Source organism: Ochotona princeps, chromosome 1, assembly GCF_030435755.1.
Source record: "Ochotona princeps isolate mOchPri1 chromosome 1, mOchPri1.hap1, whole genome shotgun sequence".
NCBI classification, from domain to species: Eukaryota; Metazoa; Chordata; class Mammalia; order Lagomorpha; family Ochotonidae; genus Ochotona; species Ochotona princeps.
The window spans coordinates 36,275,376-36,419,554 of NC_080832.1; the positions used below are offsets into that span (position 1 = coordinate 36,275,376).

Here is a 144,179-nt window from a genome sequence, read left to right on the forward strand (position 1 = left end):
TCACTCTGAGTCTTTCAAGTAAAAATAAATTTGAAAAATCATTATGTATGTATATATACACATATCATTATCATTATATATGTATACCTATCCATATACTTGAAGCAAAGAGCCAACTGCTGCAGCTGAAATAGTTCTAAGAAATTGAAAAGTAAAGATAAGTACATATTGCTCTTTGGAACAGTGAGTCAGAGAAGAAATGAAAGGTAAGCACGTTACTAAAAGAGAGAGAAAGAGCATTGCTGATGACAATATTAAAAAAGAGAAGTTGGATGAGGTTAAGCTGCTACCTGCAGTGCTGCCATCACTTGTGAGTGCCAGTTTGAATCCCAGTAGCTCACTTCTGAAAATTTCTATTAGAGCAGTGACAACAAGAAAGGACAACTGAAAAACTTAACCCAGAGTAGACCAAGTAGAGGAAAGAATTTCTGATATTGCATACAAGACGTTTCTTTATTTTTAAAAGTCAGATATACAGAGAGGAGAAGAGACGGAAAGGAAGATCCTCCATCAATTGATTTACTCCGCAAGTGGCCACATGGTCAGAGCTGAGCCAATCTGAAGCCAGGAGCACAGAGCTTCTTTCTGAGACTCCCATGCGGGTGCAGGGTCCCAAGGCTTTGGGCTGTCCTCTATGCTTTCCCAGGCCACACGCAGGGAGCTGGATGAAAAGCAGGGTTGCTGGGATTAGAACCAAGTCCCATATGGGACCCTGGCACGTGCAAGGTGAGGACTTTAGCAGGTAGGCTACTGCTCTGGGCCCCAGACAAGACTTTTGAAACAAAGACAAACACAAGATTCAATAATGAAGAATGTCTACATGAAAGATGTAGTATCATTAAACAGTATTTGTATTGTAGTTATTCCTAAAAGCAGAAAAGAAAGAAAATTATTTGATAATTCATTAAATGAAATAATCTTTAAAAATTTTCCAGGCTTTGAAAACGACATGAACATTCAAATCTAGCAAGCTCAAAGGAACCTAAGCAGAATCAACCAAAAAACATTTTCAAGGTGTGCTATAGTCAATTTGTCAGAAGTACAGGACAAGGAAAGAATCCCACAGAGAGTAAGAGAATGGCATTGAGCTGAGTTTAAAGGAAAACTAATTAGATTAGCAGCAGATTTGTCATCAGAAGCCCTACAGGACAGGAAAGAATAGACTGATATACTCAGCTATATTACATATATATAAACACACACATACACATACATACACATAGTTACCTACATTATATGTGTATATGTGTACACACACACACACACACACACACACACGCACTGCTTTCAACTGCTTTCCCAGGCCACAAGCAGGGAGCTGCATGGGAAGTGGGGCTGCCAAGACACGTACTGGCACCCATATGGGATTCCCGATGCATGCAAGGTCAGAACTTTTTAGCAGATAGGCTACCACACTGAGCTCGGTTTTTAGGTTTCTTGAGCTCCATATATATTGTTGATAGTAATCACTTATACACTTACTTTGCAAATATTTTTTCACATCTTGACAGCTGTTTCTTCACTTTGTTGATTATTTCTTTTGCTGTGCAGAAGCATCTTAGTTAATATAATCCCGTTTGTCTATTTTTGCTTTTTTGGCTATGCTTTTGGGATCTTGTCCCAAAAAAGTCTTTTGCCTTATTCAGTATTTTGCATTGTTTTCCCTGCTGTCTTCTGACAGCTTGACAGTTTCATATCTTAAGTTTTAAGTCTTTGATTCATTTTGAGTTGATTTTTATTTAGGGCATAAAGTAAGGGGCTTGTTTCAACCTTCTGTCAGTGTTAGGGTTATTTTTTTCCAACACCATTTACTGAAAATACTGCCTTTTCTCCAGGAAGTATTTTTAGCATGTTTATTGAAGATGTATTAATTGTTGACACATGGATTTTCTGTAGATTTCTATTCTGTTCCATTGGTTTACATTTCTATTTTTATGAGGATACTGTGCTGCTTTGGTTATAAGAGTTCTGTAGTCTTGAAATCTAGTATGTGATGTCCATTTTAGTTTTTGTTGTATAAAATTGCTTAGTCTTTTGGGGATCTTTGTAGTTCCATATGAACTTTAGGATTATTTTTCTAGATTTTTGAATGTTTTCCTTAAAATGTTGATCGTGATTGCAATAATGTATAAATTGCTCTTTGCTTATGGGCATTTTGGAAATATTAATTCTTCCAATCCCTGAACATAGAATATTTTTCTGTTTTTATGTAACTGCTATTTTTTTCACAATTGCTTGATCATTTCCATTGAAAGAACTTTCACATCCTGAATTAAATTTATCCAAAGGTAGTTAAACTTTCTATAGTTTTTTGTGAATGAAATTGCTGTTATAAGTTCTTCCTTAGCCAAATTATGGTTGGTGGTATACATGAATCGTGTTGATTTGGAGATTTTCATCTTGTGTCATGCACCTTATTGAATTCTTTTACTAGGTCAATAGTCTCTTGTCTCACATACTTAAAGAATTGTATCGTCAGCAGCAGAGATAATTTTATATTCTCCTTCCAATTTGTATCCTAAATAAAAGCAGTAAGAGTTGATATCCTTGCCTGCAGGGCCCAGTCTCCCAAGGGTTAACTCCACAGCTTAGCTTGTTTCTCAAGGGGTAACAGGATGGGCAATCTTGGCCTGATACATTTAGCCCCTGACTTGACCACAAGTTCCCTCTTCCCTGCTTCCCCTTTTTCAAGATGCCCCTGGGGAGCTTAAGTGTTGCTTGAGCATTGGGAAAATACTGGGAAGAACTAGGCAGACTGTAAAAAGGCAGGCCAAGTTCAAATAAATGACATCCTGTTTACAAAAATGACCCACTGCGTGTTGTCTTTTTTGTAATCCTAGTCCCTTCGCTCGGCTCTGGGTACACACACGGTGACATGGGTGTTGCCGACACTTGTCTAGTTTCAGGTCTTAGTAGAAAGCTTTCCAGATTTCTTAATTTAATGTGGTGTTGTTGTGGGCTTGTCATATATAACCTTATTATATTGTTGTATACTACTTCCATACTCAATTTCTCAAAGATTTTGCTTGTCACAAAAGGATGATGTGTTTTACACAAATTTTTCTGTGCAACTACTGAGGCAACATATAGGCTTTATGCTTTATTTTGTTGGTGTGATGTAGTCTCTTCATTAATTTGTATATGTTAACCAACTATTCATCCCTAAAATGAATCTCACTTGGTCAGGGTGCTTCATCTGTTTGATCTGTCGTTGGATACAGTTTGCTAGTTTTGTTTGGTTTTAGGATTTTTGCATCTACACTCATCAGGCATATTGTTCTATATTTTTATATTTTTCTTTATCTGTTTGCTTATCTGGTTTTGGAATCAGTGAAATACTGATTTTAGAAGGAATCACTTCTTTTTAATTGTTTGGAATGCTTAAAGAGTTAGAGTTAGTTCTTCCTAAAATGTTTGATAGAGTATAACAATGAAACTATCTGGTTTTGGAGTTTTATTGTTGTTGAGAGCATCAGTTACTAATATAATCTCCATGCTGTATATTATCCTAGCTAGAATTTCTGATTTCCTGTGTGTTTCTGCCTCACTTTTGGAGTCCATAAATTATAGGTGTTCAGAGATCTCCCCTCCCCACTTTTTTTTTTCAGAATTTTCCTAATGATTCTTTGTATTTCTGTGCTGTCAGTTGTAATGTCTCCCTTTTCATCTCTAATTTTGGCTACATGAATTTTCTTCTCTGATAATCTGGGTGATTTTTTTTTCTTGACTTTTTAAAGCAGTCCTTAATTTCATTGACTTTTTTGTGTTTTTTAAATTAATACTTGGTTTATTTCTTCTCTGATTTTTTCTTAATTTTTTTTTTTTTTGAAAATTTACTTGAAAGGCATAGTTACAGGGAGACAGAGAAAACACCAAGAGAGGACCTCCTTCTGCTGGTTCACTCCCCAAAAGGCTACAATGTCTACAGCTGGCCCACCCAAAGTCAGGAGCTTCTTCTGGGTCTCCCTTGTGGGCACATGGGTCAAAGCACTTAGGCCCTTTTCTATTGCTTTTCAAGGCACTTTAGCCAGGAGCTGGCTTGTAGATGGAGCAACTGGGCCCTGAACAGGTACCCATAAGGAATGCTGGGATCACAGGCAGTGGCATTACTGGCTATACCAAAATGCTGGTCCCACTTTTCTAATTCTTATCAATTCTTTTTCATCTACTAACTTTGATTTTATTTGTTCTTGTGTTTTTCAGTCCTTTAAGTTTCATTGTTAGATTTTTTTATTTGATACCTTTCCATTATTAAAATGCAGATCTACAGAGAAAAGGAAAGATAGAACAATCTTCCATCCACTGGTCCATTCCCCAATGGCCACAATGGCTGGAGCTGAGTTGATCTGTTGCCAGGAGCCAAGAGCTTTTCTGGGTCTTCTCTGTGAGTTCAGGCTCCCAAGGCTTTGAGCCAGTGACTGCTACCTTCCCAGGCCTTCAGAAGGGAGCTGGGTGGGGAGTGGAACAGCTGAGACATGAATTAGCACTGATAAAGGATCTTGGCCCTTGCAGAAGGGAAGGGGAGGACTAGTCAATTGAGCTATTTTGCTGGACTCCTTTTTCTTTCTTTCTTTCTTTCTTTCTTTCTTTCTTTCTTTCTTTCTTTCTTTCTTTCTTTCTTTCTTTCTTTCTTTCTTTCTTTCTTTCTTTCTTTCTTTCTTTCCTTCCTTCTGTTGTTGTGCAGGAAATGGTTGCTATAAACTTTCCTCTCAGTACAGTTTTTGCTGTATTCTCTCTCTCTGCAGTGAGCAAAGCATATTTCTGCACAACTTCAGTGGAGGCTTCAAAATCTATATTTGTTGTTCAGACCCTGTTATTTAGGCAGAAGAACATATTTTGAAATACAGGCACTTCTGGGAGCTGCAGAAGTATCATTTCTGATTTTTTTTAAGAGTTTGCAATCAATTGTTTTCTAGTTTTATGCACGTTTTTGTGATTTAGAATTGTGAGGTTTATGTATGCACACACACACATGTACATTGAATTTTGTCCATGGTTCCTGTATCATAGCTTCTTCCCCGTGGCAGGTCTTGGAGCCAGAATTTCTTCCCTTTGTGTGTTGTGGAAATTGATTACCAACTTTAAACTGGCTATGAAGTTCTCTATCACACTATTAACAGAATGTAATTCAAACAGATCCTCCTTACTTCGGAAAGGCCTGTCCCATCACCAAGAGGTATTGTGGAAGAATTTGAGCAAGTCTTGCCACGTTTCCCCACCCAGGCTATCAGCAGTCATACCTATGCAATAAAATTTCCATTAAAAATAGGAAAACAAGTTTGGGAGAACTTCTTCTGTGGCTGGACATGAGATTGCTAGAGACTGGCACACCTAATGAAGTCATGCAAGCTCTGTGCCCCTTCTCCCAAATCTGCCCTATGCAGCCATCTCTGCATCCACATCCTTTGTAATATCCTTTATAACTAGCAAATGTAGGTCCTTCCTTGAGTTCTGTGAGATGCTCAACAAATTAATTGAACTGAGGGGAATATAAAAATTCAAACTTATAGATTGTCAGAGCACAGCTAAAACAATCTGAGGAGGGCCCGGTGCAATAGCGTAGTGGTTAAAGTCCTTGCCTGAAGCGCGCTGGGATCCCATATGGGTGTTGTTTCTATGGGCCACTGAGGGCTTGTTTGACTTTTATAAAATGATTCGTGAGGACTTCCACAGACTCAGAATATATTCACAGGTAATTGAGGGAGCTGAGATGGGGGTGGATAGCAAGGAGGATTACAGAGGAACCCCTGAGTCAGGCCAAGAGCTGGAACCAGGTCAGGTTGTCGTGTCTGCCAGTGCTTGTGAGAATGCTGTTTCAGGGTAGGTCTGACAGGGGTGCTTTGAGCTCATCGTGACTAGGCTACAGCACACAGTGGCAAGTGTCAGGACTTGGGGAGGGCCATGAGTGGCAGGGCCACACCACCTGCCAGCACACACAAAAACCTGCTCTGGGATTAGGGGTTTTTGGAGACATCCTTGCTAAGCCATAGCACTTGCCTGTGTATGTGAGACCTGGGTTTTGGGGATGGGTTGGCTAGGCTGGGTTCCAGCACCCACAAATGCACATAAGAGCTGGATCTGGGGGCAGGCCAGGCTGGCTGGGTTGTAACACCTGCCAGAACACCTGAGAACCAGAACTTGGGGTGGGCCTGGTAAGGGGATCTTTAATGGATTCCCTTGCTAGACTGGCACCCTACTTTGCATGCAGGAAGCAGAGCCGAAGGCAGCCTGGCCAGGGCTAGGCCTCAGCACCTGCTGGTTCATGTGAGAGTCAGGGCTGGTGGTTAGATGGGCGAGGCAGGCGCATCCTCTGATACATGCATTGGCTGGTGCAGGGGGGCAGCTTGAGCCTGACCCTGAACCAGCGGGTAGGTATGAGAGCAAGGTCTGAAGACCTCCCAGGGTAATTTTTCTTAAAGGCTCCCGAACTGGACCACTGTACTTGATCCCTGACCTTAAGGAAAATTACATATAATGTAGTCTGATTGTGAAGCCCAAGTTGTTGGACTGGGCCAACTTAATTGCTGACCATCATGCAAGAATGGAAAGCATACACAGATGGACACGAAAGACAAGACAGCCAGCTCATATAATCCAAAAAAGGACTCTGAGCACTTCATCAAAAGACAAAGGAAGGACACTTTTAACAACAAAGTGTTGTAGAGACCAGGCTCTACAGCAGGCACCCAGATCTGTGGGTACACTGAGGTAGACAAGGACAGCCAACAGATCTTAGAAGGAATTTTACATCTCTGATGTAACAAAGCCAGCAATCTTTAAGAACAATAAAGACCTTGGAACATTCATCCTTGCATCAGAGCCTCAAAGGTGTCATCAAGGATTGTGTCTGTCCTCTGTGTGCTGATGTAGTGTGACTGCAAGGAGCAGTGCACTTGGAATCCCCTCATCTTTGTGATCAATATTACAAATTTTAAAAAATGAAAATTAAAAGATGAAATTGAAAGAAATAAAATGTGTGTGTGTGTGTGTGTGTGTGTGTGTGTGTGTGTGAGAGAGAGAGAGAGAGAGAGAGAGAGAGAGATTTGGGGATACATCCTGAGGAAATATACCTTAAATTGTGCAATATGATGCTATCTCCAAGCAGATGGTGTTAGGGCTGAACTAGGACATCCAGCTGGTTCCCATTGCCATACAACTCTTGCTTGCTAGGAGGGAGAAATCCCGAACACATTTTGGGGTTATAGAAATGTGTTGATTATTGTGCTGTGAGTGCAGAGGAATGATAATTCACTTTTCCAACACAGAGAATCCAACTTGAAACTAAGAACTCTCTTATTCTCTTAGGAGCTGTTGTGAAGATCTGAGTTTACTAGTCTGAGTTTGTACATGACAGAAAACTAGAAGTCTGTATTTATTACTAAATCCCCTGTGAGGATTACATTAGTTATCTATTTTTGGATGTTAGAAAAAAAGTTAATGGAATCAATTTACTCCTATTTTGCTGAATATTCTAGGCACAAGATGATTTCTATCAACAACTGAATACATTAATAAAACATCTCATTTTTAATTGAATAACTGAAACCATGCCAATATGAGGACAGTTATAAACTGTTAGAAAATATAATAGGTTGCATTAAACAAGATTGTACTGGGCAGACTGTGGATGAATCTGCTTGGGAAAAGGAAAGAAAATATGGAGCAAAAAATTATGCTTTATGTTTTACATAATAGGTAGGTTTAAAGTTTTGTTAGTATACTCTTGCTAGGCAGTGATGTCGCATTGAGCATGTTTGCTTCTGGCCAATGATTTGCATTCATGATTCAGACAATGGCTTCTGACTACTGAGAAATAAATAGGTTGTTAAAATGATAATAATATTATGCTTGGTAATCACAGCATTTTGCATTTGATAGGGTGATTAAACCAATTTTAAGTTTTATTTGTAACTTATCTGAAATGTAACATTAAAAAAATAAAAATGAAGACAGTATTTACAAACATTGGGTATAGAGTTGATCTACCAACATAATCGGAGAATCCAGAAATTTGACCCATGCATTAAAGAGGGCAGCACATTAGATTAGTCTTGGATACAAATTTAGTTAAACAGAGCTTGTCGAATGTGTTTATATAGTAAAATAATGGAGAAGGCAAAAAATTTTTTGAAAAGATTATTATACTTTACTTAAAACGCACAGTTACAAGAAAAAGATGGGGTGTGGAGGAGAGAGTGAGTGAGAGAAAGAAAGATCTTCCATCTGCTGGTTCACACAGCAAATGGCTGCGTTGACCTGAGCTGGACTGATCTGAGCTCTGGAGCCAGGAGATGCTTCTGGGTCTCCCACAAAAGTACAGGGGCCCAAGCATTTGCGCCATCTTCTGCTGCTTTCCCAGGTGCATTAGTAGAGAATTTGTTCAGAATTGGAGCAGCTTGGACTCAAACCATCTTGTATATGGGACATTGGTGCCACTGGCAGTGGCTTTGCCCACTAAAGCACAGCATCAACCTCCTCCCCCTCAAAAAATTATCTCGCCAAAAATAATGAAGTGATACAAGGAGTCAACAGAGAGTACTTGAAATATGCCATGTGGAATACATGCTAGTATGGAAATAATGTTAAAGGTCACATTTGTTCATGGTACTTACAATTTTCAGATGCACATTTAGTTGTAGCATAGATTAGCTTAATTCTATTCTCCGTTAAAGTGGAGAAATTTATTTCTTTTCTCCTTTGCTCTAGCAGGTTAAAACACTCTTTCCTCATTTCTTTATGAAGCTGACTTGATAAAACCACACCTTGTCTTTGTGCTGATTCTGCCTTGAGTTTCCTTTCTCATCCACGATTTGAGGAGCCTTTCTCCAGAGGAGCCTACACCCCCAAGCTGTGATCCCCTATCTCTTCCTCTTTGCTCAAACACACTGACAACTGGATTCTCCCCTCACAACCTTACTGAAACAAGCTGTAAAAATCACCATATTTGTATTTCCAGGTGACACGTTTTCATCTTTATTAGTTTTGCTGTGATATTTGATATAGTCACATTCTCAATATTGCTTATCACTTTGGGGGGCGCATTTATCTCAGTCCATCTTGATCGGTTTTCTTTACAAGTTCTTTACTTCTACTCATTCTTTAAATGCTGCCACTTAGTTTCATTACCATCCCACTTTTTTTCACTGTATACTACTCAGGCTTAATCACGCATGACTTCTTTTTTATTTATTAGATGATGACTTTTAAACAAATACCACTAAATTTCTTGCATTTATACCAATGGTAGAATTGTGTTTCACACTCCCTTGAAATTATCTCTATTGTTGTTTTCTCATGCACCTCTGTGTAGACAAAGCAGGCAACAATACCACTCTTGGCTATGATAGATTCTTGACTTTCCTTACACACCCAAGGGAAACCGCATCGCTTTTTGTGGCTGCTACCTTCAATTGTTCCCTGCTATCTGTTTTCCTCTCTCCTTGAACTGCATTGGTGCACGCTATACTTATTTTGGACTTGACTGATAAGATGTTTTACTCCTATGTCTAAGATTGCTGCCTCTGTGACTATTCATTCATTCTTTTTTTTTTTTTTGGAAGATTTATTTATTTTATTACAAAGTCAGATATACAGAGAGGAGGAGAGACAGAGAGGAAGATCTTCCGTCCGATGATTCACTCCCCAAGTGAGCCGCCACGGCCGGTGCGATCCGATCCGATCCGAAGCCGGGAACCAGGAACCTCTTCCAGGTCTCCCACACGGGTGCAGGGTCCCAGTGCTCTGGGCCATCATCGACTGCTTTCCCAGGCCACAAGCAGGGAGCTGGATGGGAAGTGGAGCTGCCGGGATTAGAACCGGCACCCATATGGGATCCCGGCGCTTTCAAGGCGAGGACTTTACCCACTAGGCCACGCCGCCGGGCCCAACTATTCTTTCTTTATTCATAACAGAATCCATCCTTTCATTGCTATCAAAGAAACTTAATAAAGCAAATAGAATTATTTTATTGTCCTATATAAAACCACTAACGATCCATCACTGTTTTCAAGATCAAGTCCAGACTTTATTTAATAACATAAAAGGGCATTTGTCATCTGTTCTAACCACATACCTCCCTAACCTCTTGCCAGATAACACAGATTTTTTTTTATAGCTTCACAAACCACACACAGTTTTTTTAAATTTATTTTTATTGCAAAGTCAGATACATACAAAGAGGAGGAGAGAGAGAGGAAGAGCTTCAGTCCAATGGTTCACTCCCCAAGTGACTGCAATGGACGGTGCTGCGCCAATCTGAAGTCAGAAGCCCAGATCCTCTTCTGGTTCTCCCACACAGGTGCCGGGTCCCCAAGCCTTGGGCCATCCTCAACTGTTAGGAGCCACAGACTTATGGGTCTTAGAGTTGGCATGCCTGACAACCTGCTGCATTGCAAAGCCTGCCTTGGGCAAGCAGGGCCACAGCAAGCAGGATATTAGGCCAGAACATCCCGTGCAAAGCAAGCAGAATAGAACCTCCACCCTTGTTCCTGTTCAGATGATTAGTTCCTCCCCTGTTTCAATATAGATGATTAGTTCCTTCCCTGCTTCAATGAAGATAATTACTTCCAGGAAACCCCTCTCTTCCCCCCCCTCCCCTAGGGAAGAAGGTATATATATGAGGAGTAAAAGAAAGAGCAGGAGGCACTCTTTTCCATCAAGTACGAGTGTCCATGTGTTTCTTGGGCCAGCAGCCCGGGGGCTAGCATCCCTGCATTCCTAGTCCACCCAAAGGATTTAAGCATCGTGTCCTGCAGGTCGGGACACTAGACTGCTTTTCCAGGCCACAAACAGGGAGCTGGAGGGGAAGCAGGGCTGCTGGGACTAGAACTGGTGCTCATATGGGATCCTGGCATGTTCAAGGCGAGAACTTTAGCTGCAAGACAAAAGCACTGGGTCCCCACACATACAGTTTATTCCAGGCTCTACCCTCAGCCTGTGATATCCAACCCAGAATTCTCTTACCTTCCTTCACACACACACACACACACACACACACACACACACACACCCCTATTCATATTTGAAGAATTAGTTCAGGTTATGGGGCATTCACTCAACTGCCCCTGTACCCACTGCTGAACTGAGACCTATTCTTCTTGACCTCAACTAAACTTACTTGGCAAAAAGTTTCTGTAAATTGGGTATCAATGCATGTTTTTTTCACTTGGAATTTTCAAGGATAAGGATTTTGTCTTGTGGCCTTGAATCATCGGTATCAAACATGTGTCAGAAGATATACCATAGACACTCATGAATTAGATGAAGTACTTTAGAAAGTAATTATTGAAACAAACATATATGTCCATATATGATGGGAGTATTCAAAGTTTATGGAGAATGGAATTCAAAGACAAGTTTCTTGTGATGTAACACTTTGAAATTCATGCATTGTTTTTTCTGTAATACACATTTTCTATGAGCTTCTAAAGTCACCCCTTATGTGTGTGTGTGAGAAGGAGAGAGATTACATTTGGTTTTTTAGAATACTGTCTGATGTGGTAGGTTGACAGGCAGAGAAGCAGGTAGCAATGAGCAGGAGACACTGAAGAGAACAGTTGGCAAAAGAGCATGGAGGGAGGTGCACAAAAGGTTCCCACCATTTCCACCTCCAACACAAGTTGCTACTGTTCTTCCTTTCTGTTGAGTTGCAGAACATTTATTTTTGGATGAATATGTTTTAATTTTTGTCACATTTGGATGCTGGTAAAATGAAGTCTATTTTTGAAACTTGGAATGCAAATTAATAGTTGCTTGAATTTGCTGAAGTTTTGTTTGTTGAAAGACAGGAAATGGTTAATCATGCTAACAGGGATGATTCCTATAAATTTATTACAGTCTATAACTTGAATAAATATCACCTTACTGCCAACCAACCTTTGCAGGCTTTCAAGAAAGAGAAACTGGAATTTAGAACACTATTTTAAAAAAACTGAGTTCCTCATTTTGCTGATATGGTTTAGACCATGTGTGAAATAAAATAAACGTGTGTCATCAGGAACAGATTGTGAGCAGATGAAACTATGTCAGACATAGCTGTGGTTTTGCCAAGTACTATTCCTTATGGAAAGAAATACAAGTAATCTTTTTAAAACACTTGTTTGAAATTGAATATTTTTACATATTTATTTGACCAAATGGGAAACATTTACTATTCCATGGTAGTTAAAAGGTTTTGTTGCTTTTCTTTAGAAAAAAAATTAGGATTTATTGAGTCCGGTACAATGGCTTAGTGGCTAAATCATCACCTTGCAAACATCAGTATCCCATATAGATGCCGGTTCATGTTCCAGCTGCTTCAGTTCCTGTCCAGCTCCCTGCTTGTGTCCTGGGAAGGCAGGAGAGGCCAGCCAAAAGCCTTATATTGGAGACCCAAAAGAAAGTCCTGGATCCTGGCTTCAGAATAGCTCAGCTTTGGCTGTTGGGGCCACTTGAGGAGTGAATTAGCAGATGGAACATCTTTCTGTCTTTCCTTCTCTCTGTGAATCTGCCTCTCCAATAAAAATAAATAAATCTTTTTAAAAAATCAATATTTATAAACTGGCAGCAATAAATAAAGCTGTGTATAAATATTTGGCATATATTATCTCATTTATTATTAGTGAATGTTATTATTAGGCATACCGATTTTTGGTAGTTACTGTAATTTGCTTATATGTGTTATACACATTCCTAATATTTTTCTTTCTTTAATATTGGATATACACTGCTTTCCATGTCACCCACAAAAATCTTGTCAGAGTATTTCAAAATGTAAGTCAACTGATATTTTTGGCCAAGCATTTATAACAATCCTTACCTTTAGTAGGCATGATTCATTCATTCTATGCAGTTAATTTGCACAGGAAGAGAATTTTATCAGTTATTATAGCTGTCTATGAACTGTAAGTGAAGAAGAACTCTGTACAAGCTTAATGCATACGTGAATCACATGGGACACAGGTGCATATCCCGATAATGTTCTACACCAGAAGTGTTATGTTTTGTTAGTTCAGTAGCTTCCCTGTATCTGAGTGTGAACATTCCAACATTCCCCAGTGAGTGCCTAGAATTGTGAATAGTACTGTTCCTCATTGTACACTATGGTTTTTCCTACATATATATATGTATGATAAAGTTTAGTTTATAAAGCAGTCTAAGAGAGTAAGAATAATAAGAATAAATGGAATAATTACAATTTATGAAAAATAAACAGACTGGTTTTTCTTAATTTTTCCATTGAATATTCTCAGACATATAGTTAATTACAGATAACTGAAATCATAGAATATGAAAATACATATAAGGTGAGATTTGGGTTTTCCAAATCAAAATAAGAGGATAGTTTTCTTATCAATCAGTACAATAATCATTAAAAGGAAAGTGAAATGCTTTCATATCTAAATAGACAAGCATGGTAAATTAATGCTGATTGTGATGCTAGTTTCCAATAATGCTGGAGAAACAAAAAAATTGGAGAAAAAAGTTGGAGAATTAAAATAGTACTAAGAAGATTAGCATAAATCATGAAAAGACGTTAAGTACAGAAAGCATTATGTGCTTTGGAATTTTAAAATAAGTCAGTCAGTCTTTGGTTTGTGTTTGGTTAATAAAGGAAAGCATTTTCCAAATTAAAACAGTGAAATCCACACTTTATTAAGGATACTAAGAAAAATTAGCACTCCATCTCATGCTATGCAAGGTTTTACCTCCAGATGTTATTTCATATTTATTTTGCAATGTTTATTAGGACAGTCCAAGATGTTTATGTCTTAATGATACATTGGCCAGTTTATAGAGAGACAGCTTCTAGAAATGAAGACAGTTTACTTTTGGTGTGGGTTAAGCTACACAATTCTAGAAACAATGGCTGTAGCTGGCTTCCACCAGCGCATTCTCTGTTATTTCTCATTTCCATTCACTTTGAGAATTCTATTTTGCTCTCTTTTCTTGCTTTCTTTGGAAAAATTCTATAATGTTTTTACAAGACCTATCTACATGTGAGAAATAGTTAAACTTGTGCAGCTGCTACTATCCAGAAGTGAAAGAAACACAAAGCATGATGGGTGGCAAGAGCTTGGTTCATTTACTTATAAATCTTGCTCTTCTCAAAAGTGAGACTGGAATAGCTGGATATGTTCTCCAGGCATCCAGGATACAAGCAGATTGATGTAGTTTGACAGAATCACTGGTGCTTATTAAACAAGGTTTTTGGAATGGTTGGCGGATCAGGATGTGGGCAGTAGATGTCCGTATTTGTGTGGAAGAACTAGATCAGGGTTTTTGGAAATCTCAATGTCAAAAGCATCTCCAATATTTTTCCTTGTGCGCTGTAAAAATAAAAGAGGATTAAACTGCAAAGGCGCTAGGAGAAAGTTCAACCAAGTTGTTATTTTCCCTATTTTGATTAATGACATTTTAATGATATTAAGTAGCATTTTAAAAAAAAAATCAATTTGTAATGTAAAGCAGTTTTTTAAGGAAATTTTTTTTTATTATTTCATTCTATGACACAGTTTCATAGGCTCTGGGATTCCCCCAAGCCCTCCCCAAGCCCTCCCCCCATATTGAGTTCCTCCCTATTATTGTTGCAGTATACAGTTCATAACCAGTCATGATTCCTTCATTACGGGCATGGACCATGCAGAGAGTCCAGCATCTTATTGTCCAGATAAATTCAACAATTTCATTGGGAGACCATCCCTGGTCTGAAAATGGAGCTGGCAGAATATCATCCCCTCCAAAGAAAAGCCACTACACAACTTCAAAAACAATTTACAACATCATGGAATTAATTGACATGGTATTGAGTGACCAATATGTTAGAAGATGCAAGTTTTTAACCACATCCTGTAACTACTTCACTGACAACTCAATTTTAGTTTATACACAACTGGCTGCTATAAACCTTAAAATGGTTACAGGGTACTCTTCAGCTGTCTTGTGCCTATTTTGATTTTTATATTTAGCAGCTTATAATATTCAAGCGTGATTTTTTACTGAACTTCGTGAATTTTAGGATAGTCCAAACAGGCTTATAACTCTAACAAGCCATATATTAATGATTGAGGAGCAAAACAATTTTAGGAGGGGTGTACAGAGAAATCTTCACTACCTTAGTGAGGAGTAACTGATCTTTGTGTCCTACCTAGTAAGGTATATGGGAGTCCAAACTAACTTTTTCCTGTCGGTTCTAAGCTTTCCTTATTGGTCTCTGTCTATCTGATCTAATTTTGAGGGGCTCAGAGCGACCCTGAAGGTCTTTGCAAGAAAACAAATGTTTTCTTTACTTCTGCTTGGTGGAATTCTTTACAGTGAGCACAGCCTTACCGCTAAGAGATCCAGCTTGTCGGGGCTCAGTCCTGGGGCATTACAGACGAGATACTGGTGAGCTGACATTCATGAAGGCTGAGAAAATGCCACGAACAGGGTTTCCGTAGGGCTAGAATGGCATCTTAGGACAACAAAACAGAACTGAATTTATGTCTTGAAAATTAGAATGCATAGAAAATTCGCTTTTAATTATTTTCTTCCATTTTCCATGCTCTTAGAAGTAAACTGGAGGTAGATTTGTTTCCTGAATTATCCTTGTCAGCTCACATTTTTACTAATATTTTATTCTTGTGTTATGTTTAAAAGGATACAGAAAAAGCTAGGCCATCTGCTACTTTTCCTTTGAGGTTGTACAATCTTGTACCCCTGGAAAGGAGACGTTTTGCGGACAATTTGCCTGTGCACCATTATACTCAGCTATTTCTCCAACTGAAATGTTTTTTGAAGGTTTACTTTATTTTACTTTAATCATTTGAAACATTGTTTTGTAGCAGATGTAGAACATAATCTTGCTGTCTAATTCGGTAGTATTAAATCACTCATTTTTTTGTGAAGTACTTACATAACCATGGCATATTTTAACATTTACTAGATTTTTGGCATTAAAATCTCACAAAATTTGGGCCCGGCAGCGTGGCCTAGTGGGTAAAGTCTTCGCCTTGAACGTCCCGGGATCCCATATGGGCGCCGGTTCTAATCCCGGCAGCTCCACTTCCCATCCAGCTCCCTGCTTGTGGCCTGGGAAAGCAGTCGAGGACGGCCCAATGCCTTGGGGCCCTGCACCCGCATGGGAGACCTGGAAGAGGTTCCTGGTTCCCGGCTTCGGATTGGCACAGGATTGGGGAGTGAATCATCGGACGGAAGATCTTCCTCTCTATCTCTCCTCCTCTGTATATCTGGCTTTGTAATAAAATAAATAAATCTTAAAGAAAAACCTCACGATATTTTATACGAAAGTTATGATATAATTTCATATCATTTTCGCAAGATCAAAAACATCAGTATTTACTATGAATGCTAGCTGGGTATGTAAATTATAGCAAAATTAAACAAAGTCCTTTCTAAGAAACCTGATAGAAAGACTTCAGAGATTATTATGTAGCCTGTAGAAATGAAAATATTTGAATCTAGTTGGGTAGCTCTATTGGCCCCTCAAAGCACTGTGAAACACTGTTGCTAATTAGTTCTACATTGAAAAATACAGACTCCAGAGATTGGTTGATTTTTTGGTACAAAAATAGTGTGTCATTAATAGGTGTTAAGTGCATCTGTTGATTGATTTTGTTTTTATGTCCCAAAGTGACTACATTGAACCTGAAACAAGTGATGTTCTAAAATAGCATTTTTCTTTATATGTATTAGTTTCTAATTATTCCTTATTTTAAAATTTAGATTTAATTTATCTATCATCTAGTTTTTCGTGTTTCTCTGGGGTAAAAAGAATAGAAACTAAGCAGGCTAATACTGGCCCTGAATTTCAGATTACTTAGGTCTGCAGAAATGCCGAAAACCAGGAAATCTATTCTGATGCTTATCGGAAATATAAATTCAGCAACAAATTTGAAAAATCTAGAGATCCTGGAATAGTACATCTTGATGATCTCCTTCTTTCTATAAATGATACCATAGGATTTGGTTGGATTATCCACACATGCAAATTAAGCTCTATTCTCTTAATCCTTTCACATGTGCATAATAAGCTGTGCTCTAAATATTCCATTTTATGTTGGCTTACTACTCTTTCCTCCCATCCTGAAACAGCAAAATTTAAAAGACTACCAGGGAGCACACAGTTGGTGTGGCAGTCAAGACTCTGTAACCCATACCACAGTTAACAAGTTCAATTTCTGGTTCCTGCTCTGTTCTTGCCAATGCAGAATCAGAGAGACAACAATGTTTGCTCAGTTACATCCCTGCCACCCAACAAGACACCTCGGCTGCATTTCTGGTCCTGACCCAGTATTGACTGTTATAAGTGATGAATGAATAGATGGAAGTTCTCTTTGCGTGTCTGTCTCTGTATCTCTATTTACTTCTCAATTTGAAAAAAAAATTATATAAAGTAAGATGAGAATGGCACTCAAAAGAAAAAAAAAATTGGTGCAGAACTAATTCTATTTCCCAAAGTTACTCTGCTTTTCTAAAAAAAAAAAAAAAAGATTGGTTGGCATTATGAACTATTTTCTTTTTTAAGATTTATTTTATTTTTATTATAAAGTCAGATATACAGAGAGGAGGAGAGACAGAGAGGAAGATCTTCCGTCCGATGATTCACTCCCCAAGTGCCCATCCAAAGCTGGGAACCAGGAACCTCTTCCTGGTCTCCCACGCGGGTGCAGGGTCCCAAAGCCTTGGGCCGTCCTCGACTGCTTTCCCAGGCCACAAGCAGGGAGCTGGATGGGAAGTAGAGCTGCCGGGATTAGAACCGGCGCCCATATGGGATCCCAGCATGTTCAAGGCGAGGACTGGCTGCTAGACCACGCCACTGGGCCCTATAAACTAATTTCACTGCTGATTTAGAAAAAACTAAAATCAGTTTTCCTGGAGCAGTTGATGTGTTCCTAAATTGAGTCATAATCCTTTTTTACTATGGGAAAAGGAAGAGTTGGGGTCACCTTCATGATAATAGGTCCTCCTTCCAAATAGTTACCACATAAGGAAAATCCCATGGATATTAAACACCAGGGATTTTCATTTTTGTGATTTTTTCTAGTCTTGTATCATTTTATTAACTTATGGCTTTAAAAAATCAAATGCTATTGTTTTTTAGTCCCCTATTAAAAGTAGAAAGAAGTATTAAATTACTTATTTTCTTATTTATTCCTAAATTTAATTTTAAAATAATTAGGCAATTTTTTTCTAGTGGGTTTTTGCTGGTTGTTTTGCTTGTTTGTTTCCTTTCCAGAACTAGCCAAATGAAAACAAAGCTCAGCCAAGAATAGACCCAAAGTAAGGAAAGAGTTCAAAAGACAGGATTGATTAAGTGCTGCCATGGCAAATCTGAGGCTATGAGGTGTGGCATCTTTTTATTGTTATGATTTCTACAGGGCAGGCAGCATCTTCATTGCCACTGGGTAGCTATAAAGATGACAGTTGATGTTCCATTTGTTCCATTTGAGGGGCGGATCCATGTTCCTTCCTCCCTCCCTTCCTTCCTTCCTTCCTTCCTTCCTTCCTTCCTTCCTTCCTTCCTTCCTTCCTTCCTCCTTCCCTCCCTCCCTCCCTTCCTCCTTCCCTCCCTCCCTCCCTCCCTTCCTCCCTTCCTCCCTTCCTCCCTTCCTTCCTTCCTTCCTTCCTTCTTCCTTCCTTCCTTCCTCCTTCCCTCCCTCCCTCCCTTCCTCCCTTCCTTCCTTCCTTCCTTCCTTCCTTCCTTCCTTCCTTCCTTCCTTCCTTCCTTCCTTCCTTCCTTCTGAATGTTATGCTCATTATGCCCATGTGATGGAGCTGTTGCCAAGTTTCTCCTTCCTAGGTATTGTGAGCAATCAGAAGATTGTGTAATCTGTACAGATCACATATAAGAGCATCGACTGCCTCAGAAATGTGTGCAGTTCAAAATTCAAGATTTAGTGATCGCTTATTTTCTGGCATTTGGCCATCACAAAGTTGTTGTTTTTTTAATTTTAATTTTGAATTTTTGAATTTTATGGTACAATTTCGTAGAATCTTCCCCCAAATCCCACCCCCAACTGATATTCCCCATGTTGTTACAATAGTATAGTCCTTCATAAGGAGTAGGTTTATAAAGTGCAGCCATGCCTCTAGCACCAGCTTTGAAGCAGTTCCAGCACCATCAGCTGGAGAAAATTTCCCTGGAAAGAAAGTTGCTGCTTCTTATCCATGTGGTCACCTTATGTATCAACATTTCCATTGACACCTTTGGGGAATAGTATGGATAATTTCATCTAAGAGCAAACTCGTCAGTGAGGGAAGCACAGTGAGAAATGGGGAACAACTGTGTACTGTTACAGCTAAAGAACTAGCAAGCAACAGCAGTAACCTACATATTTGTTGTGTTTTACAATTTGAGAATGCTCACAATGCATTGGGATATTTTAGATTTTACCAGAAAATATTTGCATTTTCAGTGTTTTTTTTTTTTTTAAGGAACTAAATTGGTTGCCAAAATCTAGCTGTTCCTTGAAATCAGTTTGGATATAAAGGAAGAATAGTTAAAATAGTGACTACTATTAAAAATATGAAAGCTAATATATCAGTTAAACATCAATTAAACTTTTGTAAGTACTTATCTATTTCAAAAAGTTTTCTTTTTTTAAAGATTTGTTTATTTTTATTTGAAAGGCAGAGTTACAACGAGGGGTAGGGTAAATGGGAAAAAAAGATTGAGATAAATGGAGAGAGAGAATGAATCTTCTTTCACTGGCTCACTCCCCAGATGGTCTCAAAGGCTGGAAATTGGCTGGTCTGAAGTCAGGAGCTTCTTCTGGATCTCTCCTGTGGGAGCAGGGGCTCAAGCACTTAGAATGCCTTGTGATGTTTTCCCAGGTCAGTGGTAGGGAGCTGGATTGGAAGTAGAGCAGCTGGGAGTCAAACGCACTCATTCAAGATGCCAGCATCTCAGGTAACGATTCAACCTCCCATTCCAGTGCCTAAAAGTTTTTCTAATACGTTTGAGAATTATATTTTTAAAAATAAAGATGCAATTAAGTGTTAGTATATTATTATTTTGGATTACGCCAATCTCATTGTCTGCCACATTTTTCATTACACAGAAGATATAGATATAGACATAGAGGTCCAAAATGTTTCCAAGCTGTTACATATCTGATTATTTTGTTATCATGTAATTCTGCTTCAGAAATGATCATGCAGCTGATTTTCTAGTTCATGAAATATTCCTATTCACAGAAGTTTTTTAGCTGTATTTTAATGATTGTAGACAGAAGTTACTATTTTTTGGCTTCCTCTCTTCTGTGTTCTCACCTCCCCTCACTTCCTCATTTCTTTTTTCTTCATTCATTTTTCTTATGACTACTTGCATAATGCACACGATGACCTCTGCTTCCTTTGGAGACAAGATGGGAAAAAGGAGATATGTGACCCTTAGCATGTGAGTGACAAGTGTCTGAAAGTAGCTGGAACAAAGTGAGGAATCACCAGAAGGAAGTTGTTTTGACACTTTAAACAGGAAGGAGGATCTGCTAGTGTCTGCTTGTGGATCACTGCGATTCTGAACAAGGACTCATGGGGTAGACGACAGCTTTGGCAAGTATCCTGCTTTCTCTAAAAGAAAACTGCATTGAAGTGTTAGGGACTATCACCATCCAGGACCTCCCAAAAGCTACACCTGCTGTTCCCTTTTGTTCTAACCTTTGGTGTCTCTCTCTGATTATACACAATTCTCAGTTCTTCTTCCCTCTCCACCCCTTACCTCCCTTTTTTCAAATGCCACCAATGAGTCAACCTACAGGCTCCATCTCTCTGTCTCTGTATCTCTTTCTCTCTCTTTCTCTCTCAAACACACACACACACACACATACACTGTTACTCACACTCATAGAGAGTCAACTTTGAGTTCATGTTCAAAGATAAACGCCCTCCTAAGTTGAGAACCCTCATAGTTTGACTTTACAGACTTCTTCATGAGATGTTATTTCAGATTTTGGGGAATTCACTACTGCAAGCCATGAGCAATTTTGAAAACAATAAATATTCTTTTAAGGGTCATAATGGAAGGAAAGAAACATGGACTTTGGAGTAACTTCTAGGCCCAGTGGTTACTGATTTTGTGACTTCAGGTACTTTTATGTGCCTCAGTTTCTTTATTTGCAAAATAACTACCTTAAAATGCCTCTAGTAAAATTGTATCTTATACTTTAGTCTAGGCATATGCAACAAGTATGAAGAAAGTATAACCATTGGTTTTGTTTTCCTTTTTGTAAGGTTTTTTAGAGTAAAATGATAGTCTACCGAATTAGTAAGATGGTGTTTTCATGGTTGAAGTGGGAAAAGCTCTAAATTATCTGAACATAAGATTTATTTATTTTACTCCTTCTGTAGAGGACTAGTTCCAGATAAATTCTCTTTTCAAGGTGTTACACCCTGTATGTAACAAATCTGCTCTATAGAGAAGTCTTTTCTCCTTAATTTTTTCCCAAAATAGTGGCAGTTATATCAAGAAAAATCTAATCACAGTTTTCTTACTATTTTTTTAAGTTTTATTTTATTTTTATTGGAAAGTCAGATATACAGAGAGAAGAGACAGAGAGGAAGATCTTCCGTCCGTTGATTCACTCCCCAAGTAGCTGTAACAGCCAGAGCTGTGCTGATCCAAAGCCAGGAGCCCAGAGCCCCATCTGGGTCTCCAAAATGAGTGTAGGGTCCCAAGGCGTTGGACCATCCTCAACAGCTCTCCCACGTCACAAGCAGGGAGCTGGATGGAAAACAGGGTCGCTGGGATTAGAACCGGCACCTGTATGAATTTCTGGTGCTTGCAAGGCAAGGAACCCAGCTGCCAGATTCTTGCACCGGGCCCAGTTTTCTTGCTATTAAAACATGTCTGTGGAGTGAATGGTTGTGTTTATTAATGCCCCCTTTTTAAAAAAATATTTATTTTTTTATTGGAAAGGCAAACATACAGAGATAAGGAGAGACAGATGGAAAGATCTTTCCTCTGTTGGTTCATTCCTCAAGTAGCTGCAACTGCCAGAGCTGAGCTGATCTGAAGCCAGGAGTCAGGAGCTTCTTCTGGGTCTCCATGTGATGTCCACTTGTTAAATACACATACTTTTAAGAACAAATAATTTCTTAATTTTAAGAAAATCTAAGACAAAATTGTTATTTACATTTTAGTTAGTATTATTCTTTTCATTTCACTGAGTCATACATGTGCACTTATCTGTGAATGTATTAAATATGTATACTTATATGGAGACTATGTGATTAATCCAAGTATAAAATTGAATTATATATTTATGTGAGAAAATTTTATTGATATTTATAGACATAAATTATTACTATATTTTCAAAAGATTTATTTCTTTGAAAGGCGAAATTACAGAGAGAGAGGAGAAACTGAGACACGATGGAGATGTTACATAGTGTTTTAATCTCCAGATGACCACAAAGACTGGGGCTGGGACAGGTGCAGCTCCTTCCAGGTCTGCCATGTGGGTGGCAGTGGCCCAAGAGCTTGAGCTATCCTATGCTGTCCTCCCACTTGCATCCGCAGGCAGCTGGATTGAAAGTGGAGCAGACAAGGCTAGAGCTGGCACTCAGTTGGATACTAGTGTCACAGGCGATGGATTGACCTGTTGAGCTACAATGCCAGTTCCACACTATGTTGAATGATGAATGCTGTAATTCTTCTAATAATCTTGCAAAAGACATGTTGTCAGTTATATTTTACAACTCTGAGAGACCAGACACCTTGTCCAACATCACACAAGATAACAAACAGCTGGTCACAGAATTGAAGTATTAACAAGTTCTAACTCTAGCTAAGGTGCAGCTCCTATTTGTTATTTCCTTTTGTTGGGGGGGGGGCAGCTTCTCTTTTCATTATTATAGTGTATTTTGTATATTATTTTTTCCAAAGGTCCTTACTTTCAATATGTTGTTGAAGTTTTGTATTTATTTCACAGGGAGAAATAGAAGAAGGGAGAAGAGTGCTCCCACCCTGGGTTCATTTCCCAAATGCCTACAGTGAGTGCTGGCCAGGCTGGCTAAAGCTGGTATCCAGTTCTTTTGTATATAGCAAAGACTCAGTTACTTGATCCGTGCCCACTGTCTCCTAGGGTGTGCAATAGTAGGAAGCTGGACTCAGGAGTCAGGACTTGAACCTGGCCACTTGCACATGGGACAGGATTGTCTTTACCAATGACTTAACAGCTAGGTCAAGTGCTTGTCCCATTTTTGTATTTTAATAACCATTAATAGGAACAATTAAAAAGATTTTCAAGATCAAAGCAGTTGAGTTGGGTTAACTGTCTCTAATGAGTGGTCATCAGAAGTGTCACTCTAATATAAAAGTGTCACATTTTTCCTTGCTTGGGACAACAGTGGTCATCTCCAGTCCCGCTATATCTTGTTGCACATGGGAAATGGAAATTCAGAGAGCAGTTAAACAACTTAACAACTGTTGTATAGTTGAGACTATAACCTAAATATTCTGATAGCCGAGAAGTGGCCTCTTCTTAACAATTGGGAAGAATCTTGAGACTGAGGCAGGAGCATGGAATCCACAGTTACAGATTTATATTGCTAGTCTCTTGATTTTATCTTCAAACCAAAAATTCATCCACCATCTGTTACCATGAACAGCTTATCAGAGTCAGAGGCAGAATCAGCAGAAACTTAGTTATTTTCTGTGATCGAGCCAAAACTGCCCCAGAAGCTTATAATGAGATTCTGCTCAAATTGATAGGTTTCATAGTTTGAAAGTGGTATTATCCCATGTGCTTAAAAGTCTGTTGAAGGTGGGTTGAGAACTGCAGTTAAAATTCAGGTTACATTTGTTTTCATATACATTTAACCCAATGCACAAAGGTCAATAGTAGTTTTCATTTCCTTTTTGGTTTATAATAATTCTACTTTTATTTAAGTTTTTTTTGTATTAAAGGCTGATTTTTTTTTTTGCCATTGTATGCAGCCATACGGGAAGACAGAATTAGCTGTGATTGTTCCTGTGTTTTCTCCCTCTCTCTCTTTATGTATATTTATTTACTGGAGAGTCAGAGGGAGAGAGGGAAAGAGAACGAATGGGAGAGGGAGAGAGATCAATCTTCCTTCCACAGGTTCACTTCCCAAATGACCACAACATCTACAGTTGGACCAGGCTTAAAGCTGCTTGGTGCAGGAGCCCAAGTACTTGAGCCCTCAACGGATGCTTCCTAGGATGCACAAGTGGGAAGCGCATACTTATAAGTGGAGGTATCCCAACTCCAATCAGGGGATGAAGGCATCCCAAGCAGTATCTTAACACACTGTGCCACAACAGCCTATCCTGCTCTTGTCTATTTAGCCCCATTTGAGTGTTTTAAATGCAGCTGTGGACAAATCTTCCTGGCAAGTGGTTGTTGAAGAAATGAAGAAAATTATAGATATGCAAAAATAATACTGTTATTTATCCTTGATTGGGTAACACTCAGGCCAAAGATGGTGCTTAAAACCATCCAAAAGTTCCAAACTCTGAGGCCTTACTTCTACCTCCCATAATTCTGTAACACAACATTGATTTCTCCTTGCTAACATATGTGTCAGTAGAAGACAGCATTATTTTACATTTTGGAAATAGTTGTAGTTAATTGAAATGTTTATGTCAAATGAATAAGAAAAGAAACACTAGAGTAAGAAACACAAATAGCACACGAAAAATTTTTATACTTTGGAAGAGGAAAAAAAGAGATGGAAAACCAATTACACCAATCAGTCCACATGAACAGTACAGTTGGTGGAGAAAAGGAGCCCAGGGATAGGCAGCTAGAAGTCAGATTCATTTCAAGTTCTTCAGCAAGCAGTGCTCCTGAGAGGACTAGGAAGTCTGGTGGATAGAGTCGCCATGCATCCTTCCATCACAGCAAGAGGGTTACGGTGGGTCACAGGCTCCCTGCTGCACACTCAGCGATACCTCCTGCTGTATTGGACTAGCTGTATCCTGTACAACACTGGTAGAGCTTCTGCTAGGGTGACTTCAATCCCCAAAAGAGATCCACAGACTGAGAAAATATGGAGAAGAAAAGGCTAAATGTTGAAGATGCAGGAGGAACCAGCATACAAGAAAAGACACGCATTTCTAAGCAAGGGAAGAGAGCAATGAAGCTAATCAGGCAGGCCCAAGCATCTATACTTAAAATTTTGTTGAGTAAAATAAGAAAATGTTTGAATTACTAGCTTCTAATACACTCTAAATATATCTCCATCTATTCAGATAAAGAATTCAAAACACTGAGTGGTGTTCATCTTAATTACATGGGCATTAAAACAAAAGTTCTCTGATTGAGCAAAATTCCCTTCTGATTTGTGAGAGTTTAAGAGTAACAATTTCTCATAACACATACAATGAAACAAAGTGAACAGAATTTTACAAACTATTAACAAATATATTTATTATGGTGGCATTCTCCCCTACTAAATACACCTTATTAGCAAGTAGTATCCCATTTAGTTCCAGGTGGACCACTGAACAGGTAATCAAATAGTTTTACCCATTGAGAGAAAAATAAATCACGTAACTTGGCAAACATGTTGGATTCCCCTTGCTCTATTTTTTGTTTTCAATAAAATCAGATTTTTCTTCTAATAAGTGTGATTTTGTGTTTTGGAAGTAAGTTACAGGCCCTAGTTTACAGACTTATATAACCCAAGGAATAGCAGAGGCTGAACAAAAACAGTGCTGACATAGATTGGAGAGCTGTTCCAGGTGGTCACAACCCTTCACAGTTCTTTAAAGCACAAAAGTAATCTCCAACTCTATAATTTCTTCCAAATTTTGCCATTTATCGAATTGCATACAGTGTATTTAATTGTGGTATACACTCTCGTGTTCCTTGTAGAAGTACAGGATGAGGACAATAGAACTGATATTAAAGCAGTTGTTTTTATGATGATTGTGTCCTATGATTCCAAATGCCAGGACTGTCCTAAGGGATCTCAAGACCTCCTGGATGAAGCAACACCATCCATGATCTTTCCCCTGAACGCCTATCTGTTTTGAAGGGATACTGTATCTTTGAATTTGCAGACTTATCTTTTGCTTCGTAAGATAACAGCTTGAAAGAAGATTTTTTATAGGGACAAGATGTTTCTTCTCTGGATGTCATGAATATGTTGTTATAGCTCACAGCCTGCTGATAGTTATGTACAAAATTCTTGTCTTTTAAAAATGCGCAGAAGCACATAAGATAATCATTTGAAAGTATCCCTTCTTTGAATTTTTGTTGTTTGCTTTTTACTATGCTTGTAGGAAGGATATAGCAACTATTTGGAATGTTGTTTAGATAGAGCAGTAACTGATGTTGTCCATTTGTGGTCCTAATGGCTAGAACACCTGTCCTGGGCTTCTGGTTGAGATAGCAGCATCATGAGTCTGTAACAATCTCATGGGACCCTTTAGTGCACACTGCTGACTGATACCGATTTCTGTTGTTTATCCTGGACTTTTCGCTTCTTCTGCTGCTGTTTGTTTTCTCGTTGTTCTGGGGTTTCTCTGCTGGATTCCAGGCTTTTATTGTCAGGTATTGCTTCCTTACTTTCTTCTTTATTAAGTTTTTTTCTTTTCCTCTCTCTTCCTTTTTTTCCTGAAATAAAAAGATGCTCTTTTAAAAACTATGTTCAATTATGTTTTAAACTAAGTTCTCACAATGACTTAGTTTTTTTTTAGTTTATACACCATATCTATAGATTCATATATGTAAACATATACTATGTAAATCATTCAACTACTTTGTCAATCCGTGACATAATCCAAATCACATACATCTGAAAAACACAAAGTGTAACCAACTGACTTATAATAGTTGAACATTAGAGAGTTCTATCTTACTATTTTGATATTTATTTTACAGTATTTTTATGTATACTTAACAAAATTATGCAATTTTCTTGCTCTCTAAAATTTTATTTATATTTTATCTGGTTCTTATTTAAGTTATGTACTTTCAGTTTGCTGAGATATTTGCATGCCACCTAAGAGGAATGAATCGATTTGCATACTGAATACAAATAGTTCACTAAGAATTCTAGAATAACTAACAAGCATTTATATGTTGAAATTACTTTTCATTGTAACTTAGCTAAAGAATTGTAGTGAGTGTAGCTTATCATTAGCTTTGTGATACATGCTGTAAGAGTAGGGAATTTGTGTCTCTAGTGATCAAATGATTAAGTATTTATTGGCTCTAAACTGGATTCCACAGGAGGCTCTGAACCTTTCTGTGAGCTTGAAACGTGGGCTTAAATCAAAATCACAGTCTCCCGTTTGAAAAGTCATTCAGTGTGACTTTAAAAGTTTCAGTGTAAGAAGGCAAATTGTGATCAGTAAAGAGCCAAGTGTAAAACTACAGTTTATTCTGTTGAAATTGAAGAACCATTGAGCATTTTAGTGGAGGAGAGTAACACAATCAAAACACATGAGCCTGCCACCAAATTGGAAAGGATGTTTTTGCTTATTTTCAAAACAGCAAAACAAGTAGGTATTTTATTATAATGGAAACACTTTACATAGGCAATCTGTAGAGCAAAACAATTCTTGAGGACATGGTTTTAGTAACATCCACTAGCATACACCCAGTGAGAAATTGCCTGAATGCAATATACATGATGAAAAAGGAAGGATCAACTATTCCTCAATGTGGAACAAATTCTAAATTCATATCCCTGCATAGTGAGCCATATAAAATATGAAATTAGTCTGTCTATAATAAGTCACTTGAGACAAAAGTATTTTGGTGAAATTATTTGCATGAGAGAATAAAAATATTTTCAGAATTTGAAACAGCCTGCAAATATTGAATTCAGTGGTTTGGCTTTTCTCTTCTTCAGCTCTAGTTACAGAATCTTAGGGAGCAATATTATTAATACTGCATTTGTCATGTAAGCCAGCACAGTCTTCTTGGCTTAATAGTTTTATGCCACAATTAACTTTGTCTTGAGACTCTATTTGCAAAATGTTCCAGTTACTTTGTAAAAATGTACTTTGTTGGAATCAACATAACACACCTCCAAGTTCTAGAATCTAAATGTGTGATTAACAAAAAGGAGATTTCAAACCAGGGCAAGGCAAAATATCTATCAAATCTGAGGGAACATATAGAGATGAGTGGCAAACATTAGAGTCCATTCCTAAGACTACAATGAGCTACCTGGACACCGGTGTTTCCCCACATACAACAGCGTTGCTGGCTGGAAAGTTTTCTGAAGAGGGAATCCAGATCCCTTTGTTGGTGCTGCGTTTAATGATCACATCCTTCAAGTGTTGACTTACACGTAGCAACCACAGAACATCGACAAGAATTCACCTTTCTAATTATCTAACAGGATCTGAATTTTATAAAGCTGCCCAAACTGAAAGAGAGGAGAATTGCTGGTTCTCGTGGTCTGTGCTTGGATTTCAGAAGAAGACAGCCACAAAGATTGAATTACATAATATTTCCATTTTAAGGAACATTCTGGAGCTGTTCAAGTTCAGCTCCAGAAAAATTGTGAACACAAATCACCCCAAAGTTCCATAAAAACTACTGACCCCAAACAAAATGTTACTTTTATTGAAATCATCCAGAAATTTAGTGTTTGACATTGTTGTCTTGATGATGGTCCAACATTTTACAGCTGTGATCCCAACCATAATATTTTAGAAACATAAGAAATAGAGTGCTCCTTCCTTGGCCACGGATTATTTATATGTTTGTGTAGCTATTTGTGACAACATCCTCAAACTGCAGTGTGCTTCTGCAAACTGATATGATTATTTCTGAACATACAGAGAAACATTTTTGGAAGTAGCTTGAAAGTCAATATTATAGTTTTATTATCCAAGGACTATTTAGTCTGGGCAGTGAGTGAAAGAGGAGGCTCCGATAAAGTCACAGGAAACTAGCACATTGTTCATTGTTGCTGCCCAACACAGGGCTATTGCACAATAGAAAAATGAGATTATTATTTTTTAACAGGCCATGTGTTAGTGGTTGGAAACCCTAACTGCACTTTTGCATAAATAATATAGTTTCCTCTTGTCCAAGAAATGAAATGGAAATGCACAAGAGTGCCTGTAGTCCATTAAAATTCACGTGCAATTTTGGATAATTTGGAAGGTTTTCATTAAAGAGGACTTCTTTTCTATTCTAGTGCCCTTTCATTGATGTGGTTAATAGTATTTTTACATTTTATGGCAATTCTGCCAGTTAAGCATTCTGTTTATAACTATCTTATATGTGTGTGCTTTGCACTCACCAAATGTGTGTGAATAGATGTGCACATGTCCATGCACATGTGTCTGAACTAGGTTGTGGAGCATTCAGTGATTCAAAAACCTTTCATCTTCCATTGAAGGCCCAATGCTGAGGGTGATGCTTGAGTAAAAACATCAAAGAGAAATCACTATTAACACTCAAGTAAAATCTGAACCTGTTGTGCTTTGGATGCCTCCTCAAAACCTGATGTTTAAATATAATAGATGGATAAAAGTATGAAGAGCTGGGACCTTCAAGAAGTAACTGGGTCATAAGAGCTCTGCCTCCATGAATGGGTTATTGCCAGTACCAAGGGAGTACCATACTTATCAGGGAAATTAGATTCTCATAAGAAGGATAAATACAGCCTGATTTTCTTTCTCTTTTTCTTGCTTATTTGGCTGTCTACCGTGTCATGATACAGTAAAGGCTGTCACCAGATGCTGATGCACCAGATGCTCTAGGATTTCCCAGCCAACAGAATTATAAGCCAAATACACCTCTGTTTACAATTCATTCAGTTGCCTTACAAGGAAGCACCATGCTGTTATATTTAAGAATGCTGTGTGTCAGGAAAGCACTGTGTCCAAATTGTAGATCTTTAATCACCCAGTTGTGTGATTTTTGGCAAGTTGTTAATATTTGTCAAGATTAACTGTCTCATATTTTAAAACACGAATAATTAGTACTATCTATGCAACTTTGTAAGGATTGCATGAAATGCTTGTAGAGCATTTCACAGTGCTTGCCATTTGTTTACCATGGGACCAATGAAATGTAATGTTAGTAACTCATTTCCCAAACATGGCCTTCCATGCCCAAAGCATGAGATGAGATAAGGAAACTGTTGATAATTTTAATCCCAATACTAAAATGGAGGCATGCACAAGATCCTACTAGGAGCACAGCAGGCAAAACATTGAACTTTTTGAACAGAAATTGAGCAGCTTCTTGTATGGGATGATGATGTTTGAGCTGAGACTGAAACATTTAAAAATAACTAAGTTTACCCTGGATGAAGGAAGAAGAGTACCCAGACGGTGAATGTCATCGGCATGAAGGCATGCAAGGACATGGCGCATCTGGGGCACTGAAAGTAGACTTCCTAGGTTTGATCAGAGCCTATATATAGTATATTACCCAGAAAAGTTGGAAAGATATACAGGACTCAATTGCCATGTTAGGAGTTTGTTCTGAGGACCAGTGGTACTGAAGACTTGAGAAGCCCACGTATCAGAATCTGAAATGTCAGGGTTTAAAATTTCTATGCCTTGTTTAGAAAAGGCCAGTAGGACATTCTGACATGCAACATTTTTTATTTCAGAACATTTCTACAAGTAATACGAATACACAGGGAATACAGTCAATGACTGATATTTGTATTTGAGCCTTACTTTTTGAGAGTGAGGTCCGTATTATTTAAGGTTTTGTTGCAAGCTATTATTAAATACATAACAGGCATTTTTGAGAGTTTAAAATTATTTCCTATTAATCTCAATTATACAGTTTTTCATACACATATTACGCACTTCCTAGCAACTTGTGAAGATCAAGTTTTAGACACTGATGCATATTTTACAAAATGAAGATAATTATGTCCTGTGACTTAAAGACTATGAGTTAGCAGTTTTTATGAGGGTCCATGAACCTCAGGCTAATAACCAGTTTATTTTGATGTCTAAGAGCTCTATCTACAACTGTGGTGCAATAAAATACCCAGTTTCCTTAAGCAAATGCTCTCAAAATTCATTTCAAAAAATTTTTTTAATTTAAATTCCCTGATGGACATCAAGCATATTTTTGACATGTGATAACTACTAACTTTTAGGAGAAGTTTTCTTAATAGATATATATGAAATTGGTACCCAGGCACTAAATGAAAATTCATTGAGAATTGTCCTTTCCAAACTTGTTCAGACAAATATATGAATGAAAAAAGAACAGACATGTAATTTAATGAAGTAAAACAATGATCCTGAATTACTTTCCCTGTTATACACTCACATATGCTTTTAAATTCAAAGTGAAAATACAAGCACAGATGTTTAATACTCTTTTATGTTGATGCAGCTTTGAATAGAAGGATAGTTTTCCCTAGAATCATAAATTAATCAATTTTGGTAGTTCATTAGTTTATAAAATTCATGTAGCAATTTCCATGATTTAAAAAAATAATCTACCTCTATTTATTTTATTTATTTATTTATTTTTAAAAAATTGTTTAATAAATCAGGGGCTTTGTGAATTTTTTATAAGGCGCCACTAAGGGGAGCCATTGAGCTTTGAGTAACTCAACTCTCCACTTCCCAACACCCACTGGGTCATAATTTTTCTCAGCAAAACTAAAATGCAGCCCGCATTCTAGACAAAAGGCTAAATGTTACTGATTCAATGAGTCAAATACATTAATCAAATAATTTTTAAAATGATAAAAACATTTGCTAGGTCTTTTTATTTAGTATGAAATGAAATCCCATTTGAAGTTCTGGCTTCATTCCTTGTAAAATGCATTATGGTGTGCAAAGGGTAATCTAACAAGCTTCAGATCAACAGTTACACTTTATGTACAGAATCTGAAAATGCCAACATATGTCTTTGGAAATTAAGATGCATTGGTGGAAAATGTGCAAGAATGGGGAACTTTTGAAAGACGGAAATTATGGTATATGCAGCTAAAGGACTTTAAACAAACATAGAACACCCCGAGCTAGTGGTGAAGACCACTGCCGAAGGCCACCAAGGCCAATTGTCTTTCTTGGCTATCTTATAACCAAGTAGAATCGACTTGAGAAATGTATGCATACTCTTAGTTCTTCCTTATTTTAATAAAATAAAATATTGATTCCCTTTGCTATAATTTTAACCTGGACATTTACAGCAGATGCAATAAATATGTCACAGAATTAGTTTTTAAAAATAGGCACTTAATTTTTCCAAAGTAAAACTGAAAACTACCTTCCTCTGCAGATTTACATAGGAATCAATTTTTAATGTTTTTAAGTTTTAAGAGGCATGTGATCAATTAGTCAAATGAGCACAATTTGGTATATCATTGCAGACTATTAAATACTGTTAACTTGAATCTTGAACTTATTGTTGCAACTAGCAATGACCTCTAAAATACATCAAGATTGAAATCACATTTGTCACCCATTGAAAGTGAGCTCAGGCACTCTGACGCGGGGCGTCAGCATCCTTCCTTATACATTTTGAATCGTGCCTAGATTACTTCTATTGCCTAATACAATATAAATGGTTTACAAATAGTTGTTATCCTTTATTCTTAAGAGAATAACAAAAATATATGTATGTATTAATCACAGATTCAACTTTTTAATCAAATAGTTTCAACCTGTAGTTGATTGAATCAGCAAATCAGAACCTGGGAGTATGAAATGTCAAAAGTATTTCCTTCAGATTATTTTTTTACGATAGTTTTTTCAGAAATTTAGATACATATTTAAAAAATAGTGACATGCTTTGACAATTCCTATCATTCACATGATATCAAATATAAAATTACAGGTTATATTATCTTTGTTTTTTTCTAAATCTTTTTTTAGCGAGAATTCACAATTATCATTCAGAATACCTGTCTAAACTTCCCTTTAAGAATTCTGGAAAATTATTTTATTAGTGTTTGGTTATATATATTTCCATTTAAAACTTTTTACATTCTTTTGATAAGCATGCCTAATTTTGTGTAAATTCAAAATTTAAATGTAACAAGTTTAATAACATATCACTAACAAACCAATCGAAAGTACTATCTACAATACAAATTTCTTTGAAAACATGGATCTTCAAATGAATTTTTCCTTTGTGAATTTTTATTTTCTTGCTCTAAATCTTTCTGAGTTACCATGCTTTCTCAACTCGGATAACACGTTCAAGAAAAAGAATGAAGAGAAATGTATTGACTCATCTATTTAATTTACTTCAGAGAATCAGAAACCACTGATATTTGATACTATCTTACAAGTCAAACTTTTTTTGTATTTCTGGAAAAGTGAGTTTTCATGTTGAGCTGAAAAATAAAATTTACATTTGAATTTTTCCATCTCTATTAAATATGGAGGTCCATAGTTATTTTCTCGTGCTTGAACTACATGTTCTGAGTTCTTTATGGCCTAAAGACAGTCAATGTCATTTAAAAAAAAAAAAAAAAAAAAAAAACAAGGAGTCACCAATTCAAGGGTATTGTCTTCATCTTTGAAGAAATACAGCTTTTCACTTAACAGCAAAGACTTTCATTTGAAAAGGCTGCAAAGAACACCACTTGAAAATTCATTCCAGCTGGTTAAATTGAAGAACTGAAAGAATTCCAAAGAAAGAATATTCTCCAGGCATTTATCATTTGATTTCCATTTGGATGCATTTCCATTTGCTCCAAGAACTTGTCTCACAATTTTGTTCTTTGGAGACACAAAAAGAAGTGTTGATAGCCATGTTTGATTTTGCTAAGCTTCCTCCCTTACTCCGACTGCCTTCTCAGTTTTATTGACAGGACGGGGAGTGGACAAGCTGTTTGCTCATGTATTGGCGATGACTGGTATACCTAAGCTCTACCCTCTCCCACAATCTGAAGTACTAGCAGACTCTGCTATTTCTCATTTTTTTAATGGTCCACATATTCTTTTCTTTGAAACATTTTGCAGTTCTATAGAGGTAAAACATAGCTCTAATATGGATTTACATCCAATTCAGGATGGGGGCAAAAAACTGCTACAGATCTCTTATGTGCTACTCTGCTATAATTTAGCAAGAGCTACACTCTTTCATATTTTCAGCTACTTATCAACTATCTATGTAAAGGTAATTACTCATTGACCTTCAAATACACTCTTCATTGTTTTTATTTTGCTTTTAGTATTTTCTTTTTCTTTTGGTGTATTCCCTGTTTTAAAATACTGAATTCTAGTGGTAGATATTTGGTACATAGGGGTTAATTTGCTCCATGAGGCAGGCATCAGAAACCCCTCTGAGTCCTGGCTCCTCTGTATCCAGTCCTGCCTCCTGTTAATATGATGTTGGTGAAAATGCCCAGGATCCTGCCACCCACCTGGAGAACCCAAATTGAGTTCCAGGCTTCTGCCTTCAAACTGATCAACCCCAGGTTGTTGCCGGTTTTGGGGAAAGTGAACCTGAGAATGGATCATCTCACTCTTTGTTACTGTCTTTCAAATAAAATGAAGACAGATAAAATTTATATGATTTAGGATTTGCTAGCTAATTGGAATAACTTGGAAAACTCAATCAGCCTCTATTAAAATTTGATGATTTTGTCCAGAATGTAAGGTCAGAGGGGCCTGTTTCACACAAAGCAGGTAATGCAGATGGCTTCAAGCACTTTCACCTTCTCATTCTGTTTCTTGGAGCTCATGCTTGTTCTTAATTAGGGATACTTTACACATGCATTTCCCAAACCAGAAAGATATCTTCTTGTAATTAGTTCATCAAAATATTTGATTGGGTTACAACTCAAATATTGTATTAATACATTTTGGGCAGTTGAGTGTTTATTCATCTTGAAATATCTACCCTGTGTTGGCAAGATTGGTACAATTTTACTTTATCTCAATTACAGCTTTCAACTCTGTTTCATCAGTGTATAATGCATATTGCAGTTGGGTGGTTAGAAGTGTACACACATGTGATACAAATGTGTGTGTGCATACATATATATGTGAAAATTATATGTATTTATTTATTTATAGGTCCCTTCTCTGCATTGATGGAAAAGTTGGATTTATTGGTGAATTTTAAAAATTTCAACTTCAAGTCTCTCTGTTCTCCCATTTAATTTCAAGTAGTTCTGAAAGCACATTTATTCCCTTACAAAGGTGTTCAGAAACTTACACCTTAAATCAAGAGACTTTCTTAGGTCATATAGTTTGTAATTTTTTATTATTAACCATCTTAATCATATCAAATTCTCTAACAGTTAATGCATGTACCATTTGTAATTTTTATCTTCAAAAACTTTCAAAATATTAGAGAGAAAATTGTATATGGTGCTTCAAAGGACCTGGGCAGAAGTATTAAAATAATTACTTTTGATTTTTTAGATGCTCAATTTCCTATTTACTATTCCTTCCATCACTGATATGATTGTTAACAGCCAATTTCACACCTCCTTCTTTCTTACTAATGTGCTTCCATTGTTTAGTCCAAATCCCTATATATACCAGAATATATCAACTATTGGATTTTTATTTGTATTTTTAGATCCTGGGTAATTTGTCAACATGATTTTAAAATTTGTTTCCATTTTTCAAAAAAAATTTGGAGAAACAATTAATGTAACTATGTAACACATGAAAATCTGCTGAAATTACTCATAATAGAAATTTAGCCTTAATTTTTATTAACTTATTGGAAAAATAAATAAAATTCACAGGGCAGGTTATTTTGGGGGCAAGAAGAATGGATATTGTTAGCAGTGGTTTCTTGAAAAATTCATATAATTTGCCACATAAGGAGAGGCATTTGAGATCCACATGCCTCATATATTGTACAAAGAACGTACTATTCACAAAAGTCTGAATACAATAATTACTCAATAAATGTTTGCTCAACAAATTAGATTAAGAAGATGTGTACAGTTCCCTTTTCTTGATTTTCATGGTCATCAATTTGAGTGTTAGGGAAGGACAAATGCAAGGACAGCTGTTTTGATATGACTCCATCATATGCAAGAATGCTGATTATTCAGTGTCCTGAAAACTTGTCTTAATAAACCCCATTTGTTATTGCAGAGCCTTCAGCCAGTCTGTTTCAATATCGGCTTCAAGTGGCTACTATCCATTCCAGGGAGTTACATTATGGTCACAAGGAAATAATTTTGACTTGTCATGCTCTAGCAGATCCTCTTTGGACTATGTGAATGATGAATAAGTAGAGAATGCCTAAGGCTGTTTCAAGAAAAGCCATAAGAAAGTCCAAGTTGCAACAGAAGTTACAAATTCAACTCTTCTATTTTGAGAAGACATTTAAATTCTGGAGCCGGCTTGGGGATTTAAAGGTTCTGAAGTTTCCCTTAGGTTCCATCTCTCAGCCCAAAGCTGGGAACAGTAGCTTCACAGAATGCTTCTGAGATTCTTTAGAGCAAAGGAGGCAGTTGGGGAGAGGAAAGGATGGGAAAATGAGGAAATAAGAGAATTTCAGATGATTGGGAAAAGTTGAAAGATCCCAAAACAACATTTTGGTCTTTAAATTATGTCGTATAGTAGGCATAAATGATGCTTTATTTGATGGAGTTGGGAGTGTAGTCTTTTAAAGTTATGAAATATGATCCTTGCCCATCTTGCCCCAATCCTGGGGCATTTGGATGCTCTTTTGAAGTGGTATTCACAGCCTTAGAAGCCTGACTTCCCCTTGAGCCTTGAATGGCTGTGGCTTTTGTTGTAATCCATTAAATTTTGCTTTCAGTGGACTACTATCAAACTGAAGGACCTTTGGGTAGTATGATGAAACTTCCAATTTAAGAGGGTGTTGCAAAGGCAGCAGATGGCATGTGTAATGCAATTAATGGGAAGAGAAAGTCCTGGAAAGACTTAAGCAAATGAGTTGAAAATGAAAGAAAATGTGACAGTTCCTGAAGGAATGAAATTTGTCTTACTCAACCTCCAGAATAACACATCTTTGTTGCGCTATTGAAGTGTTTGAGAATCAAATAAAATATAAAGGCAGAGTAAAGTAGGTTTGATATCGTGTTAAAATGATAATTAGCTTTGAGTATCCAAATTCTTGGTTTTTATTTTCTGAGCAAAGTGAACATCTCCCTGTGTCCCTTAAAACCAAGTTGAGACAGGAAAGGGGAATGTAACCAACCAATGTATATATGCCCTTCCCTTATTGCCAGATAATTTTCAGGATAAATATCCATGATCAAGAGGTTATTTAAAATATCATAGTGGTTGGAGCCAATGCTGTGGAATAGCACATTAAGCCACCACCTGCAGCACCATCTCCTAATGAGTGCCAGGTTGAGTCACAGCTGTTTCACTTTAATTCAGTTTCCTGTAATGATTTGGAAAACCAGGAGAGGGTAGCCCAAGTCTTTGGGTCCCTGCACCCAAGTGAAAAACCTCAAAAAAGTTTTAGGATCCTGGCTTCAGCCTGGCCCAGCCCCAACTGTTGCAGCCATTTGGGGACTAAACCAACAGGTGGAAGATAGTTGTCTCTTTGTCACGGTCTCTGTTTTGCTCTCTGCTTCTCCTGTGACTTCATCTTTCAAATAAACAGATACATGAATAAAAAATATTGCAATGGGGTGTTTAGCCCAGCAATTAAGTCTCCCATTAAAGAAGTCGGTGTTGCACATCAATGCCCGGATCTGACTCCTGACTCCAGGTTCAGAATAATGTACACCTGGGAGGAAGTGTACAGTGGCCTCAGCGACTGTATTTCTATTCCCCATGAGAGCTACCTGAGTTGTGTTCCTGGCTCGCAGTTCTGGACACAGCCCAGAGCTGGACCAGTGTTGGTATCTGAGGAGTGAAACAAAGGGCAAGAGCTCTTTTTCTATCTTTGTCTCTGTCTCTTCTATGTTGTTAAAATTTTTTAAATAGAATAAATCAGTGGGAAAAATATTGGGAAGTAAAACTGTTGAAGAAGCACAGAAGTAAGATTGGCAGGCTTATTTTTTTCTGCCAGGATTTGGGAAAATAGAAGAATCTTTTCTTCTTTATATATTCTGGCCACTCTTAAGCATATTGGGGGCAGGTGTGCCACAAACTCCGTTGGAACTTCATAAGCTGTGGAGGACTTGAGTGAAGCAAAAAAAAAAAACCAAAAAAAAATCTCCTGGACTGTATTCCCAGGTCTGATTGTGGGTGTATATGAATCTATCTTAACAGAAGCAATATCAAAGAATTTCTAAAACTCAACAACGATTTGACACATCACTGACTGATCTCATAGACCATAGAAACGACTGCTAAAAACAGACCTGGGAGGCAACCCGATTCTCTATCTCTGCATACAAGTATATTTAACATTTTTATTTCATGTAGTTTAATGCATTTTACTGTACTGGTTTCTAAGTCTTTTTCGAAAAGATTTGTTAATTTATATTGAGAATCAAAGTTACAGTGAGTAAAGAGAGAGAGAGAGACACCTATCTGCTAGATCACATTCCAGATGACCACAGTGGCCGGTACTGGGCCAGGGTGAAGCCAAGAGGCAGGGGCTACATCCGTGTCTCCCAAATAGGCCACCTTCTGCTGCTTCTCACAGATCACTGGCAGGGATATCGGTCAGCAGCCAAGACATGAAATGTCTCCCCGCTATGGCAAAATGCCCGGGCCTTATGAGGTTTTTGACAATCATCTGTTGTCTGGGTACATATATCCTTTAACATTTGGCTATGTACAAACATCCTTTAAGATTTGCTTCCCTGTGAAGTTTTCCCTGATTCTTCTTTAGTAGGTGAACAGTGATGTAGTAAAGTATAGCTGCTATGATCAGTGACTTTATTTTTTTTTTTTTTAGGATTTATTTATTTGATTACAAAGTCAGATATACAGAGAAGAGGAGACACAGAGAGGAAGATCTTCTGTCCAATGGTTTACTCCCCAAGTGAGTGCAATGGCCAGTGCTGTGCTGATCTGAAGCCAGGAACCAAGAACCTCCTCCAGGTCTCCCACGCGGGTGCAGGGTCCCAAGGCATTGGGCCGCCCTCGACTGCTTTCCCAGGCCACAAGCAGGGAGCTGGATGGGAAGTGGAACTGCCCGGACTAGAACCAGCGACCATATGGGATCCTGGAGCGTTCAAGGCGAGGACTTTAGCTGCTAGGCCACGCTGCTGGGCCCATATGATCAGTGACTTTAAAGAGGGGAAAGTCCTGATTTGATTTTCTGCCAAACCATTCAGTCACCATCTATCCTGGGAGATGTTATACTCTCCAGACCTTATCTTTTAAGAGATATGCTTCCCCCAAAAAAATGACATTTAACTTTAAAAACCTGAAATACATTTCAGGAAATGTGCATCTTATAGTTGGCTGTCATACTTATCAGCAATGTGATGCTGAAGAAAAACCTTTCTGGGCATAAGTTGCCTCATAAAATAGAACTATAATATCTATTATTTTCACTATTTGGGGTAGCTGAATGAAATAAGTGATGTATAAGAACTAAGAAATGGAAAGGGTTATGAAATGACAACCCTTAAAGTGAATATAATTTAAAAGATTGTCTTTATGAAACAGCTGAGTGCATCAAATCACCTTTGAAACTAGATCAGGGAGGGTATTTGGCACACTGCTTAAGACATTGCTTGGAATGTCCACATTCCATGTTGGAGTACCTTAATGTAAGTTCTGGATTTGCTTCTGATTTCAGCTTCCTGCTAATCTGCACTCTGGGAGGAAGCAAGTGATTGCACAAACACTTGGGTCCCTGTCACCCTATCTACATAGGAACTCTATATTGACTTTCTGGCTCCTGGCTTTGAACTTGTCCTAGGCCTGGCTATTTTTGGCATGCAAAGAGGGAATCTGAGTATGGGAGATATCTTGCTCTGTCTCTAACTTTGTCTCTGTCTTATAAAATAAAAATAAGTAAATAAAACTTTATTCAATTTGACTTAGCTAAGGACTAAAGATCACTTAATTCCTCTCAGACCTTTGTTGAAAATCCTTAACACAACAGTACTATCTGACTAGTAAAATTATGGAAACATTTTACTTCCTTCATATTTCCTAAACATTACATTCCCTCTTTGGCCTGATCTACTTCAAGATTCTTTATCTTTTTCTTTTTTTCTTTATTTCTATTGGAAAGGCAGATTTACAGAGTGATGGAGAGAGAAAGATCTTCCATCTGTTGATTTACTCCCCAAGTGACCATAAAGGCTGGAGCTGAGCCAACCCTAAGCCAGGAGCCAAGAATCAGGAGGTTCTTCCAGGTTTCCCATGTGGGTACAGAGCTCCAAGGCTTTGGACCATCTTCTACTGCCTTTCTAGGCCACATTTTGGGACGTGGATGGGAAGTGGAGCAGCCGGGACACAAACCGGCATCCATACAGAATGGTGGTGTTTGCAAGGTGAGGATTTGAACATTGGGCATCGCACTGGGCCCATTGCTTTTTCATTTTTTGTTTTCCTTCTACCTTTCTCTGAGGACACCTTCCTGCAGTGCAGAAAGCTGGTGTCTGATATGGTTTATACAGGCTCTTGTCAGTAAACCTCTACAGTGCCTGTCATCCCAACATTAGCATGGTTTAGAAAAACCTTAAGAACTTGACTTGTACTTGTTAGAGAAAGCATTACCTCGTTCCCTTTGCTTTGGCCACACTATATGGCTCACCCTCATTTGACCAGACCAGGCTATTTGTGCACATTAGCTTAGTTCAAGCTTTGAAAGTGGATATTACCCACCCATTTTGACTGGAAAAATCTCAACTTGGTCATGAAAAGTCACTAACAGTTTGCCTCTTCTGTTTCCAGAGGGCATATTTATAAACTTCTAAATGAGTCTCACACAAATTTTTATGTTTTTTTAATTTCCCCTGCCTAGCATATAGCACAGTATCTGAGATATAATCCTTACCATAAACCAAGTATGTGGTAGTGACACATAACTGATAAAAATTCAATGAAAGAATGACTAGACATGATGTTCAATAATAGATCATGCAAAACAAGAGGAGTGGATATATAATAGAGCTTAAATACAAAACAACTTAAAGACAACTCTATCTGAAGACAAATGTCTAGGAAGGTAGGTAATACTTTCATTTGGCTTACATTTTCTTTGTCTTGATTCTACTGTAGTTTTTCATGCTGTTTTTAGTAAAGGAACCATCGCTTTCGATGATGATGTGATCCAGTCAATACATAAGGCATGATTTCATTACTTCACCTCTGCTGCCAGTAGGGAGGACACAAGATTCACTCACAGTACTATCACATGCAGCTTCTAATTCCTAGGCTTCAGTCTGTCTTGCGATTAACATGCACAACACAATCACGCATGAGTTGTAAATGAAAGATTGAGTCATATTTCTGCAGTGTGTTTATGGGAAAGATTGACCCTTCTTTCTGAATCAGTGAACAATAGAGGAAAACAACCAAGTAATGAAAGGACTGGGAAGACTTCACTGAAACCGTCTGCAGCTTCTCATGAAAGAATCATCACCTTGCCTGTCTACTTCACAGAAATGAGCACTACCAGTTAATGTTTGTACTTGGGCTGGGGGCCATTTACTTAGTGCCTATTAAGACAGACCCCTTCATAAATGGAGGGCTTTTTAAATTTTTAGGAAATAGGACTCATTTTTCTGGAACAGTCCTGTGGTAGGCAAAATTACACGCTTCCTAAGATGTCTGTGTCCTAATTCCTGTGTCTTGTGAATGCGTTAATTTATATGAAGAAAGGGAATTAGAGGTGCAGATGGAATTGAAGTTTATCATCAGCTAGCCTCGACAAAGAAAAGATTATCTGTAATTATGTTGTCTGGCCCATTTAACTACTCTAGTCTTTCAAAGAGGCAGAAGTGAAAGAGAATTATTCTGTGAAAGGATTCGTACTTGCCATTTCTGACCTAAAAAATGAAGACAAAAACTGTAAGTCAAACAATATGGACAGCCTCTAAAATCTGGATGAGGCAAAGAGATGAGCTCTCCCCTTGAGCTTTCAGTAAATAACAGTGCCTTGTTGACATCTTGTCCCTAGCCTGATAAAGCCTATGTTGGACATGTGACACATGGTAGCATAAGATAGTCAACTTGTGGCTAAACACTAAAATGCTAGCAACATGTGACAGCAACAGAAAATGTGCACAACCTTATAGCTCTTTTCTCATATTTCAGCGCACATATTCCAAAACAGTTTTAAAGACCACTATCCCATCATTCAAATGCCATGGGCTAATAAACTGAACAAGATAATCCTAGTTAACAACCACCTGACTTGTCTATAGACAATTGGAATGCAAGGGGCTTAGTCTGTGTTCTGAAAACTTTGTTTCAGGAAATTGAATTTATTGATGATTAAAGGCAAATGATAAATTGAAGGCAGCTGAGTCTCGGGGAAAAAGAACTATACATTTATTTCTATTTCATGTTCATGGCTCTATTCTTAATTCAGTTCTTATTCCAAGCCAAGATTTGTTTTTCTAAAAAATGTTTCATTGAATTATTCACCAAATTTCTGAATAAAGTACTTTAGCATATTTGGCTACCTTATATTCCCATGTATGGTGGGTATACTTTCTTGTCAATTTGAGAACAAGAAGTCTTATTATGCAGAAATTCATCTGGATTGTATCATCTGCAAGATCAGTCTTAAGAAGAAAGAAAACGCATGTGAACACAGAGAGATTTTTTTTTTAGCAATGAATTTATGCCTTCCACCATGCACCCACACCAATGTAGTTGAGGAACTTTGGGGAATTTATTCGAATGTTTTTTCTATTCTGGTGTTTAGCACTTCATTGCTTTCTATCATAAGAACTGCCTGAGGTCAGAAAGTTTTGCTCTTTTTCAGATTTTTTTTTTTTTCAGCTGGTAAGGTTTTCTGGGCGAACCAGAAATCAAAATGGGATGCTGTATTATGTCAGGATTGCATGTTTAGTCTGCCTTCCTAGAAATAATCAAGAAAAGTTATATGTGAAAAGACACAGATGCTCCTCAGCAATACTTTCATACTTTTGAAGTATAACATGAAAAAAGAGTTCAGATCTAGAAAAATATGTATTTCATATACCCACATGCTGTATTGATTCCATTTGTAGAAGTTCTCAAAACATCTATATCCATATAATGTAATACAAGGCAATGCATGTTGTATTATTTTGATACTTAGCCTAGTGTGACTTTTTGGCAATATATTCTAACCTATTCTGATTTACGGGGCATAGTTCCAGCATGAAGAATATTTTTATTCATCAGACTCCCAATCAGTTTAGGCAATTTTTTGAAGAGATATTTAAAACTCTTTTGCTACATATTTAATCATTTTCTCTTTTATATTTATGATTCCAAGAACAAACCAAAATTCATGTCAAAATTGCTTTAATTCATAAATTCTGTTATAAGTTTAACAACAAAGAAGTTCTGGATGGAGCTTGGAGAATCTGGTAGAGTGGTGTATGCTATTATAACCAGTTAATATTTCAATATGTATGTTCATGCTTTCTACTAACGTATCCCTTATGAAAGGCACAGACCTGTGTGTACTTCGAAATGTACCTATCACTATTCAGTGAATATCATGTTCACTTCGCACTTCTTTCTATGAAGAAATAAGAAGCAGTGCACTCATTTCTGAAGAAATGACTCGGAAATGAGTCAAAGGACTCTGTCCCACAGATCATGAGGCTGTTATGACTGTGATGAACCTTATTTCACCATTCTCTTTTTGAGAAAACAATAACAAAATTCCAACGATCAAAACAAAAGTTTAAGAAGATTATTTGGGTTTCTCAGACGCCCTTCCCTGGACAGCACTTACAATGACTTTTGAGGAAAAACAAACACATTTGTAAATAAAAAAAAAGAAAGAAAAAGTTTGGCTTTGTATGAGCCATCTCCTTTGTCATTTAGCTCTTATGCAAGCTTAAATAAGAGAAAGTGTAGATACACATTTTTTTAAAGCTTCATTTCTTATATCATCGATCTCACTTTACGGTCTGCATTTAGTGTGTACTCTCATAGTTGGTCACAGTTGGACACCTAGATGACAGGCAGCGATGAAAAGCTGATTTCAGATTACACAGGCACCCATACTTTCTTCCTGACAGGGCATGACCCTCTGGGACTTGGGCAAAACACGCAGCTCCTGGTTCTATGTGTATGTGTTTGTGGGCAAACACAAAGCCTGATTCTGCGTTTGGCAGCTGGATTCCAAAGAGAAGCAGCACCTCTTGAGAGCTACCAGATAAACATGCTTCTGCTGTACAGCTCAGATATGCAACTGAAACCAGTGAACTTTTGATTTAATAGTTTAAAAGGCTGGGAGTTCCCATTTGTGAAATTTAAGCGGATTTTAGTCTCACTGGCTTGTTCCCAAGAATTGGGTAACATGTTATAGTTTTTGATGATTTGTTGGTTATTTGTTATTCTTTTAAATTCCCAAGGAATGAGCAAAATATCCAGAGGGAACATTGATGTGAACAATAGACTTAGCAGTCACTTTCATGGGCCATCAGCCGTGGCATATCACATTAGAAACCATAAAGGCAGGCCAATCTTGGGTCAAAATTCTCTCCAGCTAGAGGAAGACCTTACCATTCAGGAAGAACCAAATTCAGAAGAATTCTTCACATAAAAACCATAAGGTTTTAAATTCTAAGCATGGTGAAAGGAGAAAAGATAGTATTTATTGGAAATAAAAATTTTCTGACAAGGAAAACCATAGTGTTACCCAAAGCACAGTAATTTATCTGCAAAGATTGATGGGCAAGCATCTTCGGCAATGTTTTGCAACAGGTGTCATTTGAGCCAAATAATCTTTATTTGAACTTAAACGTATAAGCCTTGGAGTAGAATATTTCTTTAAATGTATCTCAGGTTTTTCCTGGATTTTTAAAATGTATGCCAAATGAATTTTTGATGACATCTAAAAGGAAATCTTTTTTCCCCTCCTAGACACTAAAGTCCATTGTGCTCTTTCAATAACTTATATATCTGTTTGAACATATCAAAAGTAATTATGAGAAACTGCTGAACTAAATAAGTGGGATTTTAAGACCCAAAGAAGTAAGAGTATTTTGGGGTCTATTTCTATTCACAAAAAGGAAATAATAAGTTCCTTGATGCTGGAGCTCAACCCCTTTGGTGCAGACTTGTGCTTCAGTTTCCCTCTCTGCTTAGTCACTGCTTTAACTCCCACGCTGAAATTAATTGCATGACCCTTGGAAATGAGTGATATCCTACTTAATCTCAGCCAGTGCAATCTGGACAACCTCAGGTTTGGTGCATTTCCTCTTGGGTGGTTTTCATTTGTTTTAAGAACATTAAAGTATCTCATAAATCTATATTTATTATTTGGGTGAGTAATCTACTGTAATTAAATATGAAACGCCAAAGACAATGTTAAGGTAAAATGAGGGTCAGAAACCTCTTTCTACATTTCGTGGCTGCAAAAATATTCTGGAATGTGTTTCTTTATGTCTGGATCTGTTTAGCATTCTGGCATCTAGCAATGTATTATTTTCAAATGGGTACTTCTAGTGTTTGAAAATAATAGGTTTTTTTAGTGATAAATTCACAAAGCTTCCAAGAAAAGAACTTATAAAGAATCCTAGAAACTATATAGTTAGGGGCCAGTGCCATAGCTTTGCACGCTAATTCTCTACCTACAGTGCTGGCATACCATATGGTTGTCAGGCATATGGTGTCCTGGCTGCTGCACTTGTGATTCAGCTCCCTACCAATGCGTTTGGGAAAGCAGCAAAAGATGCCCCAGTTCCTTGGGCTCCTGAATCCACAGGAAGATCAAGAAGAAACTTCTGGATCCTGGCTTCAGATCGGCCCAGCTTTGGCCACTGTTGCCATTTAGGGAGTGAATCAACAGACAGAAAATAATTCTCTCTCTCTCTCTCTCTGTCTTTTCCTTTCTCTCTATGTAACTCTGCCTTTAAAATAAAAATAAATAAACCTTTTCTTAAAGTATATAGCTAAAACATCCTTATTCGGCAGAAAAAGTCTGCATACCAAGTATTAGCAAGTTCAGTGAACCAGCGTTAAAGTATAGTCTCATGCTGGTGTTGTGACAAAGTGGGTTAAGCCACAGTTTGTGATGCCAGCATCCCATAATAGAGTTCTGGTTCGAGTCTCATTCCAGATTTCTGCTAACGTGCCTGGGAATGCAGTAGAAAGAGATGCCCCAAGTACTTGAGCCCCTACTATCAAAGTGAAAAACTTTGATGAATTTCTTCTTTCCTGGCTGCAGCCTGGCCCAGCCAGCCCAACTGTAACTGCAGATTGGAGAATGAAGCAGTAGATAAATCTCTCTCTCTCTCTCTCTCTCTCTTCACGTCTCACTCTCTCTCCTCTCCCCCTTCTCTCTTGCTGTCACTTTGCCTTGCAAAAAGATAAATCTTGAAAAAAAAACTCTTGTAGAAATCCAATGCTGTGGTATAGCATGCTAAGTTTATGTGGCATAGTTACTGATGGTTCTGTTGCTACTGATTTCATTCAGTTCATTAATGATTCTTTTTTTAAAAAATCATTTTTAAATAATTCTTGAGATTGATTTTTTCCAAAATTCTGCATATTTGAAAGGCAGAATAATGGAGAGGGAAGAAGGGACAAAGAAAGAAATTTTCCATTTGCTGGTTCACCCCCAAATGAGAGCAATGGCTGAGGCTAGGCCGTGCTGAAATCAGGTGCCAGGAACTCCATCTGAGTCTTCAATGCAGACCATAGGGCCCAAGCACTCAGGCGGGAACAGCAGGGTGCTGGATGGGAGGTGGAGCAACCCGGCCATGAACTAGTACTCATGAGATGCCAGGTGTGGAAACTTAACCCTGCACAACAAGGCTGGCCCCCACATTCATTCTTGAAATATTTGAACATAATTTAATAACCTACATAATTTTATAATTATAGCCATTTTGGGGGTAGAATGTGATTTTTAGCTACATGTATACATTATATAATGTTCTATCAGGGTAAATATATTTATCTTTTAAAATATCTAAAATTACTTATGTTGAAAACATTCAAAATCCATTTTTCAGGTTGATCTTGTTTGTAATGGAGAAATACACAGTACATTTATATTATCAGTAGTCACGCTACTGTACAACAGAATCCTAGAATTTCTTATTTTTATCAGCTATAACCTAGTATCCGTTAATCTGGAGATAAAAAATAAGTCTGGATAATAATAAAATCAGCTAAGCTCATGAACTTAAATATAGGATTTAGAGGAGATTGTGTTAAAACTGACCTTTGCGAGCCTGGCTCCAACTCTGGACCCCCACCCTCCCTCGCAATGACCATCGGGATCGCTCCGAAAACCCCTCATAGCAAACAATCATACAAACTAAAAAAACCTAAAATAAATAGACAAACAACAGAAAGTAGAGCTTGGAATCTGACAGGAAAGAGCTGGCGTGGATTGGCTCATGCCTCGCTGGGTGGGACACAAAGATTAGTCACTCCTCACCATGGTGTTGAGGATTTTCCTGCACACCCCGCCCCAAAAATGTTCTGCACCTTAATTGTCGACAAATGTCTTGTTAGAGTTACAAGCCAGTCTAGATTATCCTAAAATCTGCCAAGAACAGCAAAATTATATTTCAACACAACAAATGGCTAAATACTAAAATGAAATAGACACGAGACAGCTGAATGGTACCTTATGGCCATTTTAAGGTATAGAGCAGCCGGTCCTGTATATAAACTAAAATTGAAATGTCAATGAGCTAATCATAGGTTGTGGTTAAGAACTTGCTTTTTTTTTTTTTTTTAACATACTGGTTACTCAAAACCATGTCAATTCCATAATGTTGCAAATTGCTGTTGATGTTATATTGGGACTCTTAATTGACTGGGATGATATTCTACCAGCTCTAACTTCGGACCAGAAATGGTCTCCCCAAGAAACTGTTCAACCCATCTGGACAATAAGTAGCTGGACTCTATGCTTGGTATACGTTTGCAAGGAAAGAATCTTGATTGAATTTGAACTGTAATACTGCATCAAGGTGGAGGAATCCACCAGGGGGGAGGGGCGTGGGGAGGGGTGGGGGGATTCCCAGAGCCTATGAAACTGTCACATAATGCGAAATAATTAATAAAAAAAAAACTGACCTTTGCAATACAGGCAGAAGAAAAAAGGATTTCTTAAATTAGTACTGAAATTTTTACTTTAGAGGCACTTAAATGATCAAAAATTTAAAAAGGTTTTAGCAGTTTACATTTATTTGTAGACAAAATCAGTCATACTAAGTATTGAAAGACAACTGAGGTGGTGATAAATTTACCACATGTAATTGAAGATCATAACACGATAACATAGCTTTCAAGCATATTCTGTATTTCTGTAGCAAAAACCTCATTTCTGTGGATTTTCTGGGTTTGGGGTTTTTGTTTTTTTTTTTTTTTGCCTTTTTTCATATTCCACAAGATGAGGGAGTAGCGTTTTTCTATATGGGTAAATTGTCGCTTGTTGACTGTAACATCCGAGTGTCAAGGGAGGGCTGCATTGCCTCTTGCCTAGATTCCTGCTAATGTACATGGAGAGGTAACTGATGAGAATCAACATACTTCATCCCTTATTACCCCTGTGTAAGACCTGGAAGGATTTTCTGGATCTTGGCTTTGGTTTATGCTAGTTTTGGCTGTTGTGCCATCTGGGCAGTGAACCAACAGATGGAAAATCTCTCTTATTATCACTCTTCATCTTCTCTTGTCCCCACTCTCTCTGATGCTCTACCTTCAAAATAAATAAATAAATAAATATATTTTTTTAAATTTCAGCAAAATTTCTCTTCCCTAAATGAAAAACTAAATGTACTTTGAGACATAACCTTCAATAAAGGAGCTCTGTTTTCTAAGTTAGATAACTGCACAAGATAAGAAAATGGAAAACTCCAGATAAGACAAAAGGGAAAATACAAATCAACATATTATACCTGTGCTGGAAAAATGCGTGCCTCAGAGGATTGTTATCAAATATAAGTTTGCTGAGTTATGAGAAGGTTTTATAAGCAGAGGGGAAAAAATCACTTGAGTTCTGGGAGTTTTGCTCCCTATCCAGCTCCCAGTAATGTGTCCAGAAACGCAGTAGAGGATGGCCAAGTTCCTTGGATCCCTGCATCCACAGAGGAGACCCTGGTGAAGCTCTTGGCTCCTGACTTTGGATTGGTTCAGTTTTGATCTTTGCAGTCATTTAAGATGTGAGCCAGAGGACAGAATATCTCTGTCTCCATCTCTCTCCACTTCCACCCATCAAACCCTTGTAACTTTGCCTTTCAAATAAATCTTAAAAGTGAAAAACAAACAAGCAAAAACATTTGAGGAAAACGGGGTAAGACTCTATCCTAGTGACTCTAGAGGAGATGATGACAAAACGGTCACCCTAAGAAAGGACAGCCTTCATTTTCCCAGAGGACAATAACACCAATATAAAGTCTGGGATGACACAGTTCTTAATATATCACCCTGCTTTTCAACATCCTATATTTCTTTTGCTCTCCTCACACCTCTTGGTCTTCTGATGGGAGCATGACCATCATTTCAAAATGCTACTAAATGAAATGTTTGTAAAAACACCAGGCAATGCTACGAATTTGTTGTTTCCACTAGGTTAACCTTGAATTTACAGATCTCTAATTATATTTCAAGGGCTTTAGAAGGCTTAATAGACCACTAGTAGGCTTGACCACATCTTAATTCTGAAATGCTATGTAGAATTTAGAGGAAAGATACCCATGTTTTTCTGACGAATCTGTCATTAAGACCTACTGGTGAGCTTAATTTCATTCCTCACAGGTATTTGAAAGCCTCCATGAGCATACCCATCATTAACATGGAATTATCTTGGACAATTCAAAATAAGGACTGTAAGTATATATCAAGAAATATACTCAGAGGCTAAATTGTCCCATTGTTTTGTACATAAAGAGGTTAATACTTTGCCTCCAAGATTGGATATGCTATGTAATTATCATTGTAGAATGACACTGCTATTTTGTTAGCTTTGTTTCCTTTGCTTCCAAAGCTAAGCTATTAGATAGTCTAGGAGACATTTTGCACCAGTTCCTGCGCTTCAGCCTCACATGCCATCAGCAGATGTCTACAGCAATTGAGAGCAGCATGTGATTTTTCCATACGGTCGTGCCTTCCCAAAGAACAAACCAAAGGCCCTGCTGCATCTGCTTTATTCACACATGCACATTGTGTTCTCTCTTGGAACTCAGCTCACAGCTTGCTTCAGGCTGGGAAGCCCCATGGGGTAGGAACTTTGCTCCATATCTGGCATGTCCACCAAGCCACAAACATTTAGGAGACTGTATACGCTTCACAAATTGAAAACTCAAACCCGCTTATACACTTTTTTTAAAAATCACTAAACTTTAAGTCTTCAGTGTTATTTTATAGCAGTTGAATGTAGTAATACTTTTCATGACCTTTTAAAAAGTCAAGTGAATAGCTTTTGTACTGAAACATAACTGTGAAAACTGTACAAATACCTGACAGCTGAGGGTCGGTGACCCCATTGGCTGATGGTGTCTTTAATGGGAAAACATGATACTACTAGCAGATGGATTTACTGTATTTGAATATGATTATGGCATTTGTGAAAAATTGCGTTTGCTTTAAAACATTAGTGTATTTTGAAGCAAAGGAGAATACTGACAAATTTGCATATCGAGTTAGTTTGTTCTTTGAAAAACAGAATGGCTGCAAAACAGAAAATCTAAGCAGATTTAATAGTAGAGGTGACACATTTTCACTCAATGACGATAATAGGAAATAGCAGTACTCATGATGGGTAATAATTAGGAAAGAGCAGACAGACATCACAGCCATTTGAGGCATGGAAACAACAGTTAAATGTTAAAGCAAGACTATTAGATTAGCAGTAAGAGGATCTAGATTTTAGTCCCATCTATTTATTTATTGGTTGACGTACTGGTGATCATTCTCTTATCCGCTCTGGTTACTTGGAGCCTCACTGGACTTTGAGTGAGGTTGGAGTTTAAGTCCTGCTTCTGCCATTGCATTGTATGATTTTAAAATCAGTTACTCACCATGAAAATAAGTTGAAAGTGTCAATTCACTCATGTTTAAAATGACTCTGATAACATTAATACATACATGCCTAAAATGTTTAGGGCTCAAATGAGATAAATATGTAGAATTGCCATGAATTAAATAAATAGTATTTCATCACAGTTCCATTAGAAAGAATAAATTTTAGTGGATATGGTTTTGGTTGGTGGATATGATTGAATAAGGACACACAATGCAGGCAAGCAAACTATTTCCCCATCTTTGGCTATCTAAGATGATTACTGAGTCCATTTTTAAGACCTTGGAAAAAACATTACACTTCTGCAATAATTAGAGGTTAAATATATCTATTTCAGTCATTCTTTCAAGCTCTCAAAATTTTATAACCAGGTAATTCAACTGCTGTGCCCTAACTCCTACCATCTTCTATGTTTTGGAACATTTCAGGCTTTAAAGCAACTAAATATTAAAATGTAGTATTGCACACACATTTTTAGTTAAGCAATAAACATCTGTCATCTGCCATTTATTAATATTAATTAAAATGGTCAGTGGCTCATGGGATCCAAGCCCAGCAGCTGAAATTTTTCTAAATTTGACCTCCTTAGAGTTTATATAAAAAGTGGTCAGAGTGTTTCTCCTAAGGTCCAAGCCAATTTAAGGCCAGTTTGAAACCTAATGTTTTAGATTATGCATTTAGCAATAAAAGAAAGAGGGAGAGAGAAGGAGAAAGATGGTATAAATCCTGAAAAAATTATGCCAGAAGATAACATGGGACAAGTAAAGAATGTTAACCTACATTGCCATTCCTTAAGCACTACTCAGATAATGCATAGTGAATGTATTTTAGGAATGCTATGAAATTTCACTTGTCTTCCAGTTTCACTACTTCAAATGATAATTGTGTAAAGGCCATTTTAGTCAACTAGTGTAGTAAATAAAAACTTTTAGAGAAAATCAATAAGCAAACAAATAAAATGTCTAATGAGTGGATCCTGAGAGAGCATATTTTCACAGCTGCCTATTTCTTACCACTATGAGCTTCCTACAGTCCCAGCACAATAGCTCTCAGACATCTGACATAGCCTCTGCACAATGCCTCGAGGAGAACATTGACATATTTTTCCCTTCTTGGATCCAATATTTTTTCCTATGAAATAAGACTACACTTTACTGTAGCAAAGGGTCCCTAAGAATGTCAGTCAGATTTTAGCATGAAAATAATTGAGAATGGGCCCAGTGGCATAGCTCAATTAGCTAACTTCTCCCATTCTAAGTCCCAGGATCCCATATGGATGCCAGTTCACATCTTGACTGCACCACTTTCCATCTAGCTTTATGCTTGAGACATGGGAAGGAAGAGGTAGATGGGCCAAAGTCTTGGGACCTTGCACCTGTGCTGGAGACCCAGAATAAGCTCCTGGCTCCTGGCTTTTCTTCAGCTCAGCTCCATCCATTGTGAACATTTGGGGAGAGAACCAGCAGATGGAAAATCTCTGACTCTCCTTCTTTCTTTAAATCTAGTAAACCTTTACAGTAAAAATAAAAATCATTAAAGAAAGACAACTGATAAATACTGAAGTTTTAGAATCCATCTCACTCACTCAATGATTTTAAAATATGGCAACACAAACATTGATTAGACATTACTTCAATACAAGTGTTTGTCTTATTTTTATGTTTTTAGGGTAAAACAAAAAATCATCTTGGTCATTTTTAAGCATACATACATTGCCATTAAGGACATTCACATTGTTGTATAGCCATCACTACCATTTATCTACAGACTTATTTGTCTTGTAAAATTAAGAACTCTGCATCCACAAAATAATAACTTCTCCATTCCCTTCCCTTATTCCCTAGCAACCACCAATCTCTGTTCTGTCTCTGTGAATTTTCTATGAACAGCATCTAACTGGAATTATACAATATTTGTGTTTTTGTGACTGGCTTATTTCACCAAGCACAGTGTCTTCAAGGTTTATCCATGTTAGAGCATGTGTCAGAATTTCCTTCCTTTTTAAGTCAATAATATTCCGTTGTATGTATATTCTACATTTTGTTTATCTATTCATCCATCATTGGAACACTTGTGTTGCTTCCAACGTTTACCTCTGGTGAGTACTGTATAAGCTGCTGCAATGAGCATGAATACACAACTATCACTTTGATTCTGCTTTACAGTCTTTTGGGTTTAGACTCAGAAACAGAATTGCTGATTTTAATATTTTATGATATTATCATGCTGTTTTCCACAGAGATCATACTAACTTATACTTCACCATGACTGTAACAGAATTCTAGTTTTTTTCATCTCCTTGCCAACAACAAAACATTTCTATTCTTAAAATCTACTTTGTATATTGAACTCTGAATAAAATCGCAATAGAACAGAGGGCTCTCTTACTAAAACTCAGCTAAAAACCTCTGTTCCAATCCAATGCTTTCATTCTATAGGCATCTACATATAGCCAGACAAGCCTTTACCAGAAATAAAACCAAGCCCAAATGTAAGGCACACTAAGGCTCCTCCTACTGCCTATCTGCTTTTCATTACTTTTGGGGGGTGTTGAAGTCCTCTACCATTTTTCTGAGCCCCTTCTCAGATGTCCTTTCCAAGGAGAAAGCATTTGAAGTCAGTATGGTGATTATTAGATAACTGGAAGGTTCCACAAGTTGAATTAACAAAAACAACACAGTTCATGGAACACAGTAAAATGATACTATTTTCAACAGTGTTCATGACATAGAAACTGTAATGAAGTAAGATTGTCATCCTTCTGCTGCCACTACCAGCCACAGTATGAGGCCATTTAGCTACAGTCACTTAAACTCTTTGGTGTCATTTGTTCGAAAAAAAAAAAAAAAGAACAGAAAAGAAGAAAGAGGAGTAAGAGAAAAAGGAGGAGGAAAAGAAGGGGGAGGAGGAGAAAGAGGAGGAGAAGAAGGAGGAGCAGAAGAAACCATTAACGAGGGGTGGACTTTGGGTGCAAACATTATGACTTCCGCAACAAAATAAAAACAATTGGACATCATTAGGTTTAATGAATGAAACCAGTTCCCCAAAGACAAATATCGCATATTTTCTCTGATTTGTAGTACTCGATATTTACAGTAGAAAAACATTTTATTGTGAGTGAAATTGATATCTTTATATTTGGCTGCAATTTATAGCCCTAGTCAATAGTCATATTGGACAGTTACCTTTCTACCTTTTACTTGTTTAACTATCTAGCTAATCATTAAGTATTTGGCAATAAGGGATATTAAAAATGCTTATGAAAACTACAGAAAGGAAAGGAAGGTGGAACAAGAGAAGAAGGACAACATTATTATATTCTTTGAATTATATCTATGAATTGCATTGATTCTGCTCTTTAATTAAAAATGGTGGGAGTGTAGGCTATCACTGTGGGAGTTAATATGGAGAGTGCTAATAGAACTGAAAATTGATGTGCCACATGACCCAGCTATCCCACTTCTGGGAATATATCCAAAGGAAATGAAATCTACATATGAGAAAGTGATCTGTACTCCTATACTTACAGTGGCACAATCTACAATAACAAAGATATGGAAACAACCAAGATGCCTGTTGAAAGAGGAGTAGATAAAGATACTGTGGTACATCTACTCAATGAAACACTACTCAACCATTAAAAAGAATGAAATTCTACTGTTTGCAACTAACTACAAACCATCATGCTCAGTGAAATAAGCCAATCCCAAAAGGACAAATATCATATGTTCTCTCTGACATAAGGCAACCTTCGTGTAAATTACAAGATCAATAGATATATATAGGTAAGCACATACATATACATATATTTATCTAGAGGATCTGTAAAATGTAGGCAAGTGTTCCATGACATGGAGATACACTGCAGCATGTGTCTCTATTCCTGAATAAAAGATAGCCCCCTAATGAAACTTAAATAGATCTTGAAAATAGAATGCTGACTTTATACACACGCGCACACACACACACAACTTTGTATAGGTTTCTCTTTACTTACAATGTCAGGATACACTTAAATAGTAGAATTATGGACTTATGACTATTGTTGCGGGGCTAAACTGTTGTTACAGTACAGGGGGAAACACTGGGGGTGGGGGGAAGAGATTGGGGGAAGGTGGAAGGGGAAATCTCTGAGCCTAAGGAACTGTATTGTGAAAAATCAAGAATTTATTTAAAATATAAAGAAAGCAATTTTTAAAAATAACAATGGATTTTCAAAAATAAACACATACAATCACTAAAAAAAAGTCACCATTTTCCATCTGCCTTCCTGCTCATGGAGGTGCTGGCAGGCAGCAGGTGACGCACGTACACTCAGTTGCTTGCCACACGCAATGGGAGCTGGACGGAGTTCTGAGATCCTGGCTTGCACCTAGCCCAGGCCTGGCTATTTCAGGCCAGTGGAAAGCAAAACAATGAATGGAAGATTTATTTGTGTTTGTGTCTTGCCTTTCAATGAAAATACAATGGGGAAGATTTCCAACTGAGGGGAAAAAAAAGAATATCTAAGATATCTTTGATTGTGATATCTCATAATATGTTACTACAACACAAGAGTGGAAATCTAGAATAAGATTAGAAATAATATGTCTTGTTAATTGCATTAGCAGAGGTAGAAGTGAGCTTTAGGAAAGATACAGCATTTAGTTATAAATTAGAACATGTGGATTATCATATATACATACAAATACATTTACACTAGTGTGCTTCATGTTGTGTCTAGCACACAACTGCTACTCAATGAATTTTTGTTGGATGAATACCCACACATAAGTATTTCAAAAAGTAAATATGTTATTATTTAAAAGACATTAAATTACCCACTATAAAGTCAAACAATAGATACTTAAACAATTTTGCTATATACATGAAAAAATTTTTATGTTCCTATTTTTCAAGAGTTCCTATAAACTGAAATGTTTATCTCAATAAAAAGTCAGGAAGACAGGGAAAACATTAAAGGAAGTCCAAATAACTAATAAAGATATCATTAGTCTTATTATTTGCAGTTAAGAAATGCTGAAAATAAGGTGACAAAATGCCGGTTCTTAATCCATCAAATTGATGAGCATTTCATAAATTAATAGTATCAGTTCTAGTAAGAATGTAAGAAAATAGGTAGCTCTTGCACATTGTATGAACTATTAAAATATTTTTGAAAAATAATCTAGCAGAAAATGATGTTAAAATTATTCACATTTTTTGATTTATCAACCCAAGATTTGAAGCTCATTTTATATTATGTTTCACAATGATTGAATACCTAGTAGGTTCCAGTCACAAGTGTAAGACTTTTATAAACACTTATTATTCATTACTTGTTAGATAATTACTGTTATCCTTCCCATTTTACAGATGAAGAAAATGTTCAAAAGCTAAATATTTTTCCTAAAGTCACAGAGGTTGAAAAAATAGTCACTGAAAAGCACAATTCAAATATAAACCAAGTAGTTGCAAAACCTGTCTGCAAGCCCTATGACCTCTCATTTCCTTCACTGCAATAGAGAATATCAGTTAATTAATGTTAGAGAGATCTTTATCATGGCAAGTAGGGCAAAACAAAAAAGCAAGTGATTTTATTGTCCATCAGTAGCAGAAAGCTTGAATAAACAATGTGGCATTCATGGAATATTTTGGTGCTATCAAAAATGAATTGGAACTTCTTAGAAAATGCCCCCAAAACACAGGCAATCAGAATAAAAATAAATAAATGGAATTACATCCAACTAATAAGCTTCTGGACTACAAAGTGAACACACAGTGAAACAGAATGGGAGACAGTATTTGCAAACTAAAACACTGATGGAGGATTAGTATCCAGGCTCTCTATAAAGAGCTCAAGAAACTCAACAAAAACAAAACATAAGACCAGTTAAGAAAAGGACAAAGAACATGCACACGCCTTTCTCAAAGATGAAATTCAAAAGGCCAACAGACACATGAAAAATGCTCAAGTTCACTGGGCATTAGAAAAATGCAACTTTAAATCATAGAGAATGGCTATCTTCTGAAAATCAAATAACAATAAATGATGGTAAGGATATGGGGAAAGAGGTACTTGAACCCACTGTTGGTGGGAATATAAACTTATGCAACCATCATAGAAGACAAAATGGAGATTTCTGTGATATCTGAAAACACATATACCACACAACCCTGCCATTCCACCCCTGGGAATTTATCCAAATGAAATGAAATAAGCACAAAGAGTTATCTGTACCCCATGTTTATGGCAGCTCAACTCACCAAAGCTAAGCTACGGAATCAACCAAGAAGTCCATCAACAAATGTTTAGGTGAAGAACACATGGTACACGTACACTATGCAATACTACTCACCCATAAATTAAAACAATGAAATGGATGCCAATGACAATCACTATGCTTAGTGAAATAAATCACATAGTTTTCCTGATTAGTGGTAAATGATTCACAGAGTACAAAAGAAACAATCTATAGATTGGCACTCAAGGATGTGAAAGAGAAAGAGGAAGACTGAGGGAGTGTGGGACATTCGCTGTCCAGCCTCAAGGGCACTGGGTTCATGCAGCCGATAACCACACACACACTGACTACTGGCTGGTGGTTAATAGCCAAAGTTTATTAAGAGCAAAATACTTTTTAAAAAGATTTATTTGAATTTTTTTATTGAAAAGTCAGATATACAGAGAGGGGCAGAGACAGAGAGGAAGATCTTCCATCCGTTGATTCATTCCCAAGTGGCCGCAACAGCCGGAGCTGAGCCAATCTGAAGCCAGGAGCCTGGAGCCTCTTCCAGGTCTCCCATGTGAGTACAGGGTTCCAAGGCTTTGAGCTGTCCTCTCCTGCTTCCCCAGGCCACAAGCAGGGAACCGGTTGGAAAGCGAGGCCACTGGAATTAGAAACAGTGCCCATATGGGATCCTTGCACATGTGGGGTAAGGAATTTAGCCGCTAGGCTACTGCGCCAGGCCCAACAGCAAAAGACTTTTAAAGACTGAGGGTCACATAGGCATAAGAGGGGAGGGTTTGCAACAGGATGTGATTTATGTGTGCACATGCAAGGGAGGCCAATCAGCAGACACTGTGTTTTTTTTAGCGGGCTACTAATAAGTAAACAGTATATACATGAAAGAAACTAGAAAAAAATACAACAAACAAACAAACAAAGAAAAGAAAACTTTGCTCTATTTCCAAAGCTTAAGAATCAGGGAGTTCCTACGCCCAGGTTTTCCCAATCAAACTGCCCCAGGACCTTTGCCCTGAGTTCCCAGAGCTTTTTCACAGGATTGCAGCTGGTTACAGTTTTACACTGGTGAGGTTTCCTGTCCTCCTACAATGGGAGAGCAAGAGGTTTATTCCACCTGTTGGTTGACTGCTTAATTACCTGTAATAGCTAGGGCTGAGCCAGGCTGAAACTAGCAGCCCAGAATTCTAATTGGGTTTCCCTCATAAATGACGGTAGCCCAAGCACTTGATACACCATTTGCTGTCCCTTAGAATGCACTAGCAGAAAGCTAGACTTGAAGTAGAGCCAACACTCAATTCCAATTTGGGATCAATGTCCCAAGCAACAGCTAAACGCACTGCCTGTAAATGACCACCTTTATATATGTCTATTTCTGTAAGCAGAAAAATAATCTGGAAGTGTAACACACTTTAAAATTATTTTTCTTATAAGAGTAGTTGACTAAGGGAGGGAGATTTTATTAGCTAACATTTCCTTTATATTTTATGTTTTGGAGTTTTTAAAAGAGTGTTTATTCTATTATTAAAATCAAAAAAAGGATTTTTGAAAACTGAGCCAAAAAGAGAAAAACAAATTAACCAAATAACAAATCCATAGCTGAATTGAGTTGATTCTGCAATTTGAACTATTTCAGTAGTTTTTTGGTAGCTTACTCAGCTAACATTTCACTTATTAAGCATTAATTTTGAAGACGTGAACATGACAACAGTGATCTTATGAGTAGAATACTAGTTTCTTTTTTTCTTTTTTTTAATTGATTACATTGCATTATGCGACACAGTTTTATAGGCACTGGGATTCCCCCCCCCCCCAAACCCCCCCATGTCGGATTCTTCCACCTTGTTGCAACACCACAGTTCAAATTCAAGAATACTAGTTTCAAATGTAAAAACCCTGAAGGGAGGGCCTGGCAGCGTGGCCTAGCAGCTGAAGTCCTCGCCTTGAACGCGCCAGGATCTCACATGGGCGCCGGTTCTAATCCCGGCAGCTCCACTTTCCATCCAGCTCCCTGCTTGTGGCCTGGGAAAGCAGTCGAGAACGGCCCAAAGCTTTGAGACCCTGCACCCATGTGAGAGACCTGGAAGAAGTTCCTGGTTCTCAGCTTCGGATCAGCGAGCACCGGCCATTGCGGTCACTTGGGGAGTGGATCACCGGAGGAAGATGTTCCTCTCTGTCTCTCCTCCTCTCTGTGTATCTGACTTTGTAATAATAATAATAATAATAAAAGCCTGAAGGGAAGGGAGGTAAGGGTGATAGGCAGGAGGTTTGGCACAAAGCACAGATAATATGGCAGGAGTTCGTGCAAAAGTATCACCTCATCTAAATTGTATATCATTTTCACTGAGACATAAAAATTACTTGGACTGTTTAGTGACTCTTCCTTAAATCTGATTCTTTGCAAAAATTGGAAAAGTGCGTTCTTCCAGCAGAAACAACAAATAAATAAAACAATCCTTTATAAGGCATATTTTTGAGTTACGACAGCATGTGCTCATAGAGGCTAGAGTTATGACCTGGTGGTATATACACAATATAAACACAAGAGTTCACTAATTAGGATTGGGTTAATTTTAAAGTTTCAGTGGCCTGGTGTATAATCAAGCAGAAGGTCATTACCCACACTGGAACATTTCACACAGAACAGTCAGCAGCTAGCAATAGAAATGAACATGTCTTTACTTAACCTTGCACAAATGAGTCCCAGACACCATGCACGCGAGTACTGTACTCTTTTTCTATGTGTTTAAAGCTGGTTGAACCCCTATTAAAGTGTTTTGCACAAAACAAATTAATTGCATTAAAATATTATTTGAATTATGCTGGATATGTTTCTCTAGTATAAATTAGCACAAGTTTATCACTCTTCTTAAGGTTTTTCTTTTCTGTAAATACTATTACACATATGCTACCTGGTAGAATAAGGTATTTCTCAATTCGGCCAACTTTGGGCATTTTCTTTCTTAAATCCATAGTTCTTGTCAGCTTAGCATGATTTCAGTAGCAAGAAAGAGAGTGCGCGATGACGTTGTCTGAGCATGCGGCAATTTGTGCCTAAGAAGCCATTATTTTTATTTTTGCGTAAGGCAATTTGATTTATGTTATTTTCAACTAAAATATCCTGATGAATGCAGAGAAGTAACAGTGCTGTTGGTGAAAAAGAATATCAATGAGATGGGCCCGGCGGCGTGGTCTAGCGGCTAAAGTCCTCGCCTTGAAAGCCCCGGGATCCCATATGGGCGCCGGTTCTAATCCCGGCAGCTCCACTTCCCATCCAGCTCCCTGCTTGTGGCCTGGGAAAGCAGTTGAGGACGGCCCAATGCTTTGGGACACTGCACCCGCGTGGGAGACCCAGAAGAGGTTCCAGGTTCCCGGCATCGGATCGGCGCGCATCGGCCCGTTGCGGCTCACTTGGGGAGTGAATCATGGGACGGAAGATCTTCCTCTCTGTCTCTCCTCCTCTGTGTATATCTGGCTGTAATAAAATGAATAAATCTTTAAAAAAAAAAAAGAATATCAATGAGAGATTAAAAACTTTATATTATTCTCCTATCAAGGAGATAATCATCAAAGTCATATAAATAGTTTTAGAGAAACTGAAAAAGAGAAATAAAAATTACAGTAGAGTATTTCTATCTTTTTGACAGAACAAGAAAGGTTTTTCTTTTTAAAAAAACAAAAGTTTAAAAAGGCTGCTCTGAAAAGTAAACAAAAAGAGCATTATAGGTGGAAGTGGGTAAGAGCATAGGGGATTAGGAGGTTTTGAAAAATTTTTCATTTATATCCTTTTTATTATGCTGATAATAATAGCCTTCTTGCTGTAAAATTTTGTGATAGAATCCTTGTGCTTGGATCCATCAGTTAAACATGTCTTGTTTGGAATCTATTGGACAGTAATGTACAAGTTCCAGACCACTGGAGTGGTGCATTCCTATGGGCAAAGCAAAAAAAAAAAAAATTTTTTTTTTTTTTTGTTAGTAAACTGACTGTATTTATTTGGTCACACCTTTTTGGAGACCTGAGAACAAGCTATCTAATCCTTTTTGGCCGATTCCAACATCTACAAAGTTAGGCTATAAAGCTGCATTGAAGATGTTGCTGGAGTATATAAAAAGGGAATAAGATAATGATCTATGGAAAGAATCCTTCTTTTGTGCCTTCAGATGTAGGGTGTCTTGTGTGCCAAAGATGTTTCAGCCACACCAGCAGTTTCAAGCAGGGACTGTAATGGGAATGTGGGAAGGAGGACAGGAGCTTGAAAGGAGGAAGTGTCTTTTTGCTGAGAAATGTTTACTTTGTAATTAGCAAAGGACAAGAAGGCCCTTTTGGAAACTATATTTGGGGGTCCAGAATTTAAATTTATGCTGATGCTCTCCCAGTCTCTCTCTGGGGAACACTTCTAATTGGCAGGGATCTTGGTTGGCTGGAACAGGCTGCAAATGAAGCCAAGGTCACAGGGTCATTTCTCCAAAGGGCCTGTTAACTCAGCTCAGTTGCACACCCACAAGCTGTACCTTTAACCCCACTTAGCCATCTTACAAACACATACTAGCACATCAACATGGTGGTCACAGAAAGAAGCACAGAATAGTTCTCGCCATATCAAAACAAAAAAGTATGAAGAGATATTTTATTTTTGCCAACATAAACAAACATCTTTGTAAATGTGTTAGCACTTTAATGAATGAGGCAGCTACTGGAGGTACACAGACTGTCTACCGATACATATTGTAAGTGATCTGATCATTGGTGGCCACCATTGTACAGAACAACATAAAACAAGGTGTTAATACCTTGAATGATGAAAACCCACAAAAAGGGCCTTTTTGTCTTTTCTGGTCACTCGCTGTATTTTTGGCACTCTAGAGGACCTGGCATATAGCTGGTTCTTTAGTAAATATTTGTTGAGGGTATGTGTGTATCTGGACTGGCCTTTTTTTTTTCTATTTTGCCCTTTACAAATTTCAATATACACCAGAAAGAGCATCCTACACTACTGTATCAACTATCAATGGCGTTTTGACAAAACAAGAGTCTCTCAGACAACAGGAGATTGTTGAAGAAATGGGCAATGATCTAATGGCCAACAAGAGAATAACCTTTATGGCATATTGCATAAAGGGTCATATATACGTGGAATTTTTTGAGGTGACTGCAGCTTCTCCTGCCAGAAGGCATCTTCTGATCCTTCCATTCTACAGTCAGGACTTGCCTTATGATTAGCACAGGTTAACAGAATGCAGTAAGAGTAAAATTGTGCAGGTTCTAATCCTAGCCCCCAGAGGAACTTCTTTCCATCTTCTGCTTGGGGCCCCATGGAACCATTATCCCATCTTGATAGTGACAAAAACATGGCATAGTTTCTCAGTCCTCAACCCACGTGAAGGAATTCCGCCAAGATCAAAATTACACAGTGGCTCTCAGCCTAGATTTCCCAGCCACAGATTGTTAAATAAATGGCTGTTGTTTTAAGCTTCTACATTTTCAAGTTATTTGTTATGCAGCAAAAGCCAACTGAAACAACCTCTAGCACGGGATCTAAACAATGGCAGGACCATTGTTTGCTTAGGAACTAAAGAACAGTTCGTGTAGTACAGCTACTACTGACCAACAGCCTGACCAACGTGTGTTATGTCACACACAGCAATGGCTCAGAAAGCATTAGATGTTTATAAACATTGTAAAAAAAAATAAAATCTCAGCTAATATGAACATTTTCAAAGCTCATTTAAAATAAAAGCTATTTTAGAATAGGGATACTGAGTTTCATACCAATGTTACAGAGAAGCCTACAAATAATTTTCGTACTACAACAGGAAGGAAAGGATTGCATAGATAACATTCACCAAGAATTCTGACCACCAGTAGTAATGTTCCAGAAACTTCATGGAGTCTGCAAAAATGTAATTATACAAACTTGATCTACATCTTCATTATAAAGGAGTCATAACTTTTGGCTGAGCTCTAAAAGCTTGATAACAAACCCAAGATTATGCAGCATTAAATCAAAGGCTTTCTATTTTCTGCAAAGCTTCAATACTGAGAAATGTAAGAACATACAACAAGATTATAAAATATGTTAGAGGTAAGAAGCTTCATAAGTGTTACACCGTTTTTTTCTTTTTCCTACAAATATCTAGGTGCTGGCTGAGTTCCTTCTGTTTCATTATGACACAGGGAGACAACTGTTCATAAAAAGGAACTTGACTTTGTCTTTAAGCCACAAACTTGGACAACAGGGAATCCTAACAGATACTGCCATTACAATGTAAAAGGGACTAATGACAGGTTGAGGTCTGTTGCTTAGGCTACCAAATGTTTTTTTCTTAATGAATAATAAATTCTGGCTGCAAATCTGCTGAGTTTTCAAGTTGATTTAAAGTTACAATAACTAAATTGGAGCACGTGGGAAAAACCAAAAATGGGTAAGAGTTGTGTAATAGATCCTTGGAGAAAAAACTGCCATCAAATAAGAAAAGGAGTAGGCTATACTTAAACATTCAAGAAGAGATTCTGCGGATGAATCTCTTTGTAAGGAGATTTGCAAATTAGAAAGCCTGAAATCTTACAAAAATGATAATATAATTGTACTCTAAAAAGAAAAGATATTTAAAATATGGTAAAGCACATACCAGTCTGTAATCTGTTCATCTTTAACGATCTTACTGAGTCCAGTTATAATATGTAAAAATATGAAGAAACAAAATTGTAAAGCATTAGCCCGAATCGTATGAAACTGTTAATAATTGACCACTTATAACCTATGGAAAGGATATTTGCATACAGTTCTAATAGGAGACCACACAGAAAGGAGAACTGATATATCTATGTAAAGAGTGGTTGAGCAACTGGCAGGCCTTTCCAATTGAAGATTTTAAATGAAAATTGGCTTGACCTTTAACAGGCAATATATCCTTTTGCCTTAAAAATAACCCTTTGAAAATGAAGGTTTTTATTAAAGGCAATGGACTACTGTCTTGAAGTTTTTACTAAAATTATTTATTTTCATTTTGTCTCAAAGGCAGAGACAGATACAAAGACAGACAGGGAAAAAGTTCTTCCATCTGATAGTTCAATCCAGAAACATGCAACAGTTGAACAACAGTTTGAGCTGAGTGAGCTGAGTCTCCCACAAGAGTGGAAGAGATCCAACCACTTCAGCTGTTATTTCTACCTCCCAGAATATACATAAGCAGGAAGCAGGGATCAGAAGTATCAGCAGTACTTGAAGTAGGCACTTGCTCATAAGAAATGGGTGTCTCAAGCCATGTTTTAATTGATTCATCAAAGACCTTCCTCTCTCGGAAATTTGAAATCTGCAATATTTGAATATCTTTGTTTGGTACTGGGATATTTTAAAACTATTGTATTTCAGTAAAATTGATACCTTCAGAATCTGAACAAGCAATCCATCTGGAAAAAAAGACTGAGTAGACCTCCAAAATAGCAGAGAGAGATTGATGGGTTTAATGCCATGGCTTCTAATCCTAGGTACTACCAGCAGATAATAATTAATGTTCCCTAGAGACTAATTGCTTCTGGGTGAGACCTACAGTCTCTAGTGCCATTAATTTCTCAGCTCTGTACTTAGTGCTCTCTGCTTTGTGTCAAGTGGCTGATCTATTAACGGGTTTAGGGCAAGGGTAGGAAGCTCTCGGCTGTGCTGAAACAGGATGCATGTCTTCCATGAGATGACAGTGGGGACAAAGGACATCATCTACAAACTCAGAGAAGATAGGCTGTCTATATTTTTAGCTAACGAATCCCTAAATTCAGATTTTGATGAATTATTTCAGGAATCATTACGTTTTGAAGAGGAATTGATATTTACTACAAATGGCAGGCATTTGCTGAGACAGTTAGGCTACTGCTTGGGATGCTTGCATACGTATCACACTGCCATGACTGGGTTGAAGTCCTGCCTCTGCTCTGTCCCACCTGCTCCCCATTATTGGCATCACCGAAGGCAGCAGGTGATAGCTCCAGTGCTTGGATCCCTAGTAGCCTTGTGGAAAATCCAGACTGAGACCCGGAATCTGAGCTTCAAGCCTGATCCAGCTCTGCCTATTGTAGGCATCTGAGTAATGAATTAGTGGCAGATACATTTCTCTGTGTTTCTCTATTTGAATCTCTGCATTGCCAAAAAGTAAAAATAAACATTTTCTATAAAATAAAAGGCACTGGAATGTATATGAAGAGTTAAGCAGTGAACTACAGGGAAGAGGAACAAATTTAAGAACAAAGCCGACTTAATGTCATTTTGGGTTGTATCTTAAAAAATTGGTCTTGTAATTTTACATATTGTACTTACAAAAACATAATGAATATTCATAATATTTACATTACAGGGTGTGATTATTAGCCATTTATAGAATCACATGTAAGATTTTTTTTGCTTTGTATAATACCTACTACTTTCAAGCCTATGTTATATTCCAAATATGGAATGATATAAAAGTTCTTACCTTTTTGGGGGGGGGGGAAGTATCTTTGGATATTTCAGTACCTTTTTAGTAAATTCCCTTTCAATTTCTTTGATGGAAGAGATACTAGCATGTCTTTATGCCAAAACAATAGATTCCTACCACATCTTTTTATGACTCTTTTCTCTCTTGCCTACTCCAATATCGTATCTATAACTGATTAGCATCTATTCGTGAAATTAGCCAAATAACAGAATCAATGCAAAAGCCGTTTATGTAGAATTCTCTTCAGTTAGAGAATTGTAAAAATTAATGCAAAAAATAATTAATGCAATTAATTAATGATTCTTCTTCAGTTATGCCACATACAAAAATGCCCTTCTGAATGAGATACAAACATACTCACACATTCCTATCATGGTTCACTTCCTTGTGTGGGAGATGTTTACATTTAACACATCAAAAGCATCAATAAATATAAATTTACAACTCATGAGAGTGCATTTTCCCTGCTTACTTCTATTTCAAAATGCACTGCTTCAATGTATATGGTACCAGTCTAAGTTACGCTGTATGCCCTCAAAATATAACTTATGATTTTTGGATATTTCAGTTACATGATTCAATTGAAACAGGTTCACGCTAATTACACTTAAATGACAATAGCCTGTTATTAAAGCTAGCTGATTAAGAATGTAGGGCAGACTAAATGATAGCATACCACATAAAGGGAAATAGTACGGAATGGTAGAAATAATAAAGCATATAAAAATTAGACTTGGGGCTACAAGAATTGTGTTTTTTTCTCCCTGAATTAATTTGCTATGATTATTTTAAACATAAAAACATGATAGCAAAGAAAAATGTATTTGTATAGGGTTTTGCAATCTGTTTCTTCAAAAAGCATGTTTTAGAAAGCATCTCATAGCTAGAATAATCAATCGTTTTACTAAAACACTTCCTTCTATTCAACTTCTTTGTGTACATTTTGGATAGTCATTTTCTGAATCTTATCGTTCTTCCCCAGGAAATTTAGCCTTTGATAATTAAAACAGAGCAGGAAAAAATCCTAAACACATGCTCCATACCTTTTCCAAATATAAGTTGTCTACCTCTGTCTATTATTAATACCTCTCAAGCAGGGAGCATAGACGCAAGTTTAAGTTCAACCTTTTCTGGTTAAAGCTTATAGTAAGAACTCCACCTTTCATAATAAAAACTTTACATTTTAAAAATTCATCAATAATACAAATCTTTTATTTGTTATTTTAAAAATGTGCTTACAGGTTGCTAAAGCTTGACTTACTTAAAGTAAGAAACAGCAATCCACATTGGAAAACACAGAAAAGTTTAAGTTTTCTACTCTACTTTGATAATATTCTGCCATCCCTCTATACCTGTGGTCCTCATCACGCATCATACATTCAAGTCAATATTAAAATGTCAAGATACTTTGCTACTTAAAGTACGAAAAACATGTAACAGAGCCTAAATGGAAACTTTGCCTAATATTATTTTGATGTGATCCTTGATTCAGTGGACCTAATGAGATGTCCATAGTTCATAATTACTAATGGATTTGATATCTTTATATTTGAGCAGGATATTTGAAAAGAAACTTAAGAAAACTGTTAGAAGAGTAAATAATGCAGGACAAACTGGTTTTCTTCCCATCTTGAGTTTCTAAAACTTTTGAGAAACATGTTAAGAGTATGTAAAAGTGGATTTAAACCTGGCACGTAAGTATAAATATCATCCACATATTCTATTTGTTATACTATGCATTACCAAATTTGAAAAGAATCAAATATCTAAATTTTTCTACTTGTCTAAAGTTCTCTTTGTAAATGTAAAATGTCACTGTATTCTCAGAGGGAAGGAAAAAGATCAGAAAGAAACATTTAAGCCAAGTCTTGTGTCACAGGTTACCATTTCAAATTTCTTGTGGCATTATTTATAAGTGGCTAGTTTAAGAATTGACATTTCCAATGTAAATGTTTAAGTCTAGTGCTAGAAAAATATATCAGAAGCCTACATTCTCAAAAAAAAATAAAGCACAATTTAATTTAATTTTCTATTGGCTAAGCTTTTTCACTTATGTTAAAAACAAAGGATATTACATGATGATTAATAACACAGAATCATGGAAATAATTATCTGAGCAAAAACACCTGTGAGACATTAAATTTTAAGAAAATTTAGGAAAGTAACATAAGTAAATGAATAGCTAAGGGAGCACACCAATAGGAGAGTGATGAAATACTTGACTTCCAAATTCAGTCTTAAAAATCTAAGTTGCTTTAAACTAATTGTCAACAAGTGCCAGAAAGACTCTAATCACTAGCCAACTTGCATCCCCTAAACTAAATTTTAATCAAAACCTCTTATAAATTCACAAGTCTGAAGTTCTGTTTAACACAACTCATCTCTTAGAGAATTTTATCACATCAACTGGTGAGATATAATGGCAATGTTGATGTTTATATATTCTAATGATGGCCATTTTTTTTTTAGCAGAGGGAATATCAAAGTGCAGGTAAGCCAGATTCTCTTATGTATGAGCAATAAAATGTTCAAGTTCTCACAGTATCTGCTTCTGTGTTCCCCACTGAACTTTGTTCTAAGTCTTCAATCTTATTTTTTTATACGATATTGTGGTTATCTCTTTAAACCTACTGGCTGGCTCACCTCCCATTGGTCTCTTCCCTTAAGTAGTATACTTTTTACTTGTGAATTTCTAGGATTCAACACTATGTGAACATAAAGGAAGAATTTAATAAAATTATGTTGAATGACCAAATAAGCATGTGAAAATAAAGTAAGGTAGTTCAGTCATGAGGCAAACATTTTTCAAACTGCAATTAGCTGAAAGATGAACTGATAGCTTCACTGGATAACAAAGTGATCTTTAAAGTTATACGACATATTTGTGGCAGTAGTGCTGAGAACATTAGTGAGAAAGATTCGAAAGTCAGCAGCTGCAGTTCTAACTGCAATTTTATTCATTCTCAATAAACAGATTAAATGCTATATTTCTCCTATCAGTTTATCCTATATTCTGTATGTTTAAGACATTAAAGTTTAACTCAAACTACAGATTTAGCAGCCCTTATCCAAAATCTCTGGAGCCAGAAGCATTTTGGATTTCAAGTTTTTGATTTTGGAATATTTATATATATATAAGGAGATATCTTGGGGATAGAACATAAGTTAAAACATGAAATTTATTTAGGTTTCATAGGAGGGACCTTCAGCAAGTTAATCAACATGCATATTATGAGAAAGTAATGAATGGCTTTCAGAATTTTTTTCACCAAAATGAACATGTCTTTTAAATTCCATTTTCTGCTAATTCTTTGAAGTATTCTAGCATATACCTTACACATTAACCTAAACATAATTTCATGCAATAATTTTAATGGCTTTGTGTATATAACAAATTTTCAAGGTACAAGATTTTCCATCTGTGGATCACATCAACACTCAAAAATTTAGATTTGGGATAATTTAGGTTTCAGATTTTCAGATGTGGGGTGTACCACCTGTCCTTTGTAGACAATGAACAAAGGAGTAGGTTGATGGTAATGACTGTTTGATATGTTCTTGTATTAGATGACATTCAACCATTTGTTTAATGAGACCTCGTGAAGTTGTTTTGGGAGCTAAGAAGCTGGATGGTAGAAAAAATAAAGGTTAAAATGCTTAGAACATAGAAAAGTTAATTGGAACTCAGTCCACACCCTCATGTATGTAGTTGATGCTTCTGATATCCGGCTACACCTTACAGCATCACATCTTTATTTTACAATTTATAGCCAACGTGTTCTTTGGTACACATAACACATCAAATTATAAGGATTCAAACAGGCATATTTTCTTAGTATGACTGTACCTCGTTCTCCCTTTTGACACTTCTTTCTTTGCACTGTACACTTTCTTGTTTCACTTGTAGGGGGACACAGGTTACCCTTTGCTGAGGGGTGCTGAATTATTTCTCTGACCCGTGTTTCAGTCCCTCTTTTGAAACCACAAGTTTTTCCTTTCTTCGCACATGGACTCCAAGTACTCCATTCACTGGCCTCACAGTGCACTGAAACAGAAAAACAACAACAAAAGTTTCAGTTGCTCACAACCACTTGCTCTGTTGTTAAACAAAGTAAAAGGTTGACTTCCGTTAATACTTTCCCAAACTCTGAGGAAGATCCTGCAGATCAAAGTTGAGCAAGATGTTTAAATATTAAAGGAAATAAATGGGAAAGGTAAGAATGCAATGTTTTCATCCTATAAAATCAAAATCACCTAGGAAAGTCAAATATGAACCCCATGTGTATTCCTCCATACTTTTTAACCTAGTCACCAACATGACTAATCACAATGAACAATGCTTCACAGTTTATATAGCACTGTTTTGATTATTGACTAATTCTAACTAGAATTTGAGAAAACTATCGAGAGCAAAACTGACTCTCAAACACCAATAAGCATTAGAATCACCAAAAAGTTTACTAAAACACAGAAGCCAACTCCAGAGCTTTTGAAATGGCTGGCTGCGGTGGAGATGCAAAATTCCCTGAGAACACAGAGGATGCTGATGTGCAGATTGTAGGGGCAGCCTTTGAGAAGCTCTGTGCTGGTAGATGAATCCTTGAGCAGAAAACCAACCCACGTGTTTGATTGCATTCACTTTCTCTTCTGCTTTATGGGTAACTGACTGTTTAAATATTGTCCCTTTTTAGTGAGTACTGCACAGGTCTAGCAGCATCTATTTTAAGTTCTGGGCCAATTTCCATATATAATCTGCCTTTAGAATTAGCTGGGTTGAGTCATTCCTGAGCTGAAATCATGTACTTTTTCTATGGCTTCTTTTAGAAATTTGTTTCCTTTTTCTGTGTGTGTTTCTTGCTTCTTGGCTATAATGGTTTCCTTGGGTCTTCTAATACATGTTTACACTTCTAGTGGGTAGAAACGTGAAAAGTGATATTATATTTATGTCATAAAACTTTCATATAATGAACGAGACAAGTTGTAGTGGCAACCTTTTCGTATGACACAAGAATCTCTTTTCAGGGAAACAAATTTTCAAACTAAAACCAAAATTACTCAATATCTATGTTTCTTTTATCTTCTGTATTGAGAAAAACTGTAACATTGAGAGTTGTTATCTATTCATTAATGAGGCAAGTGTCTCACAAAAGTAATGATCTCCCTGTCCCTGGAAATGATCCTGCTGTGGTTGATCATCAGTCTGAGATATTGTAAAAAGAATTCCAGAATTGGAAGGGAAGTTGAACTGGATGTCCTACCAGTAATGGCCTTACAACACCATTACTCTTTTGCTCTAATTCTTGTTGACTGCATGGTCCCGTAGGGCATGCCCTTGCTATCCAGTATTTGGAGTGAAACATCTTTCCGTGGCTACTTAAGTCCAACTCTCCAAGAGAAGCATTGAAAACAGCAGAAGGACAGTGCAAGAAGGAAGCAGATATCTGGAGCCCAAAGTGTAAAGAATGTGTTCTCTCATGAAATTGGGCTCATTGGGTGTTTGTGTTTAATCTGACCTTCAGGTCATGAAGAGTGGATATGTCGTAATATTCCTTTTTCACCCCAGCTCTACTTAAGGTCTTCAAAAAGTTTGTGGAGATATATTATGAAAAGCCTCTGTCTGGACTTCAACTTTACTTTGTGCATCAAAATAAACTTATATTTTCATTCTATTTTTCCAATTTTTAAAAAAAGTTATGTATATACAGCAGTATTTTCTTTTTGAGACTTTTAACATCTAGGTAGGAAGTGAGTAAGGTGGTGTAGATTTCAGAAGGAAAAAAATCTCATTCTATTGAATGAGTGGGCAGTTAAAGCTAAGTTAGTAATTATAGTGCTTGATTAAGATTCAGTCGACTTCTGGAGTTATCATTTCAGCCTTCTGGGTCTCAGTTTTTATATTTGCTAATGGAGCAGCTTTATTATTTCATTGTGATAATGAAACAAATCATTTCCCATAAAATGATACAGTGCCTTCAGGCCAGACACCACATGATAAGAAATGTTGCACAAGCAACAAGGGCTGGCACCTACAAAGGTTGTCTGATTTTACTACCACCGTGACATACATCAGTTGAACCTGTTAAATAAGTCATATTCAGTAAATTATTCTTATTTTATTTCAAAGGCCAAACAACAGGGCAAGAGACAGAGAGAGAGAGAGAGATGGAGAAATTTTCTGTTTGCTGATTCGTTCCCCAAATGCTGGCATGGCTGGGAATGGGTCAGGCTGAAGCCAGGACTCTAGAACTCAGTATGGATCTCCTACATGGGTGGAAGGAACTCAAATACTGGACCATCACCGTCTGTCTCCCAGGGTGCATACCATCAGGAAGTTGGATCCAAAGAGGAGTAGCAACTCAAATCCTAACACACTGATGTTGAGCTTAGGGGTTCTGAGTTATCTTAACTGCTTCACCACAACCCACTCCCAACAAATGGCTTTTGATTGCTAGCGCCTATTCTAAAAAACTTGAACTTTTAAAATTTATTTATGGTAAGACAGTCTTAGTCCTACTAGCTTATAAATTACCAGAAAGCTTTGACGTTTCGTCCAACAGTGTGGCAAGAGTTAAATGTTCTCTCTGATAAGAAAACATTACTCAACTTAGCTAAATAGCACTTCAAGGTTTACTACAACACCTTCAATAACTAAGAAAATATAAATATGTGTGTCTTTTTTTGGAGGGGTAAAGAAAAAATTATAAACTTTCTGCAGCTCCTGAATTTCCGTCTTTGACTATTCCACAAATGGCTTCCTATTTTTTTTTCCCCCTTACGAAGAGATGAACCTGAAGTGCATTCTCAAGTGCCTTTTTTCTTCATCCTATATTGTTCTCCTGTTTTTCTTTTTCACTTTGCTTTTATTGACTAGAGAAAAATCTTAATCAAAATGAGCCATTAACTATTTCAGGATTATTGTTTTTCATATTCCAATGATGTTAAAATACCATTTACGAATTTTATCTTAGCAATGGAATGGTTAGAAGTAAAAGTTCTGTGATGGACCTGAAGCGGTTAAATCACCACTTGGCTGTTAATCTAACACTTAAAGTTTCTAAGAGAAGGCAGTGCTGGGGGACCCAGGGGAGACCTGGAGACTATTGTGTACTGAATCAGGAGGGCATTTGTGTGCAAATGCCAACATCAGGGCAGCATTAAAGGTTCTCTTGGTTCTTGCCCAGCAGAATTTGAAATTTTGTATGCTGTTTTCCTATTAGGTTTAGCAGCTGTTCCCCAAGTGTTCCTCAAACTTGTAGCTGTAGTAGCTGCTACATTTAAAAGATGGAAAATAAAGGGCCTGGCGGCGTGGCCTAGCAGCTAAAGTCCTCGCCTTGAAAGCCCCGGGATCCCATATGGGCGCTGGTTCTAATCCCGGCAGCTCCACTTCCCATCCAGCTCCTTGCTTGTGGCCTGGGAAAGCAGTTGAGGACGGCCCAATGCATTGGGACCCTGCACCCGCGTGGGAGACCCGGAAGAGGTTCCAGGTTCCCGGCATCGGACTGGCGGCAACCGGCCCGTTGTGGCTCACTTGGGGAGTGAATCACCGGATGGAAGATCTTCCTCTCTGTCTCTCCTCCTCTGTGTATATCTGGCTGTAATAAAATGAATAAATCTTAAAAAAAAAAAAAAAAAGAAAAAGAAAATAAAGCCTGACAGGGATCCATCATTTAGACAACCTATCTGAGGGACCTGCTCTCCAAGAAGCTCAGCCTGCAGTTAATCAGACCCAGCACTGCCTCACTCTGTCAGTTTGAGTAAGTCCAAAATCTTCATTCTTGTTGCTGAATGTGTGTAAGCAGAACATTCCATTAAAGTTGTGTGTGTGAAAATATAAGGCATTTAGTTCTATCAATTCCACAGCTCATAGTCTTTAGTCTAGCCACTGAGCTCAAAGGAAAAAGTGTTTTCCTCCACAGAGGAATAACTCGGACCAATGGCTGAGGTTAAATCTAGATGTTGTGTGAAACTCTTGCCCTTAGGTAAAAATCCAATTCAAGACCAAGACACATACACACACACACACACATACACACACACACACAGATACACAAATTCGTATTCATTTCACTATGGTTAAAATTTCCATTAGTAATAATATGAAATGAATCTATCATGATCAGAATAGTTGTAATGATTATTGTCTCTAAGAAACAACTGCATGTCCACCGAGCATTAAGTTTTACTATGAAACATGCTGTGTGGAAGGCTAGAAAAGCATGTTTAAAGAGTATCTTCATAAGGAAATATGGAAAGGACCAATTAGAGGCAATTCGTCAGGTTCTTATGAAATCAGACTCGAGAAGGCCTTCCACACACATTGGTCTTATCATCTACAGTATTCCTCATCCATGCTGAATCTCAGAGATGCTCCTCACCAATACTGACGCACTCCATGGTATGGTTGTTAGCTTCCAGCCCCTCTGGGCAATTGTCAAGGCACTTTCCAAGGTGTAAGTAAAACCCACTTTTACATTTCGTGCAGAAATTTTTGTTGAAACAAGTATCACAGTCAGCTTTGCATTCTGAAAGAGGAAAAAAAGACAAGCATGCGTTGATTATCTTTCTTCAAAGAACTGTTGAACCAGTTCTGCATGATTCCAGCACATATACATGCAACTTGGTGTCAAACAAACACTTGGGTTCAGATTTATTTTGTAAAATGAATTAAAGATCACCCTGCAGCCATTTAGTTGATGTACACCAGTTGTTGAATTCAAAACCTCTGTATTAATTGCCTTAGGGAGCAAATACATGTTGAGTATCATCAACCCAAAAATCTGAAACCACAAACACTCCAAAATGTAAAATAATTCTGGCATTGACATGAAGGGTAAAAAGTTTCACATTCCTGAACCTTTCAGATTTCAGATGTTTAGAATAGAAATATATGTGCAAATATTGCAAAGCCAAAATCACCATTAAACCTGAAACTCTTCTGCTAAACATTCCTGAGATATATATATATATAATCTGTACATACATTAGTTGAATATATACACACATATACACATATATGTATAAACATATATACACATATAAATATACATATATAGTTAGTTACCTCTGTTTATAAGATAAGCAATCTTTATTAAATCAGCAAAATGGTTCATTAAAACTTTTAAAAATATGCTTGGGCACTGCCTTTGTGGTGCTCTTAAGAACTTATTAAATTTCAAAATTTCTTTTGAGTCTTACTTTCATTTTATTTGAAAGAGAAAAAGTCCATCTCCTGGCTCACTCCCCAAATGCCTGCAACGGTAAGGTCTACACAAAGGTAAAAGCCAGGAACAGGGACTCAATCCGGGTTTATCCACACAGGTGGCAAGAACTCAAGAACTGGAGCCATTCTCTGCTTCTCTCATGGTTTGCATTAGCAAGCAGTTGGATCAGGAATAGGACTTGATGCAGGCAAGCTGTGTCCCAACTGGCATCCTAACCCTGTGCCAAATGCCAACACCAGGGCTATTAATTAGCTCAACAGGCATTTGATTACTCACAATAAGCCAGGCATTATTCTATATATTGGTGGATAGCAGTGCACAAGAAAATAGTCTTTACAAAGCTCATATTCTAGAATGGGAGCCATAAAAAAAATAATAACAGTTGACCCGCAGATGACAATTACTATAAACCAGAATCACAACAACAAATATTTGGCAATATTAAGTCCTTAATATTTTACAATAATCCAATGAGGTAGTCACTGTTATGATTCCTGTTTTACAGACAGAGTTTGAGGCTCCAAAAGATTATGCAACTATCCCAGAACCACAGAAGAGGCAGTCTGGTTCCAGAGTGATAAGAACTCTGAAAAGAATATGTATGCTAGTGCTAGAAAAAAGAGATGGAAAATGACTCATCAGTGGAAAAGTATGATGATTTTGGGTAAGTGGTCATGGAATGGCTCACTGAGAAGGTGATATAGGAGCAGAGTCTTGGATGAGAGAGACAGCCACACAAAGGTGAGCTCAAAAGCTTTCCAAATTGTCAGAGCAGCCAGGCTAAGAATGAAAGGAAAAAAGCTTAAGATGAAAAGATCTCATAAGAATGTGAGGCTGGGGCAGAGGTTGTATGAGGGTAGTAGGAGTAAGTATGGAAAAACAGGAAGAACTACATGCAATGGTTAGATAGTGAAGTGATATTTCCCATGTTGGAGTTTTAAAATGTAATCTGATTGACATTGTGGAGGATAGGATTCAGAAAGAGTTCCTATAATATGTATTCCCAATGGATAAATATTTTACTTGTGTAGTGGAAACCTCTGTAAAACCAAAATAGCTGAGATGATTTGTCAAGTTATAGAACAACTGCATTTTGTGATGATAATAGGATCAAATTGAACTAATGTTTGTAGTTTTTTCCTATAGGTTCTGTGACTAACAATCATGTTCTCAATAGTTAGAATAAGTGTCCTAAGTGTCCTTTCTCAGTTAGCAGTGAACGTTTTCTTGTCCCAGAAAGCAAAGCATGGTTTAGCCAAATTATCAGGCTTACCTCACCTTTTCTTATTTAACATTGAATATCCGGCTATGTTAGAGGCCATTTCAGTCTGGAAAAGTCCCCATGGGTGAGATAAAAATACAATTTTGGGTAGGCACTTACTTGTACACTTATTTATATCTGGATATCGAGTTCCATAATATCCACTTGGACATGAAGAGAGACACACTCCAATTTGCTTCATGCCAATTCTCTCCAGAACAAAAAATAGTCTGGGCTTACATGACAAACATCCATTGTAATCTGAACACGTTGCACAGCCTCCTTGGCAGCCTTGACTGACATTAGGATGCACTGGAGAGACAAAGCAGGAACACAAAGAAAGGTTAAATCATAGGTACAGAAGTTACATTTTCTTGGCAGGATATACATCATCTTTAATTAAATTTCCTTTTTATATAAAAAAATTTACTCTATAAACTTGAAAGAGTCAGAGAGAGAAAGAGATCTTCATCCATTGGGTCTTTGAGCTGGGCCAAGCAGCAGTCAGGCTCCCATAACTCCACCTTGGTCTTCCACATGGGAACAGGGGTCCAAGTCCTTGGGATATCTCTCTCACTGACTTTTACAGGCACATTAGAAAGGAGCAGGATCAGAAATGGAGCAGCCGGAACTTGAGCCTGCATTCCTGTGGGATGCCAGTGTCACAGCCAACAGCTTAACTCACTGTTTCACAACTCTGGCCTTCTTCAATCATTTTGAATTTGGTTGCGATAGCTAAATAAGGTAGGATTTTTCCCCTTTTCTGTAGTCTAGTGTTTTCTTTTATCATTTGCATTGTTCTTAGCTTAAAAGAGCCTAAATTGAAGCATTTGAAAGATAGAAAAGTATTACCTCAAAAAACTTACACAATAAAATACCCTCCCAGAATTAGACTCCTGGGAGACTGAGGACTTGTAATTTTGTGCTTATTGAAATTAACACGTTACTTTTTATTTTCATTTATGCTACGGAAGATAAGCACATCTTTAACTTCAGCAGTAAATCTATTCACATATTAGGGCTTAACCTGAGTAAAAGCAGCTTCTGGAATCTCTTCATCTACAATCTGTCACAGCACATTCTACCCTGTGATTCAAGGCTAAATGATTCTGAAATGCTGCCACCTACTCAGCAACCAACAAAGCTTTCCTGGAATATTTCTTCTCATAAGTTTAATAATTGAGAAGCAAAAGTTGATGTGCAGAATCTAAATGCCTCCCTTTATAATTCTGACTTTTTGTTGATAGTGGAAAGGACAGGATCTGCTGGACCTTGTCATTATTAAATCTGTCTTCACAGTGATGTTGCTTATTACAAACTTCTTAACCACAAAAACAAATTTCTCTAAGTTTGGTTATAAGGGGCACCCCTATGACCCAGCAGCATTACCACAGGGGTGCATGGGTTAGCTACAGAGAGGTCATTGGGTTGACCAGCATCGTCTGCCTGTGGGGAATCATCCCTGAATCAGCCACAGTAACCACAAGCAGCTCATTCTCATTCCAAGACGTTTTGTAAATAAACTGAGGAAATGTGGGTGGGGGAAGGGAAGTCTGCTTCTCCGGTACAGGCTCCTCTTTGGGGTGGGGTGGTCATATGAAGTGGCACAGGAGGTTTAGACATTATAGGGCCTGGGGGACTTGTGAGTGAAAACTGCTTTCCAAGTAACAGGGTCATTTTTCATGCCAGGAACTCAGTGTTGCAGATTTACACAAAGTATGTACGTACTATAAGCAGGGCAAGACCAAAGAAAAAGAGAGAGACAAGTGATTTCCGTTATCCAATGTCCATCAGAATCCATCTCAAGAAACAATAGGTATAGGTTATAATCCTATAAAACCTTTTCACAAGAATTGTCGGTGAAAACGTGGACCTCAACTTGAAAGACAATTGTTCTAAACTCAGCACACTAAACTACTATGGCTTTAATGAAAATGGATCTAATTGGTCTATGAAAATACATCTCTGGGGCTTGGCGGCGTGGCCTGGTGGCTAAGGTCCTCGCCTTGATCCCATATGGCTGCTGGTTCTGGTCCCGGCAGCTCCACTTCCTCTCTATCTCTCCTTCTCTCAGTATATCTGACTTTGTAATAAATAAATAAATAAATAAATAAATCTTTAAAAAAAAAAAAAAAAAAAAAAAGAAAATACATCTCTGCCTCTGACATGTGACTGTTAAGATAAAATGTATAACTGCAGTTTTAAGCACCTTGAAACAAGTCTTAGTTGTGATATAGCTTTAAATAGATCGGTGATTAGTGTAAATAGAGTTCCCCTATTGGAGCCTCAAAAATGGACAATTTTTAAGACAAATTTCATCTTTAAAAACTAGGCTTTGGAAGCTTGGCAATTCCTCCAGGAGAATAATCTTCATGAGATTTTTACAGTTTCCACTGAAATTATAAGATATGCCTAGAGAACTTACTCATTTCCCTATTTCTCTAAAACTTTTGCTCATGAAAGATAGCATAATTCATATTGAGCTCCACCCAGTTTTCTTCCTTTTCCGTTTTAAATTTCCTTTTTAGACAAATATTTCTTTAGGAACAGATTTTTGGAAAGACAAGGATGATCTAGTTGTACTAACTTGCAGTGAGAATTTCTTTTGTTGTTAATCATTGAGTTTACAATATGGACAATAAATCTTCAATGTGAAATGATGCTAAACTTTATTTCTTTAAATAAAGATACAATACCGGCTGCAGGGAGCGCAAGAAGTGGGGTCCACAAAACCCAGATTCTATGATTCCATACTTTTTCTTTTACAACTGACTAGTGATTGCTTTCGTAAATGCTGTACAAGGATCATTCAAATTGTAGTCAGTATTACACAACTACATAAAATTTCTCAAGTTTCATCTCAGTCAAGAGCTTTAACTTTTTATATGAAAACCACAGAAAACTTTGGTCTGGATTGACTGTAGCAACCCTTTTAGCAATAAAATCTTTTCTAAGTCAGAAAACAGAATTTTACTTTGTCATGTTTTTTCTTTTTTCTTATATGATAACAATTACTTTTCAATTTATACATAACATTTTCAAAAATATGTATTTGCTATTATTTCATATGAAGCAATGGTGATGTTGATAGTGGAGAGGCAGTTTCATAGAATACCTGACACACTTGAGAAAAATAAATCAATGCCTGAATGATCATGTATGGCTAGAAGGCAAAGCAGCACCACTGCCCTAAATTAAGAAGCCTGGCGTGATTTGATGCAACTGATACACAAGTGATAGTGAATGCTGTCTGTGGAATATCAAGAAGACAAGGATAAGACAGATACAGACTATACAAACTTCTGTGTAATATGCCCTAGATATTAGTTTGTAGTCATGTGTGGGGGAAGACGATAGAGTGAGTGTGATTAGGACTGTTGGAAAGACACTTTCCGTTGCGACATGGCAGGCATGGCAACTCAGAGAAGACTTCCGCAGTCATCAATGCAAAAGGCTGATTTCTGAAAGTGTAGGTGTAACCTTGTGTAACAAGATGAGGAAGGCATGCATGTGCAAGGGGATCTTGGCAGTGTCATTAACTAAATATAGGGACCAACTGACACTGATTGAATAAGAAAGAGGATTTGAGAAGCTGTATTTCTAGATGCAACCAGTGGATGGGCTATGTGTGGGGGGAGAGGTGGAGGACTACTAAAAATCTGTGGTTAAGGAGTTAGAGCAAGGAGTATATAGCAAAAACTAAAAATATAAATATGGCTGGGAATCACTAACTTTGCAGATTTTATAATACATCTAAAAAGTGAAATTTGATGAATGTAGCTTATTTGTAGGTAATTTTTGGAAATTCTCATGCCAGCCACTAGGGGGGTAGACACTGAATTAGAGAAGACACCTGGAAAGGGAAGGGTCCTGAAAATGACAGGGGGGAAAAAAAGGGTCCAAAATAAGGGAGATTTTGTGAGGGAAAGGAAATACATTCTCAACAGATTTCTGTAACATTTCACACTTGTATACCACTTTGGTTTCATAGTATTCATTTCACAAAAACTAATTGAATTGTAGTAACTGTTCTATAATTATGTAAGTAAATGCTAACACAATTATTTATTTTAAAAATCACAAAGACTCAAGGAAATGCTATTAACTAATGAACAAATAGTGACACTAAATTAAGGCCTAAAACTTAGATCTTTGACCATTTAGTACCTGTCTCCAAGTTATAAACAGAAGCTTAACAGAGATTGTGGCACAGCAAGTTGAGCTGCTTCTTGCAACACCAATATCCCACATGTGTACCAGCATGAGTCCTGGCTGCTCCACTTCTGATCCAGCTCCTTCCTAGCACCTGAGAAAACAGCAGAAGATGATGACCCAAGAGCTTGGAACCCTGCACCACATGAGAGGCCAGGCTGGATATCCAGGCTCCTGGTTTTGCCATTACCCAACTCTAGCCATTGTAGCATTTGAGGAGTGAACCAACAGGAGTGAACCAGAGGTTCTCTCTCTCTCTCTCTCTCTCTCTCTCTCTCTCTCTCTCTCTCTCGCCTTCTCTAACTCTGCCTTTCAAATAAACAAATGATTTTTTTAAAAAATGTAACCGAGATAGATATTAGTGGGAAAATAGGCAGAATTCAGTGGGAAGTCTAAACTTTGAGCTTCTGAGTACAAATATGTTACATGCCTGGTAAAATTATTATGTCTTTCTCTAAAATTAAGAAAGAAGGAAATACTTCTCTTACATTGTGAAAGTTTTATATAAAAATCATTCAAAACTTAAACCTATTTGCAGTATAAATTGTTGGCATTCCTTGAATAATTAGCTTCAATTATCTCACTGTTAGATAAGTGTTTCTACACTATTTGAAAGCCTTCAACTAGTGACATATAATTGATAGCACAGTTCCTAAGAGACTTCTTGTTGTCATAAAGGATAATTCAACATTGATACATTATCCACAGAATTTTAAATGGACTAAGGCAATTGGTAATTACACAATCTTTGTTTACTTATTTTCAATGTTTATGATATAATAAACCAGCACTGGAAATTATTTCCAGCACTGGAAATTAAGTTCTGCTTCTGTAACAGCTGCAGTGGTAGCTTAATTGCAAATGTGTTAATATCTATTACAAGTTGCTATGTGAAAGAAATCCTTTTTTGCATGCTACCAATGACCACTCTTGGTCGTTTATTTGTGGTTAGAGAATTGGCAGAAATATAAAATTTAATAGTCTTTTGGTTAATAAAACAGGTCTGACTGAGTTCAAAGCAAGGCTCAAATACATGAAAGCAACTTGCTGAATTTTATAATGTAGATAATTAAAAATAAACAATTTCACAACATTGATAAGCTATTCTTAACAAAAACAAAACAAAACAAACAAAACCCCCAAATGTCTACTTTTTAAACATTCCTGTCTTCAGGGTGTTCACTGGTAATATGGATGTGATCTGTGACCCCCTCAAAGGTTAATGTGATGAAGGGCTTGGTCCTCACAGCAGTGGTGTTGGGTGGTGGTGATATCTTTAACAAGCGGTTCCAGTGGGAAATCTCTGGATCAATAGGGACATATGCTAGAAAGGAAATGTGGGACGCACCCTCCCCTTCTGATCCTGGTTGCAGATGTAATCACCTGTTTGCTCCTGAACTCAGTCACCATTGCTTCTTATTTCATAACGTGATGCAATCAAGGAGCAGACCTTGGGGAGACTATGTTATGCCTCATGGACTCTGAACCTCCAAAACGGTGAGATCGATAAATCTCTTTTCTCACAGGTTGCCTGACTCAGGTGTTTCATTACAGTGTGAAACTACAGCACATTGCTCTTGCTATGAAGGGCCCTAAGAGATGGGGTAAAAAAACTCAGTAGAATTCTATAATCCAGATTGTTATTTTTACATCTATCTTTCCTCTGTGTCTTTTCTGGTTGTTCATTTTGATTGAAAGCTTTTTGAGAACAGGGGTCTGTTTGTCTTGATACTTTCTTGGTAATTTTCAAATTCTACGTAAGCTAGTTACTTATTGAATCTGTTGTCATCAAAGAGTTTCTGATTACTAAATAAATACAGTATATATAAATATATATATATATTATATATGTATGAATTATATACATATATATGATGAGCAATTTATTTGGGTTTACAAAAATAAGAATTCAAAGCAGGAAATATTTAATAAAAAGTATTTGTGATATGGTAATTGACTTTAAGTTGGCTGTTCCTATGAACATCTGGTAAAGGAATTAAGGTCCCATTTGCATATATTTCAAAGATGCTTAATTATCAAAGAAAATATTAAAATTATAATAATGCAAATAATAAAAAAGTGATTCATGTGCCTAAGAGAGCATGTGGGGTTTATTTCTTGCCTATGTCAGTATGACACATTCTGCGGTATCTTGGGACTTTATTGTTAACATAATTGTATTTAAATTGAGAGCAATATTATAGTCACTGAAAATTAAAGAATGTTTCATGGTTTCTCTGAAATGCTTGGCAAAGGTCAGTGTAAGAAAAATCTAATGTTGAAAATGTAAATTGGGCCCGGCGGCTAGCGGCTGAAGTCCTCACCTTGCACGCGCCAGGATCCCATATGGGCGCCAGTTCTAATCCTGCCAGCTCCACTTCCCATCCAGCTCCCTGCTTGTGGTCTGGGAAGGCAGTAGAGGATGGCCCAATGCTTTGGGATCTTGTACCCGTGTGGGAGACCTGGAAGAGGTTCCTGGCTCCTGGCTCCGGACTGGCACAGCACCAGCCATTGTGGTCACTTGGGGAGTGAATCATTAGACAGAATATCTTCCTTTCTATCTCTCCTCCTCTCTGTACATCTGACTTTTTAATAAAAATAAATAAATCCTTGAAAAAAAGAAAATGTAAATTACTTGGCAGCCTCTTTCAAATTGTTTTGCATCAATCCAATAAACTATGCTTTTATTTATTTGTCAGTTAAAACTTCCAAGATAAAATTGAAAATGAGTAGGTCTCCAAAGCCATTTAGGCAATTAAGGAAGTTACCTATAGACAACAAAATAGGTATGGAAACTTTTTTGAGTAACTGTAATTAATTAGTGCGATATATGCCTTCTTTACATTCATATAGTAAATTGGTTAAAGAAGGATATCTATTAGTATATCTATTTAAATATTCAACTATATATAGATGTTGCTGCTTTTGAAATACTGCATATACATATAAATACACACCTGTGAATGCACATTCTTGCACATAAACGCCTACATACATATTCTATGTGGTGTTATCAAAGTCAATAACATAATTTGAATTCTAACAGAATAAGAGAGTCTGCTGTGTCTTTTGTCAAGCATTCAGTCATTCAAATCTGCCAGTGTGCTGACACCAGTGGGTTCAGAGAGTTCCTCACAGTCTTAGAAAGGAATGTATTTACCAGCTGCTAAGTACAGCACAGTTGGTGCTCTACTATTATGATGTGGGGAAAATACTGTTTTCAATGGAAATACTTTCCTTCAGAACTTGGAAAACCTTTCTTTCTCTCTTGCTGAATAATAATTTCCCAAAGGGACTCTAATATTCATAGTCTATAAATAATTTAAAATAAAGCCACAGCAATAAGACAAACCTAACATTAAACAGCAATTAACTAGCCTTTCCACTAAAATCAAGTCAACCGAAAACGTTAAGAAAATGGCTAGCAAATAACACTAGCTGTAGAATTCCTGAAATCTAAGATATGATGAATATTTGGCAGCTAAATGCAAACTTGGTGGCCAAGGGCTAGGCTTTGTCTAATCACATGGTATGGAATCAAGCTTAGAAATGAGAGATGGGTGGAAGTTGGCTGCACCGTGTAGGAGTACACTGTGGAAACTGTGATTTAGGCCTTCAGCAAAAATGTATGAGAACTCTTATGTGCAAGTATTAAAAAAAATACCAGTCATGTCATGGTATTAACTAATTAATAAACAAGTGAATGAATAAAGATTGCTGGGAAGGAAATAAACAAGTGGACAGAGCAGAGGATATGTCAGGATACTACTTCAATTGTGGTTGTTAAGCAGTACTCTGTTTCTTAGTTGAGTTGAGGTGGATGATGAGGAAGGCAGGGTTTATCTTGAAAAGCAGAAGGGGGTCTTCCAGGTGGAAAACCAGAAATTCACAGGCCTGAATTTGTAGAAAACTGCAGAGCATGAGAAACCCGACAGAGAGGACGAGGAAGCTGCAGCTTGGTGAGTGACGGAGGATGAGAAGGCGACAGCAAGGAGGTGGAACCCAGTCCTACACACGCTTTTGCACTGAGTTCATTAGCTGAAGTATATTTAGAATCTCAATTTCTAAGTAAATTTCAGAAGGAAAGAATATATGCTGCCTCACATGGCTATTTTTATTTTTGTTAATTTTATGGGTCTTGGAGTGGAACCAAGATCATGTATTCCATGAAAATGCATTCTTTTATAAATTTTTATACTAGTGTAGAATGTTCTAACCAGCAACAAATTGGGAATTTAAATTCATTTTCCAATCTTTGAAGAAGCTCTTCCTTCTTGGGAACGTTCTTTTTCTGTTCCTCCTCATCTCCTTAGCTGTAATTTTAGCTTTAGCTTTTATCAGGGTATTAAACTTTTACTCACTTCTAGTGTGTGTGTGTGTGTGTGTGTGTAGGTGGTTTATGATAGTAGAAGAAATAGAACAATAGGAATACAAGAGCATATGTATAGCAAACATTAGAGTTCTTATCCCTAAAGAATAAAAAAGCAGAGTTCTTTCCGCTAACTGCAATAGGAAATCTATCCTACAGTTGATACACTGCTACTGGTGAAAAATGTAAGTTATTGGATCAGTATCCTCAGCTGTTGCTAAGTGAGGGAAGCCTTCTCTTTTCCAAATGGCCAAGTTCCCAAGTGGAGGTGAATAGAGGACAAGAGAGGGTGGAGGAAAGAATAAAGACCCAGATTTTGCAGAGGTCCTGGACCTGTTGATGAGTTAGTGGGTGGTAATAACAGCACTTTCATGAGACAGATCCAACAGTGTTCATCCAACAGTGGGAATCATTATGTGCTCTGGTCTAGCTAGGAGAGCCAACCTTTTTTATTTAAAAGAGGACAAATAATTAGAAATCAACATAAACAGAAAATGTGATAGTTCAATGGTAATGAATCTGCGTGGCTGTGAGTCCATAACTACTAACTGCACATTCTTGAATGAAACAGACTTCAGTTTGTGCTAAAAACAAACTCTACTTTGTTACATTATGAATAAACTTGGATCTTCCTGCCACATAGCCTGCTAAAGTAGCGTATCTGCTGGCTACAGCCTTAGCATAAGCAAACAGCAGGCGAGGGACTTGTGGTATTTTAACAGGCACAGGAAGAAGTGCAAATAGTGGGTGTATCATTTTTAAAATTCTATCTTTGTGTGTCACATCTGAAGTCCTAGTAGAGAAAAATAAATGGAGATTTTTTTCTCCTAGATTCATAAACTTGCTGGCAGTAGAAGAGGAATATGCACACATCTTTGTGTGTGATACTTTTCTGCAGTTTTAGGTACAGTTCACTGTGATGCCATCACATTCCAACATGAAGGAGCCTTGACTTTTCCTAGAGGAGCACTTGGACAGGCTGCTGGGGCACTGGCCTGAACTGATACAGAGGTTGATTCTGAATCCCAGTGCAGTATTGTCTGCCTGAATTACCAACATTCATCACTTAATTCAGACACTGTGCTAGCTAGTAAGCATACCAACATAAATTAAAAAAAATTCTTGTGCCAGTCAGTTCACAGACTGATTATTTTGACAGCACCTGATTAACCTCTCTGAGTCCCAGTTGCCCCATCTATGACATGGGAACACTCATATTAACTTGATCTACAGTTAAAGAATTAAGAAAGCATCCAACACATATCACTGCTCAGAAATCTATATGTCTGAAGATATCTGTTTATGTATGAAGATATCTTGTTTTACTTTAAGGACACTACTTCCTGGGTTATCCCCACCATATTCAAGGTTGCTGTTAGTTTTATCCAATAGAAATTATTGAAAAGCTTTAAACAAGAAAGCTGAAGTTAAGACAAATGCTGGTATTTTCTTTCTGAGACAGGAGTCGGGAACTTACAAACGATCACACCAGAGTGTCTAACGTTTCACTGTCACAGATAGAGGCTGTCATGGCTGTTGTGGTCTATACACACACACACACACATACACACACACACACACACTTCAGTCAGTAAGACATGTAGGGGATTAGCAACACAGAGAAGAGAAGCAGCTCCTTAAGCAGATTGAAAAAAGGGGGGGTGTTCCAAACAAAAGATTTGTGTCTGTGGTTCTAAAGCCTCACTGTGTGAAAAAAATTCTCTGTTGGTTAAAATAAGGGTAATACGTTTCCATCTCAAAAAATTTAATTTGGGTAAGAGAAGTTGGATTTGGACAGTGCACTGAGGCAACCGTATATAGAAGCAGTATCTGGGGTGAATTTCATGCAGATGCTGTGAATGTCATATTTTCAATATTCCATCTTTATCATCCTGAAGAGAGTTTGCTTTGACCATTGTAAGCTGTTTTTTAGAAACTGGTCATGATGAGACAAAATATGGCTTCTGATCCAAGGAGCCTACAATACAACCAATAAAATATTCTTTTGTACAGTGTAGATAGTAACACATAGACTAGAAATTGAATGCAACTGCAAGCAAAAGACAGCAGCCAATATTGATGGTTGAGGTATTTGAAGAACATCAAGAGCAAATAACAGGACTTAAAACAGACCTTAAACAAAAGAGAAAAGAGAAACATGGGATACTAAAAACAATACTCTCTGTGTTAGAATATACAAAGAATATCTATGATAGTGAGTATAACCATGACATTTAGAAAGAGCATAATATTCTTTCTCCCGTTAAAGTTTTCAGTGAGGATACCAAAATTCATAGAGTTAATTTGCTTATACTTCAGAGAGATGTAGTTTAAAACACTTCCCCCAGAAAGTGTACTTGATCATGACCCTATTTCAAATATGACATTCAGGGGAAATCCGTACAATTATTTTTATCAAAATGAAATATTTACTTTCAAAATCTGTCTTTTTAACTAACCTCTTTCCTCAGGAAGTTCTGCTATTACAGAGAATACCCAACACACTTTCCTTCTTTTCTCTTAAGAAAGGTTGTCACATAAAAGCACTGAGGCTCTCGCTTCAGTATCTCCTTCTCCCACAGTGAGCTCTCACATGAGTGTTTGAGTGGGACAGAACCTGAAGTAACTGTCAACCAGTAAGAATCTCATCCATAATGAAGATTTCCCTTAATCTATACTGTGAAGCCCAAAGAAATATTAATAGTAGGAACTTCACAGGAGACATATGGGTATTGTGGTAGTATAGCAAAGATCATTAACATTAAAAAAACCAAAACAAATATCCCTCTACAATAATCTTAAGGCCAAGTTCTGCCACTCATTAACTTTGCGATACTCTACAATTCACTCAGCAATTTTAAGACAACTATAAAAACTGCTTCACCCATTTCTAAAGGGTGCTGAAAAAAATCCCCGTCATATTCAAGGTTGCTGGTCATTTTATCCAATAGAAATGACTGAAAACCTCCATATGCTGTATCAAAAATACATGATACAAGATTGTATTAACAATAGACACAATAATGCTTCCCGGGTCAGAGTCAGATTTGAATCTCCTTTTTTCCCCAACAACAGAATACGTTCCGTTAGAAAACTGACACTGGACCTGATGAGCGTGTGTGTGGCTGGCTTGCTGTTAAAACTGTTGCTTAGGTTAGAATAACAGGTTACTGTAACTTTTTTAAAGCCTCAGCGTTCTTGAAGTAAGGACATAAAAAGATTGTGAAATAAATCCTGAGCCAATAAACTGATAATTCTCTCTGAAAAGGCTATTAATTAAATAAATATGAAGTCAGATTGGCAGCAAACCCACAGAGCATTTCTCTGGCATGTCAAAGGTTGGAACCATCTGCTGCGTGGTGTTTTGTGTGACAGAACAGCCACAGGACTTGTTTTCTACTCTTAAATCCACTGGAAAGTGACTTCATTGACCTCTCTCTGTCTTTGCCAGTGACATGAAGGGGTTATATTGCACTAATGATTTCCAAAACATCTCCCTAGACATTAAAACCTACTGAACCCCTAACAGATAATCTCTCTCTACTATCTTCTAGCTTGGTAAATGAGATCATTTAGCTGCTTAAGTCAGGGATCTAGAAGTCTTCCTCATGACCGCAGCCAGTCGTCTTTTTCGTATGGACGCACCCTCCTTTACTGACAGCTCTCCCTTCCATATCCTACATATCTACTGATACACCCAGCAATCAGAACGCTCTTTTAGGAACAACAATTGTGATCTTATCATACCTCTGCCTCAAAAGTAGTCTGAAGCTTCTCATGACTCTTCCGAGTTAATTGCACTCTGTTAATGAATTCTGCTTGCTCTTGTTAACCCTCACCTTTTGTCCAGTGAGGGCTTAGTTGCATCTTGTCTGTAGAAGAACATTCCCTCACGTAAACCACCTCTGCCACCCTTCTTCATGAAAGGCAGAGAGAGCAGGGTGGGGCAGGGTAGAAGTTGTTCATGAGGTCAGAAGATCTAGCTGTACATTTTAGCTGTACCACTCTGGCTGCTTTCTTACTTTTGGTTTTGAGCGTCAGTTGCTGTGACAGTGACATGAGACAACCACATGTCAAAATAGCTGTTACTTGCCTTTCTTTAATCAAGAATCCTCGCAAATTAATGACAAATGCAGGAGAGTGATCAATTACATTATTTTGAACCGACATCTTTAACACTATCACCTGATGTCAGGAAAGGTCATCAACTGACCTGCATAAGAAATCCAAATAACTTGTTGACATGTGTTTGCCAAACTGGTGCTTTAAGTAGATAGGATTGTATGTTCCATGTAGTGGTCAAAGGGTTACCATAAAAGGTTTGAAAAATGCCTCAGAGAGATGGACAAAAATGCACTATTTTTAAACATTCAATATTCTAGTGTTTGTTTGGTAAAAGTAATTCCAGTTAATGAACTAGTGTGAAAGTTCAGCTATAGAAATTAATCAATGTGCTGAAAATGGAAATTCGCTCAGCCAAACTATTCCTCTTTATTACAAGCTTTACCTAACAATGCCAACTACGTTTACAGTGCGCATAGCATACTTCCTATAATTGTCACAAACGTCATGCTAAGTGAGGGCTCCTATTCATTGGTCATAAATTTTAAGACAAGAAAATACTGGGAGGCCTAGTAAATTCCAGTGTTTTGAGTTATCTTCCTTCTACCTTCCTGCTTCATCCCGACAATGCTGTCTAGTATCCCTGTTTTCCAGGGAAAAATTTTGGGGATAGATGAATCTCACAGTGAACAAAATTGTTAATTCTATTTAAGAAATCCTAAAAAGTAGTAAGATTTGGCTTACAAATTATAGCTGAGTGTTGTAATTTAGTTTAACCTGATTTTTTTTTTTTCATTCTGATTTCAAACTTTGCTTCATGAACCACTGTGAAATTCTACAGGGGAAGATTTTAATTGTGTTTCTGCTCACTTTGTAATTATGGAGTATAGTAAATGTTCAGTAAGAAATGGTTAAATTAATGAATGTACAATGTTTTAGTTAAGATTAGCTTCAATTTAGTTTTTTGCAAATCTCCCTGTGTGCAAGTATTACTTTTGCTTGTTAGCTTTTCTAAAACGAGGTCAAGGAATTCTCTCTGAGTCTTGGAATTTCATGGCCAACTCCTCATTCTTACTGTCCTGACAGTTACCCAAGAAGAGAGAAGAAATGCTACCTGAAGAAATGGGGCAGCTCACTAATCTGTTTCAGAAATTTGGGGTTAGTTTCCTGCTTTCAAATAACTGAAAGGTCATGTCCCATTTCATGGTAGTAACAACTGAATTGCACATTAAATGATTTATCTAAATTTTACAACAGGGTATAAGTTAGAAATCAACCTTCTTGCTTCCTAACATGGAATTTCTCTCACTATAGTGCAAAACCAAGATGATCTAGATTCAAAGAAGATAATCAGTAGTTTATTCTCCAATTAAGTTTAGAAAGTTTCCATTTTATATCCCAAATACCGTTTTTATGTTCTTTGCTAAATAATAATAAATAAAGAATTCAATTGGAAACACAGTAGTGAATAATTGCCATTGTATGTTTGAAACAAAAACAGAGTAAAATTCCATTGCAATTGTTTTAACATTGTTTACATAGCATGTTTTTTCTAAAATGCTTTTTTTTAAACAGGAAGGAAAAAAATCTTAATACAAAGTTTTAAAAATATTACTGCTGAAAAGAACAAAAACCTGTAGATATCAATGAAAAATATTAAATGTGACTTGTCAATAGAAACACTGAATTGGAATTCTGGGCTTTTATTATACTGCAGTTCTTAGGCCATTAAAGGAAAAGGAGACAGTAACTAGTGCAATGGATAGGTGCCTGCTCTGTTTAGGTATCAGAGGAATCAATGATACTGTGGAATTTGAAGGGTCAATGAAATCTCTGAGGCTTAAATTGTCTGACTCTGTAATCACCCAGCATATAATAAATAGTTCAATGCTATTCAAACAGCAAAACACAAAAAGAGAACACTGGTGAGCTTTCAACTCCTGAGGCTTCCAGCACCAGCCCATTTTAGCACATGACATTCGATATAAGCATTAAAGCTTAGCCTTCACCCTTTTTAATAGTTCTTGACTAATAACGCAGAAATTAGAGTTCACATCAGATCAGATATCAGATCTTTTAGTTCATTTTGGTGACACTATGGAGAAGTAACCAAGAATTGCCTTGGAACTTGTCCCCATCTATTTAAAGTCATTATTATCTAAGTGTCCAATTTTTACTTTTTTATTTTAAATGAATTCATTCATCACATATCCTGTGTATATTAAAATGTCATCTTCATTGTGATAGTTTAAGATCATATTTTGGAGTTCACATTGTACAAAGTTTATTCTGATTCTTCTCTTTGTTCCCATTTGGTCTTTCCTCCAGCACATAGTGTACGAATCCATGCAGTCAATAGCATAAGGCCTGCTGCTGCAAACATTAATAAGATCTATCACTTAGGAACAGTTACTTACACTTTGTTTAATCTCTAATGGAAAGGATTTCTCTAAATATTTATACCAGAACAGTTGTCAGAATGAATCCTGCAAAATTGTTGGCATACTCCCAAAAGCAGGGAGCTGATATAGGGGTGAGGGAGGAGAGATTTCTGGTCATATAATATTAAGCAGCCCTAGAATTTCAGGGAGCTGCTTGCTAGAATATGAAGAGTTTGTATTAACAGAAAGGTACTTCAGTGTGCAGAGCAATTCAAGTAAAGCATTTGAACAGCCACTTTAGTTTATTGCTCTTGTAAAAATGACTCTCCATTTACTTCAGGTTTAAAGTAAAGGGATTATGTAGATTTCAGAGACTCACTAAATAAATTGTCTATTAGGAAAGAAATGAAGTCTGAAGAAACACCAAACTTATTAAGTGCAATGGCCCTTAATATGCTTGATATGTATAAGGGAGTTGCTTCTTCCCAAAGTTACTAAGCAGAGTCAGCATACAAGACCTTGAAAGGGGGGCAAGGAGAGAAGTGAAATCTGCCAAGATAAATGCCAAGATAAATGAGGCAGTGTTTAATAAATTAATTTAGCTGTCTGTGTTTGCTTGCTTGTTTGTTTATCTTAGGATTCTATAATTAAGACTGCTCAATTTTTCTTGGTAATAGCTTAGAACTGGAGAATGGAAGAGCAAGTGGTTTTGGGTTAAGAAGAGTAAAGACAGCATCCAGTGTAGGAAAATCTATGGCAGTTGCATTGGAAATATGCTGTTATCTGATGAACTATAACACTTTCATCTAAGAGCCTATGAATTCAAACTATCACACAGAGGCTTCTGGGATTGTAAATTCTCCACACAGGTGCTGAAGCTGGCAGTGGTAACCTTAAGGCATTTGGAACTCATCCCAGGAACCTTTCCTATTCTACAAGCAGCTAAACCTTGAAGTATATGTACATAATGTCCATAGGTCTGAAAAAACTTGAATCAGAGCCGGAATTCTTCAGTCTTGGTGTGGATGTGTAGTGGTAAATGCCGGTGACTGACCAAGGCCAACCATACATCTTTGTGATTCTGAAAGGCTATTGGCCTTTAATAGAATCTCATTGGTCTCTGTTTTAAGTTTGCATCTACATCAAGCTCTGGACAGAGTCGATAAATTATCTGTATTTCTTAGAAATACACTACATGTGTTGAACCCATCTGGACAATAAGTAGCTGGACTCTATGCTTGGTATATGTTTGCAAGGAAAGAATCTTGATTGAATTTGAACTGTAATACTGCATCAAGGTGGAGGAATCCACCAGGGGGGAGGGGAGAGGGAGGGGTGGGGGGATTCCCAGAGCCTATGAAACTGTCACATAATGCATAATAATAATAATAATAAAAAGATATGCACTACATGAAAAAATGCTGCTTTTTACATTGCATTCAGTTTTACTTGAGGGAATTTTGCAGATGAAATGTATGTATGTATGTATGTATGTATGTATGTATGCATATACACACACACATAGTTTTTGGTAATGTTTACATAGTTTATTAGGATGAGAAGGACTGAGTGTTCAGAAAAAGTAGGTATGATCATTGTTTCCAATTTTTCTATTTCTTCTTCTTGTATCTGGATGCCCTTGTAAGATAAAGGGAGAAGCCATACCCAGCCTCCAAACCACCCCAGCACCCTGGGATGGGGAGCAGCCTCCTGATAACAACCCAGAATCCCCAATGTGGCACATGCTCCAAGAGTTCTGCCCAAATGATTTCACCAGTTTTGAAATGCTCCAACACTAATTTTTCTTAAATAGCATTTCATTCTTTGATTACCTTATTTCAAAGCCAAAGAAAAAGCCAAATACAGCATTCTACTACATTTGATTTAGTGATCTTCGGGTCATTACAACAATTAAGCATGTATAATACATAAGGTCAGGGCTTATTTGCCAGCAAACATCTGGAGATTGTGAATTTTCAGGAAAAGCTGGGCAAGCAAAGACTTAGACTTCTTCCCTGTATAAGAAATGTCACCCATATTCATGTTTTGAATCAGTGGTCTAGTATTTTAAGGTCCAAGAATTATTGAAACATGCTGATGTCATTCTGAACCAAAAAAGAAATAATGAAACTTACCACTTTAAGTGGGAGTTCTGTGTGCTTGTTCTATTAAAGATCTAGTGAAAGAAATGATAGAATATGTATTCTGGCTATTTCGGGTAATATCAATGATTTCATACTAGTTACAAAGCACAGATACATTTGTTGTGCTTGAATATATTGCTAAGGGAAAGTTCATCAATCTAAGATCTCATATATTGAAACTTCAGTGTTATAGCATGCTTATTTTTTGATAACGTGTACTTAGCTTATTAAAACATTAAAGTTCTATTTAGCACAAATGAACCAGGTTTTATTTGGGGCTGCTTTATGTACAAAGGATAATAAATTTATACTTGTACTTTTTCTAGCTCTAGAGATTTTACAATTCCTGTCGTGGTATAATATACTACCACTTTCTTAGGGAGAAATGTTCTTTCAAAAATATATTTACGTTGATGTAAGAATGTTTACAAACATTCCTTCACTTGCATTTCCAACCTGGTCAGACAGCTCTTTTATGAAGACAGATTAAATTCTTTGGGTTCTTTCTAATCTACTTGGGAAGAAGGGAAGAGAACCTAGGAAGATGATAGCAGGGATTCTATATGTGGGCATTGGCCATCATGCAGAAAAGCAAGGTGATTCCTAAGAATGAACTGCGTACAAGCTGGAGGCATATTTCCATCTCTTGCATGCTTAGGGTGAATAATCTGTTGAGAAAAAAATTGGTGGAAAGGCATTGTTTTCTGGTGGATTTCCTGCTGTCTGTAACTCATGATTGCTCCCAATCCTTAGGGACAAGTAACTAGGTCTGACCACAGAGCAATGGCTCAAGAGTTCTCTGATGACCCCTCCTCCCTAGGAGCCTGGCTTTCCTCAGCCTAATTGCTTTTGGCAATTGTGGTTATTGGGATTTGGCCTAGTGACTCACTAGAACCCAAATTTTCCCAAAGAGCCCCCTTAACAAGCAGAATTAAGTCTGACAGGAAGTCCAGACTTCCACCTCACTTTTACATGAACCTTTCTCCAATTTATAGAAAGTCTGAAAATCCTTCATGGACAAGAACAGAACAGTAAACAAGATTAAATGAAGGTAACTACTCAAAGAAGGGCACGTTAAGAGTGAAGTAAAAATATCAATATGGGAATAATAGTCTTACCCACTTTCCTATAGCCCTTGAACCTTTTTACCCTAATTAACTATATAAAGATTGTCAAAAAATAATAAAATAATAAATTAATAAAAAAAGAGTGAAATAAAAATAGTAACTACATGAATTTGTGCTCATGAATACGTGACCTAATGCAAAACTTAATCCATTAAGGTAGAGTTATAACTATACTTTTTATAGTAGTCTTAACTGATCAATAGTGGTGAATCTAAAGGTTAAGAACTGTAGAAACTATAAAAGAAATGGATGTCTTGTTTAGGGAGTTTCCTAACATTAAGATTTTCCTTAAAACAAGGAAGACTCTAGGGCACACTACCAATTATCTGGCATGACATTAAAATGTGAGTTGTTTCTTATTTAGTAGTTTTGAAAACAGCTGAGTAGGATTGATCCCCATGTTTCACAAGTATCCTGCTCACTCTGTCACCCACCTCCAATATGGTTCAGCAAGAGGCATTCTCATACGTGGTTTACACCTCTCCTAGCAACCGAATTTTTATTCTATGAAGTCGTGTTTTTATTCGACTAAGTTGGTGTCTACTGAATTCCCTATTGTGTCTGTCTTACTGTGTGCAGTTGGCTCTCTTTCTGGACTGTTTGAGGCATTTCTCCATCAGACTGTCTTGTCTGCTGCAGTCAGTATCTTAAGTTTAACAACACTCTATTGCTGAACAACACAGAACTATTGGCTTGCATTATATTTTAAATTACTGCTTGTTCACATGACAAAAACCTCACTTCTTATGACACATGCAGGTCTATTTTGTCAGTTCAGCACTCATAAAGCTAGCTTTACTTTCAGTCTCAGCTAAACATTAGACTGACCAGGACTGTTTTTTTAAGGATGTAGATACGCAGGCTTCATCCCTAGGCAATGTTGCGTTTTGTCTTGAGCATGTCTTGGCATCGGTGTTGTTGTATTGTCATTTTATTTTATGATCCTCCAGTGATTCTCGTGTGAGTGAACTCAGGGTGGAGAATCACAATATGAAAGCCCATAAAGTAGAAATTTGAAGTGGAGGCTGCTGTTAATGCTCATGGTAAAAGTAATATAAATAGAAGATTTTATGAAGCACCATAAAGATAACTGTTCTGGATAGCAAAACCTAGCCAGTTAAATATCTCTTGTGGTTGTAAATTACATAGAAAGATTTTGATATTTAATTACAAAATTATATGCTTTGCCCATATCTTCATATCTAAATAATTCTTTCCATGGATTTACATACTATAGAAGGGAAAAGTAATCCCAGATAATTTCAAATAGACTATATAATTCCACTACATCTATTAAAAATGTCAGCAACTTTTATGTTTAGAAAACCATTAAATGGCACGTTTCAGGTTAGAGAGAACAAATGATAGAGAAAATGACATAATATTATGGGAGTAGTTGGACACCAGAACCAAACTCCACACAAAGTGTTCAAAAACACCTAGGGTTTGTTAAATTAGCAGCCAGAGAGAAAGAGCAAGCGATAGCAAGTAAGAGAAAGAAAAAGAAAGGTGGAGTTTGAGAAAGCACCTGTAAGGTTATCTTAAGTACAACTCTCAATGTCGAGATATAGTGAAAAAAATCAAGAATCTGGTCAGACATAGACTGGAATCTAGAGCCACACGTCAATTATCTGATCAATTAAAAATTGAGCTATTGGCATGTTCTTTTTGGACAAAGTCCTGTATTCACAAGTGATTAAAACATGTCTTTTTAGACAAAGTCCTGTATTCACAAGTGATTAAAACATGAAGACTCAGTAGGAATAACTGTCACAATTTCCAAGAGAAAATATGAAAAGTGCATCAGTGGCCCTGAGAGCCAGCAATGAAGCCATGGTTTGCCTTCAGGAACTTATGTGCACTTGGCATGGCATGCTCTTTTCGCTCTTCTAGCAAAATGAAGCTTATTCCTCCTCTAGTAATATGTCACTCTTTGCCAGGACAGTTCCATTCAGACCTGTGAGATCCCTTTGCTTGATAATAGAACTCAACAGTGAGACACCACTGCTTTTTCTCATTGAGCCTATATGTAAAGAAAACAGTGTTCTAAAATAAGCAGCTCACAAATTCTGTTATTTTATATTGTGTGGTGGTGGTTTGTATTATGTGGTTATAAAATGGGGGTTGCCTTACCACTTACTCTCAGGAATGTGCTTTATATTGGGGTATAATTATGAACATGCTTACCAGCTAGTTTTCTGAGGACAATTTCTTGGAGTATACATAGTACATTACATTATTGTATATTCAAATTTAAAAGGTGTTTTAAAGTAACTCAGTCTGACCCCCTACCCATAGCAAGTGCTTAGAAAACTAGCAGAATAAATGACTCCAATACAGGAACTCAAAAAATGGATAAAAGGACAATGAGAGACAGCTTGGCCCCTGCCATTACTGAGACAAAACAGTTCCTCAGGCGTGATGATACAGAGATAAAAATGCACTCAATTCCTTTGAGTTTCATTCTAGTCTCACATTCTTTGTTTTTATAGTAAACACATTCTATAGAGATATTTGCTGGAAAGTTAAAAGCCTGGGGCTGTTGTGGGAATTCAACAAGCTAATCCTCTGCCTGCAGAACTAGCATCCCTTTAAGGCACTGGTTCTAGCCCTGCTTCCTCCACTTCTGATCCAGCTGATAGGCCAAGTCCTTGGGACCATGTATCCATGTGGGAGACTCAGAAGAAACTCCCTGGATCCTGCCTTTGGATTGGCTAAGCTCTGGGGCTGTTGTGATCATTTGGCGGAGTGAACCAGCAGATGCAAGATCTATCTATGACTCTCCTTTGTAAATCTGTCTTTCAAATAAAATATAAATAGAATGTAGAAAGCTTGTGTTATCAATAGATACTGTGTCCAGAGAAAATGGTTAGAAAAAGCATTTTTATAACTTATTGCAACTTGTTCTTCATTACCACCTAGTTTTTCAAATTGTATGACCTTTTTGCAAGCCTGCACATTTCTGCAACTTATGAGGTCTCTAAATTCAATCTTTTCCTGTAAGATTTGGCAACTTAAAACTGCAGCTTATGATACCAGTGACTATTCTCTTAGAAAGTGCACAAAAAGGAGATGGCATAGTAGAAACTGATACATTCATCCATCGGCAATAGACAAAGTAAGTGTCACTAATCTTATTTCAGTGCTATGAAGATCATGTCTTACTGACACTGCTGCAATACTCAACTTTCATCTCTTGTACTCAACAATTTGTTTTATGTGAGTTTCTCTAAAGGTCTTGATTTTAGCCCTTGATGCTTTCTGAAACTGATTCTGACTTTTTTAAGATTTATTTATTTTTATTGGGAAGTCAGATATACAGAGAGCAGGAGAGGCAGAGAGGAAGATTTTTAATCTGATGATTCACTCCCCAAGTGACTGCAAAGGCTGGAGCTGAGCTGATCCAAAACCAGGAGCCAGGAGCTTCTTCCGGGTCTCCCACATGGGTGCAGGGTCCCAAGGGTTTGGGCTGTCCTCGACTGCTTTCCCAGGCCACAAGCAGGGAGCTGGAATGGGAAGCCAGGTTGCTGGGATTAGAACTGGCGCCATGCGCCAGGCCTTGATTCTGACTTTTTAAATATGCATCTGGATCCTTAAAGCAAAGATCACTGAAAAGAAAACTAAGTTCCCTACCAAACTTTCTCCTTTGTGTGTGTGTGTGTGTGTGTTGTCATTATTGTTCCATTCACTCAGACCTGAGTCCCCTTAATTCAAGTTTAGTGTCAACTATGGTCCTCCTTCTCTTTCCCCTTCATACACAGTTAATTGCCAAGAACTACAGATATTCCCCAAATTCCCTAGTAGTTGTGCACATTCACTTGCTCAGCCATTCCCTGTCATATCCCAGGACTGTTCTACCTTACTGTCTGAAATCTCCTGTGGTAGGGAAGCTCGAAAGTTCCTCCCAGTTGATATTCCAAACCAGTTCACTGTGATAAGAGTCTGTTCATCTGCTGTAGATGGCCTATGTTGATGGATGCCATGCGTTAGATTTTCAGAAACTAGAAATGATGAATAACATGGCCTGTCATGATTAATTCATTCTACACCTAAGAAGTTACTCATGTGTCACTGGATAATGAGCTTGCTTCTGACAAATAAATACTTACATTTACTTGAATTCTTGGTCTTTAGCTGCTATGAAAACACAAGTAGGGACCAGTGTTGTAGCATATGAAGTTAAGCCTTTGCTGTGAAGCAGGCATCCCATATCGAAGCGGCTCAAATCCCCACTGCTACACTTCCAGTATAGCTCTCTGATAATGCACCTGGGGAAGCAGAGGGTGATGGCCCTGCACTTACATGGGAGACCCTGAAGAAGCTCTTGGCGTCTGGCTTCAGTCTGATCTAGCCCAGGACCACTACAGCCATTTTGGGAGTCAACCAGCAGATAGAAGGTATCTCTCTCTCTCTCGCTCACTCTCTCTCCCTCTTGCTCTGTCCCTCTCTCTAAATAACTCTGTCTTTACAGAAATAAATCACTCTTTTTAAAATAAGAGATTCAAAAAGAGTAATCCTAGTCATGACATGTTTTCAGAACAGATTAAAAGTTGAAGCAACCATGCAGATAACTGAGATCCAAAATCTTGATCAAATGCCTTATTTTGTAGGTATGACAGAGATTTGTCTGAGTTATCCAGATATTAATAGCGGTATGGATACAAAACACATGTCTTCAACTTCTCAGTCTACATTTCCCAGTACTCAGTGGAAATACTCAGGATTCTCCCTTGTCAATCTCTACTTAAGAATTCAGGACACCTGCTATCCATCCATCTAACTTCTAAAGGTCACATGAAAAACTAGTAGGATAGTATTTTGAAGACTAGACTTTTCCATGAAATATGAAACAGTTAAAAGCTATTAAACATACATTTAATTGAACAATCATATTCTTTAGTATCATTCAATTTTCATTACAGCAGGCGGTAGTAGTTCCTCTTATAGACTACAACTAAGGAACAAATAGTCTTATCTGATAAGAACAATTAGTAATCATATTTTTTAAAAAATGAGCTTTTGAAATTATTCAAAAATTCACTCTCGAAAAGCACTCAGATATTTTGCCTGAAAGTTCTAGGTTTTTGAGACCTTTGGAATTCAAACTGAGATTTCTTAGTCTGGAGACATTAATGTTGTCAGTGCCCCCACAATCCTTGAGAGTAGAACATTCCAACCTTCTCATTGTTGGATGATTATTTTATTCAGAATGCTGGTAACATTCTTCCATGAGAAGATCTGAGGCATTGAGTTAAACAAACAGACTCAATGACCATCACCTCTTATAAGTGTACATTTCATGTTTTATGGTATTTTGTTAAGTAACAGTTATAAAGTTCAAGAGAAGGCAAACTTAAGTTAGTTCAATCACATAAAATCCTGAGAAAGTCCACAATCAACAAAGCAATTTGCATCTTTCCTCAACATTAAGAACAATGCAAAAAAATCTGATTAATATATGATTCATTATCTTTCAGATTGTCATTTTTGAAAAAAATCCAGCATAGACAATGTATTGTAGGAAAAGAAATATTTCCAACCAAGTTAAACATACAATTTTCAACACAGTGTCTTCCATGATCTCTACCAAGCTCTCAAAACTGAATGATGTTTTCCTAATGGCAACCGAAGTTGATTCTTACATTTCATGAAACTCAATATCCCCTCTTAAGCATTTCAAGAATGTGCTATTTGGAAAAATATTTTGGGGAGAGGGTATGACATTTGTCAATAACTAATAACAAAGTGGGAAGAGGGTCATCAGGACATTGCCCAAAATGAGTCATCTGTATGGAGATAAGGAGAAAAGATTCTTTAGTAAATCATTAGATTTAGAATAGTTTTATATTTGATAGTTTATTCTTAGAATAGCACAGATATCTTTGAGCTTTTCACAGAATTTCTCAACATAGTATTCTGTCAACATTACATAGGGTTCAAAAGAACCACTGCATTTTAAAAATATTAACTGTTTCAGAAGCAGAGTGGGGATCTGTTTCCAGTTTCAAATCACCTAAAATGATCAGAGGGATTATAAATTCATTTTGTAGTAGTGTAGCAAGAGTTTTCCCATAATATCTTGAAAATCAAATTTAACTGCACTCTAATTTCTATTCATTGCTTTCTGGGGACCTAATTTGTAGAATATTAAATGCCGTGAAAGTCTTTAAATTATTAAGTGATTCAGCAAAGCCTATGCATGTTCAAGGTAAAATTCAGTTCATATTTCATTTGAAAAGAAGCATGCAATAATGACATTACTTTCACAGTCATTCTTACATTTTCAATAACTTAAAGCAACTTGAAGCTATGACAGCTTTTAACGCTAACATTCTTATGTCCTGTTAACGTCATTTTATTGAAGTAATAACAAAGAATTAAAATAATCTAACACCAGGATATCTAAGCAACCCTGATAGAATAATGATTAAATTAGAAACCATTAAGTAAGTGCTTTATGATTATATTTAGATGTTACCACTACCATTTGTGAGGCTGAATTTGTCTTTGATTTATGTGGATATCATATGATATGTCACAGAATATACTTTCCCCGCAAATTCTATTCATGTCTTTATCTGTTCCTCTCAAAAATATGGTAGACTACGGATAAATACAGACAGGTCAGCAAAGGGCACTGTAGCATATTTTGAATCAAACTTTATTCTAAAGTAGCATTATTGACTGCAAATACAATTACAGGTTTTTTTTTTTCTAATTTATCAGCAAATTTATTTGCTCTGGGATAAATAGTGTAATCACCATGAGTATATCTCAAAGAACAGCTTAACATTTGAAACAATGCCATGAGCCATGCCCGGTATATTCCAGTAAGTCTGTTTTTATTTTATTACTACTAAAATAATTTTCTTTGTATTCTTAATTCTTTTTATGAAATTCTTTTAAATGTTTTGTAGATTGTGCAATGGAGTGCTTTGTAATTATTATATGTATAATGGCTTTTCAAAGCTTGCATTTATCCAAAATCTGAACAATTAAAATCCAATTAATAGATGGTGGCACATAACAAGTATACTAAATAGCATCTGATGTTTCTAACAATAGTCTTCTGGCCCAATTGGACCCTATAATGTCTTCTGAATAATATTTTATTTAGCATGTTTCACTATTACTACTAAGGATCTACTTCTTCAACTTCAGTCACCAAGCATAATACATATAAACACATATCAGTTTAGGTATTTCCAGTGAAGCAGAACAGCTTATTTTCTATCACTTTGAACTAATTGTAGCCTAGAGATCAACGAAATTTTTTAATTAGTAAGACTAATATCATTGCTATTGCATGATTAGCATAGAGAAAGATGCAAAAATAGCCAGGCACCTCATGGCAGGAGTCAGGTTCCGCTGACCGGTTTTATGCATTTGTGTGAGCTGCTTAGCTCCTGTTTCTCAGGTCCTTTTGCTATGAAATAGGAACACCAACAACCACCCCGATACTACAGGTGGCTATGTGAGGGCTCAAGCGAATAAGCCAAGTGAAAATGTGAACTGCTAAGGTGTTGTGATACAATTATGACATTGGTGATTTAAAAATGTTTCTAGCATACACCTTGCAATCCCGAGATTGAATGTATTAGAAAGCTGCAAACGCTAACCAGGAAATGAGTCAAATTAGTTGAGGATGGGTGTTAGCGGTGAAGATCCCCACACGCCACACCAGAGCAGCCGAGTTCAATGTCCAGTTCTTGCATCTAACTCCAACTTCCTACCATTACATATCTGGGAGACAGCAGTAATGGCTTAAGCAGCTGGGTTTCTTCCACCTGTGTGGGAAACCTGGATTGTGTTATCATCCCCAGGCTTCAGCCCCCAACTCTGTCCTGACCATCGTGGGCATTTGGGAAGTCCATCAGTAGATGGAGTGTCTCTCTTCCTCTCTGCCCCTCCCCTCCCTCCCTGGCACTACCTCTCCCCTTGTAAAACCTAGAAGCTGTATGTCAATCCAATAAATTAAAAATATTACCATGCGTTTATTCAGCCATAGCTAAGTAAATATTTTTAAAGCATAGCTCCTATTTTGAAATTTGTTTCTATAATAAAAGGAAATACGAGTTTGTCACTAGAGACAAATGGAAGAACTGGCTGTTAAAAGCAGTACATGTAATGGTTGTAGCTGCTGCTGTGGAGAACAAGCCCCCAGCTCCTTACATCTGTCAATACATTACAAATGAATATCTTTGCCAGCATTCAACAGACCGCTAATAAAATATTTGAAAACTCATTCTTGCACCCTAATTTTCTGTGGTCATTTCTTTAGTGAAGTTTTCTTTTTTTACGTTGAAGAAAATGAAGCTAGCAATTCATCCACAAGCCCAAAGAGATGTTGTTAAATATCACTTTGGCTGTCTTAAGAAAAAAGTAAAGAATTTGGCCTTTCTAAAATGTTTGTCCACTGTCTTATTTCTTTTATTTAAACACATTTCTCATTTTTTTCTTTCATTCAGATGTTCCCAAAAAAGTGAATGAGATGGATGGGTTCACATGCAGTTGGACCCTGAATTTCAGGATATTTAAAGAAATCCTCTCTAACCCCTCTTCCTAATTCTCCAAAGTCAGCCTGCACCTGTCGAAAGAGAATCTCGTTCATTTCCTCGCAGGACGCAAGGGGTCGCCCCTCTCCCAAAATTCACAGCAGCAAACCTAGCCTCAAAGGCCGCCTCAAGTGCCAAACAGCTTGGAACATCTCTGCAGGAGCTTTCTCTCTCAAACCCACTCCCACAGAATAATTGGAATTTCATTCCGATTGCACCCCGCTTGCTCCTTCATCCACGCAACACAGCCAGAGGGCGCCCTGGTCTTGGCCTTCAGACGATTAATGCAGGTTCAAAGACAGCTCACCATGGTGCCTCGGCCATCGCTCCCAGTCTGGGCGCCGAATTGGCCCGGGACAGTACCCCGTTGAGGCTTCCCACGCCTTGGTGCTCCCTGGGTGAAGTGAGAACAAATGAACTTCGTGGTTCCTTTCCGATAGCTTCCTTCAGACACAGGGGCCCCAGAAGCAAAAATGCGATCCCTTCTGTCACTCAGGACCCTGCCCCAGCCCAGCAAATGCGTGGCTACTGGCCGGAAGAGCAGATGTAAACAGGAGTCTCCCCTTCTCCACTGCGCGACTCCATCGCCCCCCGCGGGCCCCGGTGCGCAGAGGAGAGGAGAGGGCGCCCGGTACGAGGGCACGACGGAGACCCTAGGCTGCTCCTACCGCGAGCGACAGAGTGGGTGGGGGAGTCCTGAAGACTACAGACCATTCCAGGGGCCAAGAATAATAAATCGGATGCCCTGACACTGTTTCGTTTCGGTCCTCCCTCCTGCCCCCTGCTACGCGATTCTAGATGGCTGCGAGGCAGGCCGGCAGCCCCGGGCACACTGGCTGAGCCACGGTTTTTAAGGGTAATTTTCAGGTGAATCAAACCTTGTTTGGCCGAGGCGAGCGATACAAAGGAAGCTTTCAGGGGACCCTCACGCCCCGGGGCGGGGCAGAGACAAACTGCGGCGGAGAAGCGATTACTAAATTTCCACCTCACACAAGCCCATGTTGTGTCCGCGGCGCAGCCGCTGCGCCGGCCCCGAGGGGGCGTCCCTGGCCGGACGCTCGCAGGGGGGGGGGGGGCTCCGCGCAGGGGACAAGGCACTGCAACTGGTCGCAACGCAGGTCTGAGGGGAAGCGAAGACATTTTCGCCTCCCTTTCCCGATTGGAGCCACTGACGATGGAGCCAGGGTGGTCCAGGGCTGGGAGATCCGAGAAGGGCAACACGCGGGGACTCTCGGGGAGCAGGCAATAGTGCCACATTAGCCTCTGTAGCTGCCTCTCGGGAAGACCAATCCTCCAGACAGACGGCTCCGGAGGTGCAAGGTTCATCCCGGGCAGGGCAGCTTTAAAAGCCAGTCAGCTTTGAAAAGTAACAGAATAGGGGCGGCGAGCTAGATCTCCAGAGGGAAACCACCTTCCACTGCGTCTGTCTCAGGGGAGCCGCCTGAAACAGGGCAAGCACACCAGGGACCGACAAATGTTGCTGGCTCCTGGCACCTCCGGCTTGTTGGGGGTCGGAGTACAGCTCTCCCCAGGAACCCCAGGCATGGGTCTGCAAACCCGTCCGCACAAGAGCCCCGGCGCCTTGCGTGTCCCTCGGCTCCGCCCGTGTGCGTCGAGGGGGACGCGGCCGCGCAGGCGCTGGCTGCCTCGGGGACGGCGGGCGCTTGGCCACCCGAGCGCACCGGGAGGGTTGGTGACGCTAGGTGAGCGGTTGTCGCGGCCGCTCCACGCCCCACCCCAACCCCAAGCCTCGGCGTCTGCACAGCGGTCAGGAGTGTCTGGCTAGCCCGACGACCTAGCTGCCTGGAGCTCAGCCCCCTCGTGTCCAAGCTCCAACAGAAAAGCACGCTTCCACAGGGCGAGACTCGCACAGGACCAAGTTTTCCCGCGAACCTGAAGGGAAGAGGCGGCGAGAGCTACGTTAGCACCCACGGTCCGCCCAACTGCACATGCAGGATGCTGAGGGCGACCTGGGGCTCTGAGAGGCACCGCGTGATAGACGCCACCAGGAGCCCGCACAGCTCCAGCCGCTCCCCGCCTCTGGGAGGCGAGGGGTGCAGGGCGAGAGGACCCCTGGCGCTGGGAACAGACAGGACAGCCAAAGCGACCGACAGGTGAACGCGGCGGGAGGGAGCAAACGCATTTAAAAAAATGAAAATCAACCCTGCACTTACTTCTTCGCTGGCGCCTTCCGCGGGAGGCGTTTTGGCTGCCGATGTATTCCATAAAGTTCAAAATTATAAAAAACCAAGAAATCAGTCGCAAGTGCATAGTAACCCCAGTAATAGTGCCCTTCCTTTTCTCCTTTTTTTTTTCTTTTGACTTAATTATACAGTGTCTTAAAATATACGTGTTAGGCGTATATATACATACATATATACGTATATATATTATATATTATATCTAAAGCCAAACAGCGGACTTCTCCACTTGGATCCGACAGGCGCGCTGTGGTGGCCAGTGGAGCGGGGCGGGTGGACGGGGAACCAACTAGTGTGCTTTCAAATTGTCCGAGGACTTAGCTGCGGCCGCTCCTCTGAGGTGGCTGTCATCGCCGCGAGCGAGGGTTCCAGGGAGCCGCCCCGGCGGCCGCAGGTAGCATGGTGCGCGGCGGCGGCGGCCGCGGGCGGGATCCGGGCGGGCGGCGAAGGCGGCGGCCCGTCGGGGGCTCAGAGGCTGCGGCGGCTGCGGCGACAGCAGCGGCAGGGGCCCGGGGAGCGCAGGGGAGCCGGCGCCGTCGGCACCGCGGCCATGGCCAAGGAGAGACCCCGAGCTGCTTGTGGCGTTCGCGAGCAGAAGCCGCTCCACTGTTGGGCTGGGCTCCCGGGAGTACCCCATAGGGGAGGAGGGGGGGTGGGAGGAGGAGTGGGGATGGCTGCGGGGGGCGGGGGGAGCTCGGGGGCGGGGAAGGAAACTGCTGGAGCAACAACCCTGAGCGACCTCAATAACTTTCAATTTCAAGATGGGAAAGAGGGAGCTGGAAAAGTACAGGCGCTGCGATTTGGCAGAGGGGACGGGAAGAGGCGCCTAAGGGGTCCCGGGTCTGCGGCGGAGCATCTGTGGACACTGCCCAAGCAGCGGCAGAGCCCGGACCGGGGGAGGAGGGGAGGCGCTGCCTGTGCGGAGAAGAACCCCTCTTGGAAGGGCGGCTGCGGCGGGAGAGGTGGGCGCAGTGGGGCTGGGAGCCTGGAGGCCGACGGTCTGGCACGCTGGAGTGGCCCCCGCACCCCAGTGGGGCGGGTCTCGGCAGCCAGAGGCTGGGGCCCAGCCTCCCCACGCCCCCCCGTGCACCTCAGCAACCACCCCCACCCCCTTCCCCGGGGCCCCTGGACCCTGGCAGATCACTTTCCAACCGGCCAGAACTTCCCCTCCCCTGTATCTCGCCCTGGCTTTCAACAAAAAGTTGCTGCAGCTGGACGCCGGGCGGGTGGTCGGGAGGAAACTGCTGGCTCCCTGCCGTCGGCCGCGCCGCGGTTTACCTGCTTGGAGCCGGAGGACGCAAAGGCGAGCGCGCTCCCGGGCGTCCGGCTGGAAGCCCTGGTGGTTCTGCGGCTGCCTTCCCAAACCCAGCCTAGGCTGAGACCTTGGGACGAGTCCTGCTCCCCTCAGGCAGTTCCCTCAGCAGCCTGCTCGCCCAGGCTCGGCCGGCCCTTTTCGCTTTCTTCTTGCAGAGCACCTGATGTACCTTCCGCCTTCTCCTCCTGGAGGCTGGGGGAAATCCCACTCTTTCCTTCTGTTCCCAGCGCCACGCAGGGGAATAACGGGCGAACGGAGCGAGGGCAGGCGCTTCTGGGCTCTGCACATCCTGGCTGTTCCCTGTCTCTAGTGAGCTACCCGCCTCTTCTCTCCAGAAGCACAAGGCAGAGGAACTTTCAGAAATGTCCGAAGTATTCAGCCGGAGGTCACGAGCCCCTAACGTGGTTTTCAAAGAAACCTTTCCTGTGTGTTCAATTTAACAGAATGGCGACAGGGCTAAACAATGTTACACAGATTACACAGGGCCAAACTTCTGGGAGGCCCCTTTGAAACAGCTCCGGATTCATAAACACCTTGCTAATTCTTAACGTTTCAGTAATTTAGGCTTAGAAAACCGCTAGAACGCTCCCCCCCCCCCCCTTGTGGGTTTTTTTTTTTTTTTTGAGGAAACAAGCTAAGATTTGTGTTTTTTTTTTCAATATACGCTGATAAATTAAAGGAGAAATGGAGGTTGTGACCCCTGTCCATCCCATTTTGCCAACTTGTCATGCTAGGAGTTGAATGGCTCTGGAGTGGCAGATTTGCTATCCAGCCCAGAATTAGGACGGAGAAGATGAAAGGGCCTGCGTGCAAAAGGAAGGGAAAGTGAAATATGCATTGTTTTCAAGGTGCCAAAAATTAGGATCTGACAGGCTGGGCCTTTGGTGCTAACTCCTTCATTGATTACTTCGCATACTTGTGTTGGAATTTGGAAAGCAAAAATTGTCTGTAGGCTTGATGTTATAAGGCAGGCAGTGACACCATCAAGACTATGGTTTTTGTCTTTTAGGAATTCCTACTTACAAATGCCTCTTCCTGCGGTGGAACTTTTTTGTATCTTGTGCATGCGCATATCCACACCAAGAACCCCCCCCCCCCAGCTATTGCATAATGTCTGCTTGTAAAGGTCTCTTTATCACTTTGAATCAGAAACGTTACAGATAACAGGACAATTCCAATAATGATTATCCCGAAAAGAAGCTACTCTTCTTTTCTGTGCCTGTCCCCATCAAGCTTTGCTTTCCTTCTTGCTGAATACCTCAGGTCCTGAATATCTACACCGTAAAATGTGGGGGATTTAAAGGCTATGGGAGGCTCCCTTTGAAAATGACTCCAGGGACAGCCTTTCTAATTCTGGATACTTGAGCAGGATGGGATGCAATTGCAAAGGGGATGTAAAAAAGCAATTTGTTGAACAACTTCAGGGAAATAAACAGAAAGAGAGACATTTACTTTTCACTGTGTGTTGGGCAGACATATGTTAGTCTGGATGAGAAGAGGAATGGCAGTGTGAATAAATAAACAAACTCCGTGAGAAGCTACAGTACTTGAGCCATTCCAGAAAAGAAGTGCTAGATGCAATGGGTAAGAAAAGCTTGTCAAGGAGCAAACATTGTTTGGAAGAAACATAAGGAAAACATTAAATAAACGGAGCGAGTTTTCTCCCTTTCCTGACTCTGTGTGTTAGAATAACTTTTTCCTGATCCATGTCACTGTGCTATTAAAGCCGTGTTTACTTGCCTGGCCGAGTCTTGCATTCCCGCAACTATCCTAGAGCCTTATGGAAAGAGTGTCATGGCTAGATTGTTTTGTTTTGTTTTGTTTTGTTGTGCGTTTCTTGTCCTCTCAAAAAAGCTTATAGTCTCAAGGAGCTTTGGATAACTAGGAGTTTAAGAGCTTCGAGGCCAGAGAATTAGGATCGTTTTGGATGACAACTGAGACTTAAACATAGCCTGACTAGCTATTGCAACTTCTCATCTCTCCTTGACCACCTTCCGCAGCCAGGCAGTGACAATAATAAGTTATTTTTACCCATTGTCGCAGAGGCACTTTAAGAAAAGAAAATGACTGTCATATTGTTGAATCCATACTGCAAATATGTGGAAGGGGGCATCTCCAGGAAGGGAGAGCAAGCCCAATAGTTTGGAATGGGATATAACTCGCGGTGATGAGAGATGTTTGGCAAAGTCAGAGCTGACATCATTCATTGTACCACAGAGCTAATAAGCAGATTGCTGGGATCTGGAGGCATCTGAGGGAGTAAGTCAAACAGGGTACCGCTGGCCCAATCCGTGCGCCTGACGGAACTTGACGTCATCCCTGAAACCTAGAACAGACAGCAATATTTAAAAGCCACTGAATTAGTTGATGAAGGACAACGACTATTTTTAGAGAAAGAAAGGAGATCGTTATTAGAGTAATTTAGAAAGTGATTAAATGATCATATAGCATTAACAAAATGAGAAAAGCTAGACTCATGATGGATTACTTTCTGTCAACAAGAAAGAATGTGCTTTCGGTTTAAGTTATGGACATTTATTAAATTATCCTGAGCACTGTCTGGAATGCCCATGTTTTTAAACTTTTTTTTTTTCACAGAACAGTTCATTGCTGAACTCACCTAAACAGTGAATAGCTGATAGATAGTACTTAATATGAAGAATTTAACTCCTCAAAAAACTTTGCTTGACTCTAGAACTTTACTACAAAGAGACAGTATATTAAAAGAAGACACTGCATTAGAGATCTGGAAAGTGTGGTTATTTTTCATTCTACAATTACGTTGTTATGTTCTAGGTTTCTTCATCTGAAAAACAAGGAAATTCAACTAAGTGATTTTCAAAGTCCCTCTGAGCTCTGAAAATAATGGTAATATCTCCAAAAAACAAAAATTGTGATTGCAAATGTCAAAGCTATTTCTAGTTGTCTGACATCACAGATTTCATTTGTGGAGTTGTGTTTAATTAAATAGGTCCAGATTTAGAAATCTGCCTTCAAACTCCTTGATTTTCTGGAAATGTCTATCCTATGATGGTAATCCTGGATGACTGGGCCACCAAAGATAAATCCAAGACTAGTTTAATCTGTCTAGATAGCTAAGAACTTTGGGACAACAGAGAAAACACATTCTAAACATTGACTTCTGGGAAGACTTGCACAGAGAATAAAGAACAGGAGCATTACATATCATGGATTTGTCCTTCATTTCAATTTATCTTCAGGGATCACAGGTGAGGGAGAAACAGATTTCACAAGTAGGGACTTTCTCTTTTAATTTTTGTTATTCTTTCTTTTGGGGGGGGGATAAAAGGCTAGAAATAAAAGTCATACAAGGTTTCCCTGTTCATAACTTTGATGAGGATTTATATCCATGTTTCTTTTGTGTCAGGAAAATTTAGAAACTCAACAGTGAAGGTTGGATGGTTATGGTCACAGCAGTAGGTTGAGGTGTTACTGTTGGAGACAGAGAAGTGTTGCAAGATGCAGGGTCCTAATGAGGGGTCTTATTGATTATCATCTTTTTTGCAGCTGCAGTGAATTTATTATCTCAAAAATAATAAAACATTCTTTCACAAATGAGACAACTGACCCAGAACAGTAAAATTGCTTGGTTACTCTTCTATAGGAGTTTTCCTCAATGTTTTATATTGCTCACAGATCTATTTTCTCTGTCCCACTATGCTCCCAGCTTGTGGGTTTTCACAGACGGTATCACCAGAACTTCCTTTCTCTGGCTTCTGGTTGCCTTGAGCAAAAGGAATCTGCATGTTTTCTAAGCTTGGGATGAAAGACTGATGCTGCTCCATCTGCTTCGGCATCATTCTGGAAGCCCATGTATTTGCTCTGTCTAGCAGCCCACATTCTTTGGCTCAGGTTCTCAACTGGGCTTCTGTTCTACCACATACTCCCTCCCCCTGACTCCTAGCAGTGGAAATGTCTCCCACTGTTTCTAGTCCTTGGATGCCCCAACATTTCCTGTTGGTTCCTTCAACCTAATCTGACCCATTAAAAAGAGTCATATTATAGAATTCATCTTCCAAAGTTCTTCTTGACTCCCTAAATGACACAGAAGTTTCAGAGCTGAGACCTAAACCAGGCTTTTCTACTATGTCAGGGTTCCTTTCCAAAGGCTGTCCTCTTATGAGACTCTACCTGAAGGATAAGGGATCGGGGCGGGTAGAAGGGTTACAAGCAGTGAAAGCCCATAAAGTAAAGAAGCAGGCACCTAATAGATGTATTTGCAATGGCTAATCCAGAGTAAATGACTAGAATCAGAATGGCAGGATGCAGAGCAAGTTAATGCTCACAATTATAGTCATGCAATCAGAAACCAGGGCATAAATCAGCCAAGAATTAGAAAGACAGGAAAAAACATGAGGAGGGGAGAGTTGAAATTGATTTTAAGGCATGTCCTTCTTTGTGCTATTAGGTCTAAAACACATTTAGGGTAATGTACAGGTCAGAAGCAGTCATTATTTAAAAAAAAAACAAAACTTTTTTTAAAGATATGTTTATTGTTTTCATTCTCTCTCTACAGAGAGAAAAGGAGAGAGAGAGAGAGAGAGACAGATTCCATTTGCTGATCCACTCCTTAAATGGCCGCAATGATCTGAGGCCAGGAGCCAGGTGCCAGGAGTCAGGACCCAAGAACTCCAGGTATCACATATTGGTGCAGGGGCCAAGGACAGTCTTCAGCTGCTTTCACCAGTAAGGAACTGATTATGAAGTGGAGTATCTGGGACTCAAAGCAGTGCCCATACAAGGTACCGGTGCCATAGATGGACTCTTGGCTTGCTACACCATGGTGCCAGCCCCAACTGGTGCCTTATTAAAAACACAGTAGGAAGAGCAGTTAAGGTCAATCAGCTGCCAGTTCACTCCACAGTGATTTGTTGATGTTGCCCATTATGGGTGATTTCAGGTTAGATAGTACAATATGCCTTATGCAAAATCTTTTAAGGCAAAAAAATCGAAGTTGTGACTTTACAGGTTGTATTAGCGCTCTGGTTTAAAACAACATCATAATTGATGACAAATAAAATGCATTAAAAGTATATAAGTATATGCTCAACAATGTATATCAGGAAACATTTCCTCAGAGAACTCATGTCAAAAACAAAACACAACAGAAACCTCTCTCCACCCACATATGTACTGGCTTACCATTTGTGGTTTATGTTTCTTACTGCTAATAGATGTGAGTAGTTACTCTTGGTCTACTAGCTAACTTTTATTTCCACATTCACTGAATGTTCAGTAAACAAAATCTTGTAGACTGGGGCTCTACCCTCAACGGGAATACCTTCTGTGAGGAAGACAGACCCAGCAGCCATTAAAGCTGCCACATGATAAGGGCTGATGGTGTGTGGCAGAAAAGGGAAGAGGAGAAATGCTTGGGGAAGGAATGGGGGAAGTAGGGAAGAAGATAAACAGTGTCTAAGATAAACAGTGTTTAAAGGAAAGATGGTGAGTTTTCATGTGGATAAGTAAGGGTCCCTTACTTTCCTATAGACTGACTTAGAGGTGGAGGGGCTAGCTTTTGTGTTGTGTTCCATGGAGGTCACTAGTCACGGCTGGCCGCCTGCTGGCTAGGGAGTCAGCCATACTTTCAGGGTGGTATCAGGCCTCCTCCAGGAGCACTGTGTGGCTCAGTGTTGACCATGTGGGAGTCCTGTTAATGTCTGATACCTGTGTGGGATCTATGTGGGTTAATGATTTAGCCAATTTACTATAGCTCCCCTGTGAGCAGATTCCTCTCATGTGAGAAAAATGGATTCTTTTCACTTGTTTCCTGGAAAAGTTTGAGTGGATTTAGAAAAACCAACTAAAAATTTTTCTGGGTGTCTGACTGCCCCTATTCTGCCCTGCTACTCTTCCTTCCTTTTGGTATCACTCTGGCACACACCCTCCCCAGACATGATTTTGTACACGTAGCCTTATCTAAAATTCCCTACTGAGTCTCATCCATTTGGTTTTCCCACCTTCCACTCTAGCTAGAACTTCTCCACTCTGAAACCTAACCCTTGCTCACTTATTAGTGATAAAGGGCTCCTTTAACCCTTGCCTTCTTGCCTCTTCTTGCAAATAGCTCATTCTTTCCAGAAACATTTTGATTTAACATTGGCCCATGGGGTGCTTCCCAGGTATGACGAATTTCAGGTTATTAGGAGGAATAGAGAAAACTCTTATTGAATGTAAGTCCTGATATTTGGATGCAAACTTGTTGGCCAGTCTTTTTAATTTGAAGTCCTCTTTGACTCCTTTGATGTCCTCTAGTGTCACTTCTGTTCTTTAGTGGTAAAACAAGTTAGTGGGCCAGCCTAGATTCTAGAATTTTTCCAAAAGACCATTACTTTCTTTGCTCTTAAAAGATTTATTTGTGAGAGACAGAGAAAGAAAGAAAGAGAGCGAAATCTTCCATCTGCTATTTCACTCCTCCAAATTGCCACAGCAGCCAGAACTGGGCCAGGTCTTAGCTAGGAGACATGAAATTCATCTGGGGCTCCCATGAGGGTGCAAGGGCCGGTGCTCTTGGGGCACCTCTCACTAGGCTTCTCAGGCCATTGGCAGAGAGCTAGATCAGAACTGGAGTGGCCAGCACATATGTTGGAGTCTATGTGAAATGGCCTATCAGGCGACGACTTTACCTACTATTCCATCTTGCCAGCTCTATACCCTTTTTCCTGAGAAGAGGAGCTTCAAAGGAGTGTTGGCTTTCTTTAATTCACCACATAGCTGATGAGTGGTTTATTAAACTGTGTATAAAAATCAATCTTTCCAACCCTTTCATCATTCAGGTAAGACATGGAATTAAATCAAGAAAGCAAAGCTCTAGTTTATCATACATCCTGTCAAACCACCTGTAGGGCTCATTCTGTTGCTAGGTTAGTTCTTCTCTAGATTGTCAGTTCCCTGTTTAAACCATCATAATATAAAATCAGTGGAAAATTCAGGTCACCTTTGGACAAAGGTTGAAGAAAAATCGTGGTGGTGGTCTCATCTTGAAGGAGGTCACGAGGATTTCCTTTATGAAGAGATAACAGATATCCACGGCCCAATTCCTTATTTTTTTTTTTTATGATCTCAATAGCTAAGTACACATTTTTAAATGTTTGTGACTATGAAATGTAAATTTCCTCGATAAAATGAACCACTGTTTAAGTGGTTTTCTTGTCGGGAGTCCTTTCTTTTGTCAACTAATATTGAGAGCAGGGCTGATTATTTTAAAGCACAGTACTCTTAAGCCACTATCTCATTAAGTCCCATAATTCCAGGAGTTAAGAAAACACAAATACATTTAAGAGTTTAGGGAAAGAGTCAACGTAAACTGATGGATTCATGGGTGGAGAATGGAAGAAATGCATCTCTGTGCTGGTGGGAATTAACAATTGTTCAAGGACAGACCTCATTGCAGGCCAAACAGAGACATCTTGAACAACACTCAAATGTGGGGGAAAAGTGACCAAAGGAATTTTTCTTGTGACGTTGGTCCTGAAGAGACATAGGGCTTTTCAATAGACAGTTGTCTTTGCTCACTATGCTTTCTGGCCACACATATAGCCCCTGCAAGCATCCTTTAATAAACAGAAATGGGAGCAGAAGTGATACTAACTGCTTCAACTTAAACTTCAAGAGCTGATTTAAATGAACTACATTTGCTGATCTATGCTGGACACATATCACAAGTGAGAATCACAACTTTACTGTTGTTGACCTATTTTCCTTAAGTGTGGCGCTGAATTCCTCAGTCAATATAGGTGGCGCTGAATTCCTCAGTCCATATAGGTCCTTGCATATGTAGGCAGAAAGGGAATAAAAAAGAGAATAACAATGATGTTTTCCATTAAAATATCCAATGGGAAATCATAGATTACTTATTTCAAATATTATGTACATATTGGAGAAGGAAGAAAAAGAGAGACCCTGGAAATTCCTAAAGCTGGAATTGAAACCAGATCTCCATGTGAGTGGTAGGAAACCAGTTATTTGAGCCTTTGCCTCCCAGGGTCCTGTAGGAGGACATTATGACCCTAGAAGGTCAGTGAGCACAGGATTACAATTGATTGCATTATATTGTATGAGAACAACTGAATGGATGCCTTTTGTGTGACTGATTGAATATCCTTTGCATGAGAACAACCAAATGGATACCTTTTGTATAACTGATTGGCTATCATTTGTATAAGAACAGTTGACTTTATGATGGACCATATCAATCAGTGGACGACCTCATCGAGCGAAACTGGCAGCGATTCATAACTGGAGAACTATTAACACCACTCGAGCACATATCTCAGAGCATGCCCCACATCCGGGACTCGGGGTGGGCGGGAAACCGGGTGGGGCTTCTCCCTCAATATCCTCCTTTACCTCAGATACAAGATGGAAACAATATGGACATAATAGTATTGCCCACTTCCCTATCCCCCTGAACCTTTTTTTTTTCTTTTTCTTTCTTTAACTGTAATTAACTATGAAAAGATTGTCAACAACAACACAATAAAATAGATTATAAAAAAAAAAAAAAGAACAGTTGAGTGGACAGCATGTGTATGAGAACACTTGGTCGAATATACAAGACAAAAGGAGCTCCAAACAAAAGTAAGAAATAGCTGATGGATTTTGTTGATAAGCTCAATACCTCCACCCTTATCATATATGACGCTCAGTGTATAAAGTCTGATGCCCTTAATAAACTTTGGCTTTTGACCATCAGAGTCCACACACGTTGTTATCGGCTCCGTGCACCAGGTCCATTGCTGCAGGACAGCGGTAGTGTCCAGACTCAAAAAGCTGGGGTCATGATCCAGATCTGAGTATCAAACCCAGGTATTCTGATGCACAACATGGGAATCTAAACACTAGGCTAGAGGGCAACTCCAGGATGACTACCTCGAAAACATGCATTTTAGAGAACTTAAAGAGTTCTTGATTTAGGTCTATCTTTCTTTTTTTTTTTTTTTCAAAGATTTATTTATTTTTGTTGCAAAGTCAGATATACAGAGAGGAGGAGAGACAGAGAGGAAGATTTTCCCTCCAATGATTCACTCCCATGTAACCACAATGGCCGCTGTTGTGCCAGTCCAGAGCCAGAAGCCAGGAACGTCCTACAGGTCTCCCACGGGGGTGCAGGGTCCCAAGACTTTGGGCTGTCCTCTACTGCTTTCCCAGGCCACAACCAGGGAGCTGGATGGGAAGCGGGGCTGCCGGAATTAGAACAGGTGCCCATGTGGGATCCTGGTGCATTCAAGGTGAAGACCTCTAGGCCACTGCGCTGGGCCCATAGGGTCTATCTTTCTAATCTAATTTTCATACTTAACAGATATTAATTCTGGTGCTACAACTCCCTCCTCTAAAGTATGCAATATGGGAGTGATCTTGACTCTCTGGACCACTAACATCTTAATGCTTTCCACAGAGTGCTCTATGCAGTCCTTGATAATTGATTGAATCTGTAATACATACGGAAAGCTGTTGCCACCACAGTTGGAGGTAGGAAAACGTTCAAGGGGTCCTGTATGCTGTTCTAAAAGACTATGGAGGCAGGGCAGGGGAGGGAACTTTTAGTCTTTTTTTGGGAAATTTGGTCATCCTTGACTGCTTGTCCATGCTACAGGCGGGGAAGCTGGAAGGAAACTGGGAGCATCCAGGACATGAACCATCGCCCACATGGGATTCCTGTGGGAGCAAGGCAAGGACTTGAATCACTAGGTCAGTGTGCCAGGCCCCACCCTTATTTCTTTTCAGTGAGAATTGATAATAGATTTTTGCTTCAAGAATTCATTCATGGGGCCCGGCTCAGTGGCCTAGCAGCTGAAGTCCTTGCCTTGAAAGCCCCGGGATCCCATATGGGCGCCGGTTCTAATCCAGGCAGCTCCACTGCCCATCCAGCTCCCTGCTTGTGGCCTGGGAAAGCAGTTGAGGACGGCGCAATGCATTGGGACCCTGCACCCGCATCGGCCCGTTGTGGCTCACTTGGGGAGTGAATCATCGGACGGAAGATCTTCCTCTCTGTCTCTCCTCCTCTCTGTATATCTGACTTTGTAATAAAAATAAATCTTTAAAAAAAAAAGAATTCATTCATTCATTCACTCATATTTATTTAATATTCCTTACGTTGAAATTTCTTTAGGCATTGTTTTTTGATCCTCATTGCCATTTCAAGCTAAGAATTCTTCATGAAGTTTAAATCATTCATTAAATGTACTCACTTTCTTAGGTTAAATGTTTTAATTCTCATGCTCTTAATAACTGTTAGCATTCATATACTTGTTATTTGAAAAGTCTAGGGTCAGGGGAGACCTGAAAGATGAGGTAGTATTTCCCTGGTGTGTGTATGTATGTGGTGGGGAGGCAGGGTGCCAGCACTGTCACCTCTGGCTGCATTTCCAGTATCTCCCAGTTTCCTACGCATTGTCACTTGTAAGTGGTGCATATACCCACTACACTGGGATCACCTAGGAGCTTACTGGGAATGCAGAGTCTTGGGACCCACCCCAGACCTGCTTAATCACATTCTACTCAATCATTTTAAACATTTCCCCTAGTGACTTTTATGTACATTCAAGTTTGAGCAGCTGCTTTTTGATGTAGTCATACAGGGAACTTTTAAAGGCCTGATGAATGAGCTCTATTTCAACATAATTAAATCAGAATCTCTGGTGATTAGGGCATCTACAGGAATTAAACACTCCCTACATGATTCCATTGTGCTCCCAGCATAGGGATTCACTGTTCTGCCGCTTCTCATGGGAGTTGAAGATGAAGAATCATGTAAAGATAAAGCCCCTCTACAGGAAGTAAAAAGAAAGTCAAGTCCAGGGTCAAGGTGTTTCAAACTTACGGAATGACAAAGCAGAATGTGTCGTGGAGAAAGCTGTTCATCTGTATTTAACAAGCAACTCTGGTTTGCTCCTTTTCATCTGGTGACCTTGTGGGAACTCATTTTTGTCCCTGTGCCCTTACAGCTCTCACCAGGTTACAAGAGCCATTGGACTTAAAGCAGGAAGACTATCACGGAAAGCCGAGAATGTGGGAGAAGATACCGGTTCCAAAATGTATGACAGGACGAGGGCAGGGATGGAGGTGAGATTTCAATCAGCCAGCATCACTTTACCACTCACCCCTCAGAGTTCTTGCTGCAACTGGGTGGGTAAATGATTCTGAACTACTGGAAATCTGTTTGGAAAAGAACTGGTGTTGAAAGTAAATTTCAAATTATAAACACGGGTGTGAGGGAAGAAACAACACAAAACAGCTTTATTAACTCAAACTGTATGATTCAATATGAAGACGATAAATAGGTTCTTCAGGAATGTGGAAAGTTATTCTTTGGATGCTTTTATTCTTTTTTTAAAAATTATTTATTATTTTTAATTCATTAATTACATTGTATTATGTGACACAGTTTCATAGGTACTTGGGTTCTCCCCACCCCTCTGGATGCTTTTATTCTTATGTGACCTCAGATGGAAGATCTTCATTTCCTTTTTCCTTTCTTCCTTCCTTCCTTCCTTCCTTCTTGATTTATTTATTTGAGTTGTAGATAGATACATGGATACATGGAGAGAGAAAGGGGGGAGGGACTGAGAGACCAGTCTCAATCTTTTACCTGCTGGTTTATTCAGAGTTGACCAGGCCTAAGGCAGGAACCAAGATCTTTATCTGAATCTCCCAAGAGATGACAATGGGGTAAATACTTGGGCCTCCTCTGCTTCTTAACTCAGGCCATTAGCAGGGAACTGAACAGGAAGTGGAGCAGCAGAGTCTCCAATTGGCATTGATGTGGGGTGCTGGCATCACAGCAGTGGCCTTACCTGCTACATCTCAGTGCCTGCCTCCAAAGATTCCTTCTTTTGGAATGGGTAATCTGTTGACAAATTTCACACGAAGGGCAGCAGCATATTTGGAGTACTGGCATGGATTACAGTTATTGCATCTATTCAGTATATCTGCCATCTTTTTTTTTTTTTTTTGAGATTTAGGGCCTCATTTTCATGTTATCCTGGTGTAATTCTCCTCTTTCTTTTTTTTATATATATATTCATTTATTCATTAATTACATTGTATTATATGACATGATTTCATAGGTACTGGGATTCCCCCCACCCCCTTCACCCCAAACCCTTCCCCCATGGTGAATTCCTTCACCTTAATGCATAACCACAGCTCAAGTTCCGTTGAGATTCCCTAATTAAAAGTTCACACCATACAGAGTCCAGCATCCCACTTGTATATCTGCCATCTTGAGAGAGAGTATCAGGGTGATTTGACAGGTTAATGATTCATTAAATACTATTAGGTGTCACCCAAAAAAATTGTTCTTTTCAAGGTTGTACTCTTACAGAATTTTTTATGGTTTTGCTCTTATTTTGTTTCATGAGAAATAACCATGTGTGTAAACATCTATACACAAAAATATGGGGAACATTCTGCTAGGTGCTGAAGATAAGAATATCAGAAGATGTAATCTCTGCTTCTTTTAATTTACTGGGTGAGTAGGTGAGCAGGTGATAGTGATCAGTCTCCATGAACAACAACGGACTGGAGCAAACATTGAGACCAAATGGGCAATTCAGACAGTAACTGCTAAAGTTGAGAGTGCTTTTACGCCTAAGGATGCTGTGCTCTGGCCTGTCCCTGTTTGACCTAGGATTACTTTCTATTTCATCACCAATTGTCACTGCGGAACTAACAATTGAGTAGTAGTTAGCTAATGCAAATACAATAGAAAAAAAATTTGCTTCCTGCAATTCCCAGGTGCTAAACCTGAAGGAACTCCTGAGACACAATGAGTTATCTTATCTGGTTTGAATATCTAAAGGGATTACAAGACCCTAAGATAATTAGCCTTTGTAATATGCACCCCAACTGGACATTTGGCTGATAACTATTGTCCTTCCTTCTCCTTCTAGCAAGGGTCTGTGATTTCCCAACAAAGGCTGAAGTTGCAAAACAGCAGGACTTTGCTACAGTTAGTAATTAATGAGGTGCTAAAAGTGTCAGAGCAGAGGCTTCCATACATAGTGTGTGACTCAAAAGGATAAGAAGCACCCAGCATTTTAAACAAGTATCACTTAAATAAACAGAAAGTCAAGTGAGTCTGGTCTGTGGGATGGGAAACTGGTCTATTGATATCAGGAGCAATCACAAAACTGTGTAATACAATATTATAAGGATTAGTCACTACATTTTTGCAACTTGTGAAAGACTGGAGTTTTCCCCCTCAATCTTGTAAGGAGAGTGACCATTTGCTTTGACTATCCAAGGAAGGGAAAACAAAACAAAAAAACCCTCTTAATTCACCATAGTGTTGAAATGAATAACCAGTCCTTTCCAGGTTCCCACCAGCATGACTTCCCTTTGTCCTTTTAGTGTATATTAATCTATTAAGTTAATTATTAATATCAGCAGAAAAGCTGAAGTTCTTTTACTAATGAAATAAAAACTAGGGACTCAAGACTTAACAAGAGCTTTTTTTTTTTTTTGCTGAATGGAGTGTCTCTAATAGAGAATGCCTAGAGGGATCATTTTACCTAAAATGGAATGCATTTTCCTTCATGGAAGAATTTTTACATAAATTAATGTGGAGATATTGTTCAAATTAAAATTTTATGGTTTCTTCTCCCATATTTATTGTTTTCCAAACTGCTTTACGTAGCCGTTTAAATTTTGGTGTGGTGCGTACTGAAATAGTAGTATCTTAGAGTCTATCAAAATATGACATCAGAAGCTTATCAGAGCCCATTCAAATCTTTATTTCTGCAGCTACATCTTTATACAAATATTGTATATAGCATAAGTATGTGCAAGTTCCATGATAGACTCGGGGAAGACAAAGAGATCTGTTGTAAAGCTGATTGTCTTAGTTTAGACTTCATTCCTCCAAAGGATTTTATAAATATTTGTTATAATTACTCTATAGTAGATAATGTTTCAGAGACAATGAGGGAAATTTTTCTTACGTTGACTAACTCTACCTGGGACTAAAAATTCAAAGCACAATGAAAGAATTCTCTTCAGTTTATTCAAGTTCTTCAATTAAATTCTAGGAGAAGAAAGCAAACCCCTGTGCTTATGTTTCTTTTTGTAGTATGGAACCAATGTATGGATGGCTTGCCATAAAGGAACATGTAACATTAGTGTATTTACAAATTAATACGTGTTAAGTATATATGTGAAGAGCTGAATCTTACTGGATTTAGTTACTGAACTTTAAATTATGAAAATAGATGGTCCATGGTAAGTTTAACTTACTCAATATCATTGATTAGATGTGAGGTCATTAAGGAGCAATGTCTACTTCATACTAAACCTGGTCCTGTGATTTGGGGATTTTCATGTTTTATATCACAGAATGATCTTACTTTGAGTATCTCTGGTCCTGGCATCAGTAGGTAAATGAATAAGAGAAACAAACTGGTAGTTAAATGCAAATAAAGACTTATAACTTTCTCTATTTAAAAATATGGAGTTATTTCTTCTTCCTTTTTTTCTATTTTAAGATTGGAGATTTTGGGGGGAGTGGTATTTTTGAAGCATTAACTTAACATGTTTTAAAATGTGCATTGAAAAAGAATTTACTAGATAGTCTTTTCCTTCAGCATACTCTAGAGGGAGTCAAATCTAAGAAAGTTATGTTTAATGCCACTTCAAGTGCTATTGGTTCTTTTCATACATTCCTTCTCTTGGTGACAGTGTGTTTTGACCTTCTTGGTTTATAAAGACCATTCCAAGGGTTGGGTAGAATCTGTAGCTAATGAGGCCAACATAGATTTTGACTCCCTGTGTGGACCGATTAGCTTCTTAGAGAGAAAATACCCTTTCCCTTGGTCACAGCCTGCTTGGATTATTGTGTGAATGCATACTTTGGCATGCATGTGGAAATGAGAGGTAAAGGGTAAAGTAAGAAAGCATGTACGGGCCAGGGCAAATTCTTTCTCCCAGACTGAAATAATAAACTCCAATATGAGTTTCAATAATTAATTGTGCAAACTTGGAAACACCAGTTAAACTCCTTGTAATTCAATTTTTTTTCAATTCTGTTAAAGCAGAGGATTAAATTAGACAGTCCTAAGTCTAAAGTTTATGATATTATATCTACAAAAGGCAGACTATGGTTTGTATAAAATAATGGTTTGAAAATCTGGCTTTGAGCCAGCAGCTCCCAGAGAAATCTTGAAAGTCTGTCATTTTATTCTTCACAAACATGTACTACCACCAAGCATGCACAAATGGGCTACATTTATTTCCTCCAAATGCCTCCTCTTTTTCTTCCACATTCATTCCTTTTACTACAGTTTCTTTCACTTAGAGTGCCTTTGAATTCTGTCTACAGCTATACAAATACTATATTTCCTTCCAAACAAAATTCTCGTGATGTCATGCTCCATGAAAACATCTCTCTCCCAATTGTGGGAGTTATTTCTGCCTCCTCTAAATTTCACTTGAGTTTTGTTTTTAGGTTTTATTTGGCACCATCATTTCTGCTTCATAATAGTTGCTTTTTGGGCATCACTTACTTTTCAACAAATCTTTGATTTCATGAAGAGAAGGATCAAGCTATCTAAACTTTATACTGCCAATCATAAGCCACAAGATTTGTTCTTACTACATGCGCAATAAAAGTTTGCTGACAGTATGAATAGAAGAATCTGCTAGAAAAAGAACATCTGACTTTTGGAAACTTATTTAAGTAGCTGTGCAGTGTGTTTAAGTCAGTTTATGCTGTGTTGTTCTTCAGGATATAAAGCTCCTGTTTGTGGAGGGACAGTGTTAGGAACTTCTCTTTTTAATAATTAAAAGGAAAAAAACCAACTTGGGTACTTCTTCTTTTGTACTTTATGTGCCTATTTCCTTTTCCTTTTTTTTTTTTTTAAGATTTATTGATTTATTTTAAAGTTAGAGATACAGAGACCAAGATCTTCCTGCTGTCATCTGCATCTCTCACATAAGTGTCAATGCCCTTCAAGACTCAGGACATCTCTCTTTTCAGTTTCTTTTTAAAAATTCTTTTTCTTTCTTTCTTTCTTTCTTTCTTTCTTTCTTTCTTTCTTTCTTTCTTTCTTTCTTTCTTTCTTTCTCTCTCTCTCTCTCTCTCTGTCTCTCTCTCTTTCTTTCATTGGAAAGTCACATATACAGAAAAGAAGAGAGACAGAGAGGAAGGTCTTGCATCCACCTATTCACTCCCCAAGTGGCTGAAACAGCGGGGGCTGAGCTAATCCCAAGCCAGGAGTCAAGAGCCTCTTCCAGGTCTCCCATGTGGGTGAAGGGTCCCAAGGCTTTGGGCTGTCCTCAACTGTTTTCCTGGGTCACTGGCAGGGAGTTGGATGGGAAGTGGGACTGCTTGGATTAGAGCTGGTGCCCGTATGGGATCCCAGTGTGCAAGGCAAGGACTTAAGCCACTAGGCTACTGTGCTAGGCCATTTTAATTAATTTATTTTTTAATGCTGTTTACATAGTTGAGAGGGATACATGTGGGCCTCTGATTAGGATGAGGATGAGGAGGGTCAGGTATGGAGGGAGGTAGTGGAACGTATGTTTCCGTGTTTCTTTTTTCTCCTGTGTATTTAAGGGAGTAAGTGGTGGGTATGTTCTTTGCTGTCAATTTATATTAGCATCGTGGGATGGGGGATGATCATTTCATGATGCTTTAGAGACTCTAATGTGGAGAAGAGTGTTTTGAGGATGTTTTTAGTGGTTTTGGTAGTTATGAAAAGTTGTTGATTTTGTTGCTCTGGGGTTTAGAAAATCCAAGATCAACTGGCTAACAAATTCCACCTTAGTGCATCTGCAGACTGGGAACACGCAACAAATCTTGGCCAAGAGAGTGGTCCAACCTGTTCTGTTTTCCTTCCTCTGACAAAGGGGTCGATATTCTCTGTTGGCCTAGAAGAGGTGACCACCATGTCCTCCGTGTGCATCTGGACATACTGTCCACCACACAGTCATAGCACCTGAGGAGACCCAGTCCCAATACATGCATTTCAAATTTGGGCTACAGATCCTGTGATTTTCCTTGTGGCCAGGGTCTGAGTCCAGTGGTCTAGTTGGAGAGTCCTCCAAGAAACCTCACCCGGGGTGACCTCAGACTTGACTCTTGTAGTCTGCACCAGCCAGTGCTGGGTCAGGTTCATTCTGTCATTTGAAGCAGCCAACTCACACACCTGTGGGTACAGCTGCCTGGTCAGTTCTGCCAGAGCCCTAAATCTCACATGAAACCAACAGGTGCTAGAGCCTAGCTCAGTCATCCCATCACAGGCCTGGTCCTCATGCAAACCAACAGGTACCGCACCTAGTAAGAGTAACATTGAAAAACCCCTGCCAGGCTTGCCTTCAGCCTTGATTTGTGCACATATCAATCTTCTGTGACCTAGCCTGACCAATCCTGAATCCCATTTGGCTCTTGTGCACTTTGTGGGTGCTGTGGTTTAGCTCAGCCCGATATGCAACCATACCCAGCCCTCATGTATGCTAACATGTACTTCTGTCTTGTCCAGCCTGGCAAGACCAGCTCACGAGTGATAGGTACAGCTTAGCAGACGAGTGTCCATATTCCCCTTCAAAGCATTCCTAGCCCCATACCTTACACCTGCCAGGGCATACTGCAATCCAGCCTGACTTGACTTGCACCCAGTCCCAGTACTTGCCACCTGGTGCTGTGGCCTTACCTGGATGGCCTGCACCCGTTCTGGCACTCATGTGTGCCAATAGGTGCAGTATTCTAACCCAGCCTGGTCTTCCCCCAATCCCAGCTTTCATGCTCAAGAGTGGAAGCAGCAGCCCAGCAAGGGAGTCTCCAGAACGCCCCTTCTTGGCCTGCTCCCAGCTGATGGTTTTACCATGTGCCTCTAAATGCTTGTGGCCCCTTCTGAAATGACCTGCCCACAGGACTCAAACATCTTACACTACTTTCCCAGGTACATTAGCATGGAGATGGATGGAGCGTGAAGTAGCCAGAACAAGAATTTGACCTACAATGCTGCAACAATAGCCTCAATGTGTTTGTTTCTAAAAACTCATGTAACTTTGAAGTTTTTTTGTGGCAACTATAAGTCACTGTCCACCTAAGTCATATTTGAAGTGAGAATTTTTTAATATTTTCATAAAATTTTCTCCAAGTTAATTCCTGTAGCTAGTGGAGATGAGGATTAACCAGTATTTTCCTTCTCAGGTACCCATTTTTTCTCTATCACAAAAAAGCCAAGTGTTCAAATAGACCCAGCTGTGGGATTAGTACAAGATATGTATTAATATTTTGCCCAACAAATTTTTAGTTCTTGTTGCAGGTTTTGTTTCTTTTATTATGCCACCTAAGCCTCTACTTTCACCTCTACTTTCGGTCTCCTTTATATATATCTCAGTTATACACGTTGTTTATCTAGTAGGGATACAATACCTATTTCATTTGGTTTGATGCTCTTTGCTCTTTTTCATTAATCAACATTTGGAATGTTATTCATGGATACTGGTGACGTATGTGGAATTTGTCATTTTTTTTCACTTCTAATTACAAACCCTTATAGTGGTATTTTTCTATTACATCTATGCAGGCTTTTTATTTTTTTATTTTTTTCATTTGTTCATGTGGCTTTTATTTCGTCTCACTGTGTGTCAACTTATGCTGTGGGAGCCTTTTGAATGATAAATGCAAAAGCCTAAATCCCTGATGACCAACGTCAAGTATGATGGAGTTGAAACTTCTCAACAGGAGGGCCCGTGGAATCATTATGCCCTTCATATTATCCTGTCATGAACACATATGGCTCCATCAGTTGGTGTGGGAGGGTCTTGCTAAGTATCTTTCCCTTATATAAGGTGTTTTTAGCTGTCAACTCAGCTCAGGGTGGAAGTCAGACCCTTATTCCTGGGGCTTAACTTTCATCGTTTCCCTCTCTTGTGAGTCTTCTGGATTGCTGTGGTGATGGGGGTGAAACATATCTGAAAATATGTGTGAAAAGTGAACTTTAATGGTAATAAAATGGAGGATCATTGATCATCCACAAATTCTGGAATGTCAAAAAGATTGATGTTAAACGGTGGAAAGCAATCCAGTGTTGGAGAGTGATAAATGCCACTTGCAAAAATGAAATCCCACTGAGGTTGATGGCACCCTTGGAAGGATGTAGTAGTTAGCTCCTTAGTAGTTATTCCAGTAGCTTCTGTTGTTGGCATTGACATTGGCAAGGTGCAGACTGCAGCATGTAAAAGAAGCATAGACTACTGGGGTTCTGCCATACCAACTGGCCACATTCATATCTAGGTTTTGGTGGCAGAAAGAAAATATTTTTGCCTGGATGTTAGTTCCCTATCTGTTGTGCAAAAATGTTCTCCCATTCTGTTTCTAGCTTCTTCACTTTGTTGTTCATTTCCTCTGCCATATAGAAACTTCTTAGTTTGATATAGTCTTTTTTTGTTTGTTTTTTTGCCCTCATTGCTTGTGCTTTTGGTGACTTTCTAAAGATCAGTGGATACAGAGGTAAACATGCATGTATATATGGTCAGCTAGAGGAACTTTATAATAGAGACTGTTGACAAGTGAAGACACATTGCAGTATGCATCTCTACTTCAGAATCAAGGATGGACTCCCAATGAAATTGTTTTTTTTTTTTTTTTGGAGATCAAAGTGCTTTAAAACTTTATTTCATAAGAACAATTTACTTAATTGAAAGACAACCTTTAGAAAGTTTTAAGACCACAGTTTCTTGTAAGGTTAAATGTTGTAGCTCATCCTGTGAAGACACATTTGCTTTTTAACAAAGCTGAAGCTTTGCTCTGATCCACCAATATGCCTGGGGAAGATCATTTCTTCTTCATCATTTGATGTATAAAATTTTATCGTTACTCCAGAGTTAAAAGAGAAGAAAAATATTCAAGAATAGCTGCAATTTTAGAAAGTACCCAAGGGCTTGAAGAAGATGCAAGCTGATTTTAGACCTTGGAGACTATATATATATTTTTAATTATTTTTTAATAATCTTACTTAGTTGATTAGGGAACAAAGGGTCAAGGGCTACAGGGTGAAAGTGGGTAATACCATTGTTTCTACAACAATATCATTTTACCCTGTATCTGGGGTCAGGGAAAAAAACAAAGGGAAAAGCCCCACCCAACCTCCCACCCATCCCAGATGCCCAACGGGAGGCGTGCTCTGAGGGTCCTGCTCATACAGTTTTGATAGTTCATCAGTTCTGGATTGCTGCCAATCTCTCAGTTCCAATTGCAATGAACCCTATTCAGAGTCCACTGGCTGACAGTCTCTTCATGGTTGTGGTTCTAAGATCAGCAGTTCAGTTGGAGGGATCTCCAAAGAAACTTCGTCTGAGATGATCCCAGGCCTGATTCTTGTGCGAGTTTGCTAGTACCGAGTCCGAAACCGTCCGTCACACCAATCAGCTTAAGCATAGGCTGGTCGTTGGGATTGCTGGGTTCGTTCTGTTTCCAGCCCTCTCTTCCTCATGAACCAGCGGATGTTGTTGTCCAGCTCGATCCTGCCCGCTTCATACTCGGTCCTCACGGAAACCGATTGGAGCTGCAGCCTAGTTGGGGCGACTCTCCATAACCCCCACCCGTTCTGCCCCCTACCCTGGTTCACATGCTTGCCTGCATGCACCGCAGGCTTGTGAGGTCTGTCCCACATCCCGTTTAGCTCTCGCACATGTCGATGGGCATTGAAGCCCAGCTCAACCCAACCAACCTATTATCCAGCTCACACACCTACTGGCAGATGCCCTTCTGTACAGCCACCCCTGCCCCTGTCCTGGTGTTCGTGATGTCCAATGAGAGTGGTAGCCCCGAGGGAGGTGCCCACTATTTCCCTTCTAGGCCACACTCACTCCGAAATTATGCATTCTCCAGATAGTTCTGGCATTTGACTTGACAGAATTAGCTCCCAGTGCCAGCCTCTGCCAGCTAGTACTGCGGCTAGCCCAACCAACCCTCACCCACTCTAGTTTTTGCTTGCACCAGTCGGAACAGTCAGCCCACCGTGGCCCTTCCCTTATCTAGTCCACATGAGGCCCACAGGTGTAACAGCCCTGCCTATTCTGATCTGCCCCCATCCCGACTCACGCTTTCCAATGGAAGTAGTTGTCCAGCAGGGGAGCCCACGTTCCCGTCAGCTTTGCCTCCTGCCCCTGATTATCACATGTGCTGTTTGGGCGCTGCAACCACATCTGGTACGGCTCATCGCACCTTGGCATTCCTTATTGTGTACTAGTATGTGTCGCAACCGAACCTGGGTCGACCCACACTCTGTTCTGGTGCTCGGACTCACCAGCGGGTGATGTGAACAGGTTCAGCCTGGTCTGCCCCCAATCCATGCCATGTGTATATCAGTGGGATAATTTCCATAGCCTGTTCTGGGCTGTTTCCTATTGTGCTTCTTGCGCTTACCTGCAGCGACTGTGTCCTGCCAGAGGAGTTGCCCAGGCTCTTCCATCAGAAACTCTCCCATTGCCAGGTTTTGCGCATACCAGTGGGTCCATGAGCCAGCCCTGTTCAGTTCACCTCCTGTCCTATCAGGAACAGTGGTGTTTCCTGACTGTTCTTCAACCCAATCTGGTTCTTATTGTTGGATGTTTCAACCCAGCCATGGCTCTTCCATACCCCCATACAGCTTACACATGGTTCAGTAAGGGCTGAGACCTAGCCTAGTCTGTCACACATTTCCCCTGGTCCTGCAGAGCTCCAGATGGTGTTGGAGTCTGGCCCGGCTTGGTGCTTCCATTCCCAGTCCACACTTGTGCCAAGTGGGATTACAATCGTATCCTGATCGGAACGCAGCCTCAATTCCAGCCCATGCGCTCATTGGTGGGAAACTCAACCCAGCTAGAGTATCCCCTTAGCTGCCCAACCGGGCCTATTCCCAGCCTTAGATCTCGTGAAGGCCAGTGGTTGCTCTGATTCAACTTGGTAGAGCCCCTCACTTGTCCTGTCCCCTTAGATGCTGTGGCTTAGCATCCCCGTCTTACTCAGATCAGTAGGTACAAAGACCTACTTGGCATGACCTGTGCTCCAACCTGATTTCTGTTGTTTCTTGTGAGTTAAGGTTAGCTCAGCCCTGCCCATTCTGTCCCCTTCCAGTGGCAGCACGGCCCACCCCACTTCCTGTTAAAGGATGCACATTCAGGTGCTGCTGCCTTGACCTGCACTGACTGTTTTGGTTTCCTGCACCCGTGTGTGATGGCAGGTGGCATGGTCACATCTAGCTTAGTCCATCCCAACCTCAACTTGCGAGCTAACCAGAAGAACTTGTATTTCCACAGGGTTGAGCCCACACAACCCCACAGAGTCTACCCCCAGACCAAGTTCTCTCGCATGCTGGATAGAGTCTTGACCCTGCCAAATGTGAGCACTCCACCACTCCACCACACAGTTGGGTAATGGTATCCTACAGTGCCAAAGAGGCCCCCATCCATAGCATTGGTGTGGGCTGGTGTGTGACGATAAGTGATGTTCTAGGCTAACAGGCCATTTCTGTATTCCTAATTGGGCCGGTGTATCTGTCTAACTGAAATTGTCTCCAGGGTACTTCCCTCCAAACCACCAGGTTTCAGTCCCCATGCATGCCTAAAACTTCCATGACCCTGTCACTGGGAATCACCCGAGATTCACTTCTCACCTACACTAAAACTGGCCTTAGTCATGGGTGTCCCCAGGCAGCAAACATATCTTTAAAAACCACAGAGTTTGCCTCCAGGCTGCCAGCAGGCAAAGCCTGGCACCACATGGTGCACTGGCCGCCCTGGGGGAGGCCGAGGACTCGTTCACTGCATTGCGTCCGACCCAGCAGGGGCAACCCCCACAGCCGCCACACTGTGAGGAGTGGCACTTGCCCCCAAACCCAAGGCCCGAACCCGAAATTGTTAAATATATCTTGAACATACGATACTAGATTTTCTACCACTTTCTATGCATACTATGTTAGGATACACTTAAATAGCAGATGATGGGTTTATGACTGTTTTTGAAGGACTAGACTATTGTAACAATATAGGGCTAATCAGAGGGGATAGGTGTATTGGTGAGAGGTGAAAGAAAATCCCCGAGTCTATGAAATTGTATCATAAAATAAACTTTTACAAAAGGAAAGAAACAAAATATTTTTACACGAATCAGATTAATGGTACGACAGAAAACAAAACACATTTTTACTTTGTGCAATGAACTATGGGTAGAATTTTATGAAGATCATTAACATCATCTATGCTTTTAGTGGCTCAGTTTCTGAATCTTCTCTGGCAATTTCTTTCACAGTTCAAGGTGTAACTTGGATTTACAGTTAAGTGTATTGAAGATCAGCGCCACTGTGACTCTACCAAGGAGGTATTGGTCATCCACCCCAACAACATGACTGGTGCTGGTCTTTCCTCTTAATTTCTTTTTTTTTTTTTTAAAGATTTATTCTATTTTTATTACAAAGTCAGATACACTGAGAGGAGGAGAGACAGAGAGGAAGTGGAGCTGCCGGGATTAGAACCAGCAGCCATATGGGATCAAGGCAAGGACCTTAGCCACTAGGCCACACCACCGAGCCCCCTTTCCTCTTAATTTCAAGTTCAGGCTGGTTCATTTTGTTATCAAACATGATGGAAGTGATGGCAACATGTAACATACATATGACCAATATCATTATTACTAAAGTGACCTAAGTTTTGTTAAGCTATCATAGACTTGATCTGTAGTTCATGTGTTAATCCGTTTGGGGTACAGTAACAAAATGTCTTAGACTGGATAATTTATAAACCAAATGCATTTATTGCATATAGCTCTGGATTTTGGAAAGCTCAGATCAGTGTTCCACAGGGCTCGTTTCTCGTAGATGGTACCTCATGACAGCACATGACACTGCATCCTCATGTGATGAAAAGGGGAACATCCTTTATAGTCCTGTTTTATAAGAGTTCTAATATCATTCTTGACATAATAGTTTCCCAAAGGACCTACCTCGTGAAACTATTTCCAAGGTCTGAATTTTCAGGGGATAGAACTATTCAGATACTAGCAGCTCAAAATTTTGATATTTTAGGTTGTACCATGTAGCTCCCTCCCTTCCTTCCCATTTAAGAAAATTCTGAATATATATTTGAGTGTTTGATGTTTCTGTGTATTGAAATGAAAGTCTTTAAAATCCTAAAAAGAATAACTAATAATGCTAGTCCTAGAATATCTCAAAATAATGAAACACATAATACCATAAACTTACCTCTAGGATCTCAAACTGAAGAAATCATGACTATTATGTTTATCTACAAAAATATTTTAGGACAAAGACAAGATAATATCTTGGGTCAAATTAATGCCATAAGTGTTACTTGCATCAGTGAAAAGGTATGATAGTTCATACTGTCTTTATGCTTATGTAAGGTTTTTATTCTCCATATTTGATATGTTCATGTTTGGAGCATTTTAAGGGTAGAAATAAGTAAACAGAAATAGCCTGATTTTCATTTTAATTGTAGAACTTCTTGGCAAATAGCAGGACTTTGATGCAGACACACAGTTTCACAGCATAATAATTATCGTCAACATTTAGCTATTGATTCTTTAACTGGAAAAAAAATTGATTTAATTTATAGTGGTGTTGAAATTAGAAAACAGGGCCCAGCACAGTGGCCTAGCAGCTAAAGTCCTCACCTTGAATGCACCAGGATCCTATATGGGCACCAGTTCTAATCCCTGAAGCTCCACTTCCCATCCAGCTCCCTGCTTGTGGCCTGGGAAAGCAGTTGAGGACAGCCCAATGCCTTGGGATCCTGCACCTACGTGGGAGACCTGGAGGAGGTTCCTGGCCCCTGGCTTCGGATCAGCGCATTGCAGTCATTTGGGGAGTGAATCATCGGATGAAAGATCTTCTTGTCTCTTCCTCTGTGCATACCTGCCTTTGCAATAAAAATAAAATAAGTTATAAAAAAAAAAAGAAATTAGAAAACAGTCTGAAGCAGAAGAGCTATGTTGAGAAGAGGCACAGAAAAAAGGAATCCATCTTACATATTTTTATCAATATTGTGTATTCTACAGAGAAGGCTGAGAGAGAGAGAATCTTTTCACTAGTTCAGGTTGCTCCCGAACGTCTGCCATGGCTGGCACTGGGCCAGGCCAAAGGTGGGAACCAAGAACTTGGTTCAGGTGTCCCCTGTCAGTGGCAGTGAGGTAAGTTTTTAAGCAAGTCTGCCGTCTTTCAGCATTCACATTACTTGGAAATTATAAAAGGAGCTGGGACTGGAATCCAGTTCTCTGATACAGGATACAAGGGTCTTGGCTATTGAGCTAAATACCTTCCTAAGGAAATTATATTAATTATTATAAATTCTCATAAAATTGTATCTGCATTATTATTGGTGGACTTTTCCTGTTGCTTTTTAATTGTGATCCTGTGCTAAGATTTTTTTTTTCAAGTTAGAGAAATAAAACCCCCAAGGGATCCTCATCAGAAATGTAAGAATTTGGGCCCAGTGTGGTAGTCTAGTGGCTAAAGTCCTCACCTTCTACGTGTCAGGATCCCATATGGGCATCAGTTCATGTCCCGGCGGCCCTGTCTCCCCTCCAGCTCCCTGCTTATGGCCTGAGAAAGCAGCTGGATTTCACATTTCACTCCCCTGACTTTGTCTTGCCTCAGTAAAGCAATCACATACAAACTTGACCTTCCCCTTTTTTTCCAGGACGGAAGATCGTGAAGATACATACATTTTGTAGTACATTCTATATGGAATTACAAATTGTACAAATGAAAAATAAACATCTTTACTACTTTTCCTAAGATTAAAAGAATCAAAGTGGTTCTTTATTTGAGAGCTAGAAACACACACATCCATACATGTACCCGCATGTAGAGAAAGGAGAGAAAGAGAACTCCCCTGCTCCATTCACTGATCTGCCCCCTAAATGCTCAAAACAGCCAAGGTCATTTCAGAAGGTGAGAACCCAATCTGGATCTTGACATGCGGGTGTGGACCTAGTACCAAAGCCATCATTTGCTGCCTCACACGGAATGAATTTGCTGGAATGTCAAGTAGAAATAAAGCTCTAACCCAGGTATTCAGATGTGCGTCGTGAATGGTGTCTTTCATTGCACTGCCAAATGCCTGCTCCTCACCTGGAGTTTTAATGGACATAGTTATGTATTTAAGGCACATAATACTATATTTATGTCTTGCTTTGTGGAATTGTCAGAAAATGGAATAATCTTGTATATATTTTCCTGCAATTTCATTTCTTTGCAACACTATGGACCTTGGCCATTGTTCTTTGCCACAACAAAATGTTCTCATAATTTAAAAATTAGCATTCTAAATATGGAATATCAGGATTTACCACTGTGATTTAATGTTTTTCCTTCTGCTTTGCCCACTGTGCCACAACACTGGTCCCTTTCCATCTGGTTTTACTTATCTATTTAGAAGGACGAATAACAGAGAGAATGGAATATCAGAGGATTTTTATCTGCTGTTTCACTATGCAGATAAACAGAAAAGTTAAGCATGGGCCAGGGCAAACTCCATTTGGGTCTTCTACATGGGCAACAGGAACCTGAGTACCTGGACAATCTTATACTTCCTTCCCGGGGGCATTAGTAAGATAGATAAATACTAAGATTGATTTTTATTGCAAAGTAAGATATATAGAGAGGAGGAGACACAGAGAGGAAGATTTTCTGTCCGATGATTCACTCCCAAAGTGAGCGCAACGGCCGGTGCTTTGCCGTTCAGAAGCCAGGAGCCAGGAACCTCCTCCAAGTCTCCCATGTGGGTGCAGGGTTCCAAAGCTTTGGGCCTTCCTTGTCTGCTTTCCCAGGCCACAAGCAGGGAGCTGGATGGGAAGTGGAGTTGCCGGAATTAGACCTGGCGCCCATGAATTCTATTTTATACTAGATCAAAATTGTCACACAATTTTCTTCTATTTTTCTTCTTAAATTTTAATACCAAGATTTTAAGTTAGTTCTAACCTTAGTAAGAGTTTAACATTTGCCATTGTTTTTAATATTGCAGTTACTCACCTTAAATTCCAAATTTTGATCCATTTCTTAATTTCCTTAAAAATAAAACAAATCAATAAAACAAAAACCAATAAAACAGAAAAACATTTCTCAAAAATTCTAACACTTTGGTATATAATTTCTAGATACTTTTCGTGTATATATTCACAAAGATTTTTTTCAAAAAATGGTTTAAGTTATGTCTATTATTGTATTTTTAAATGTTAAAAACTCTCAATGCATAAAGAGTGATAAGATTTATTCATTTGGTAAAATGTGATTCTTCGGTATCTTTTATTTTAGTGACTTATTTATTTGTTTGAAAGAGTGACAGAGTGAGGAAAAGGGAGATCTTCCATATGCTGGTTCATTTCCCAAATGACTACAAAAGCCATGGCTTTGCTAGGCCTGAGCCAGCAGCCAGGAGCTCCATTCAGGTCTCCAATGGGGATGGCAGGGCTCCAAGCACTTGGACCATGTTTTGCTGCTTTCCCACATCCATCAGCAGGGAGCTGGATCAGAAGTGGAGCAGCTGGGCCTCTATGCTCATGTGGCTTAACTTGTGCACCACAAAGCCAGCCCCACCTATTTGTTCATAATCTACTTGGCTACTCACATAATTTAAGCATGTTTTAAATGTGTTTTTTTTACTTATTATTTTCATAAATGCTATGAGAGTGGCATATTTCTGAACCTTTGATTATCTAATAATATTTTTCCATTTATCTTCACAGATGAATAATAACTTGGCTGAATATTGAATTGTTGGGTCAAAAAGTTTTTCTCTCAACTGCTTTTGCCAATTATTGAAGAAAATCAAGCTTATGTAAGCTATTCTTTTCATTTATTTGCTTCATGAAAAATAGGGGTAAGGAATATCTGTGTCCTTGCAGTCATAAAAGGCTGCAAAATCATTTGTTCTGACCCTAACAAGCCAGTCAATTATAGGCAGGACTTGAAATTCAATAAACCTATAACAAACTAATGTTTAAACTGGCAATTCTGTGTGGCTTGTGAATGATGTTATAAATACCCAATTGGCTTTGGAGGAAAAAAAGTTCTCCAGAAACATTTTTTTCTTACTGATTTTTATGAATTTATTTTGCCAATTGATGTAAATTTTCAAGTCTTTAATTAATTAAATTTAGTTAACCTTGAGAGTTATTTTGGCATTGTGATGAACAGCAGATTTCGATGTTGAATTACCTATGTTATAGTGTTCTCTCTGCCTAGCATCCTTGTGACTTTGGGCTAATCCTTTTGTCTTTTTCTGTCCACATCTCTAAATATGGAGATGAGTCATTTTGTGAAGTAAGTATGCAAATGCATAAAACGTGCTTTGAAATATGTATTTTATTAACCATTATTACCCCTATCTCTTCCATATATCCATCAGTTAGTTTTTTTTCTTTTTGCACAATATTTTGTGAGACTTCAAGCATGTCCACTGCACCACTCTTTTCATTGTCTCCATGCATTTTAACTTAAGAATGTGATTCCTTTTTTATAATGTTTATGTACACTTATCTGTGATTCTGTTGATTTTTTTACCTCACACTTAATCTTTTTTCTATTCCATAAATGCTGGAACTTCCTATGCCCTAATTAAGGCATTATGTTTCATGCAATGGGAACAGCAGTAACAGGATTGAACCCCAAACATAAGTAAACCAAATGACTGTCAGAAACTCTTGGATGAAAGCCAAGATAGATCTTCAACACCTGTACTGTCTTTCTACCTTGGACATGCTGTCTGTGACTTTCCTTGAATTATTTCGCTTTGATTCAGTTTTTTTTTTAAGATGAAAATTTCAGGATAGTTGTGAATTCACCATCCACCACTGAGACCCAGGGAGCGTCTCTCCTTTACCCAGACAGAGGAGAGTGCCCAAGCAGCAGTATGTGCACGGTTGGAAAAAAAGGGATTATGCTGGTTACAGAAAAACTACAGATTATCATTATCAAATGTTAATCCAAACTAAGTACTATATTTATCATACTTAAGACTATTCTTATTTATTTGAAGACACAGAGAGAGGGAGCTTTAACTTTTGGGTCACTCTCTGCATACTCAGAAATAGCTGAGGCTGGCCCGGGCCAAAGCTAGAAAGCCAGATCCGATTTCAGGTCTCGCCATGGCTAACAAAGATACAACCCTGTGAACTACCTCCTACTGTTTTCCAGAATGCATGCTACCAGATTCAGGATGGAGCTAGGTGTTGAACCAAGGGCATTTGGATAATGGAATGTGGACATCCCAGCCAGCATATTAACGCTTGGGACAAAGCCCCGAAGCCTCCTAAACAACTTAATAAAGACAAATGACAAGTGTGAGCCTAGTCACCTGCAATTTTGCTTCAGTTTCAACTTTGCAAATGCATAGCAATAATCATACAGTATGATTATGCATATGCATATACAATATGCATATGCTTTTATGTATAATATTTATAAAATGTCTTCTATTCTGATAGGTCAAAACACTTAATAAATGCGGCAACTTGAACCAACTAAAACTTAAATATTTGTGTTGGAGTGGCAATGGATGTTTGTTTCCGTGATGGTCCGTTTCCAAAGATAAGTGCCCACTTCAACTTCCTTTAGGGCAGAGATTTGCCTCGTTTTATTCATCCCTTTGTGCTGAGTACCATGTTTTAAAAATGATCAATGACTTTTATTGTATAAATAACACAGAGGAAGAAGCTGTAAACTAAAATGAAAATTGCAGCTTAATGTCATAAACTCTAGGGGAAAAATTCCATTGATAGAAATTAGAACCCTTTTTACCCAGAGCTCTAGCTTGAAATCCCGAGAAATACCACACCATGAATTCCAATGTGTAGTTACTGGAATAAACAATTCATTGTTTGTATGATACCAAGCGGAGTAAGCAAATAGATCCAGTCTTGGAAAATTTGTTGTGACCAGAAAGATACTTTGATTCCTGACACAGATTAGTTTGGGTGGGTGCAACATTTTCCATTGTCTCTGAAACTTCTGAGTCCTTTTGTACCCTCCCCCCCACCGCCTGCCTCTTTTGGAGGGGTTAATGCCTTTGCTTTTGAGTAGGAGGACTTGAGACCACAAACTACCAGAACCAGTTTTTGTATATCCTGATGAAAATTCTAAATTTTTCTACTGAATGTAAACATCTGTGTGATGTGTTTAAACCGAAACTGAGTACTGGCAAAGGTTTGTTGAAATGAATAGAGTAGTACATTTGTATTGAATGAGTTGTTTGGAACCTTATAATAATAAAACAGAAAAATATTATGTGGGCATGTGTGTCTCAGGCCCCAATTGTGTCAGTTCTGCCTCTACCGTTTCTGTCTCCTCCTATCATGGATTTCTCTGGATATTACTGACATGGTTTCTGCTTTGCCTGATAATTCACTGATGTTTCTATGTTTTGTTTCTACTTGAATATTTACATATATTCCTTATCATCTACATCTGTATAATTTTCAGGTAATATTTCAGCCTTCCTACCTTAATTTCAACATGCTTCTAGCAGCATTTTAAAAAACATCTAACAAAACGTTAAGTTCTTCTATAAAGCATACTAGGTAGACATAGTACATGTTCCCTCGAATTTCTACTTAATGGCTTGCAATACTGACCTGGACAAACAACTGTTGTAGATGTGGTAACTGTACAAAAATAAGCAATGGGTCAATAAATTCAGTTATAAATTATTAACATTTGACATTTGCAGTTGTACTTTCTGAGGACAGAAACAAATATTAGAGATCAAGAGAAATTGAGGTGAAACTGAAGAGTCCATACAGGTAAATCTTAGGACTTCTAAACCCAAGTTCAATCAACTAAGAAAAAATTTGATTTAGGATCTAGGTTTCACACTGAATGCATCTCCAGCAGGTTCATTTTTAGTAAGTTTGCACATACTTTTTATAGAACTGGCTGATGGAACATCTCTTTCTCTGCTCTTCAAATAAGATGAAAAATAATTTGAGGGCCCGGCGGCGTGGCCTAGCGGCTAAAGTCCTCGCCTTGAAAGCCCCGGGATCTCATATGGGCGCCGGTTCTAATCCAGGCAGCTCCACTTCCCATCCAGCTCCTTGCTTGTGGCCTGGGAAAGCAGTTGAGGACGGCCCAACGCATTGGGACACTGCCCCCACGTGGGAGACCCGGAAGAGGTTCCAGGTTCCAGGCATCGGATCGGCGCGCACCGGCCCATTGCGGCTCACTTGGGGAGTGAATCATCGGAAGAAAGATCTTCCTCTCTGTCTCTCCTCCTCTCTGTATATCTGGCTGTAATAAAATGAATAAATCTTTAAAAAAAAAAGAGAGAGGCAAAAGCCTCATGACTGCTGTGGAACACGACCTCAGTAGCCTAAAGACCACCGTGGAATACAACCTGCCCTCTGAGACCTCCGACTCCCCAACCAAACCATGGGGATAGGAAACTATAGTCATTGAGATTGTGGTGAATACCCAATGAGCTGGTGCTGGTGGGCAGGTTGGGAAGGACCACTCCTAAGGTGGAGAGGACCATTGTTTTCCACTGCTTTTTGGAAGAGCCTAGAGTATTTCCCCTCTGGCAAAGCTCACAGGGTGACCGCAATCACTAAATGAAGTCATGTAGCTGAGATTCCAGAAAGATCTTGGTTGGCTGAGAGTGGTCGGAAGCTGGGGCGAAGGAGCAAGAAGATCAAGAATAAGAGGGACACATAATGCAATGTAATCAATAAAAAATAACATAAAACAAAACAAAACAAACAAACAAAAAAGAGTAAGAGGGAGCTTGCATAGTCCCCAACAACAGAACCAAAGCAGGACAGGCAACCGGTGTGCTCTGCTTCATCACATGGGTCACTTCACTGCAGCCTTGGACTTACAGTCTGCCAGGCGGTGTCTAATTTACCAGCAGCCTGTGCAGTACCTGCCCCTGATGTGCTCTCAATACAAACTTCCACCATTAGGTGCACAGGCACGGAAGGCACTAGTGACCACTGCTGGTGAAAGGAGGTATTGCAATTCAGCTCTATTGGATGCTCCACGCGGATCTTGCAAAGCTGCCAACGTGGAGTCAAGAGGCATCCCAAAAGAGGGGGGAAAAAAGCCAAAAGGTCAGCATTCAAAGAGTTAAATGACAAGAACAAGAAAGATACAAACTCTCAGGCCCGGTGCGGTAGCCTAGTGACTGAAGTCCTCGCCTTCCAAGTACTGATTCTAATCCCATCCAACTCCCTGTTTGTGGCCTGGGAAAGCAGTCAACCCAAAATCTTGGGACCCTGCACCTGCATGGGAGAACCAGAGAGGGCTCCAGGCTCCTGGCTTCAGATCAGGTCAGCTCCAGCCGTAGCAGCCACTTGGGGAATGAATCAACAAATGGAAGACCTTCCTCTCTATCTCTCCTCCTCTCTGTATATCTGGCTTTGCAATAGAAATAAAAATAAGTCTTTAAAAAAAAAAAAAAGAAAAATAATTTGAAAAGTTAAAAATAAATTCCTTTTTAAAATATTTTACTTTTGGTGATGATTGCATGGTATATCAGGGTAGAAAGCATTGATTAGGAAAAGTTGGTGAAATCGTTGCTTCCAGATTTTCTGTTTCTTTTTATTGTCTCTGTGGGGGAAGGGGAGAGGTAAAGAGGGAATCCACATCCAGTCTCCCAAATGATCCAGGGATGGGGAGCCGCCACCTGATATCAACCGAGGGTCCTGATATGTTACATATTCCGAGGGTTCTGCCCAAATGGTTAGGCTAGTTCTGAAATGCTAATGATTTCACCAATCCAACAGTGAAGTAGCCCTCCCAGTGTCCATTGGCTGATGTGGTAACCTCAAGTGTCCATTCACTTAGACTTTTGCTGTCATTTTGGTGGGGTAGTTGTCCAATTTGCTCAGTTCTCCTTCCTCTGCTATGGTACCCAATGAGCTGCCATATTCCCCATGTGCATCAGGGACTGCATCCTCTGCTCTGCCGTTCTCACTCCTAGGTGGGCCCCAGAACCTGGGCCAGGCAAGCCAAGTCCTGCCAAATTGCACCCCCCGAGGCTCACAAACCCAGCACCCCCCTTGCAGATGGGTTCCAGGACCTGGGGGGCCAGGCAACTGGAGCCCTGCCTGATCCCCTGCCCCCAGCACTCACAAACCCAGACCCACTGAACCCAGGCTGACATGGCTCCCGTCACGTCACCTCACCTCAGCGTTGAGTATCACATTGCACACCCTAAGTCCAGCCTGTCCCCAGTTCCAGCATCTGCTTGTGGGTGTTACAGTCTAGTCCAATCCAGCTGAATCCCTGTCCTGGCTCTAATGCGAACTGGTTGGTGTTGCAGCCTGACTTGGCCCCCCATGCACTTTGTCCTGGTTCACAGATACACCAGTGAATGTTATGAACTGACCCAGCCTGGTCCGTCCCCAATTCTAACTGTCACATATGCAGGCAGGTACATATAGCTTGGCATTGTCTGGGCTGCTCATTGCCTTAGTTCCTGTGCTCACCTGCAGGGACTGTGTTTCGACTAAGGAGTTTCCCAAGCTCCTCTATTGGGTCTTCTTGCAATGGCAGATCTTACACACAACAGTGAGCCTTTGGCCAAGGTTGACTTTGTCCACCTCTTGTCCTAGCAGGAACAGTGGCCTTGTTCAACCGGCCCACACCCATTCTGGTTCTTAATGTTGAGAGTTGCAGCCCAGCCACACTGGGTTCACACCCAAACATGGCTTTTGTGTGGTTCAATGGGAGACAAGACCTATCCCAGCCTATTCGACATCCATCCTGACTTTCACAAGAACCAGTGGGTGCTGGGGTATAGCCCAGTCTGGTGATCCCCAGACACTGTCACCTCACCTGTGCCAAGGGAGGCTGTAGCCATATCTAGCCCAGACTCAGCTGGGTCATCCCCTTAGCTCCCAAGGCAGGCCTGATCTCATCCACAGCTCTTGGGCTTGCCAGTGGAGAGTGCAGTTCTGCATGGGTGAGTCCACCTACCCCACTCCCAGATTCTGCTACCAGACCCGATTCCTTCACATGCTAGTTATTGTCATGGCCCATTGTAACATCACCTGTCTCCTGTTCCAATTCTCACTCGTGAGTACTGTGATCTTGCTCTACCAGGTAGGTTCCAGCCTTAGGTTTAGTGTGTGCTAGTGAGTGGTGCTCAGTGATGGTAGAAGCTAATTATCCCAGCTCAGGTATCCCATAGTGCTAGTACTTCGGCCTGATGCCTAAAAGTCCTCCTGTTCCCCTCTCCAAACCATTTGGTCTCAGCCCCTCACTTACCTACACATACAGTGCCCTTCTCCATGGATGCCTTCAGTAGTAATTCTTGATCTTGGCATGAACTTGCAGAGTATGTTCAGCCCCACATGTGTGATTCCCCAGTCCCTCCATAAACCAACACCTCCAGGCCTTCAGAGCTGCCTGTCCTGGGCAGGGGAGTTAGAATAAATTTCTATAAATATGATATTTGGGGTGTCAAAAATATAATAAATATATCCCATGAAGCATAGGCATTGATTAATTTATCCCGTGATCAATTAAAATACCACTCATCACTTAAAGGCACTTAAGAGAGTGCCTTTACTTAAAATTTCCTTCTCTTTATTTTTAATATTTTAATTTTTCATTTTAATACATTTTGAATTCAAGCAGGGTATGGACATGAAATGTTCACCAGTTTTGTTTTTCTTTATTTTTTAAAAAGATTTATTTATTAGGAACCAAGAAAGGTAGTATCCCAGACCAAGCCAGGTATGGCACCCATTGGCTTACTTTTGGCTCAGGCCTAGGGTGAGCCAGGCTTGGCCAGTTCACATCACCCATTGGTAAATCCAAGAGCCAGAATGGTGTGTGGGTCATGCCAGGTCAGGCCGCAATGCCAACCAGTCTACATGAGGGCCAGGACTGGGGACTGGCTGAGCTGGCTAGGCTATAGTTCCTACCAGCACGAACTGGAATTGGGTGAGGGCCAGGCCGGACCAGGTTACAGTACCACTGGCAAATGCCAAGGTGTGATGGGCCATGCCAGACTGAGCCATACACCCAACCAGCACATGTGAAACCCAGGGAAGAGTGGGCCAACCCAGTAGAGGAGCTACGGGGGTTTCCCCTATTGGGCCACTATTCCCACCAGTGAATGTGAGAGCTGGGTTTGGGGGCAGACCAGCGAGCAGGGCTACAATACCTATTGACCTGCATGTAAGCTGGATTGGGGGAAAGCCAGGCTGGGTGGATTGTACCTACTGGTATGTGCATAACCCAGAGTGGGTGTGGGTTGGTTGGCCTTTGCTGCAGCATCAGCTAGCAGATGATGCCTTGGGGGACAAATTATGTCAAGCTAAACTGCAGAACCACCTGAGAATGCAAGATCCATAAGTGGGAGTGAGCCCATGGGGGAAATAGTAGGCACCTCTCCGATGGGCTGCAAACTATCACTGGTGAGCATGGAAGCCAGGACTAGGGGTAGGCATGGCTTGATGGAGAGTGACACCCACCAGCACCAGTGAGGCTGCTTGGGTGATCTAAGCTTCAATGGCCACTGAAATGTGTGAGAGCTGAATGAGATGTGGGCCAGACTGGATCAGTCCGCCACACATGCTGGCAAACACAGAAACCAGGGCAGGGATCAGGCCTGGTGGAGGTTATTGCGGGTTGCTCCAACTAGGCTACAACTCCCACTGGTTTCTGTGAGGGCCAAATGTGCAGTTGCAGGATTGGGCTCGACTGCACAACTCATTAGTTTGCATAGAAGATTGAACTAGAGATGGAGCTGAGCCAGCAATTCCAACTATCAGTGTGCACGTAGTTAGATTTGGATGATGGAATGGGCTGGGCCCTGTATTCACATGCACACACAAGAACCAGGTTTGGGATCACCTCAGATGTGGTGTCTTTGGGAATTCCCTCAACTGAACTGTCGGACTCAGAACTCCAACCAAGGTGAGAATTACAGGTTCCATGGTCTGACCATGGAATACATGTGCCAGAGCAGGGCCTTCTCAGTGACTTAGATGGAGCAGTGGACAAACATATCCAGATGCACATGGAGGATGTGACAGTGCATTGGAGCCAGCAGAGGACATTTGGTACCATAACAGAGGATGGAGGACAGAGCAAATTGGTTAACAACCCCAGCCAAGAGTTGACAGTGAATACCGGGGCAAACAGAGACTCTAAAGTGGACTGCATCAGCCAGTGGGTTCTGGAGAGATTTCAATGTGAGAGGAGTGGTGAGATCAGCAGCAATTCAAAACTGTTGAATTATCAAAACCACTCGAGCAGGACCCTCAGAGCATGCTCCACATAGGGGGCCCAGGGATGGTTGGCAGGCTGGGTGTGGCTTTTCCCCTTATCACTCCCCTTCCTGCAGATGCAGGAAAGAAAGAAGAGAATGCAAAAACAATGGTGTCACCTACTTTCCTCTAGCTCTTGACCCTTTGAACCCCAGTCAAATATGTAAAAATTATCAAAAATAAAATAAAAACTAAAAAAAGAGATTTATTTATTTTTATTGGAAAGGGATAATTATAGAGAGAAGGAGAGACAGAGAGAAAGATCTTCCTCCCACTGTTTTACTTAACAGATGGAAGCAATGGCTGGAGCTGAGCAGATCCGAAGCCAGGAGCCAAGAGTTTCTTCCAGGTCTCCCATGTGGGTGCAGGGTCCCAAGGCTTTGTGCCATCATCTGCTGCCTTCCTAGGCCATAAGCAAGGAGCTGTGTGGGAAGTGGAATAGCTGGGACATGAACCATGTCATATGGGATTCCAGTGCTTGCAGGCTGAGGACTAACCAGTTGAGCCATCACATTGGCCCCAGTTTGTTTATTTCTTAGAAAAGTCTGAAAGGAAATGCAGTATTAATGATAGATGTTCTCTGTATATTTCATTTTTTTTTCATTCAAATCAGTAGTCAAAGAGTGTATGGCCTGCTAGGAAATACTGCAACAATATTTGGCACAATAGGGATTCCTGTGGGTTGTGCAGAAGTCAGAAATTTATAGAATTTTAGAATTCACTAAAATCTTAGACATTAAATGAGTTTCATTTTTCTCTGGTCAAATCGGAGAACTGAACTTCTAGGGGTTACATAAACGTCATACAATTATTTTAATTCAGTGTCCCCTATAGAAAATTCACATTTTTGTAATACCTTGTCAGTTTGCTTGACACTGAGACATGAACTAGAATTACAGAATTTGAAATTGAAAATTACCATGTAACCCAACACAATATAACAGTCCAAAGGGAATGTGGGGCTAATTCATACTGAATCATTTAAGGATCTTGAATTCATAGCTAATATGTAGACAGGTCACCAGGTTAAAATGTGAGTCAGAGACCTTAAGAATTCAGTATATTTTATAACCAATAATATTTGAAGTTATACAAATCAGATAAAGATAATCAAATCTCATACCACAGCACATAAATTGATTGCCCTGGGGATCCAGTGCCTCCTCTACTCCCTCCCTCTCCCTTATGAAGTAATTTCTTGGCCCTTAGGATTGTTTTCACGATTTATTCAAAGTGTTACTGCCAGAGTCCCATCCCTTTTGGCACAAGAAATGGAACAAAGCCCCCAACAACTCCTCTGGTTTCTACAAGGGACTCGACTCCCGCTGTCTTCTCATATCTTGGCTTTGGGTAATGACAGATCGCAGAGACAGATATTGCACAGAAGTCTTGATAACAACTTTAGAATGATTATCTCTGCATGCTTGCTCTGTCAGGTTTCTTTCTTTCTCTCTCTCTCTTTCTTTCTTTC

At 39.1% G+C, this 144,179-nt stretch overlaps 1 protein-coding gene across 2 annotated transcripts; it reads right to left on the bottom strand.

Moving 5' to 3' along the window:
* Positions 1-24,668: 24,668 nt before the first annotated feature.
* On the bottom strand, positions 24,669-105,353 carry RSPO3 (R-spondin 3). Of its 2 annotated transcripts, XM_058671169.1 has the most exons (6): positions 105,129-105,353; positions 76,225-76,416; positions 73,998-74,144; positions 69,470-69,667; positions 26,401-26,564; positions 24,669-24,983 (listed from the first exon to the last, which is right to left on the bottom strand). In XM_058671169.1, exons 1-6 carry the CDS (start codon positions 105,223-105,225, stop codon positions 24,948-24,950), a joined length of 834 nt encoding a protein of 277 aa, XP_058527152.1. In that variant the 5' UTR covers positions 105,226-105,353; the 3' UTR covers positions 24,669-24,947. The 2 variants fall into 2 exon arrangements, with proteins under 2 accessions (XP_058527152.1, XP_004587283.2); XM_004587226.3 differs by having other exon boundaries at positions 24,669-26,564.
* Between the last annotated feature and the right edge of the window lie 38,826 nt (positions 105,354-144,179).

Excerpts from the sequence above, each read along its gene's own strand:
- RSPO3 (XM_058671169.1), bottom strand. The coding sequence starts at position 105,225 with ATGCACTTGCGACTGATTTCTTGGTTTTTTATAATTTTGAACTTTATG. Across the intron at positions 74,145-76,224 it reads AGATATAAATAAGTGTACAA|AATGCAAAGCTGACTGTGAT; the intron begins GTAAGTGCCTAC and ends TTCCTCTTTCAG. Across the intron at positions 26,565-69,469 it reads GTGTCAAAAGGGAGAACGAG|GAAAAAAAGGAAGAGAGAGG; the intron begins GTACAGTCATAC and ends TTTTTATTTCAG.